Raw genomic sequence first — 119,921 nt, 5'->3', positions numbered from 1 at the left:
TTTGTTCTTCATAGACTCTTAAAGATATTCAAAGAAAGCTTGCTTAAGTAGTCTTCAATAATAGTTCTCCAGGCTTCTTGAAGGGCATTCAAAGGTCTTCTTTGGATGTTGGCTGCCTTTTGACCCGTTCTCTGTCAAGATCATCCCACACTGCTTTAGTAATATTGGGGTACAGGTACCAAGCCAATCCATGACTGATAGAATCAATATTACTAGATACTCACTGTTTACCTTTGATGACTGCCTCGTACATACTAACGATGATTTGAACCAACAGTTTGAAATTTGGATTCATCACTCCATAATTTTCAGTCTAGTTCCTTTGCAGTTCATGCACAACTCAGCTTTTCCCCTTCTTTAGGAATGGCTTCTTGATAGCCACCCTTCAACTCTGGCCATGTCTAATGAGCTTTCAGTGAACGGTAAATGGATGAACTGAAGGACAAGAAGTATCTCTTATCGCCTGTGTCAGAACCTGAGAGCAAGAACAGGTCGCTAGTACCAAAGTGTCTAAAGATACTGTTTAAAATTGGTTCTTTGCCAAGCTGTCTGTTATGTGTAGACACTGGTTCATCCCCTTGAGTTGTGGGCCTTTTTTACGCTTAAACCATTCATGTTGATTCATCAAGTTAAAATTAACGTTTCAGAAATGAGGTATTTTTGTTTCTTTGTTCCTTTTCCCCTCAGAGTAGCCTATAAAAGTTGTAAAAATCAATGGGGACCACAGCAGACATAAGTTCTCAGCTGTTTGACAAACTGCATTCATAAACTGTACAGGTGAGATGCAAAGAAGACCAGACAGGTTTTTTTTATTAGAACTAATAAACATAATAGTCGAAGAAAAACTGGACCATAAATTTATCAAAAGTACCGGAACACTCAGCACATCCAGTAAGTTCTTAATAATTAAATTAAAACCTACAAAAAGACACAATCAGCACATATAGTTCATTCAGTTTAAGCAATGTTTTCACTAAAATGCATGCTCACAAAATGTTGTGTCTCACTCCCATTTCTCATTGTTGCATTTAAAGCTCTATTTGGAAGATCCAACCATGCAAAATATTAGTTTTTGCCATTTGTTAAGTGGTCTTAAACTTTTGATCAAATGGTCCAGTTTATTGACTCTAGTAAGCAGATGTGATGCATTGCAGTCTCCTTTTATGACACTTTTACTTCACTTTATTTTCAGCTAACTTTTGGAAGTTGCAGAGCTTAATTTTCAGCCTTCATTGCTGATAAAACCATAAATTCATAGACTGTTTCAGCAGCATTAGAGATCATTGCATAAACGTGAACAATTTAACATCCAGCATTTTAGATGGGTTTTTTTTAAAGGATCAACTCGCTTACTGAAATATTCAACATGTTTGGAAGAGCTGGTTTGGATACTGGCCTGCTTCAAAATTATAGTAAAGAAATATGTTTTCCACAAGGGGGCAGCATTTATCTGTGTGTGGCAAAATGCTACTGGGTCCAACCATAGACTCGCTTTCAACGTTGAGCCCAAAGCGCGCACTTCAAAGAGCCTTTAGTTAATTTCTCCTGATTTTTAATCACAATATAAATATCATGAAATCATTAAAAGAAACATTTTAAAGAAACTTACTAATAAACGCACTAAGGTTGTATTTTTAACATCTGTCAAGTTTAACATTATTAAGTTTGCTGCTACAAGCAGACACTCTCGCGTACAGTACGCACTGTGATACTCTTAAGCTCCTGGTTCTGGCCACACCCTTAGCACAGCCGACTGAACACGTTGGACCAGTGATGACTCCCAGAGGGTGTGTCCCGCTGCTGTGAAACGCAGCACTGTTCACCAGCACGTCCTCCTCCTCCTCTTCCTCCACCGCCTCCTCCTCCTGTTTTTTAGAAAAAGCTGAAGGCGCCCACACTCAACGCACCAACGCCAGAACAGTGCTCCTCTCTAAGGGGGGAAAGTGAGAGAAATTCCCAGAGGGTTTGCCCGGAGACTGCTGGAAATTTTCCCCTGGAGTAAAACCTGCCGAGTTAGGATACTTAGAGGATATCAGAGGCTCTCCTGTAACCATGGGGGACGTGGTTTCCTCTCACCTGGATGAGGATAGGCGGGAGATGATTACAGGTAAGATGAGTACCGTTGCGCGTTATAACAATCTTATTACAGAGTTTTGACCATGTTGTTGCCTATAAGAAAATCGATTTATATTACTTTTATCATCTAAACTGCAGAAATCAAGTATAGACGGTTACTTTTGTGCCACCGCCTTGTAGGTGTGCTTTACTTGAAGGCTTCCCATGAATCTCAACTCCACTGCAGCCCTGTTTCTTAGAGATAATAAGTAGGTTTCCGATGTTGCAGCATGTTTGTATAAGTTATGGACTGACTGCTATTTAAGTCTCAGATTGCTCCACAGAGTGAGCTGGGCAGCAGGTCTGGGCGTCTATTAAAGTCATGCGAGTAGAAGAACAATACAAAGACTGAGATACTTCAATGGATATAACGTGATCCCTGTCCTAGAAGTAGCTTGGTGATGCGTTCGAGTATCAAAACCACTTCAGGAATTTGGGAAAAACTAGTGTTTTTTGTTTTTGTTTTAATGCATGGAGTTCAATCTTCCAGACTTGTCATTTCCTAAAACTTTTGTATCAGGGTCATTTCAGCCTCAGCTGGGATGCCCCTTTAGTTCAGGGTTGTAATCCTGTTTGTGTGCATACGCTGGCAGAAGTACTCCTATGAGGAAACCCAGAATTATTCTCTAGAGGCTCAGGCACCGAGTGTGTTTGTTGGATTTTCCTTTTGTGAGCAGAAATAGAAAAAAAGTGGGAAGAATCACCCTGTTAGAATCTGGCTGTTGTAAAAAAAAAAAAAAAAAGGTAGTTCACATATAAAAGGATAAATATCAAATGTAACTTCTCAAATATGAGGGGTTTTGTTTTTGCCTTTTGTGTGACTTTGGGGGTTCTGGCCAGAGAAATACATGTTTTCTGCTGTCTTATACTGATCCAAAGTTGATCCAAAGATGTGTGACATTCAGAATGAGCAGAAACTGGGCTTTAGAAAGTACAAGCAAGGTGTTCAATGTGAAAGTTCTTGACCTTAGGAACAAAGCAATCTGGTCTTACTGGCTTTTTGGAGCCCTTAGCCACATGTGCTGGTCTTCATTCTTGAAAGGCGCTCAGTCAGGTATCATCATGTGTCATAATGTAAGGCTTGTTAATGATAAAATATGTTAAAACTATAAAATGTAGGGTCCACATGACTGTGGAAAGCTGCGAAGGTAGAAAATATGACATTTAGCTACATGCAGGCCTTCATCGTTAAAATACGCGAGTGCAGTATTTCCTGCTTATGAGTCCACTCAGAAAAAGATCCATATAAAGAGACTAGTCAGAGGGAGAGGGGAAGATAACAAGTGAAGCAGGTAGAAACATGTCACAGGCCGTCTGACTCTCACACACACCCCTCTCTGTGTTGTTCCTGCCAGTATCTTCTACAAATCAACACAGTGAAAACACCCACGTCAACAGAAGACAAGTGAACACCTGTGCATGTCTTTAAAGAAAAAAGAAAACTTTCTTTTTATCCAGGTCCCACTTGTCGATGTGTTTGCACCTTTTAAGTTCGTGTGTGAGACAGGGTAAAGACCAGTCAGCGTTTTTGAGTCAGGAATCTTGTTGTGTCTAACTCCCACAAAGGCAACTACTCAATGATCTCCTCCCCTATAGGACCCACACAGCAACCCCATGTGTGTGAGACACATGCAAATCATAACTGCCTGCTGACCCACATGTTCACCCATCTATGGTCTGCTTAAGGCAGAAATAACCAACAGACTCAAACCTTGGCCTAGATATGTGCTGCCTACTATCAAACCCTTGAAATATAAGCGATCATCCTCAAAGAATAAGTTAGTAGATTAATCGTTTCACAGCAGGTTTTAGATAAAAACAGCCAAAGAATTAGAGTCAAATCCAGTCAGCTGTTTCTGGTGATCAGCTGACTTTTCTGGATCGAGTCACAGTGTTCACCTTTGAGGAGCTGCACGTGTTGCTCTGAAATTTGCTACAAATGAAATGAAGATGGTAGCTTTGATGCTAAACATTAGCATGACAGCATTGTTACTTGGAACAAAAAAAAAAAAACTGTTCAAAAATAAAGTTAAAATAAAAAAAATGTATTTATATTAGAGATCAATAGAAAAAGAACTAACACTGCAGTAAAAAAGATAAGAAGCTAATAGTTAAATTCAGCAACAAAACATGAACTTTGCCATGTGAGTGACACCGCCCTCTTTTGCCAACATGACGCAAAACAGGTAATTATAAAAAGGGACAACATGCCTAACTCAGGCACACCTCAGACTGTTTGTGCACACGGTTTTATAAATCTGTTGAAAATAATGTTCACGCTCATGTCTGCCTTTTTTAGTTTTATTAGTATTTTACCATTTTTATTCATCTACTCACCTATCTGGCTAAGCCTTTTGATGTTAAACAGTGGATGATGATTGATGATGACGACGATGACTGATAATGATTGATAATGATAAGGATTGGTGCTTGATGATGACTGATTGTTATCAATCATCATCAGTTGCTGGCAATGATTGATGATAATGAGGGTTGGTATGACGACTGATTAATGATAAGTGGTGATGATTGTTTTCTTTCTCTCCCTTCACAACAAAACTGTAAATCCACTCCTATAAAAAATGCACAATTTGGTTTTTAAGCACCGACAGAATTCATATCCAACTCATCTTTATTAATCATACATTTATTCCATAAATATTATATTTGCCTTAGGAAATTGTAATTATTCTAAGAGAGCCATGGTATTCAAAGAATCCTGAGCTCAAACCTTGGGCATACTAGCAGAGGAGAACTTCCAGTTGGGAAAAAACTTCATAAATCTTATTTTGGAACAAAGTCAGCAAACCTTTTAAGCCTTCTTAAATCATGTTTTAAGGGTTGTTGTATACACACAGTTGTTATGCCCCAGTGAGCCTGAAAATTTAAGTCAATTTAGATAATGCTCCAAAATAGCTGCAAAGAAGTGCATGAATGCATTTCAAGTTGGCTGCAGTTTCATTACTTATTGCCTGAAAGAATTTGTCACTGCAAACTGCTTTTCCTTTGCTGTTCTTCGGTTTTCCTACTTGGAAAGATTGTGGGCCCTGCTGTCCTTTGCTAATCTTAAGCCCACTTCAGTGTACATCTACTGAACAATGCCTTTTTGTCTGCAGTGTCCTTCTGCCATCAGTTCCTCCATGCTCTTGCCTACTGTTATTTGTTATTCATTACAAATGCACTTAAAAAATTGAAGGAATGAAACAAAGGTTTACATCAAGGTCATGAATCTGGGTTATGGGCTTAAGATTTTAAGTAAGCATAGGAAGCACTGATAGAGAGTCTGTAATTCTTATACAAGAAAAAAAAAAAGAAAGCTAAAATATTTGGTTTTTTTGTTGGAGGTATTTGTGATAAATTACTTTCCAGCTCAGAGTCTGAAGCTAACCCTAACCATTTCCTGTTTCATTTAATCCTCTAAAAGGACATGCAAACACTGGAAAATACTTAAGTATGGCGTATAAAAAGTACCAGAAGTTCCATTTTTACTCTATTCCATGATGTCACATGTAAAGTAAATAGCAAACAAGAGATGGAGGAGGGTTGTAACAACTATAGCACATGGCTATACAGTTTGAATGAGAGAACCGAGTATGTATTTTATGATGTGGGCTTTGTTTTAATTTCTAAGTGCTCATTTACAGCTTCCTAGTCTGCTGATTTTGGCTCAGCAAGGCGAACGGTGGAAAGTACCAACTCTCTGCAAGTTTGCAGTGGAGGCCACAGTAACCGGAGCGTAATCTAGAGGAAATTTAGCCAGGATAAAGAGAGTTTCCATCCAAAATCAGATATCCTCTGCATTTTTTCTGAGACTAACTGTTCTGAAGGCAGACCCTGTCTGATAAACCCACCGAGGATGAAGAAAAAAATCCTTCAATAAAAGGAATGGAATGACAAACCTGACGAGAGATTCAAAGCCATCGTCTGGAACAATTTAAAGTACTTGCTGATGTTTAGTTTTTCCAGGTGCCTCGCTATCTTGCAGCCCCTTAACCTGCCCTCCCCTCTCATCCTGGTATGTCATGGTGTTTTTAAATGCGTGTCCCTGTCCCCAGTCTCCTCCGCATTCCCTCCATCTATCATGTCCTGTCAGCTCTTTCCTTCCTGCTCTCCCACTGCAAGCTGGCTCCCTCCTTCCTGCGTCGTTCCTTCCATAAACAGATCATAGTCAACACTATATGCTGCTGAATGAGCCAAAGACACTGATCAGCTCGAACACCAACTCTTTTCCAGCATTAGAACGTGGGAAAAGCCTTTGTCCCCTCCAGCAGCTTCTCAGTCTATTTATTAGGAAGCTGAATGACGACAGATAACAAATCTCGAGGATATGTGGAACACAGAAAAGTCTTTCAGCAATACCAGGAGGCTTTGCTTTTATACAAACAAGGACTTACGCTAACAGATATATTCAGAACTTAATAATTTGATATATACAAACGATGAAGAGAAAGCAGCTGCCATTTACTGGAGCCTGAGCAAATGTTGTCAGGTTTTGGTTTGTCCAGAACCTCCAAACTGCATTAACAAATGTGCACTGTAGTCTGAAATGCTCAAAGAAGTTACAAATGGTTCGTTTGTGTAAACTTAAATATTCCTTTTAGAAATTCAAGTTTGAGTTTAAATATCAGATTTTGAGATGACTTAAAACAAGTTAAAGGATCATTTCAGAGTATTTTTTCTACTGTATTGTGCACTTACCTAATAGTATTTTTTCATGAGAGTTGGCATTATTTCAAGTTATTTGCATAATAAATTATGGACGTTGGCTGAAATATAATGCATGCTCTTTTTTTTTTTCTTTTTTTTTTTGCCTGTCCCGTTTGGCTCTTTTGCCATCAGAATTGTTGTCTAAAGGCAAAGAAAGATGCCCAACGGATTTACTTTACCAAACTGACCATCCCAGCCTTGCCGTAATGGTCCATTTGATTCACCTTTTATTGTTTATTTTATTTTCACTTACTGAATACGGGACAGACTTGACTGGGGGAAAGAAGGGGAGAAAGAAAGAGGGAAAGAGAAACAGCTGAGAAGAGGGACGGGGGAGAAGGGCAAAAGACAAAAACCAACAGAACGGGCAGAGAAAAAAAATGCATATATCAATCACCTGGATCACCTGCTGAGAAAGAAAAAAGAAAGCAAGCAGAAGAGAACAAGAGTAATAGAATAAACAACATCACAATGATATATGGGAATATGACAGTAAATACTAAATGTTAAACATTATTGTGCAGCACATAAGATCAACAGAACACAGTGTGCTTTGAGGTAGGAGCCAAAAAGGGTGTAGTTTGTGGGTGTGATCACCCGTGTGTACACCTGTGAGCATGGACGCGCTTGTTTTTTTAAAAGGTTCCTTCATGTAATAATCTGCTAGAGGGTGTGGGGGGGCCACAGCCCCGTCCTCCAGGGCATGAAGCAGGTATGGAGGAGATCAAAACTCCAGACATCCAGAGGCCCCCAGAACACAAGAGACCAAGGAAGACCAACAGAGGGGCAGCTGCGCCACTGTCCCAGAAAGAGCTGAGGAGAGTCCCAGATGAGGGCTCACTCAGCAGCCGCGGAGCAGAAGCCAGGGGGAGTTGCAGTGACGCGCCCGTGAGCTCCGCCGGCAGCCAGCTGCGCCTGAGTGACCGAGCCCCAGGCCGAGAGGCCGGGGGCACCCCACCTCCAAAGTGGCCCGAGCGAGCCCCAGGCTCCAGGCCCCGATAAGCGGCCGCCAAGGAGTGAGCCGGTGTGTACCTGGACGCCCATCCCCGGACACAAAGAACCACCAACGCACCGATGTCTGAGGGGGTCCGCCACTGGCAGGGGAAGTGGTGGTAGGGGGAGATAGGCCTCCAAACCTTGGAGGGCCTGAGATGTCCCCAGAGAGGTGGCGCCTGACACCCAACCTGACATATAGACACAGACATACAGGCACACACAGATACAAACATCCATTCCCACCCTCATGCTCTCATATGCACTCACTCCACACTCAACCAACGTGGAGACAGACATAAAGAGACGTTGTACACACGATCACAATCCCCAAGCGTACTCTACGAACCGGGTCTAGGTGCCCTCGCCCCTGGAGGGGGGAACTGCACCCAGAGCCAGGTGGTGTTTCCCTTTTCCCTGCGGTGGGGGGAGGCAGACCTAGTCCTAGCCCCCCTGCTCCAGCAGGTCGCAGAGAATGGGGGTGAGAGAAGACTCCAAACCTCCCTCCACCCGCTCATTGTAGTGTTGATGCATATGTGTTCTAAGGTGCATTTAAAACCCAGGAGGGCATAGAGCTACCTGCCAGAGAGCAGCAGGTAAGCGCATGGTCCCTCCTGCTAGCCCTCAATGTCTACGTGTATTTAAAATTGAGAGGTGGGCAACGATGCCAGGGGTGGGGTGTACACCCTGATGGTACTTTGGACTCCGTGTATCGTGCCCACCCCCAAGATCCTATATGTATGTGTAATGAGAGTGTGAGTAATGTGAATGTCTAAGTTGTGGGATAAAATTGAGGCAGAGGCAGCCAGAAGGGGACAGAGGGGGGGGTAGCCTCCTCTGCACCCTGGTGACATACCCCTACTCCAAGGCCCTGCATGTGTGGGTGGTTGTGGTGGAGCAGGAAGAGGGAGGCAGCTGGAGATGGGGAGGGAAGGAAGGGAGGGGCAAGTGACCCCTCCCTGGGGCCAGCTCCCCCGCTGACCCCAGTATAATGCATGCTCTAATATACAGTGCTGTTGCTACATTTTGCTCTCAAGTTACTCAGGTTGAGTCATATTTACATTTTGCAAAAGTTTTGATTCACCAATCATTTCTTCATAATTTGTTTACAGTGAGGCAGACTTTCTTGTAAATGAATGTGATCTTGAGCAATAGCTCCCCAGGTTCTCTGAAGGCCTTTCAAAGTCTTTCTTTGTTTTTTCACTCATTTTCAGCCCAGTCCTTGTACCTTATCATTGTCAGAGGAATTTCTTTCCTTTATTGTTGTTGATAACACTGATTGTTCAAGCACAAAAGCAGCTAACAGTGTTGTGTCTATATGTAACAGACAACTTCGTAAAGGACGAGTTTTAAATTGTATCTTTAGGCATTTTATTACTAGTAGCCTGTCGCAAAAAGAAAACAATCAAAATAATTTATTCCTATTTCTCTAGTTGAATCTATGAAAGATGCCGAAGATGACAGAGCAAAAGAAATAGTATTTTTCCACCAAGAAGGTGGTTCCCTAAGAACTGTAAGCCAAAATTCATAAGGAAGGGAAAGTGGGAGAAAAGGCTGAGAAACCAAGTTATGAATTCAAATTTGTCATCAATATGTGCAGAGGAGGTCAAAAGAGAGGTGCAACAGTGAGTTTCTACAGCCACCTGTAAAACACGGTGGAGGCTCTGTACTTTAGACAGTGTTGTTGTGGAATTATGAACACAGAAGAGTACCATCAGGTTTAGATCCACTATTCAACGCCACCTGGAAATCATCTAATCAACAGCAGCTTTGTTTTTCAGCATGACAATGACACACAGTGTCAATGCACTAAAAGCATATCTGGGTAGAAAAAGTGCAATGGAACATTATCAGTCATGCACTGACCTCCCAAGAGCCCATAATTAAAGCCCATAATTAAATCCTTGCAATTAAAGCAATGTGGGAACATCTCGACAGAGGATGGAGCAAAGGGCAGCCAACATCCAAAGGAGAGCTTTAAATGACCTTCAAGAAGCCCGGAGAATTATTCCTGAAGACTACTTAAAGCATTTCAAAGGCAGCTTTCCTCAGACAGTTCAGGCTTTGTTGAAGAATAAAGGTGGTCGAACCAAATATTATGAAAGCTACATAGTGTAAACTAAAAATACTTTCATTTATTCATCATAACTGTAGCTCTTTGTTCGTGTTCCTCCTTTTAAAGGTTTGTGTGTGTAAAACCAATATTTCCAGCGATGCAGTCGTTCCATAAACTTTTCTTTTGATTGATTTGACTTTTCTTTTGTCTTTTGATTTAAATGTAACATAGTTTAAATTCAGTACGATTAAAATGAAATTGAACAAAACAAAGTGTTGCTTTAAAATTTATGTAATGACTGAAGTAATACTTCAGCTGTGAGTCTGTTAGAGCTTCACTTAATACAACGGTTTGTGCCGATCATACATGAGAGGTACCTCTTTGTTGAGCTTTGCCTGAGAATCGCTATCTCAAATGTCCACTTTACATTTTATTATATGGGAGTTTTCATAAAGAACCGATAGCAGGAGTAAAGGTTGAGGCCTTTAAATAAGCAAGTGAAAGAGACAGCGTGCCTTCACATGAGAACAGCAGCTCTTTATCTAACCCAGTTAATTTTTGACAATGAAATTTAAACTGCAGCACTGGTGACTTTTGAAAAACATGCTTGGAATAGAGTGAACCAGTCTGTCCTTTCAGGAATTTAATTTCTTTTCTCTCTGACTTGGGTTGCCAGATTCAAAATAAAGTATTAAGCATTTAAGTAGTATAATTAGGTCAATTTCTGACTTTATAAATCTCTAAAGTTACCTTGTGAAAGAAAACTGCAGAACTTATCTTTTGTCCTTCTACTATAAGACATAAGATAGATTGTGTTAATCATGCACTGGTGCAGAAGACGACGCTGATTTTGTGTGTGTGTGTGTGTGTGTGTGTGTGTGTGTGTGTGTGTGTGTGTGTGTGTGTGTGTGTGTGTGTGTCTGTCTCTCTCCCCCTGCAGCTCGGACCAGAGAATGGATGAAAGAGTTCAGCCAAGTGTACGAGCAGCAGTATGCAGTCGCCCTCTTCAACAGCGTCCGCTTTGAGATAGAAGGAGGAGGAGGGACGCAGTCTCAGCTGCTTCACAGAAAGGTATGACACTTGGTCATTCAATGGGAAAAAAACAAATAAAATAGTGGCCTCCACTGGCCCCCTCAGACCCCCTCTGTTTATATTTCTGAACATTTAATAAAGCCACAAGAGACAGCCCGGTGGAATAGAGCGTGGAGAGGTGGAGGTATGCTCTGGATAGGAGAGGAATAGAAGTCAGTAGAAGCAAGACAGAATGCATGTGTGTGAATGTGATGGAGATGCGTGAAACAGTGAGCCCTGTGGTCAACCATCCAAAGCAACAGACAGTGCTAAAGAGATGAAGAAGAGAGGAGAGCACAGGCATGGTGGAGCAGGTGGAAACGAGTGTCAGGAAGGATATCAGTAAAAGTGAAAGAGAGGTTTACAAGATGTTAGTGAGACCGGCCATGACGTGTGGTTTGGAGATGGTGGCACTGACAAAAAGACAGGAGTTAAAGGTTTTATTGGGAGTGAGCAGGATGGACAAAGTAAGAAATGAGTACATCAGAGTTTTGGCATTGTTTAAACATGCACACAGGCGGGACAGCCAACAGACTTTGATGATGCACACAGTGCATGAATGAGGTCATCTTTGGGAATGTACAAGGACATTACCTAATGAGCAAGCCCCCTGCTTTATTTCTCAGCGGTCTTTGTGTTCCCTATTATCTTTGTGGTCACTTGTTGAAGGCTGGATATATTTTTTTTTTAAATCCATGTTTTCTAACTCTGGAGGGAAAGTGGAGCACATTTTACACACGAGCAGAGGTGCTGTTTCTCTTATGCAGGTTCATCTTTTCTGGTCACTGTGTGGGAGTCAGCTGCTCGTGTGATCCAGCACACAGCAAGAAACTATCCTGTTTCAAAAGACTTTGAGTTATTAAAATACTGGACTAAATGTGTAAAAAAAACTTTAATATTTAACTGTAGTGGAATCTATTTGAACCCCCTTCCCATTTTTTAACTTATAGATAAATACTTGATTGGTTTCTGAGCTGATCGGGCACTTTTACCCTCCCACTCGCCACCACCAGTGACTCTGCCACAAAATCCACGTAAAAGTCTGCAGCTGTTAGCAAACAGAAGCCAAGCCATTTTATAATCATCATTATGTTTTGGGCCTATCGTTTCAGTCGCTCGGAAGCAGTAAGCCTTTGTTTTTTCTTCCTATCTGAGCAATTATTGTTTAATCCAAGACAGGAAAACAAAGTGGGTGGTGTATATCCTTTTGTAAACATGTTTCAGTAAAAAAACAAAAGAAAAACAAAATGAAAACTCCACCCTGTCACGTTTGGAAAAACCTGTTAAGCGTCAAGTTGATTAGTTATGGGAGATTGTAACAACACCCAGTTGTCTCAATAATGCACAGTATACACACCTGTTTGTATCCTAAGGTACAGTAACGCATGCAATCTTTTGTGTGTGTGTTTGCATTTTTCAGGACCCTCTGGCAGGTTGCACCATCTTCTCAGGGAGTCTGTTTCAGTACCTGGAGGAGAATCGGAAATGGAGGAATCGTTTTGTCTTTGTGCCCAAGGACTACACCATAAACCTCTATGAGAGCAAAGCTGTGAGTAAAGCTACTTACGGCACTCGACCTATGTCCGGTTAGACAATTTGGTCACCTGCATGAAAACCATTTCACCACCAACAGGCACACGAACGGGGACTGCACCCAAAATTAACCATCAACTGCGCCGGGTACAAGGCCCTGACGTCAATGGAGGAGTACATGGAGCTGATTAATAAAAGTCTGCCAGGTTAGAAAATAACACACAATATACAGTTGTTAGTCATCAAATTCTGAAATGACTAAGCCCCTTTTAAGATGCAAAGGGCTCAAAATGACTCTCTCTTTGGGTTTTTGTGGTGCTATGCCCACATTGTTTAAGAGTTGTCCACCACATTGGACATAATAAAACTATGGCTTGTAGATATAAAAAAGAAAAAAGAAAAAAAGAAAGTGAATCCACCATCTGGTTGGTGAGTGCTTCCTGGAGGCTGCTGGCAGTCACTAGGTAAAATCAGTCTCAAGGAGCAGTGCTGTACCAAAAACCTCCTTATGATTGCTTTCGTCCCTAGCAGATTGTGACCATAGTTATTTCTAGTTTGCATTGCTCCATTCACAGTTTCACTACCGCCCAGAGTTGCTGGTGAGCATTTGTAGGTGAGTCATCGTATTCAATGCAAACTAGCCAACTGCAGCAATCTGCTAGCAGCCAGAGCAAGTGCAAAGAGGTATTTCTAACTTGTTGGGGAATACACATTTTTGCCTAGCAACTGGGGTTTCCCAGGAGTCATTGACTCGACTATAAGTCTGTGGGACTGGGACCTTATTCGTTTAACCCTATAATGTGACCATGATTGTCCGTACATCTATAATGGTGGAAAGTTATGACACGATTAGCGTGTCTACAAAAATAAATACTTATGTCATTAGTATATTTCCCCCCCTCCACAGTTTGTCGGATTGTTATAGTAATATTAAACATCATTATTTCCCTCTCCTAAAGTGCTTTTGAAATCTCAATTCATCATCTGGTCCATTGCAGGTGTCAAGGCCAAAGTGGGCAGTAACCCATTCATCAAGTGTGCAACCGGGTTCCCCCTCATCCTGTGGCACCCATACGCCCGCCACCACTACTTCTGTGTGATGACCGAGAAGGAGCAGAAGAAGTGGCACGCTGTGCTGCAGGATTGCGTCAGAGACAGTAACAATGGTAACAATGCAAACACAAAGCAGCACATAAATCGGAAGTGACAGAAACGACTAGAAAGCCAGAGGCTGTGTGAAGTTAATGCAATTCGGATCATATGTACATCTTCTGAGCATGAGCAGTGTTTCTCTCTCTCCACCTTGGCAAACCTCTCTTCCTCTGTACCTTTGTTGGCAGTTCCGATGAGGGTGTGTGTCACAGTGTGAAGCTTTTACATGCCATCTGAGTGAGCAGGTCGATCTGTGCACATGAAATGCTGAAGGAATGGGGTGTATTTGTTTTGTAAATGTTGTTGCCATTGGATCAGATCTACACTCTGTGCATCATTTACAGTCAAGATGAGCATCTGAAACGCTCAAATAGTAGACAACATTAGAAACACAAGAGAAACAATTCTATGTTTGAGAGAAAAGTAGCTTTCTGGTTTGTTTTCTAGGCTATTTTTGATGGTTGAAGTGCAGAGTATCACATAGTATTGCCATATCATTTTTTAGCACATTATCAAATTTCTACATTATGCTTTCTAAAGAATATTGCCAAATCATGCTTAAGCACAAGGTCAACCCCCAAAGTCCCATTCCAATTACTTTGTGCCTTAAGGAAATGGATAGGTACAACGTGTGTGTACAACTTGAGGGCTAACACAAAGCCACAAAAGACAGAAAGACACAACTACTGCCAGTTTAGAATAATTGGATGTCCTACGCCTCAACATGCATGTCAGAAGAATTTAGTACTCTGAGGAAACGCAGCTACAGGGAAGACTAGCTAACTAAAGCTAACCTATACCAACGTGCTGCTGCCCCAATTCATTTGTGAAATATTTGTAGTTAGCCTCAAGTTTCCAAACACTGTAACTCATATGTCACTATTTAGAATGAATTAATGAATAAGTTGAACTGAAACTCATTGTTAAATGAGAAATTTCCCCACTAAGACATTACAATACAGTTGCTGCCTTCACTGAGATCCTTTTCATAGCTTTTGTTTGAGCTTTATGGTGTTCTGGAGGATACAGCACTGTTGGCACTTTTAGCATTTCATTTCACAGTGAAAGGATTGTCTAATTAGGGTGGATGACTCCTCTTCATATTAGTTTCTTTCTTGCAAAAGTGTGACTCATGTGTCATTGTTATTAAGACAGAGATGAGACATCCTGGAGGATGTGCAAACAACAGTGTAATACATTTTTGTGTGTGTGTGTGTGTGTGTGTGTGTTGCAACACTTGGCTTTCCAGGACTATTTTGAGATTTACGTTTTGGAAGCACCGTGATATAAATGACCCGCCTTCTTCCAATAGTTAATTTGCACATTGGCTGCAAAGTCGAGCTCTGATTGGCAGGAGGAACACGGGCACCAGTTTCTGTGGTATGACTGCACATGCATGCAGTCTTACATTCAGCGTGCCTCGCTTGAGATGAGATTGTATTTTTCATTTTTTTTCAAAAACAAACTTGAACGATTTGCTGCTGCACTGAAAGTGATCTAGCTTGTTTGGATCCTCTCGGTTGGCAGAGCATGCAGTTAAGTTGTCCCTACTTGTGTTTTAAGTAAGTGAGTGCATTGATCACATTAGGTGTCACTGTAATAATCAAGTCACTTGCATCAAATCACTCAGCAGAAAGATGCCAATCACCCGTGTGTATAGTTTGTACAGCTGTATCCAATGCAACTTAAGCAGTTCTGCGTCACGATTAATGCAACTAAACTTCGTTCACAGAATTTAAAATACTAAATAAATGGCGCCAAGATCCTCACCGGGCTGACAAAGTTGCTCAACCTGATTCAGTTTCTTTCAGGCTTGGCAGAAGAGCCAACCATTTTGCCAGCCAATCATGTTGCATGAATTCAAGCGTTGTGCTTAACCACACAGTACGATGCTCACAGCTGTTTGCATTTGTATTCATTTAAATACATCCAGCGTGTGATGTATTTAGTTTCTCTGTACCTTCTGTTCCAAAAAAAGGAATTAGAAGTCAGCAACTGACTTTTTTGATCAACTCACCTGTTACTCCCAAACACTGCCTGTCTGGGCATGCTCAGTAAGTGTCAGAGTCTTTGCCGCACATTCCAAGGTTGGGCTTAGTGAATATGTTGTAAGCAGCACAGGGTCCCCGTGGCTATTAAAGGTAACCTCGCTGCTCTTTGGGTGTGTGAACTTGTATTCATGTTTTTTCTGCTTTGTGCACACATACTGCTTCACTTCAGTGCTCTGAGGACAACCAGATGGCATAAAAGACTCTGCTTGGGAAGAAGGATATATGGTTTTCTGTCTTGACCTTTGCCCTTTTAGTTCTTAGTATTCTCATTCAGTCATACAAATAGACAGTAGTTAAATGTCTCTCTTTGACATATTTGAAGGTAGAGTTTACATGTATGTACTCAAGTTTGAAATTATGACCGATTTAGGCAATTAAGCATAAAACAGACCATATTAGTCACGGTACAGAGGATAAAATGGTATCAGCATAGATGCTACATGCAAAGCTGTCCTTAACGGAACACAGACACCATTCAGCTGGCTTTGATAAGCGGAAACCACAAGTTAAAATGTTCACGCTGACACACCAAAGGCATATTTAAATGCACTAAAGTTCTTGTTGCTTTAGCCCTAACAATTCTTCTATAAAACAATTGGGTACTGTTTTGCATCACCTTAACAGGGTGATTTGCAAAGCGCCCTGCTAATCAGCTCCTTTAACAGGTGACATCATCACCAGCACATGTCATTGGTCAGCATTTTAAGCTCAGTATTATACTACTATGCTGCTGAGAGATGGACCTACAGCAGCTGGATGTTCTCACTGTGTCAGAGAGGCTAGTGATGTAACGTGTGCATGCATGAAACCAAAAGCTGGTCTGAACATGTTAAAGTGACTACACACCAGTCACTTTGACACATTTTACACACCAGTTCTGCTACCAAGATGGGATGTGGCAATTCACCCTTATAATTGAGCTATCACTATAAGAAATCAGCAGCTAGGCATGCTTTCAGGCACGTTGTCAGTTCATTCATTTTAAATCACAGAGTTCCAAAGTTAAACGGGACCCACACCATGTAATTATGTTCCTGATTTTCTGTCATACATCTGTACTTTTAACGATGGTGGAGGCTGATGCTAAACATGGAACTAAGGCACACTGTGGCATTGCCACCTAGCTGTTGTTTAAACCTTCAGTGTATGAGGGGCAGCCAATAAGATGAGGTTGAAATTTGGTGCCATCACTGACATCCGGTTAAACTGCATAAAACTAAAACCTCAGGACTTAAAGATTTATTTTAAAGACACACTTAAATGTGAGAGTTTGGGCTTTTCTGGAAAGGAAACCAAGCCAACGTTTCAGTTAAGTGATAAAGGAATACAAAAAGAAATCTGTGATAAGGAAAAAAGGACAGGAAGTCAGGATGTAGAAAAGTGAGGAAAGGGTCAATTCAATCTTTACTTCAAAAGAGTATGAGAATAAAAATACAGGGATGGAAATGAGCATGAAAGGTCCACTTTAAGGTGTCACGTCATGCACTCAAATGTAGTGTGCAACCACAGTCTGGGTCCTCGAGTTTCAGGAAAGAACTGTCCCTGCCCCTACTCCACTGTAGTTATCCTCATAGAGAGTAAAATGTGGTAATGACTGAAAGTGGACCTGGTAGAAGACTACCCTGTGTAAATCCAGAATTTTATTTTTACTACACTAGTTAGAAGCAACTAAAAGCACTTTGATCTCATCACCATTGGTCTCAGTTTATAATTTTACATTATTTTTGCATCTCAATGATTTAAATGCAAATCAAGATATTTCCTGATGATTCAAATTATTATTTCATCCCCAAATTGGTTTAGTTTTGTTGCTGTTTGACCTGCAGAAAGCTGTCCATGCTGCAGGGAATCACAGTCATATAGTCAAAGCCTGCTTCAAGCTTCCCGCTAGAGAACCATCAATCGTGGCCAACTCTCCACACCCACAGCCTCCAAAACCAGTCAACCATCCTCTGCTCTGATCCACAGACCACAGACTAATTAACTGAACAAGAACAGACCTACAATGGGAAAATTCAGAGAACAATAAATCCAGGTTTATAACTAAAGTAGAAGTTAAAGTAGAAGAGCACGGCGCTTCTCTGCATGCAATGTAGTTCAAAATAGAGGCATAATGGATTACATGGCACTGTTACCATACATCATGCTGTGCCAACATGCAAAATGAACAAACGCAAGGCCTCCTGCATTCACTGCTGCTGGCCTCAAGAGTTTAAAATGGCAGGTTAGGACCTATTCAGTCATGGTTGTGAAGTCTGCAGCTGATGGTATGTTTCAGCGAGTGTTTACTGTACTGTGGGTTTGGCTGGTTCCACGGGTCTGCACCATATGGGGAAATCCTACTCATGCATGTCAGTGGAAGCAGCAGCAGCAGCAGCAGCAGCACTTTGACTCAAAGAAAGAAAGGAAATGTTGGAAAACCTCTTTATTCTGAAGCCAGGTGGTCTGAAGATGAAGTCTCAGATCCTCTTTGACTTGTCGAATAAATAAAAAGAGAGACACATTTGTCAAGATGAAGGCCTGGGAACTCAACTCCTGGCTTCTGCTACAGTCCCGTCAACCAGAGCATGGTGAGAAAGGCAGGGAGGGGAAATGCCTTAAATAAAAAGAGCGTGGTAAGTGCTGCCACATGTGCTATTTATACACAGTACACATACACACAGAGCAAAGAAACTCTAATCTACTCCTTGATCTAGCTTGGTTCAGACACATGGCGAATGTGTAGCGGTTTACTGGCCTGGCAGATTGTCCAGAAATATTTCTTCTTTCTCTTGGCACCAGCAGGACATTTCTCTTTAAAAGGGCAACAAACTGGGAATGCAGCAAATTTACTTTTCAAGAAAATCACACTGGTGATGTGGTCCCAGTGCATGCCTTTAAATATTAAGAATAATACTTAAGGGGGCAAAAAACCTGCCATCTATTCTTTAACTTCATCTGGTACGCATTTGTTTAGCTGCTCATCCTGAATGGGGTGCATTCTCATTACTGTTAGCAAGCTAAGAGGAGTTGACCAGAACGTCAGGGATGCATTAGCTCATCCAGTTCATGATCTATTGCAGTTCATGTGCAGTTTAATTCCCTGTAATGTGTGAAGAACAGAAAGAATGTTACAGGTTTTGTTGCCATCAGTTGGCTTTACAAACAAATTCAAATAGTTTGAAATTAGAATCACTGAGAAGTCAAGGCCCAGAACAAATGAATGTAATTTTACTAAAACCTTACCATTGCTCTTGAGGAGTGGTGGCTTTTGTGAATTGTGGAAGGACAGACTGATGACAGATGCCTCACATTCGCATGAGCTCATTGAATGATCTAAAAATAACGACATCATGACATATTTCAGATTTCTTGCTTTGAGGTAGGGCAGATAAGACTGTGTGTAGGATGTACTGAAATATCTAATGATCTGTGATACAGTAACATTAGGGACTGTATTGAGATGCAGCTTCTCCAATGTCCCAGTGAGGGAGCCATTTTATTATTGGTTTCTACCAATATTGTGACAACGCGTCTCATATAAGTGAACACTGGGGCAAGTTTTTAAACATAATTAACGAGGTACATTTTGCATTTACCACCTACAGAATTTAGGTAAAACTTTCACCAGCAGGGGCAGCATTTCACACATGGGTGGGTTGAGATGTTCTCAGCTGTGTGCTGCTATTTAACTGCCATTTCTTTGAGCTACCCCCATTTCCTCAAGGGGCTTGGTCTTTGGCCAGGGCATAGTTGTAGATAGGAATATGCTGGTTAAATAAAGGTTACCTTGACTCACTACACCATCTGGTGGTACAGATCAGTATTACACAAAAGTACAGCCCGGTTCAACCTCAGCTAATATCTCTTCGACGCAATACATAAACACTTTTGGCAAAGTTAAAGCAATCGTAGCTTTGTCAGTCATTCTTTTGGTAGTTTGTTACTCTGGATTTAAACAAAACACACGTACCTTTAAAAAAAAAAGAAGAAAAAAAAAAGCCCAAGGCAGCGGGTATGATGTCACCCGGTTGATGACTGAGTAACCACAAGTTGTGTGTCTTATACTTTTGAAGAGTTGCTCTAAGCTGAACTGGGGGACAGTTAAATATCAGGTGCAGCATAATAAACACCTGTGCGCGCTTATCTAACCATCACCCAGAAGGGAATGCAGCTTTATCTTTCAACAGCATGCTGGCTGTAGAAGAAAAACTGAAATGTGAAAGAAAAAAAGGACCCTACTTCATCTCTGGATCATGAACGCCATTTGTTGTTAATTACCTTCATTTAACCGTGATGTGAAAATGTTTGACATTAAAAATTACTGCTACGAGCATGGCCTGGGATCAGATGAGCAGAATGACCCTAGTCTGTTTTTAACAATGGGAAAAACTGGAGCTCGTGGGGGAAAAACCCACACATGTACATGAAGTCCACACAGAAGGGCCCTACATTTCAACCCTGGGCCCTCTCAATGGCTATTCACTGAGCTTTAAAAGGCCAAGTGGCTAGTTATTATCGCTACATTAACATTTTATGGGTATGATTACAGTTGCTGTATAAAATCTAGCAGTCTTTTTTACTAATTTAGGGTTGTCTATTTGAAAAATATCCATTTTGCTCTATCACATCATATTTTTTGCAATTGTAAACATGATCCAGATATTTTTTGCTTTATCTGTGAATGCTTTTTCACATCTAAACAACAACAAAACTTTACTGATTTTCTGAGAAAGGAATATTTGTATTATTTTGTTATGAAATTGTGACAAGGCAAGCGACGGGCACATCATTGAGTTTGTCGGGCGAGTGTTGAAAACTTCCAAGCATCAACTACGGAAAAAGAGGAGCTTGGGTTTCAGAGGGAGTCACTGAATCACTATGATGACTGCTACTTCTGTTTAGTCAATATTTCTGGATACAGTTACAAAACTAAACCATCTATCAGTTGCTCTAACTTGAGACCTGTGCTGCATTCAGATGAAATAACACCTCCCATATTTACCAGCTTAGTCTGACTGACTTTGAAGATCAGTATTCTAGTAGCCCATCTCCCTCCCAAAGTTATTCACTCAGCAGCTGGAAGCGACTGAGTTGCTGGAGTCAAGGCCATCCAAATGGTCTTTTTATGGACACCGTGAGAAGGATTTTATTCTGTTCTTATAAATGAATGACGACACCGTTATGTTGATGTTGAAGGTCTTTTGGGGTCAGTGGGTTGTGAGTGTAACGAAGGCGAGTGGAGGCTGTTCAATTATAGCTGAAACGCCAGCCTAACATGTGTCCTACTGCTCAATGGCAATTACTTTACATCCGAGGTTATTCTGTCCAGTTAAAATAAACCTTTTGTTTATCATTGAATCAACCACTTTCTTGAAAACAGCAGAAATTGTATTTTTCCACACGGCGACAGTTATCACCTGTCTGGTAAACCATAAAACAGCGTTTCATTGCATTTCACATCCTAATGACGGCTTACCACCTGTCAGCATCGCAGCCATCTTAACTTAGTGCCACCATTGTGCTTCTAGCTTCAGTGCCCAATGACTTCTCATTAAAAGGTGCCAAAACAAACCAGGGACCCCGGCCCTCAGCTTTTCATCAGAATTTGTTCGCTGAATGCTTCCTGTCTGGCTCTGCCCCTCCCCCTCCTCACTCCTTCTTGGTAACTTCCTGTCTTTGTCAACCTCGTCTGAGTCAGCCACGGAAGAAACACTCACATGGGGATGGTGGGCCTTGTGCACTGTAGACTTCACAGACAGCAGTTCACTACTCAGGAATGCTCGGGCTAACAAACCATTCATCCATTTGTAGAACAGGACACTTCGCTACTTCGGTTACCTCATTACTGACACTTCAAGACAAGTCAGCGTCACGGAAACAGTAGGAATAAACACTGAGAAAGATGTTTTGACAGGCTCGAGTACACAGACAGGTCTTGACAATGTTACACAGTAATACAGTTAAGACGTCACCTGATTTTTAATATATCAATGGTTGTAATGGCTGAGTTGGCACAACCTGCAATCATAAACATTATTGGTATAAATTCTACTGGCACAAAGGTCAGCATGTAAACATGAGGAAATTCTTGTATTTTTTCCTACCAGCTGATCTTTCTCTTAAGCTGAACACTGGTGTCAGCAAACAACATGGCCTTTAATGTACACCACCAAGTTTGTGCAGACTTAACAATGAATGTGATGAAACCTGATAGACTTTAAAATCCAATATATATTTTTTATAAAGTTTTTTTAGTTTCTTTGTTTCAAAAGGTGAAAAAACTTAAATATCAACACAGATATTTAGATATTTTATACAGTTAGTATGTGCATAGTTTTTAAAAAGTCATGGAGCATTTAGGGTTGATCATTTTATTAGAAAATTCTATATAACTGCAGTATATCTATTTCAAATAATGTGATAAATACTAGTTGATTTTGTCATAAATAATAGTACCAGACTTTGATCATGTTTAAATATTTAAAACTAAAACATAAAAAAGAACAAATTATACTTTTTTAAATGTATTTTTTTCCAATCTTGGCTCAATCAAGTAAAAGTGTTTACATGTTCTGAGTCAGGAAGCAGTACCTTGCAGGAATGGGGTCAGCTTAACCCACCACACCTTGGCCCTTGGCTCCACTGATGATGCAGAAGCAGCAGACAGCAGGCTTTGGATATTCTGGAAATAAAAGTTGTGCTTGGGCTAAAGGCCACATTGATTTTCTGCACCATGTTGTAGTACAAAGTGGTGTTGCTTGAAAGCAGAGCCAAGCTGTAGCACAACTTTAGCCGATATCTTGTCAACATAGGTGTTTTTGACAAAGTAACAGCAGTTGGTTCTTCACATTCTGTTTTAATGAAACATTCTGTGACATTTTGAATGTATTTTTAAAGACAGAAATTTACAATATGTAATTTTAATGAAAGCCTAGTTGGAAAAACAAACAAACTGTAAATCACTTCCTTAATTACAAAGGACTGCTTCTTTCTTGTTGGCAACAGAGAAAACACAACTGAAACATTGGTCACTTTTATTGAAAGGGAGAACTGCTCTGAATAACAAGCTGCTAATTACAGGGATGTTTTATTCCACACACCTGTTTATACTATTGTGTGGGATTCATGACTTTCCGCACTCAGTCCTTTTATGCTCCTTGACAATAAGTGAGAGAAGCCGCGCTTGACTTCAGCTCCGGGTGTATTTTCATCACACCAGCTACAAGATGAGAACAAACTTCCTAAAAAATGCACGCATGTGGCCGAGTGCTTTCTGAGCCGTTTCTATTGTCCTGTCAACTGCGAGTTGTAGTAACTATAGCAACCACATGAATCTGTCCTTCAACAAACCAGCTACTTCCTGTTTTGAGAGATGACACACTCCAGGAACCGTGACTGAATATACCGCTGACCAAAATTAGGCTCCCAGACTGTCCCACAGAGTGACTCAGATGTGATGGAAACAGTTTTTGTTGGTGTTGCAGAAACTGTTGCGATAAAGCAGCACCACACCCTTTATTCTGCACTACAAAGACATCATCCAGCACCCAATTACTAAGACACTTTTCAGTCTGCTGAGTATTCTCATGAATAGAGAAAGGATGATATCTTGTTTCTCAACTTTTGCCCATTTCTTCCCTGCCCCCGACAGGTCTGCCGGAGAACTGCACTGTTAAGACGCCGGCATTCACCGACGCTGTGAGACTCCACAGACAAGCCCGAGGACAATACGGGACCTGGGATATGATGTGTGGAACACCACCACAGGTTAATCACAAATAAATCGCAATACCATACACATTTCCACAGCACCTACAATGAGTTATAGATATTTTATATACTTTGTGACAGTAAATAGTGTGAGCAGATAGACTAAAGGCCTTGTTCTGCTCTGGAGAGTCACTTTGAACTGCGGTACCACTCTGACCAGAACCTTCAACACACAGAACTGGTTAATGTGCTGGGAAACAGAACAAGGACTACTGGCGGTCCAAGAAGCCTATAAGACTGTTTATGGAGAGGATGTGGAAGACTGGCACAAAAGTAACTAGCAGTAGGGAAAATATGTAGGCCTGAGGCTAACTGCTTAATCACTAGTAAGTGGATCGTGGGGATCCTTCTCTTAAATAGATTAAAAATGCTGAATGAGTCACAAAATGCAGTCGGGCAGCAGTCAATATACCTGGCTGACTTATCCAAGTCAGACATTATCCCACAGTTTTATTTGGCCCCCAAAAATCCGGTGTTTCGATGAGGGGGGTTTATTTTTTAAATCATTTCTGTTAAAATGGCTTTTGTCAAGTCAGGCAACACAGAAACTAACTGCTGAAAATGCTGACCTGTAATCATAAACTTTTTGTGCACTACATAATGCCACAACCTGGGTATCTAAACCCTTTACCAGTGGCTGACGTTGCTTGTGGATGTCAAATTAACATAAATACATGTGAAAAAAAACTCCAGAATGAATGATAAGCACCTCATTTCAGGAAGTTTAACTCTGCTCGCAGATTCTGTCAGGGAACAGTTTTCCGGGGCCACACCTTAATTTCTTTCTGTGCCACTGCTCTGACACCAACTCAAAATATCAAGACTGCTGCAGGTTATGGTTAAAAGACATTTTCAGGAGCAATTCATCTTTCTCTGCGAGTAGCTCAGAGTGCAGGTCAGGGCTATAGGTGAAGCTGTTGAGAGGCCACGATGACGAATGAAACACACACCCTCTCCTCACATCAGAGAGCAAGAATGCACCTACACAAATCCTTCAAAGAGGCCAAAAACACCTCAACCCACATACCAGCAATTACAAGGACCTAGTCTCAGTCTTTGCCAGAGCCGAGTACAGCCCTGTGTTTATGGCAGCCACCTTTTAGCTATAAACACTTTCAGTCTGAATGTCAGTTTAATATTTAGTTTTCCTGAACATTACAGTGTTTACTCCATGCCACATGGACACTGAATAGAAATGTGACATAGATGTAGGTTGGGCTTTTCTACTGTTAAGGGGCCAAATGTTCCTTTTATTTCAGTCTAACAGAGACGCTGGCATTAAGGCTCATGCACGTAATGCTACAAATACTTTGGATAAACATCTAGAGGGAATTAAGAGAGAAATACAGCCAGTTTATGCAACCACTTTTATCCTTTGCTACAAAAACCAACTAAAATAATTCTGAAAAAAACCTTTTGCAGAGTCAGTGCCTCCAGGTAAAATTTCCTCGTTGTTCCATTATGTAAAGTTCAATGTTTTCAGGCCTAATTTCCAAGTAGAGATGGAGCACCATGGGTAATACAAAGGAATCCTTTGTATGGGTTCAAATGTTTTCTTAATTGAAACAGATGGCAGGGTTATGTCTCCAGGGTATTTATTGAGATGTAGTCAATCATTTTTCTGATTCCCATTATATAGCTTGGCTTTTTACATTTATTATAAGGGAAAATATGAAGCAAACACTCACCAGTACCTCTGTGGTTAAGATTAACCTTCCACTAATAAAAGCCATGCACCGTGATGCTAAATGGGCTGTTTGAATTTTCTAAAGCAACTTAAAAACATTAACTTCTACTTAAGACCAGTGTTGTCACTGAGCCAGTAGGAAATGTCGGGGGGTGACAAAATCTGCCCCAACACCCATTATATTCAAACAATCCAAGTGGCTGTGTGAAAACAACAAGCAGTGAATGCAGCACACAGGTAGCTGGAAGCGGCATTAACAGAGAACCATCAACAAGCCATAAAGCATGAAACAGGCTCACTGGGGAAATATAAGTTGACCATAACTGAGCCATTGTCATTGTTATTAGTGGTGTGTGCTGTTAGCTTTATGGTTTACTTGCAGGCCTACAAACGCAAACAGAGGCAATGAATACAGTTTGCAAGCAAACATTTACTGACCTTGTTGAACTCATGGAGGCACAGAGAGCCTAAAAATCCCCTCCAGGTGTCGTTCAAACTTCACTGGTGATACAGCCAGAACATCAAACTCGTTCTCCCACAGAACAGGCCTCCAGCAGTATACTCATATTGCTGGTGGACTAACTCCTCAATGAAATGCTACGTTAGCAACAGCAGATTAGCATGAAGGATCAAATCAGAGGGGCAGGGCTTTAGTGGTTTAAATTCAAGGCCTTTCACAAAAGGGCCAGAGTTACCATGGTAACTAATTGCAGGTATATGTCTAGGCTAGCTATGAGGGTTTTTATTTGTACTGTATTTCAAATATTTCTCTGGCAGTGTGCTAGTGCTAGTTTTTGGCAGTATCCCTTTAAAAATATCCAATTTTAACTTACTACAGTAAATATAGAGACAAATATGGAATAACACCCCAAATAGCATCAAATGTTTGGTCTAAATGTAGCTTTAGACCAAAATTTTGACTCTGACTGCCTCATCTCACTCTGGTGTATGAAATTCGGGCTACATCTGATCTGGTGTCGCACTTTATATGTGACTGCATTTGTATCCCACATTTTAACCAAAGACGCAGACAGAACAGCAGTTGAAATAACAGTTAACAGTTTGAACCGTTATTGCGACAGAAAAAGCAAAGACCTTTACTTTCCATTAATGCTTGCTGTAGGATGACTTCTTTCATTTTAATCTTGATATCAGTGAGCCTGTTTGAGGTTGAATAGGGTCGGCTTTTATGGCCATTTAAAGTCAAGTTATACAGTGAAGGATAACATATCAGCAATCAGTAGAGCAAATATACTACAGAAAGAAAACGCTGCTGGATTTCAGGCTACAACATATCTGTTATTTGTAAAGCCCGCTGCGTGGAAAATCTATGCTGCTTTTGTCTGGCTGTTCATTACCCAGCAACATAGCCATCACCAAATATTTAGTTTAGCTTAGTTAAAGCATCATGAAGGATCTGAGCTTCGTGAGTGTTTGTCAGTTGTGAGGGCAGTGCCAGTAAAAGCAGCCTTCCTGCCTCCCAGTGTCCCACTGTGTTCATGTAGCCATACAGGAAAGAGGAGCTTATTTTTAGGCTCTATTTTTTTGTTTTGCTTTAGCTGGTTGGCATATAGTAACTATATCATCCTGCTGGCTGTGGACAGGCAGATGATTTCATAATTCATAGTATGAAATTTTTGCAAGTCAATCTAATTATAAATCTAAAAGCGTTTATTCCACGTGTTGTGTGTGTGCAGATTTTGGCTAATCTGGTGATGGAGACCCTTCACCCTGACATAAGAAACATGATCGTCCCTCGCCTGAAGGGGAAGATGCAGCAGAGGCAGAAGAACTGGATGCTGGTGAGTTTCTGTCAATCTGTACAGTAAACTTGTAAAAAAAACACACAAGTCAACCAGTGCAATCCATTTATGCTCTTGAACTCCTCCAGATATCGGATGCCGTGTACAAGCAGGTGTTGACTCAGACCACCGGGCAGTACGAAGCTCTGGTTGAAGCCTGCGAGGCCCAGAGAGGCCCACTAGATGCCAGGCTGCGAACCGATATGGACCAGATCATCACGTCTAAAGAACATGTCAGCAGCAAGATCCGAGGTATCAGCAAGAAGATATTCCAGTTTCAGCTGCCACAGACATAAAAAGTACCCCAGCTAGATTTCCGTACACTGCCTCAGTTTACATCCTCACTCGTGTGTATGCAGGATGCTGTTGAAAATGGTTCACTCGGTACTCGCTGTGACTTGACACGTAACCCCCTCGATCACAGATGTGTGCTCTATTGTTCGCCCACTATTTGACTCAGTGACATGTAGCTGTGGATTCTCTGAATCAGCGGTTTTGGCAGAGAGGAGTGATTAGTCTGATCACCGCATGCTCAAAATTCTGAAAACCCTTTTTGGACATTTAGTAACAGGTCCTGTAACTCTGTAACTAAACCTCCCTCCTTAGCAGGCATTTTCCACTTCTTCTGGCGTTTGCACATTGTTGTCACAGCTTGTTTTGCCCACTGTAACTTACATATTGCTTGGCGTGCTGAGCTCTAAAGCAGCAGAGTACCCGGTCTTTGGCGCAGGCTGGTTGTTTCCTTCGTGTGTACCATTTCCCACTGAGCTCCCACTGAGTGGAGGAACTGCATTCCTTCACCAGCACTGCAAAGGCCATTTCTGACTTTGTAAATCAACTGAGCAAAATAACAAAGGGTTATGTAAGGGATGTGAGGCTTATGCATGGCTTCATCAGGTGTAACTGTAGCTATGATCTATTTTTATATTTATATTTTTTAGCATCTGCAGTTGCATTGCGTTACACTGGGTAGAAAACCATAAAAACAAAAGGTGTGGCCCTTCCATGGAAGCAGCATTAGTGTGTTTACTTAAATGTCACCACATGCATACCAACCATTTCAACGACCAAATAATATCTCTGATATTGTTGTGACTTTCTAGCACAGCTCATTTGAAGTCGGTGCCACACCTTTGTTTTTCTTGTCATCAGCATGCGTCGCTTGTTTACAAGCTTCAGTAACTAACTACTTTTTACCCCTTCTTCCATCCTTCTATTGCTTCTGTTGTGCAGCTCTAGTGCTGCCAAAAGCAGAGCAGATCCTGCGGACCAACATCCAGCCCTACATCAACTCCATTTTGGAGGCGCTGATGGACCCCACTAGCCGAGGTTTTGCCGAGGTCAGGGATGTTTTCTTCAGGGAGATGGTGGAGATAAGCAAGAACTCACTCAACGGAGGGGGCAAAGAAAAAATGGGAGAGGTTAGTGCCTGAAAAGGCATGTCCAACCTGCGTTATCCTAAATCAGAAGTCAGCCAAGTTGTTGTTAACTTTCCCTCTCCTTGGGTCAGTTGCACTCACCACATTGCTCTTCTCTTTCTTTCTTTCAGAACATGGAAAGGCTGTCAATGCTTGCCTTCCATCCAGTGAAAATGCAGAGCTGCTACGAGAAGGTGGAAGAGCTCAACCTGGAGGGACTGCAGCAGAGGTTCGACGTCTCCAGTCCATCTGTGTTCATCAGCAGGGCTCAGATCCTTATGAGGGAGGTAAGATGCAACAACCCTCCTCTGTAATATGATGGGAAATATTAGTTTTAATCACACACTCCTGTCAGGCTCTCTGACAACACTCCCTGCTCCTCAGTAAGCTATAATACAGCAGCATCCACACTACCTCTGCTGAATTGTCTACCGCCACCTGCTGGCCAAAAAAAAGAATATGCAATTTGAATCTGAGTTGTGGCACACCTAACCTTTTTATAATGATTTCATTTTGACAGCAAATGGACAATGCAGTGTACACATTTGAACAGCTGCTTAACCAGTCGTTAGAGGCCCAGGGAGACAGTGACATGTGCAAGCTCACCCAGAGATGCCAGGACAGAGTTCTCAAGGTAAAACACGAACACATGGAAAGATCAAAAGAGGAGACGGTCAAATACACATATATAATATATATTTTAAAATGATTCTTATATTGCTCACAGTTTTCAGATTAGATATTCCAGGAAAAACCTGTTTGTGTTAATGATGTTTGAGTCCATCAAAGTTCAAATGAACTCAAAGCAGGTTAATTTGATGACTGTCTAAAGAGGAGAGGATTTTACAGCAGCACAGAATAAGTGTTGAAAGGTCTGAATCGCTAAAGGTAATTCATGTCCCTAAGCTATGTTTGTGTTTCTGGTTTTTCCTGTCAGAAATATGACTATGACAGCAGCACGGTGCGCAAGAAGTTCTTCAGGGAGGCTCTGCTGCAGATCATCATCCCCTACATGCTGCAGCAGCTCGCGCCATCCTGCTCACCTGTGAGTAACACTTGAAATAAAAGTGAATGAACTGTCTTACAAACTTTTCCTTACATATAATTACATATAATTTATGGGATTTGAAGGATAAAAACTGTAAATAATAAAACACAAGATGCCATACAATATATGAGTGGGTTGCAAAAGTAGAAAATTTAGTACCTATGAATCACCAAAGCAGCAAATGTACATTTGATGGGGAAAAAAAGGCATAAATATTGACTCAGAGGGAAAAAAACAAAAAGAAAAAAACCTGTTGTCATCCTGTTTCCCCATCCTATTTACTTCATCAATATGATGCTTGTGTCTAATCTAGAACCAGTCCCATGACTATCAAAAGAAATTCAGTGATTAATCCGTCCTGATTTTTGTCTCACAATAGCGTTCAGTTTCCAAACTAGAAGACAAGTTCTCATAAATCACTTAAAGAACAGGTTTTGAACTGGCACCAGAACTAGCGACAATCACTGAATCACGTCGGTGGAAAAAGAGGTAGCGTAGTTAAATGGCTGCACAGTAGGCAGACGTGTTTCTAAAAGGAACTTTTGCCATGAGTAATGCTTGAAGCTTTTTTGTGAACTGAGAAGTTTTCAATCATATTTCAGCCCTGACCAGAGAACAAAAGGACTGTCTACTAGAAGTTAGAGAGGGGGATCTCCTCTTCTGCAAACATTTGGACTATCCCAAAAACTGCTGCAATGGTCATCAAAAGATGTCTTTAGTGATAAAATACTGACTCGTCATTAAGGATACAGGGAGCACATAAATGTCGTCTTTATGAGGGGAAAAAAAAGAGTTGAGGATGCATTTAAAGAGCATTTTTGAGAGTTATGATTTCAGCCTCACCTGCTGACCAACTAAAAGGATTGGTGCTAGAAACGACATCCTGGTCTTATTTGAATTCTGTTTCCTTAGGAGCTGCCTCGTTTCAAGGAGCTAATCTTTGAGGACTTCTCGCGTTTTCTGTTGATAGAAAATATGTTTGAGGAAGTGGTGCTGCAGTCTGTCTCCAAAGACATAATGATGGGTAAGGGCCAGGATCAAGATTTAGAAACAGTTTTCATGATGATGGCATCAATGGATAGCTGCAGTAATAACATGCCTTACCTTTTCCCCCCGTGTCCAGCTGTAAAGGAAGCAGCTGTGCAGAGGAGGCATAACCTCTACAGGGACAGCATCATTCTGACCAACAGCGACCCCAACCTGCACCTGCTTGGGGATAACCCCCAGGTGGACTGGGCCACCAAATTTGGCGGTGATGAGCCGGAGGGCTCTGTCAGCAGTGCAGATGAAGGAAGGGGTTTTGGGAGAAGACGCAAGCAGGTGGTGTCAATGATACAGCTGGACGGGGTGCCTCTGCCCTATGAGTCCTGCTTGGAGGTCCCAGGGGTGGAGCTGATCCCTGAGGAGGATGCTGAGAGCAAAGAGGAGGAGAATGAGGAGGACCAGTTGGGAAAAGCAGAGGACCTCAGCCCCAAGTCTCCTGATAGCGTGAATGAAATCAGGGACTTGATTAATCCAGTGGTTGAGGTGGCGGTGCCAGTGTCCAAGGAGCAGAGTGAAGTCACCAACAAAACAGAGGCGACCACTGGCAGCATCAGCGTGGAGGATGGGGTCGAGGAGGGCGTGACTCACGTCACCACTGTGGTGGAGACTGTTCCAAAGGGGTCTCTGGGAGAGAAGACGTCCCCACAAGCAATCCTCCAGCAGCTGGTAGCGAGCAAGAAGCAGGAAGTTGATAAGGAGGAAGCAGCCATCCAGAACGCCATCGAGGAGCTAGAGATAGCAGTGCAGGAAGATGAAAGTGAACAGATTACAGAGATCTCTGCAGCCAAATCAGATAATGAGTCCTCCCCACCACTGGTTACAGACTCCAGCTCACGTGAGGACAGCGGCTTCCAGTCACCCACCAGCGAGGGACCAGTTGACAGCGAGCCTCAGCCAATCACAAATGGTCTGAATGGAGAGGAAAAGATAGTCGACCCTGTAGAAGTGGAGGTTGTTTTATCATAAGAAGACATTCCACGAATAAACTGGAGAAACCTGCAGAGATGAATGGCAGCATGCATAAATATTGAGAAGCTGAATGAATATGGATTGTATTTAAGGGGTTAAAAATGCCTTTTCTTTGTTGCTGTTGATATTGCACACTCCAGAACCCAGTCCTCCAGTTTTTTGACACGTATATTTGGTGACTGGTGAGTGTAGACTTTCTTCATATTCCGCATGTGTCAGTAAAGTCATATCCAAACCAAGTTTTGTTTTTTTGTTTTTTGTAATAGCAGGAAATAATTTGAATATCTGTAACATTAAATGCTCTTGTAATTACAACTTACACTTTACTACAGGTAATCGGAGCCTTGCCTAATGTTCTTAGCCTCTATCTGGTCAGCAGGGGGTGCTACAGCAATACTTTCTTCTTCATCCTGATCTGTATTTATCTATTTTTTTGTAAAATGTTACTTTACAAGCATGCAATTTGTTTACTTTATGGCCTTTATGTTTCAATGCATTTCAGTACAAACAGGCAGGGAATGTTAAACACATCTACAGTAACTTTAAAACAATGGATTTGTTTTTATTTTTAAACATTTAAAAAATAAAGCTTCTTGAAGAACCATCAACAGCTCTGGAGGAAGCCCGCTTGATTATTAGAAGGAAAACTTGGCTTTAGTGATTCTAGATTATCACTTGCATCAAATATCACATCTTTTATTTAAAATCATCCATCTAACATCATACACACTGCTGTAGTGATCTCAAGCTGTAAATTTAGCTTGTGTTTTATGTGACAACAGATAATAGGTTTTAATTCCAGTCTGTTTGGCAACCCTACAGATAACCGTTTATTTTAGGGGGGTATAATTTGTTTATAGTTTCTATGAGTGGTTTTATGAAAAGAACTTGTTAATTTGGTACTAAAGGGGGGAAATTGAAGCTCTGTATGTGCACAACAGTATGAATGTTGTTGAATTTAATGTTTTTGCCTGATTCTGCCCTGATCAGACCTGCTATGTACTAACTGAAAGACTCAAGGTTAGACCTGCGTGCGATTTACATTTTAACACCCAATAACTTTTTTTTTTTTTTTTAATTCATAAGAGCAACAGAACTTACACATTGTCAATCATTACTTTTCGAAAAGACAACACCTTCTGTCTTTAGACCATCGATTCCCTTTGGAGAAAAAAAAAAAAAAAAAAAAAAAAGGAAAACAGGGTAGAAGGAGGCAAAAGCAATTAGAAAAATGGGTTTTTAACTATGGTAAGAAATGATTAGACATTGGGTTGATAGTCCATGTATTACAGAGTGTCCATATTTAGCCCTTTTCTGTGTGAGAGACACTGACCAAGTCGTATTTTTCCATTAAATCCTGAGCAGTTAATTTAATATTAATGTAACCATTTTATCTAGTCAGGACCCAGATTCATTATTTCCAATGGAGGGCTACCTTGTTTTTATTTATTATAAAACCTGTGTGGATTATAACATTCAGGTGTAAACAGTTTTTTTCCTGTTTGTTGTACTTACGTTTACTTAAAATATGTATCGAAATGGATGAATAAAAAACAAACAAAGCACAAAACACTTTATCGGCTTCATTCTTTATCTCTTTATTCTTTTTTTCAAAGACAAAAAAAGAAGCCATCACCAGAAAAAATCTTATTGATATGCAACAGTAAATAAAGCAGTTGAACAAATCTGTATAAGCCTTTAGTGTCAGTGATTTTTTTAATCAGTTAAAAGAAAATATTACCAAAGATAGGAACTTCTGAAACGTCTCAACTGTCAGCTTCAAGGCACTTTGCTTTTCTGATTGTGGTTAAACAATTGCTACAGAACCACATGACCATGAATAATAACAAACCAAGATGACCTTTCACAAGGTTTTACAAGCGAGAATCACATGTATCAGTTCCTCATACGGACTCCAGCGCAATGCAATTCTGTCTCATGACCCGTGACTGTAAATGTCTGACTTAGCTGCAAGTCAGCTTTAAGATTTTAGTCCAAAACACTTGACAATCAAATATCAAGTTCCATCTTGAATCATTTGGCAGCAAATGGAAAAAAAAAAAAAGAAAAAGAAAAAACCCAACCCTAAACAAAACAACAACAACAACAACAACATAGCTTCCTAACACACCACAATCTGTGCAGACTTCCCATCTCTGGGTTTTGTGTTATCATTCTGTGGGTGATTCCAGTGCATTTCTTCTTTCTAAATCAATTGTTTAGATTTTCAAGATAATTTAAAAAATAATAATAATTAAAAAAGCAGAATTGAACAACACTCCTACTTTTCCTGGAGATTTAAAAAAAAAAAAAAAAAAATCATTTTTCCACAGGTATTACTCACACAGTCTGCTGACTTAAAAGTGAAGCAGAACTAATACTAGGACTGAAAAACTGAGTGTTTTCTTAACATTATGTACCTTTAACAGAAATGATCTATTTGTTAATTAGGGGAAAAATGTTAAAATGTAGCATTTTCTGTTTTCTGGAAGCTTAAAATCATTTTCAGTTTCTATATCCAGATGAGGTTTAGGCAAAGTTTAGTGTCATGTGGCTCATTCTCCACCAATTTTTCCATCCTTCGAGATCCTCGGATAGTAAAAAGTAAACTTTTCTTTATTTCACTATTAAATGTCTGTGCCATCACATCCGACCTAAGAGAGGAAATGAGATAAAATAACCGAGGACCGACCCCGTGATGACCCCGAGGAATATCCAGGTGTTATAGGACATGACGCACAGCATCAGCATGTAGGCCAGAGACACCTGCAGCATGTGGAGGACCGTCTGTATGATGTGCAACAACCAGCTGATGAAAAGAAGAGGGAGAGGGTTATTTACAAATAAACTAATAAGTCAAAAACATCGTTCAGGTCTCGACATTCAGTCTGCCAATATGTGATGGTCTCAGTTTGCCACACACTTTTGTTTAATACCGCCCAAAAGATAATAATAGTTGCAATCTAGGATACACCAACAAAAAAAGGGTGTCACCATGCTATGGAGGTTACCACCATGCCACAACCATACAGTTCAAATAGATGCATTTCTGCATTTTATTCAGTGATTTGCATTTCACAGTACGATCCATGATAAAAAAAAAAAAGTTACTAGAAATGACTTGCTTACCTGTTCCTGGTACTTTGAGGTGTAACGACTGATGCTATAGGGGTCAGTGAGGATTCAGAGGGGCTGCTGTCCAGGACAGAGATGCTGTCGCAGTGGGAAGATGGGGCGTCGTATGGAGACTGAGGCTGGGTCAGCTTGGAGGGATTCCCCAGCCACAATCTCCACACTTTAAGCACCTCGTAAAAGACAGTCAGAAGCAAGACCACCAGCACTGACACCACCATCCCTGTAGGTACAAAAATACAAAATGTTAACTCACAAAAAAGTCACTATTAAAAAGTACGTTTATGCAATATGATGATGATGATGAAGTGAAATTTATTTCGGTCAACAACAACACAGATTATCATTTTACATAAAAGTACTCAATCCTACAGTAACCGACAATGGAATAGGCTGAAGGCTTGTGGCTTATAATTATCCTGTCCTTTACCCCATAGGAATAATCAAATCCTTAACCAAGAAAATAAATAGCATTGATAAATAAGTTATATAACAGTTTGAAAAGAAATCAATGATAAATCAAGAAATTAAATCAACACGAAGTTATTCATTAAACCAAATTTCCGTAACCTTGAATGATACAAATTTTTAAATTCTTCCTGAAAAATGACAAAGAAAAACACATCTTCAGTTCATCATTAAGTCCATTCCATAATTTCACTGCCAAAACTGACACACATCTATACTTAACATTGGTTCTCACTTTAGGTATTTCAAACTTATAAGACCCCCTCAAATCATATTTTCCATCTCTTAGTTGAAACATACTTAAAACACAAATTAGAACATTTTTCATCACTCGATATATCATTTCTAAAGTTTTAGAATGAATTTTAACATAGATGATCCTACAAAACACTGGTTGGTGGACTCCCTATATCCAACTTTATTATTCTAATAGCTCTTTTTTGCAATTTAAAAATTGAATCCAAATATGTTTTGTATGTGTTCCCCCAAATTTCTGCACAATAGATCATATAAAGGCAAACAAAGGGAAGTATACAATACATAAACGCAGTTCTTATTCAAAAAAAAATCTCTTGTTTTATAAAGAATAGAAACAGATTTGGATAATTTCCGTTTCACATGTTCTATGTGGGGCTTCCAACAAAGTTTATCATCAATAATTACTCCTAAAAATTTTCTCATATACTCTTTCAATTTCAACATTATTTAAAGTCAGTTTTACTTTAATATTACTTTTACTACCTCCAAATAACATAAATCTTGTTTTACTTTCATTCAATGATAGTTTATTAAATACAAACCATCTATTTAACTTCATGAGTTCTGTTTCCACTGTTTTCAGTAATTTCTTTATGTCCTTTCCAGAGCAAAATAAGTTTGTATCAACAGCAAACGCCACATATTTTAAAGTATCACTGGCTGTACAAATATCATTTATATCAAGTAAAAATAACTTAGGTCCCAAAACAGATCTTTGCGGAACTCCACAAGTTACTTTTCTAAGTTTAGATTTCATGTTATTAATACTCACATATTGGAACCTATTATTCAATAGGTTCCTTTGAATAATACATCATTATTTTTGCTACTTTCAGATTTAGACTAGATTGACACCAACATCTGTTCACTTAATGCGAAGCTCCAGCCAAAAGCAGGTTCATGAAAAATACAGAGGACTGGAAGCATTGAGAAAACAATACATTTTCTCTACATATAGCTTGAGAACATTTTCCCTGCTTCCCCTGGGATACATGAGGGGTATCTGTTCTGGCAACTCCTCTACAACCGTAATATTTTAGTATTAAAAATTTTTTTTTCACTTTAACAACTAATTATAACCCCTTAAACATCTCCTTAATGTAATTAAATCTAATCTAGATCCACTTCAAGGCTGGCATATTTGGACAAATGTAGAAAGGGGTTGGTGCACAGTCTTTCAAAGCTGTTTAAAAACTAACTTCAATTAATACATTTTTGGTTCCTGCGACAAGTTTAAAAAAAAAAAAAAAAAAAAAAAGATAAATCTGAAGCAAATTTTATCAACCTGTTAAAAACAAGTTTGAACAGGTTTATTCAAGCTTCAGTTCATGAACATGGTAGATCAAGTTTGTATAGTAATGTCAGCAATATTACAGAAACACTCCACCGTCATCAGAAATAAGTATTTGAATTGCACCACACAATTTTTAAATCCAGATGAACTGATTCTAAGGCTTTTTCGCAAGACTTTAATACTCTGCAGCTTACCTGCAGGGCTGTGCACATCCCAGAAGTCAAACAGCAGCGTCACACTGCTCGAAACCCCAAAAGTCATCTAAAGAAAAATGAGAAGGGTATTAGGAGTTGTTCACTGGTAAAGTGGAGTTTAGGGCCAACATTTATACTGAATGCAGTGTTGTCCAATGTTCCAAGAACAGTCCGTACAATAGTACTCAAAATATTTCTGATTACAGAGTGAAAAACAAAGAATTTAATTTATACTACTTTGCACAAATATGCTGTATATACACACACATGATTTTGTCCGACAATTAGAGGACATACTGCCCCACAAAGGCACACTTTGTTCAGCCTTGCTGCTGTGGATATGGGCTGACAGAGGAATGCACGGTCTGTGGCTCTTGCTTGCTCAGCAGCACAGCTCTATCCCTGATAATTCACCACCTGTCTTGGCATAACTGCCTCTCACCAGCTGCAAACTAGCAGATCTCAGTTAGGCATCAGCCTAGCTGAGATCTGCTAGTTATAAAGTCTGGAAATGATAAAGTTCCAAATTTAACAGAGCTACACTGGCTTCCAGTGTCATACACACTGACCTAAAAATTCTCGCCTTAGATGGTCTTGGATCATTGTCTACCACTTTATCTCAGGGCACTCTGAAATCCTCCAATGACAAACTGTTAAGACATACGATATTTCTCTCAAAAAAAAAAATAAAATAAAATAAATCTGGGAGCAGCTTCGGCCCCTCATGCCCCCAAACCACCGTTTGGCTTCTTTCTCCGTGACTCCATATCTCTCTCTTTCTGCCTCTCTCCCTCTTATTGCTTCATCTTCCTCATAAATGTTTTTATGAATTTAGATTATCAAGCAAAGCACTGAATGGAGTACCTCACTCAACTTTAGGAAAGCCTTCAACTATTGAGGGGAAGACCACGAAAGCCTTTCTAAATATGGTCACACTGAAGTGCACAGCATAGCTGTACATTAGTTGCATGTAGAATTACACAAAGCTTTGTAGTTTGTCATCTACATATTGTAGTTGTGTGTCACTGATCGTTTAAAGCATTTTTAAAAGAAAAAAGTCTACTGCAGTTATTATTTGTGCCTTCTTTCTTTGTGAACAGTCTCCCTTTTCTGCCTAAGCTAACCAATGAACAATCAACCCACATACAGCTTTTTGGAGGACTGCACACAAGTACATTTTCATATCCTCTGCATATTCGAAGACCTACACAAACAGATACCAATGTGGGACCATAAACACTTCACAATGTCATTACGAAAGCGGCACCATTGTCAATGGGAAACTACCTGAAAGGTTCACTAAAAGGTGGAAAACAAGAACCGATCTGAGCCATCCACTGGAGCCAGTTTTCCCAGTTTTAGACTTTGCTGGTGATCTTGCGTAAAGTATAACCAACTGTAATAGAAAACTGATGCCCAACAGAAAACCGCGCATTTAAGCCTAAAGCCATGTGTGATGATGCAATTTCTGATATGTAAAGTAAATGGGGACAGTTAACTATGCAGATGAGTCTGGTTATCTTGGAACTCGTCCCAGCAAAGACAATGCAGTACAAAAGACTGTCGGAGCAAAGGATTATCTGCTTTATCCGGAGGCCAAATCAATAAGCTTAAGAACAAAGGTCCATCTGTCCAACAGTAACCAGAGTTGTTTTATTTGGTATTGTGGCCACTGGCTGTGACGTAAAAACAATCGATGCCTTAATCCTCCTTATTTCCTGGACTTCTAAAATTTCAACTATACAGTCAGGCCAGATGACCAAGTTCAGAAGTGCAGTGCTGATAATCAAACATCCTCAAAGTTGTTCCCGAAACAACTTGGTGGACGAATGTGATGACCCCTTGTTAGAATATGGACCTAACAAGGGAGAAAGCACAATATGAAGTACAAGACAAAGCATAGAGGGAAGGATTTTATTTTCTACTTTTTCCTCTTCTCTTTCCTGGTGGCAATAATGGTTTCCCCTCCTTGAGCCTTGTTCTGCTGATGGTCCCTTCTTGTTACAAAGGAGGCTTGTCCTCCCCACCATCCCCAAGCGCTTGCTCATCAGGGTTCCAGCTCACAAAAATTGTCGTTAAAATAAAAGCTCTTTGAGATGACCCTTGTTGTGAAGTGGCAATGTATAACTAAGACTGACTAGATGATGAACCCTAATTAATTCCATCATGTACATTCCTGTCTAGTTGTGACATTCGCAAAAAAAAAAAAAAAAAAAAAGACAAAGCACGGCAGGCATCCTGGAGGTCAGATATTTGGGCAATCACATCATGTAATGGGGCCATTATGCTTACTGTTCCATTCGACAAAAGTCATGTCATATCCTCTGGTGCCGGTCGTTCACCTCTCGATTAAGTGACTAATGTGACAGGTACAATGGAGGCCTAAGAAAAGAACCAAGTTGACTCTTCTTACAACTACTGTGCTATAGAAAACCAAGTAAAGGCCTCTCGGCCTGGGGCTCGGTCACTCAGGCACAGCTGGCTGCCGGCGGAGCTCACGGGCGCGTCACTGCAACTCCCCCTGGCTTCTGCTCCGCGGCTGCTGAGTGAACCCTCATCTGGGACTCTCCTCAGCTCTTACTGGAACAGTGGCGCGGCTGCCCCTCTGTTGGTCTTCCATGGTCTCTTGTGTTCTGGGGGCCTCTGGATGTCTGGAGTTTTGATCTCCTCCATACCTGCTTCACACCCTGGAGGACGGGGCTGTGGCCCCCCCACACTCCCTGGCAGATCGTTACATGGAGAAACCTTTGGAATACAAGCGTGCTGATCCACACAGGTATGCACACGGGTGTTCACTGCTCGTAGACCCAAATTACACCTTTCTTGGCTGCTACTTCGAAGCACATCTGTCCTGCGTGCTGCACAACAACATTGAATATTTAGTATTTACTGCTGTTTACACTTAGCTAGATTAATGCGATGGTGTTGTGTTTAGTATGTTGCTTTGTTTTGTTTTGTTTTTTTTGTCTTTTTTTGCTTGTTTTCTATTCTTCTCTCAACAGGTGATCCAGGAGATTTTTATTTTTTTTCTCCCCCCCTTTCTCACTGTCCCTCTCCCCTTCTGTTTTTCCTTTCCTTCCTCTTTCTTTCTCCCTTTCCTATCTCTCACTCATGTCTGTCCCGTCTGTAACATCTGAAAATAAAATATAATAAATAATAAAAACAAAGATCGACCAAATGGACCAATACGGCAATGCCACGATGATCCATTTGGCAAAGTAAATCCATTGGGTATCCTTGTTGGTCTTCAGACAACAATTCTGATGGCTAAAGAAGCAAATGGGACAGGCGGAAAAAAAAAAGAAAAGAAGAGAAAACCAAGTAAAGCAGTCAAAGGATAATCCTATATTGGCTCTTAATCTACAAAACATTTTACTCAACATGGTAGTGGTCTATCACAACAACTAGAACCAGCAGAGTTACACCCATCCATCACTGACACCCTAGTCAGGCTGTCAAATACCCTACTGAACTGAAGTAACCTCACTCCACACCGAAAGGTCTCAAACACCCACAAGGTTCAAGCTAACCCAAGCACCACTTAACTTCCTATCCAAGTTTTCCTTCCTTTATGTTTTATCAAATTAAGGATTTTTGGAGGTAAAACGCAGTTCCACAGAGAAACAGTGTATAATCAGAGCCAAAACTGAACTATGAAGCCATCTGTACATGAATAATAACTCAAAATTATTTAGTTTGGGTTTTAACTTCAGAATTCACCTTCATTCTGAAGCCCTAACCACACGTGGTTTGTTTAAAACTGGTCTGATCAGCTACCCGACTGCTCTCCTTGTCATCTTTTTAGTGAGCTCACCTTAAGCTCAAATCTTAGTAATTATGGTACTGAGTGAACTGTACTCCGTTTAAATAATGAACTATCCTACAAAAGCAGCATCCAATTTGTGATAAATGTAGTTATTATTTTAAAGGCAAAAAAAGAAGCGCTAGAAAGAGCTGGCTTTGCTGCACAGTGAGAAACATTAAATTTATGTCTTTATAACTTCTTTTAATGTGAAACGGATACATGGTGGCCAAAGTTTCCATTTAAAATGGCACAGGACAGCAGAGGTGATAAAAAAGTCGAAGTATTTGACACAATGAAAGAACGAGGGGAAAAATCAAATACAGACAGCTTGAGTCAACAATCCAACTGGGGGCTAGACTCGGAAAGCACTGTGAGCTTATCTTTCAAATACACTTTGGAAAAACCAGGTGTTTGTTTTCAAGGTGACAGTTGGGACTGAAAATGGTGTAATTAGTGCTGCTACTACAAGCACTCAAAATGACTGTATTCTGCACTTTTACACGAATACAGAACAATTTCCGAGTCTCAAAATGTGCTTTCACTATTTAGGTTTAACCGATAACTTTCATTTAAAGGTTATTTAGGGTAAAAATATCACAACTGCAATAATACTACTCGTTTTAGTGGACCTATAGTTAACAAAAGTCACTCGGGTTTTATTGGCATAAATGCACTAAAGACCCTAAAGCAATGATTGAGCTTATTTTAAATTCCAAGTGCATAAAGCAGCAGCACCTACATATGAATTCACATCTGCAACTTGCATACCTAAACTGATCTGACCCGAATTTATTTATTCTCAGAAATCGACACTTTAAAAAGAAAACAGCACAGGTGACATAATGTCCAGCTTTGGATGACACTGACAGCAAGGTATAAAGTTAATCATATGGTTACATAACACTGACGCTGTTGTTTTAGTGTTTTTGTAGTAGACTTTTAAAAAAGGGGTCTCAGTAAGCGTCCCTTCTCATTAGCTTAACTATAAACATGATTCAAAGTAAAGTTAACACATCTTAGTTTTTAAAAGATGAGTTATCTCCCAGACTTACGCCAGGTCAGACGGTAGTAGTTTGTAGTAGTAGTTTCACAGCAGATTAGTTCATATTTTTTTAATGGCTTTATTAGATGCAGTGTGTCAGAAACCAGTAAGTACTGCTTACACCGACTCCCTGGGTTCCCTGAAGTGTGCATGACGTGTTTTCCTCACACTAAGTGAGTCAGTGCCACACATTAACCAGCAAAGAAACGTCTCAAATGCAAAACAGCTTATTAAAGTAGCACATATGGCGTATGCTAGACCGCTGAGTGACAAAACAAACACACACAAAGAGAACTCACTCGCATCCTGACGAGCTTGCTGCGCTAACGTTGACACCACACTTTCAGCGGTTATTGAGCGCAGCTTCCATCACAGATGAGTCTCGGTCCGGACATTCAAGCACGAGCCATTTCCACATAATCGGCGTGCATTTCTCAAATATGCCTCAACAGAAACAGCCAGTGTCCCACCTACTCAGCCCAAAGACGCTATGTATGTAGCCTGTGGTACCACGTGACTTCGCCTAACAAACCACGGTTGACGGTTAATGTAGTTTTTCAACATGTAGGGCGAAGGCAAACATCCTGAGTGCGACTGCGCAGCCGAAATAGAGAGTCCCGGATAAACAACCGTTACCCTTCAGATTAAAGAGGGCGGCTACAACCCCCAAATATTTGAGTTTAAAAACGAGTGAAATAAGACCGCTAACTGAGCAGAAATCGAAGCTTTTAAAGCGTTTAATGAATATGTATTATGCAGAACCAATGACTGTAGAACGCTGTGGTCATGTGACAGACGGAAGCAGCTCACACGATTCTTGGAGTTGTATCAAGGACACATCTAAAACCTGCAGAACATCGGCACTCGAGGCCTGTAGTTGCCCACCCCTGCTCTAGACCATCACTCTCATACACTTCTCTACCATTCCTGACTTCCTCATGCAGTCCCACACTTCCTCTCTTGGCACCCGTCATAGCCTTCCTCTAGAATCCACCAAGAGAGTGCATCACATCTGCAGTTCTTTTCCTCAGCATGACCCCGTACTGTTGATGTATACATGTTTGTCTGGAACAGTTGTCTCTTGCAGGGACCACCTGTGGTGGACGTTTCTGTCATTTCAATGTTTATCTATTATTTATTTACTTTAGTATGGATGGCAGTAGGGGAGGTCTTTATTAGTAGCCAAAGCTGTTAAATCATGTGAAAACACTATTAAAATGGAGATATTTATGCCCTTGTTCACATTTTTCAAAATTATTCAGTTGACCAGATTGCAGTCTTTGCCGGCCGTTTCTGGCCCCACACCTTATGTTTTGAAACCCCTTCCATAACATTAAGTCTGGCAAAATGTTCAGGTGTAATAGTAAACAGTCTATTTTTTATACAGCAGAAAACTTTGTTTTTTCACAGAAATGTGGGTGGATGTAGTGCCTTGCTTCCCCTTACCCCCTTACTTTGTCGTTCTATGCAGTACAGCTTTGATTCTGCACTGTAAGCTGAAACTGTACATGTAATGGTTGAGGTGCAACTATATCCACACTGCACCTGTAAACAGCTCATATAGTAGAAAAATACAAAACTGGACACCACTCATCAATATATGAGGGGAGGGGGGAGGGATGAAAAGATAACATAACGAGGGGTTTCATAAAGCTATAGTACCTTTTGGTGAAGAGGATTTGAACAGAATGAAGGCTGGTAAAGGCAGCATGAAATGGCTTCAGAAAAGGAATTGCACAAGTTTTTTTCTCCTAAAACAAAGAGTTTAAAACAAAGTTCAGCAGGTCTACAAAGTCCAGTGTCTTACTGTTTTTGAAAGCTACATCTGTGTACATCAAGTGCACTTTGCACAGTCCCGCCAGACACAAAGCAGGAGGAGCATGTCCTGATGTCCTCATAGAGAAGAAGAAGGTAGTCCACCGCAGGCTCATGTAAATGTTGAAGGGTATCCAGATTGTTTAAGGCATGCTTTCACAATAATGCAGAGCCACAAGATTTCTGTTATCAGAAACTCATGCTGTGATTTGAAGCGGAGTGGCAAGATAAGACGAAAACACACGAAGAGTCACACAAACATTCAGTGCAGATGTTGTGCTTCAGATTTTCAGGGACATTAGGCATTACTATGCCTGGAGGATGTGGATTAAATTTTTTGTCATCAATATATGACAAAACATGACAAATGTATGCAACTACGTGGAACTGTAGCACTGAAGTCTATTTTGCTGTTGTGAATAAAATGAGAAAAGAGTTTTTATACGTGCAAAACAAAAGGTTTGGTGAACAAATATCTATACATACAACAGAAAATAGCAGACATTTGTGCAATGCTAAGATCATATTATGGTACAACAACATAAAATCAATACAAAATACAATAGTTAAACCCCACTGCTGACCACAAGCAGAAATGGACAAAAAAGGAAAATATCTCCACTTTTACAGATGTTCGATCAGAAATTGGCTTGAACTCAAGTTTGATTGAAGTTAAACTGCATTTTACTTTCTCTCTTTCTCTCTCTCTCTCTCTTTCCCTCTCTCTCTCTCTCTCTCTCTCTCTCTCTCTCTCTCACACACACACACACACACACACACACACACACACACACACACACACACACACACAGTAAATGAAGTGCTGAGATGTCCAGATGTGTTAACATCTGCACTGACTGACACACTCAAATCACCAGAAGAAATTTAAGGCAACAAAGGGGAAAAATAACATAAATCATCCTGATGCAAACCACATGCATCTTCAACCTCCGTTTATAAGTTCTGCTCAACAGAAAGGAAAGAAATACATTTCTAGAGCGGACTTCAGCTGGTGAATCACAGAAACAAGGACTAAGTTAGGTGGGTCAGTTAACATGGCTGGTCGTTTTAGTCTCCAGTTTTAAGAGCAGGCTCAAAAGAGATAAAGCCTGTACCGGTATCACCCACAAGGGGGCAGAGTACGGCTTTCGGTACTGCAGACCTCATAACCAGCTACAGGGAAAATGAGGCTCACGAGACAAACTTCCTCTGAATACAAAAGTGGTACGGCAAGAAAAATATCTTAAGGAGCCAATGAAAGGGAGACGTAATGAAATAAAAAATATAATAAATAATAACAAAGTTTGACTGCACTGCTTTGTGGAAGCGTTTTTGATTAAAAGGCCTTTTCCTCTTAAAATCTAATTTGTATTTAATTTTCCTCTGGTCTGTAGTGCTGTTTATCCATCACTATTGATTCGGTGTGAGATTCCCAGTTTCCGACATATCAGCTCTGCAGCCGTCTGCTTACTCTTGGATTTAATGGAACTGAATGGCACGACACCTTTGGAGCTAAAAGACACACACACAAAAAGAAGAAGAAAAAAAACATGAAAGAAGGAAAATATCCATCCATCCATTTTCTGCCGCTTATCTGGGTTCAGGTTACAGAGGCAGAGGTCTACCCAGAGGCACCCAGCCTCTCATTGGGTTCTTCATTGCATTTCCAACCAGCTGAGCAATGTAATCTCCCCAGCGTGTTCAGGTTCGCCATGGGGGCCTCTTCCCAGTAGGACATTGTGTAAAAAATAAAATAAAATAAAATAAAAAATTCCAGAACTACCTCAACTGGCTCTTTGTGATGTGAGCTCCACATCCTACTGCTATGGGAGAGCGCAGACACCTTTCAAATATCTGTTATCTCATTCTTTGGCTTACTACCCACAGCTCATGACCACAGGCAAGGGTGAGAATATAGATTAACTGGTAAATCGACAGCTTAACTTTTATGCTCAGATCTCTCTTCTTCAAAGCATACTGGTACGGCCCGTACCACACCCATCCCTCTGTCAATCCCCCGCTCCTCTATTCCCTCACTTGTCGGTTCAAGACCCGGGACACTTACACCTGTCCCTGACCCAGAGTGCACACTCCACCCTTTTCCGGCTGAGAACCATGCCCTCAGTCCTGCAAAGTGCCTCACTGCCTCAAGACACATCATCTACCAACAGCAGAGAGGTGATCCTGAGGTCACCAAACAAGAAACCCTCCACCACTTGGATGGATTTATAAATTAATAAAAGTTATGAACAGAATCTGTGAAGAAGGGCAGCCAAAACCCATCGAGAACGCATCGGAATTACTGCCAACAGTGCAAACCACAGCCCATAACAGCCTGAAAGATAAGGAATAGCCACATCATGACCTGGTGACACAAAACAAATACCCCGATTTTGTCAGGAGCAGTTTCGTTTAGGAACAATTTTATTTTCTATTATCTACATCTGCAAAAGAAAAGAAGCAGCTTAGCTGTTGTGGAGGCTTTTAATGATTACATTGTGAGCCTCTCGTCATTTGTCGTTGGATGCTTACTTCTGCAGAGGGATATGGTTGGCAAACGTTGACAGAAGAATGATGGCAATAGACAGTAGAATAAAAGATTTAGGACTTTGTTTGAGAAACTGGCTCATGATTGCTGATGACCTTTTGAAACGTATTATTTTAAACATTCCATGTAGCTCCATAATAAGGATATTTGAAATCGGGCAACTCACATCAAGATGATTTAGATAAAAAACAAACAAACAGCACAACAGACCAGAGGAAAACTACTGAATGAACTGAATTTGAATTTGCTCCTTGAATTATTTTAATCAGTTACTCAGCCGAGTGGTTTCCCTAAGGACCTACTTATCTTTATAACCATTCTGTGCATTTAAAAACAGATTTTGATGTGAAAAGAAGCTGTTATCACAGGCATCACCTGTGACTGTGTATTCCTCTTTTTATATCCATGATGGAGGCAGCTCTGCCTGCACGACGACGAGGACAGTAGAGACATGTACAAAGAGCAGCGGACCACACTAACAAGCGCATGTTTGGACCCCCGGACCCCCCCGCCCCACCACAAAAAGGCCAGACTGAAAGCTTTTAGTTTCAAGGCATCACAGATGCAACAACATGTTGGAAATAAAAACACAACAGACGTGTCCAACGACTGATTATTCTAAATGCTGTATAACAATCTGAAATACTTTTTTCTTTTTTTTCTTTAGGCACAGTGATGTTCACCTGACATTATCTGCTGGGACATGAGGAAAAATTTAAATTCTTATATTCATTATAAGAAATTATCCCCTTTTTAAAAAAACAAACAAAACAAAACTCAATGCAGGACAAAGAATCAATCCTTGGGGAGTTTGAAGCATCCATCCTCTTTTCATCCACCTTGTCTCTGGATTCGTTTCGAGGCAAGTGCAAACAGGTGTAGGTGGGAGTGGTCACAATTCTTCATCCACCTGTTTCTTCTCTACTGTCTACTGTTGAAACTGGAGTTGGCACTACTGCAGCTTTCCTCATAACTAGGTGGGGGCTCTGGAACACACAGAGGCAAAGAAAAGTAAACGGGACTAGATAAGAGTTTAAGGTTATCTCGGAATTTTACTGTGATTTAATCTACTAGAGATTATAGGCCAGAAAATGCAAAACACATTGCTTAGTCATTTTGGGGAGTGGGGGGGGCGCTATCATGGCTTCCATGAGTAGTAGTGAAGTCGAACTCTGGAGCTGAAAATGTGGAAGTGCAAGAAACTGCAGGCCCTTTAATGTCCACATTAAGGCTGGCTGCACATTTTAAATACCCAACTATACAGCATTACAACAGTTTCTTCCTAATCTGGAGTATTTTTATTGTTATTATCTGACAAATTATGTGGACTGCTGTGAATGGAGCCTGGCCGATACAGGACTTTATAAGACTGGTATGTACAGATATTTGGTGATTTAAAAAACAACAACCCAATATCGGCCAATATTTTTAAAACTTGAAGCATGATGATGATGCAACTCATAAATGCCTAATTAGCCATTACACCTTGCAGGTGATTGTCTGGGTGTGGTAGGTTTATTAAGTACTAACCATGAGGGTAGTCAGTAGTGCTGTACTCTGGAGGGAGAATGAGTGAACAGGAAGTGGGGGTTGGAGCAACATTTCCCTCAGTGAAGAAAGGTATGGTGGCTCCTGTGGACAAACAGAAGAGCGGAGCAGATGCATCGGGGGGATTGTGGCTAGGCGGCGCTGCCGCACCTGGTGCGTAGCTGAAGGCGCTGGGAGACATTGTGACTGCCTGGCCTGAGGGATCCTGCTGTGAGTGACTCTTTGTGGGAAGTTCCTCACTGGTAAAGCCTCCTGCACATATATCATCGCCTCGATCCTCCTCTGCTGGCGGAGCGCTGGGCATCACCCCTGCTGCACCCGCTGGACTGGTGGGTGTAGACCTCGTCGGAGACTGGTTTAAAGCGATGTTTCCGATATAGATAGGCAGAGTGACAGCTGCTTCAGGATATCTTAGTGACACCTGTAACACAAACAGAGATCCGTGAAGGGAGCAGCGGGATCAGTCCCTGTTAACTGTGCATTACTCACAGCTAATTTATTTTTTATATTCCCCCCACCCAAGTTGATCCTGTGTCTGTAGAATCTATTCTTTAAAAGTTACCACCCCTTTTGGGTACCCTTAGCAAAGACCCTTTGTTTGTGTAGAAAAGTGTCTGACACCAAGAATTAAAAGCACGTTTAATACATGCAGCCACCATTTTAACAGCTTAGAAATGACACGAGCAGATTACTTTAATAAGTTCCTCTTAAAGCAGCAGCACTCAAGAACACCAAGAAACTGCAACCTGGAAAGTTTTGCAAATTGCTTCCCCTGGCAAATCGAACCGTTTTGCCAAACTTGCAATCATACTTCAATGTAGCACTGAAAATGGTAAAAAAATATCTGAAATGATGAGTGGGGAAGAAAAAAAATATCAGATGATCTGCTATTAGCTGCAATGGTCATTTGCAAAATATCACAATATCATCATAGAGGAATTTCTGAACTTCTTCCCACTTCAAAAATCTATTGTGACCTACTCATACTTTCACCTTGGACAATCACATGAATTTTTTTGATTCATTTGGATCCTACGATAATTTACTTCTTAAGGTCAACTGTCCATTAAAAGCTTCACTGCTCTATAAGACCTGCAGCTCCACTTTAGTTATTTCCTAATACTTAGATCCAAACTTAGATCCAAAAATAGCTCAGAAAATGAAAAGTTAGAATCTTTATTTGATATTTAAATATTTAGGGTCAAATTTATTTATTATTATTTATTTTAAATGACTTTTTACAGTTAACTTGTAGTACCTTCACAGCCCACCAGATGGCTGCCATCAACACTCTGTGGTCTGATTCAGAAACAATTAGGACGGCATAAAGGAAGTAGAAAAATGAAAAGCTGGAGCTGAAAAGCTTCAACTAACATATGTTAAACCTGCAAAACTGCTATCAACCTGGTATAACACACACACACACACATACACACACACCTGAATGAAATAGATGATGTCTATAAGGTTGCAGCCTGTCAGTTGTGACTGAGGGAGTGGAGGAACGATGATCTGTTCCTTCCACTCTGCATGTTTTCCTGCCTTCACTTTCGCTCCCTCCACCTCTGCAATGGTCCGTAGGTCTACCACAGGCTTGTTAGTCTTGTAGGCCACTCTCTGGTGTGACAAAGTCAAACAATTAGAAGCATGAAAAGATGTAATGGCAAATTCAAACCGCTTCACACACCACTAATGTGAAAGCTCGCAGGATAACTTACTGTTCTAGAAATGATCAAGATAACTGTTTTTATCTGAGGTAAAACGAATTTTATGTGTGTCCACATGAAAAGATTTGTTACTTGAGTGGAAATTCTGGTTTATTCTATTATTATAGAAGGTCTAAGAGTTCTCAGTCCTTCTTAAAGATGATTTACACGAACCAAGGATGAGTTAAGAAATACTGATATAACTGTCTACATTTAATAACATACCTGTACGAGACTGGCCAGTACACACCCCGTGTCCTTGCCAGATTTGTTGTGGATCTCGGTGAATAACTTGATGACCTGACCGGGGATGTAACCCTTCATGTCACTGCAAACTTTCAGCATCACAGTCCCCGACTTCACCAGGAGGTAGTTGAACTTCTTGGTGGCCACAGCAGAACTGTGATACTGAAGAGGCAGAGTTGTTGAATAAACGTCTGTCTGTCTGTACGTTGGCAGTAATTAAAAAGTTTGGCTAGCAGAAGCTGTGCAGACTCTTTATTGCAGGATAAACAGGAAACTGACAGTCATCAGGAGAAGAGACTTGATTATGAGTAGGAGGGAGAGAACCCTTTCCTGCTCTGCAACGAAATCAAATAAGCTTCGACAAAGATAAAAGTTTATTAAATAAAGAAATGCATTACAGCATTCTTTTCAATCCAGTCCTAAATGCACTGGGCAAGAATCAAAGAGAATAAAGGTGAGATCAAAGTGAAGGAAAACAAATGTGAATCAAGCACTTACAGCAATGTCTGGAACCTCATTGAGGTTAAGCATGTTGAGTAGGTAGAAGGGCTTCTGGATTTTGTAGTCCTTGGAGAAGCGTGGCGTGTCAATAGTCACCTTCACTCGGTAAACTATTTTCCCAAAGGGTCCCTCAAAGGAAGTTGGGACAGCAGCTAAGCAGGAGATTGTGGGGAAAGAAAACACAAACATGAGTGACATTGGGAATTTCAATCCAACCCACATCAATTTCTCAATAAAGCTGTAACTTACATCAAATTCAGAGGGTCATACCTTCACCGTACAAGAAAGCTAACAAGCTCAGTAAGACAGAATTTCCCCCCCAAAAAGCAAAAACTGTCTCCATAGGTGACGACTAAGTGGATCACAGGTAAACTATGTGATTAAAAGTCTAACATTTTCAAGTTCTCATACAACCAATGAGTTGTTATATTGCGGCCTGTAAACTATGGCGGGCAGAAACAGCCAATAAATAACATCACATTAAATGTATGAAATTATTTCTACATCTATTTCTGTATTTTCTACATTTTGCTTTTGCATTTCCACAAACTTGTTTGTTTCTGGTTTACAAAGTGTACTTAAGGAGTCAGCATTTCACCTTTGGGTGACTGACACAAATCAAAGGAAATGGCTGCCTCTGGTTAGGAAAAACAAAGAAGTAAATTAGACTGAAAACAATGCTGTTAGTCAGAACTATTGCAATAAAGCAAAAGTACTAGAACAGTAATAGAAAGTACAAGAAATATTTTTTAAAAAGTCATACAAATGTATATATTTCGATGACTAATTTGTGCGAGGGATTCAACGAACGACTCGATAATTTTTTTTCTTTTTAGCATTTTCTATTAAGGATTAGCAAAAACTTTCTTTTAAATTGAAAAAAAGGAAAAAAGAAGTTTAAGTTCAATACATTTAATTGTAAATTTAAGTTAAAAAAAATTTAAAAGAAGGACAAAAAGGAAAATTAAATGTAGAAATTCTAGAAAATGTCATATTAATGTGGCTACACTTTATTTTTTGTAGATATTTTCCCCTAGGCAGAGACGGAGCTGAAATCTGTATGCATTCCCTTGGAGATGTCATTAAACTAAGCTTTCAGATGGATTCCTGCAGGTGTCCTTAGTGAAAAAAGGACAGGCCATGTGTCTCAGGAAAAGGACAGTGAAGAAGTGGAAACTGTGAGGGTAAACATAGGAGCGTAGGAAATTCAAGAAGAGGAAAAATAACAATTCTGGGGAGACAGCAGTGAGATAGACAGAAGGGGAGAGATGTTCAGATCCAGTGAAGAGGAAAAAACACCCAAACAACAGGTTCAAAACCTGTTCATGGAGTAATCTGTGTATAAATTTCCAAGCAGAACGCACAGCAAAAGAGTTTAATGTGGTGTCAAAATAATGGCAGAGCCCCCTGGCGCAGTCTCTGTTCTAATGTGTTCCTTGATCCTCATTCAGATGTTAATGCCAGCTGCTCCAGGGACTATCTGCTGCTGCTGCTGCTGCTGTCAATAAGAATTAAGCAGGAGAGGCAGATTGTTGTTGTTTGGTTGCAGACAGCTTGGCAACTAAAATGGAGCCATCACTGGCTGACATCAGGCCGAATTTCCCTGGGGAGTGGGCTGCTCGTGGTTACTGAAAGTGGCTAAGGGTTGTAGAGCCTGTCTTGCTCCTTGGAGTGCAGACAAAATCCATAGACTGGAAACATAAGAGCCTAGAAATAACTTGGCGATGTCAAAGCCCTCCTTATGCAATGTCCGTTCATCTTTTGACCTTAAAGTGGACCCATTATAACTCTGTGTTACTCACAGTTCAAAATAATCCTTATTTAACCTACACTGAGCCTTCGTTCAGCTCCTTAGCTGATTTAACCCTCTCAGGCTCAAATTAAACTTTTTGTTGCTAATGCACAACCAAGTCCTGCAGTGGTACTTCTGAGTAAAAAAAACTCATAAAATATGTATGTTGGGTAATCAGGTTGTTGGTTTTTAACTGTTGCAAATCGGCAACGCCTGCCTCGAGAGGGTTAAACAAGTCATTTGAGCTTTTCAGCCTTTTAAGCCAACTTTCTTCTAATTGGATGTCCCTCTAAAACAGGTTTGAATAGCTTTAAGATCCCATCTCTTTTATGATTTTCAGAGCCAAGAGTAGAAGAAAAACTGTGTGAAACAGAGCATTTTGTATAAGCTGGAGACTCCATTTGCCCTTAAGAGTGTGTAGTGCCAAAAATTTGCAAAAATAAGCCTCCTCACCAACTGTCATGTATGTATTTTGATTATTGGTGACACTGTTTTTGCGGAAGATTCATTTTTATTATGATGTCTTTTGTGACTATTAGAGAAACTTTGAAAAGAATAACAAAGAAAACTTGCTAAGATATTATGATAAATGCTCAATTTTTAAACCACATGTTACAATTCAGGTAGACTCTTTTTTACCATAAAAACTCTTAAGGATCACACTGTTCATTTTAGGGTTTGTTAGCCTCTCTGAGGTACCAGCAGGGGGCAGCAGGAGCCTCTTTATCCTTCAGTTAGCCACCTCTCTGCCTGATATTTAACATGCCCTTCACTGATGTTCTCAAGACTGGTGGGCTGAAAGGAGGGGAGGACAAAGCACGGAGGCATGAAGCCCAATTAAACAGTGACTGCACAAAAGGAGAGGGAACTAAAAATAACCCCCGGCTACCCCCCTTTGTGTGTCAGCCTGTGCCTCAGAGAGGGTGTAAGATACCAGACAGATTGCACAATGTGTGGCCTTACAGGTGCCAAGAATGTTCAGCTGATCTTTAGGGTTATTTACACACTGCAATTTTGTTATCTATCATGAGCAAAAAAAAAAAAAAACTTTTAGTAGCAATAAAAGTATCAGGAAATGGCGTACCACTCCTAAATCTTTAAACACTGATTACGTAATGTTTTTCCATTCGCCTACACACAAACTGGACCTTAACTGCTTTGTCGACAGGGGTTATCACACCTGCATCAGCATGCACCCTTCGCTGAACTGACCTAGATGGGTGATAAAACAAATCTAAGAAAACTTGTTACGGGAAGTGAGGCGGTGCTGGGCACACAGAAGAATGACGTTTCACTCACCTGGAATAACAAACTGGAACGGGAAACTGTGTTCGCCCACTCCAAGGACACCTGTAAAAAAAAAAAAGGTTTACATTTATAATGACGCTTTTCTCAAAACACAGATTTTAATAGATCCATTAAGGAGGAGAGAGGCACATACTAATAAATATACATATGCTAAAATCATTATAGTAAAATTAGTAGACAGAAAAAACTGCAAATTAAAGTGAATGTGCTGTAAAATCTCATAATTTATGTCCATATTCTTTCATTAACTTTTAATTTAAGGACACGGCGTGCTGGCTGGGCTCACCTGCTTTCCCAGCAGGATGAGGTTTCTGAGACAAAACAGGCTTTAGCTGAGACGATTACAATTATCTTTTCTAGTGACTTAGACTATTAATGGTTAATAATAAGAAGTGATAAACTGCTGGGTGACACAAGTGGCAAGGTTCGAGGTTCTCTCAGCAATCATTTAAAGGCTTGGCGAGGCGGCAGCAATCAAAGCCAAGCCTTTTCCTTCCATCCCATCACATCTGCAGGCCAGCATCAGTGTGACAAGTATGACCGTTTGGATTGAAGCTAAGATAAGAATGCTCCGTGTTTTTTTTTTTTATAGCTAGCAAATTCCTAAAACAAAAGCCACAGCCCTGAGCTTTATCCTCACGAACTTTTATCTCTGGTTTAAATAAATACAATAAATAAATGTTATTCAAACTCAATCATATAAAGGGTCAGTTTTCCAGAAATGGTTTAAGCCTAGTCCAAGACCATAAACTTTTTTTTCCCCCTCAGTGAAGTTCAACTCTCACCTGAAACCTGCTGGGAGAGGTACACATTTGGTAAACTGGTGCTTACAGCCAGATGGCGCAAGTGAGAGTGGCTGAAGATGAACTACAGCGCATGTTTACTGTAATGAAGGAAAATGTAATCGACTGTGGAACAGCGGGATTCACTGATGTCTTTTTTTATTTGTTTTTGGACAACAATGGAGCTCCGTGGCGCAAAGGAAATGCAGATAAAAGCTCCTGGCCTGCACAGGAAAGCTCATTAGAATGATTACTTCTTTGTTGATTTTGGCCTTGACATGGGGTTTGTTGACAGTATGGAAAAGAAAGAGAATATCCAGTCTCATCTGTTAGTTACTGGTATAATCAGAATCCCACGCAAAGAAAGATTTATATTAAAAGGCAGACAATATTAATTATTTTTCCCATCTCTACTTTTCTCACGTTTTTCATGTTTAAATAAGCAAATGAGGCATGAGATTTAAATAAATTTGCATGATTTTCTACAGCAGAAATCAGAACGACACATAAATCCACATAAAGTTGAAAATTGTTGCTTCGCTCTGTCTAGTTGTCTAGGCAACGCTCCAATGTATTTACCACCAGGCACTGTGTCAATCAGCAGTATCTTGTGGTCTCACTGGTAGCTGTTCAAACAGTTGCCTGAAAGTTGAGGGAAAGTTGATCTCAGGTCTCAGAAAGCTGTTCATCCAAGTCTTCTTCAGTCGCCAGTTCAGGCCTGTATGCACTGTGTATTCTGACACCTGTCATCAGAGCCAAATTTGAGCTACAATAGCTCGTCTGTGCATCACTGAGCCTGGGCCGCCCATCAGCCTGTTGCTGGTTCACCACTGCTGCTTCCTTGAACCAGTTTTGATAGATACCACCAGTGCACCGCAGGAACACCCCACAAAAGCTGCAGTTGAGGGGATGCTCTGACCCAGTCGTCTCCAATTTGGCCTTTTGTCAAACTCGCTAAAATCCTTACAATTTTCCATTTTTCCTGCTTTTAGGACAGAATATCTCCTTTGCTCCATTATATATCCTACCCACTAACCAGCGACATAATGAAGAGATAATCAGTGCTATTAACTTTACCTGTCAGTGGTGAAAACATTGTGCCTGATCGGCGTCACTATAATAAATTTTACAGAAGAGAACACACAGAAGAGAGACGCCTCTAGGGTTTTTTGTCTTTTGCACAAAAAAAAAAAAAAAAAAATCAGAGTTTGACAATTTTGAATAACCTAAAAACCAAAGTGTAGTAAAATAAACATGTCAAAGTGCATCTCATCTTATTAGCCTGAAGACAAGTTACCCATAATTTAACAAATCGCACAACTGTTGCCTGTAGCTAGAAAGAAATTCTATAAAAGAAATCAGCTAGAAAGAAATTCTGATTGAGTTCAAACTTATTTTTCACATGGGCCATCATCACATGCACCGTTTACTTTACAAGCTCAGTTAAAACTAATAAGTAGATCATAAGGAAACAAAAATCGCCTTTATGTCCCCATCACACTGAGAGCACCTTGAGTCAACCAGCTTATTAATTCTGTAGATGAGCTGGCAGCCCAATTAAATTACTACAGATAGCAACATGTCCCACCTCATTAGGGACGGGCACAACATTTTCCCCTTCAGTCTACGTTTCCTGAGGGAAAGTGCTCAGACTGTGTGTGTGTATGCGTGTGTGTGCTTATCACTCAGTCCTGTTTACTGCTAATAGAAACAGTCAGTCTTAACACTGCAGTGCACACACTGCATGCAAACTGGGCCAGGACCACACGAGTGAAAGAATAAAAGACTCTTTAAAAGTCACAAATGAGGAACAACATCAATGATTATCATTATTTAACCTTATAATAATAATAACAAACATTCATTCTGCTATTAAAACCTAGCAGGACCTATTATCATAAAGAGATTATAAAGTGAGGCTCCAAATGGGCCAATCAACTTGCCTCAATATAGGTTTTTACTGGCCCCAGATCAGTGATAATCCTGAACCCTGTGTTTATTCTAGTTTACTGTATTTTTGTTCAATACCAGTTTTTGTTTTAATCAACTTCATTATTTGCTCTTTTTGGTTAAATAAAGGTTGGATAAATGAAAATAAATATATTTGTTCATCGATATTTTGATCAAGCCCCATGTTGTGCGAGATACTAGGATGACTACACAGACCTGAACTGTGACTATTTCATGTGGTTCACACAGTCTGTGTAGTCAAGGACACAATAAAAGAAAAAAAAAAAGATAATATTTTGCTTTTAGTGTCACCTAAGAGCCACCAATTCTCCCCGACACAGCCCAGAGGCTCACAAATATTTTGATATTTTTCAGATGACCTTACAAGGATACTTTATAAGGAAATATATATATTTTTTAGCTTTAATTATCCATCTAGATGATCTCAGTATGAAGCTTCCAGGTTTTTTGTTTTGGGTAACACTAAAACTAGACAACCAAGTCATGATAACTAAAAAGAGACATTGCTAAGATGCACTCATGTTTTAGTTAGCAGGTGTAGACAGCAGAAAGAAAACAGTTCTGGTATTAAACTTCCTACATAAAGGTTTGTGGATTTTCTTTGAGTAACCCGGTCAATAATTTCTAGACCATTTTTTTCCGAATGTATTTTTTGGCATTTTAACATCAAAAATCCTTTTACTTTATGCTTTTACAAAGAATGCAAATGTGTCTACAACACAAACACCAAAACAGCCTTGATGCATAAATGGCAGCACAGACCAAAGACATAAACTGACAGTGGGATAAGCAGTCGCTTTTGAAAATACAGAACTACTGTTGCTGCTACTACCTTGGATTACTCACTGTAGAAATCAAAGTTTTTTAAAGTTTAAAACAACACTAGAAGGGTTTTTGGCACAAACAGTGCCTTTTTAGTAACACATTTATAAACCTAATGAAGAAGAAATATTGTCTTTGCAGAAATGCCAGTATTAGTAAATAATACTATTAAAAAACTTCCACGTGGCTTTGTCCTAAACGTGTTCTAAATATGAAGCTCTCACTTTTTAAAGTCAGTGTCCATGAAGAGCTGCTGATGTAAGCGGTCTTCACTCCCCTAACCGCCAAGCATCTGTGGCATACCACATTATCAACCAGCCACAGCGAGGGTCACTTGCTTTGTTAGTGTGTGTGTGTGTGTGTGTGTGTGTGTGTGTGTGTGTGTGTGTGTGTGTGTGTGTGTGTGTGTGTGTGTGTGTTTGTGAGAGAGAGATGATCTTCTGTCACCCTTCCTCTCTCACTCTCCCTCCGTTGCTCGACCCTTGGGGGCGAACCAGACCCTTTATGGAAGAGAGCGAGATATGGGAAAACGGCAGAGATAAAGAGGAACTCCGAGAGAGGGTGTGTCATGAATTATTTATGACCTTCTCCTTCTGGTGCCTTACGTTTCACAGTAAGGCTTTAAGTTTAACTATTGCTTCAAAGAACTTCCTGCTTTCAACGTCTCTTTCTGTTATTAAGAGGAAGATAAAAAAACTAAACAAAAAAACCTCAAACCTGCCCTTCATTAAACGAAAACTCACAGATTCATGTCCCAGTTATTGGGATTAGCACTGAATCAGCACCTGGGTTTTGGTGTCAGTTTCAACAATAAGTAAATAAACAATTTCATTTCATTTAATAAAACTCTTAAATATAGCAGAAAAAAACTTTATACAACTAAAAGCTGTAAATAGAAGAAGTAATAATGATCTACGGAAGAATGTTTGCATGCAAGACCACTACATTAAAACATTTTTAACCTCGCAGCTCTCTGTTAAGGAGTCAGAGTAATATCTGACTGTGCCAGTGTGAGAACTGATGGTCTTCATCTCACAGCAATTTCTTTAACTGGAGGACCACGCTGGTACAGATAGCCCAGGGTCACACACTGGATAAATTAAATAAAATGTGAAACACTAAACTCCAGGAATTTGGGCGACATGACAAAATAACTTTTACTATCACATATTTGCCAGAAGGCCTGAGTCTTCACTTCAAAGAACAAGAACCTTCTGTTAGAAAATATTTAATAATTTGAAAGGAATTTATTTGGTCGGTGCGTAGTTATAGTGAAAACGCTTTCTAATAATACACTTCAAACTGTATTGACTTTCCTCATGTACTCATAAGCACCACTGCATGAAATGCAAAGAACTCAGAGACAAATCTTGTTTATACAATAATAATAAATTCAGAGGTTCAAGGCAATAAAATTAGATATTCTTTTTTTTTAATCAAGTTAAACAATAATACAGACTCATTACAGCTGTTCCTCTTCAGCTGTACCTCTAAACCTCATCCCACATTTACCAAAATCATCTTGATGACCCCAAAGCCTTTGAGAAAGTTTTCGTAGTGGTCTGGGTCTACTTCATGAACTCTGCTCTCTACTTACTTACTTACTTCAGGATTTTCTGGTAAAGTTTATTTATTAAGCGCTTTTCATAGACAGGTAGTCACAAAGCGCTGTACGCAAAGATTAAAATAAACTGTACGATAAATAGCAAAATGCACGTCCAACTAGAACGTCCAACTATCAGTTGAAGGTCAACACCACCTGTGTTATGCAGCAGGACAATGATCCAAAACACATCAGCAAGTGCACCTCTGAATGGCACCAAAAAGAAAAACAAATCCACAATGAAGATTTTGGAGTGGCCGACTCAAAGTCTGAGCCTAAATCTAATCGAGGTGCTTTGGCATGACCGCAAACAGGCCGTCCATGCAGCTCTTACAAAAACTCTCCAATGTGGCTGAATTAAAACTGAATTAAAACAATTCAAAGTGAAACATTTGTTGCCATTTATCATAGATGCTTGATTACAGTTCCTTTTCCCAAGGGCGGCACAGCCAATTATTAGGTTTATGGGGCAATTACTTTTTCTCTTATGACTTTTTCACTTAGGATATGCGTGTTTAGATAACCTTTTCCTTTTAAAAATAAATCAAAATTTAAAAACTGCATTTTGTATTGACTCAGATTATGTTTGTTATTAATAAACGAATTTGTTTCATGATTTGAAAATTTAAAGTCTGACTAATGTTAAAAAGAGAAATCAGGAAGGCAGAAAACACTTTCTCACAGTGCTGTATGTATATATTTTTCTTTCTTACAACATCAAAGCTGCTATGTTAATGGGTGAAGTGGGTGTGCTCATGTTTGTGTCTGCACAAACATTTCAAGATTCCTGTTCGACTTAATTTTCACCTCCCAGAAACGCCCTGCCTGACAGCTGACGAACAGTACGTGTGATTTTTCTCACACAGGCGAAAACAAAAAATGGCCACAGTCTGTTTCTTTTTTTGTTAAATTATTATTATTTTCTCTTGTTTTTAATGTTCTGTGTATTTGTCTACTTTAGTTTTGTTTGTGTTGGTTTCCTCGTCTTCTCTTTTTCTTGTTTCCTGTTTTATTTTTGGTAATGACTTTTGCCAAAGGCATTCGGAGGATGGAGGAAAGAGGAAACTTCGGTCTGCTTGAAGATAATCAAACTTTCTGCCTCTCATTATTTGTGTCTATAAAGTTAATAAAACGTATATCTTGTCACTTTAATTAGAAGTGGGGGCGATCGTGGCTCAGGAGTTGACAGTTCGTCTTGTAATCGGAAGGTTGCAGGTTCGAGCCCCGGCTCCGACAGTCTCGGTCGTTGTGTCCTTGGGCAAGACACTTCACCCGTTGCCTACTGGTGGTGGTCAGAGGGCCCGGTGGCGCCAGTGTCCGGCAGCCTCGCCTCTGTCAGTGCGCCCCAGGGCAGCTGTGGCTACAATGTAGCTTGCCATCACCAGTGTGTGAATGTGTGTGTGAATGGGTGGATGACTGAATGTAGTGTAAAGCGCTTTGGGGTACTTAGGGACTAAGTAAAGCGCTATATAAATACAGGCTATTTACCATTTAGCCACTTTATTATGTACACCTTGCTAATAGGTAGACTGCCTTTTGCCCTAAGAGCAGCTTTAATCCTTCATGGTATAGACACGATGCTGGACCCATTCCTCACAGATTTTATTCGACTTTCACATGATAACAGACTGCACACTTGTTGGCTGCACAATAAAGCAAATGACCCATTCCACCAGATCCCAAAGGTGCTGGATTGGATTGAGATCTGGTGACTGTGGAGGCCATTTGACTGTAGTCAACAAAATAAAAACAGAAAAAAAGCACTTAATCATGATGTGAACCTTGTGACATGGTGTATTTATTGTGACGATAGCATTCATTAAAGGAAGGGTACAGTCTGCGCCATTTTGGTGGCGCTTCTGAGGCCACTATTATAGATCTTGGTTCACTGGCACAGTATGTTAAACCAGTCATCACTAATCTGGGAGTTAAAATAGAGGCAAATCTTAAACTTGAAAGCCAGGTCAGAGCTGTTGTAAGATCTAGCTTTTTTCATTTGAGGGAATTAGCCAAAATAAAGCCCATCTTATCGAAACAGCATTTTGAGACAGTAATCCATGCCTTTGTTACTTCTAGGCTGGATTATTGTAACACACTTTATTTTGGGGTTAGTGATGCGTCCATTAGGCGCCTGCAGGTTGTGCAAAATGCTGCAGCACGTCTTTTAACTGGAACAAAAAAGTTTGAGCACATTACCCCAATTTTAATTTCACTCCACTGGCTACCTGTACATTTTAGGATTGTTTTTAAAATTCTCTTATTTGCTTTTAAATCTCTTAATGGCCTGCCCCCCCCCCCACCTCTCGGAGCTACTACAACCATATACACCTCCCCGTTCCCTTAGGTCCGCCAATCAGCAGCTCCTTAAGGTACCAAAAACTAAGTATAAATCTAAAGGTGATCGTGCTTTTGCTGTAGTTGCTCCAAAGTTGTGGAATGATCTACCCTTGCATGTTAGGCAGGCCTCTTCTCTCTTGACTCAATTTGTTTTGACATGTTTCAATTTATTTTAGTTTTTTAGTTATTTATTTTATCTTATCTCATTTTAATTTTCTTTACTTATGCTTTTAGCATGTACAGCACTTTGTGAACTCTGGTTTTATGTTAAAGTGCTTTATAAATAAAGGTGGTATGGTATGGTATAAAGCGATGGACATGGCCAGCAGCACTCAGTTTCAAACTCGGTTCATTTGGTTCTAATGCCTCTTTTCCACTAGCACCTAGCGGCTTGACTCAACTCTGTTAGTTAGTCTTCCATTACAATTGAGTGCCACCTCAATATGAACGGGGTCGTTACAGCAAGGCAGTCCGAAAGTCCTGTGACATCACTTGTATGCGACACAAACACAACACAACAATGGTCTAGCAAGTCTGGCCATGTTCCTCTGATCTTTGCCTTTTTTTTTTTTTTACCTATATAGTGAAATAAAATTAAAAAAAACAATCCAAGAAATACTGAAAATACAACTCTTCAATCTGAAATGTTGAAAAAGTATGAAGTAGCATAGCAAGCACCTGAATACTATATTTAAGTAAAGTACTTGACTAAATCTACTCTCCAGCATTGTGTGGCTGAAGTTTCTATCATGCGCTGAAGAACGCAGCCCTGAGAGTTAAACATTGAACTGTTTGCTGTTTTAACCAGCATGGACTGCATGCTCTAATGCCTGCCATTGTGTCCCACAGTGTGATTTGCATTTACAACAGATTTCATGCATGCGTGGCACATTTCACCTTCTGTTTATGGGCTGCAACACATACAAAAGATGGAAGATCGTACTCGCAAAAGAAGGTCTTGTAAGCTCTTATTTCCGTAGGCAGGAGGAACAGCACAGTGCAGCACAGCATGTTGGTACAGAGACACTCAGGGGAGAAAAATACTCTAACCTGCTCTCTGTGGGGGCTCTCCAACCGTCTCATCAGTGCTTCTTGACTCTGATTGGCTATGTCTCACCTCAGAGAGGAGACAGGCTTCAGGGGACTGTTACTCTGAGTAACTCTTCATTAGGCTGCAAAAACTAGGGTTGTGCCCGAGGCACACCAAAGACAAGGCAAAAATTTCAAAGCCATCTGTATGCATATCTGCAGAAAATAACTTTTACGTTGTCTGGAATGATCTCAAAGACAATTTTGATTGTATTCTCAGTAGAAAGCACTTTTGACACCTATAATTTTTTGCTGAGCAGGACTAGCTTACACTTTCACACAAACATACATTCTTGCTACCCAAGGATCTGATGCTGAGATTACAGACGACAGTGTCTCATTCTCGCTCTCTGATGTGAAGATGAACAATAAAAGGAAAATGACAGAGAATGACTTTGATCTACTAAAAATGACCCAAGTTATGTTGGTTGTGTCACACTAAATGAACATATAATCGCTTGAACATAAAAATGTGTAATCACGATGTGCACAGGTGCATGCATGTCAGCCTACAGGGGAAAAAGATGATTTCTAAACAATGTGATCAACTGTTTAAAATGGCTTTAAATATGTGAGCAATATTTATACAATCTACAAGCTCAACCACTGGACTGGGTGCAGTTTTGACTGTTTTCCCACTCTTAAACTAGTCGATCGGTCAAATTCTTTTCCCCTGTTAGAGGAAAGCAAAAACCTCTGAAGGCCAATGTAACATTAGCTCTATTCCAGCAGATTTTCATTAAACTGAATGGGGTAAAAAGCCAGTCGCCGTGAGTCAAGTCTTACAGTTGTGCCATGACAAGGAGGTTCTGATATTTGTTGGGATATAGGTTGGGAGATAAATCTGTCATCAGCAAAGAAAGATGCAAAGTTCACATACTCTAATGATCATATCAGTGTTTTTTTTTTTTTTTGACTTGGAGTATATTCTTTTTTTAAATGATGATTTATTTTGGGGCTTTTTTGCCTTTATTTGACAGTTTTGCATTGAAAAGCAGACAGAAAAGGGTAGAATGAGCAGGGGAGGACACACAGCAAAGGGCTGAAGGTCAGCCTCAAACCTGGGTCACTGCATTTCAACAATAAGGTACATGGGAACCTGCTGAACCAGTGAGCCACACCTGCAGTATGTCCACTGCTTTCAAGATACAGGTTTGGTCTTACTGTCGTGCAGATCTAAGCAGCATATCCTTAAGTTTTTTCATAGAGTGCACATACAAATAATGAGCAACAGCTGCCTAGAAAAAAGAGCAAGTGTATGCCAATGGTTTTTAACCTCTCTAGAAGTGTGATAACCTATCAGAGTGTGAAAATATTGATTTACCTTTCTCGGCAACAGACAGCGTGCTGTTTAAGTACTGTTCCTCCACATTATATGCTGTGCTGTTTGCTGTGTTGGAGACCCCACAGGAGCCATGACAGTTGACCTTGATGGCTGCAGAGAGAGGACAGAAAAGAAGAGTCAATCTTCTGTCTTAAACAAATAGTTTATGATCAATCACAAAGTGTAAAAAAACAAAACAAAGAACCCCACCATTGCTTTGCTTTGCTACTGAAATCTCCCATTAAATTTAATTCAGGATTCTTTAAGTTGCATGGCTTTGTTGTCTAGTGCTTGTGGATAGATGGTGATCAACACTAAAAAGCTTGCCAAAGATATGACACTAACTTGCACAATCCAAAAATTAAATTAGCTAGTTTGAACCATTATTCAAACAAATTAACGTTTGTCTATGTGGTTCTGAATTAAAATTTTCTGTTTTGAGGTTTGTTATCTATACGTAGCTTCCATTAACCACACAAGGTGAATGTCAGCGAGTCTTGCAGCAGTCGCTGTCTGTGAAAGTGCTGAACCTCGGCCTTGACTCATTTCATTGTATTTCTTTGGGGCTTTTTGTGTACTGACTTTTTTCCCCTCTCTTTGTGTTTTAAAATCCCAACTAGGGAAAATAAATAAATGCATACACTTCTTTTTATTTATTTAATCTACTAAAATGGATAAAGTAAAATTATCTCCATGACTTTTTAGTTAACAGAAATCTAAACTGTCATCAGAAAGCAGCCAGTGTTTATACAAGACAGGATTTTGGCAATCGTTTTCCTCTTCTGCGATCCATATGGACTGCTCACCTGCAGGGAGCCAAAGCCCAGTCAAACGTGCCTACAAACAGAGACCATAAAGCTTCCAGTACAAATAAATCTCGTCCCTGTCCTTTAGATTCTGCATTCTGCACAAATATCCATTAATAGAGAAGAAATATAACCATAAAACAATTTTTTAAAAAGTGTCCCGTTCAGCATCCATCTGTGCTTCTTGCACTGTATGTTACGATCTTTGGTGGGTTTGTTTTATGCCTGTCCCGGACCATTTTTCAACCAAGCAGTGTTTAACCTATGTATAATCTCATTCATGACAGCTATATGCTGTTTTTTTTTTTTGGAAGACTGCATGTAAGCACCAGTGCATGGATTTTGAAAATCCCTGTCTTTAGACTCTGTGCAGGGAAACACCTATGTAAACAGACACAACTGCTGTACCATATATAATATGCTGGATAAGCAGTTATGAAAGTAGATGGATGGATGGATGTTCTTGGAAAAAGTCCTCTTATCTTACTGCAGTGAATTCAGGCAACACTGTATAAAAAATACAGACCAGCACTGATTAGCATAAGAATGACTCACAAAGAGGGGACACTCTACTAAATCACTGAGGGCCTGTCCTGTTGGTTGTGTGCATTCTGCAGCAGTGATAAATAATCTGTCAGAACAGGCTGTGAAAAGAGTCTGAGTAAACAGATGGCAACCAGAAACCTTATTAGGGAACTGTTGTGAAACTGAAGAGGGTTTTGTATATAAAATGATGGTCGCATCAAGTGTGACTAGTTTGGATTATAGCACTGCTTCTGCTTTAGCAGGCAAATCCACAACTGGGTGTTTGTTGTGATGCAATAGGCTAGATAAATCACAATGTTACAGCACAATGACTGAATGTACCTGGACGAAAAGCAGTTCAACTAAACATCAGCCCACAGGATGTTGTAACTGAAAGAAGGTTCCGCTCGCTCAGCGCACAGGAAACCGTGTTATCTTTTCACACTCAATCCTGTATCATTTCTACTCTGCAAAAAAGTTCACACTGATGTGACTGACGTCAGCAACAATCAACTGTCAAGAGAGACAAAAACTGTTTAAGTGATTCTCAGGAACAAGCTGGCCTCAGACTCCAACTCATACACTCAAAAAAAAAAGTGAAATTGGGTAGTTATTACATTTACAAGAGTTTCTATGGTGAACATAATAAGTTGTGTATGAGCTGCATGAAATTCAACAACTTCACGCTTGTTAAATTTATTTTTGTTGAGATGACGTCACCTAATCAAGCAAGAGTGGTTAGTTGCCTGGACAAGATCACGCGAGATTTCAAACCCCAGGAAAATCACTGGGGGCTATAAGAAGCAGAAAAGCATACACACACCACGTGTATGCTATTGCTATTTATTGTGCTTTGTGACAGCTCAGTGGTGCGGTGGACAGCACTGTTGCCTCACAGCAAGAAGGTCCCGAGTCCTTTCTTTTTGTATGGAGTTTGCATGAGGAAATGAAAATCCTCTAAAAACATTCACAAACACACACTCAGAAACACTACCACTGAGACAGAAGTTAGAGGATTACACAGAAGGATGGTGCATCTGCATCGCCTTTTCATAAAGCAGATAGAAGGGCTAATGTCTCATGATGACACCCAGCTTTCTTTGCTTTACATTTTTGTCAGAGAGCCACAGCCACTGATCGCAAGGTCGGTGGTCCAATCCCTGGCTCATCCAACCTGCATACTGAAGAATCTTGATGCAAAATAGTTTCCATTGGAGTGGGAATTTTAGGTTACAAAGTGCTCAGGCATATAAAATAACGTATGAGTGAATGAGGCTTATAGTACGAATGCACTTTGTGTCCACAAATTAAGAAGAAAAGCACTTTACAAGCAATAGTCCACTGTACCTTTTCATTCCATTAAAAGTGTAAAACCTAAGCGACTGGCCCTGTTAGATTTGTATTTCTGGCAATGTTGGGAAGTAACTACTACTACTGTACAAATACTTAATTACTGTACTTAAGTAGGAGTTTCAGGTACCTTTAGTTGAGTATTTCCTTCTAACAACTTTTTACTTTTTTACATTTTTAAAACGGGCTCGCTTTTGGTTTAAGTCACTTGAGGGGTATAATTTCACATCACTGCGGGCCTTCAAACATTGATGTGGTTTGAGCCTCAACAGTGAACAACAGGGCTCCAAGACTGGCAGTGGTAGGGTTTCACTACAATTTTTACTTGTGTTATTCAATAGCACAAGTCATAAAACGTTTTTAGCATCTAAACGTAACACATTTTTAAGATAAGATAAGATAAGATAGAACTTTATTAATCCCTCGGGTGGGTTCCTCTGGGAAATTCGACTTCCAAAAAGCACAGCAACGACCGAAGTTACAGTTACAGAATTGTTTTATATATATATATATATATATATATATATATATATATATATATATATATATATATATATATATATATATATATATATATATATATATATATATATATATATATATATATATATATATATATATATACACACACATATATATATATACACACACATATATACATACACATATAAATACAGAGACAAATATAAATAAAATATACGAAGGGGATAAATAGAATAAATAGGAATAAAAAATAAAAATACAAGTGAATTGCACATTTCAAGTATTGAGTCTATTGCACTGTTGACTATTTACAAAAAGTATTGCACAAGGTATTGTACAGTGAGGTGAAGAGGCACTACAGCTTAGTTGTTCCCCCCTCCTTTGTCCTCCTGTCTCCCCTCCCTCTCCCCTCCAGAGAGGAGTTAAACAGTTTGATGGCGTGTGGGACAAAGGAGTTTTTAAGTCTGTTAGTTCTTGTCTTGGGGAGAAGCAACCTGTCACTGAACAGACTCTTCTGATTGTTTATGGCCGTGTGCAGAGGATGCCCAGCATTGTCCATAATGTCCATCAGTTTCTTTAATGTCCTTTTCTCTGCCACTGTCACCAGAGTGTCCAGCTTCATGCCGACCACAGAGCTAGCCTTCCTGATCAGTTTCTCCAGCCTGGATGAGTCCCTCTTTGCTGTGCTGCTCCCCCAGCACACCACAGCATAGAAAAGTACTCCAGCAACCACCGACTGGTAAAACATCCTCAGGAGCTTCCTGCAGATGTTAAAAGACCTCAGCCTCCTGAGGAAGTACAGTCGGCTTTGGGCTTTTTTATACAGGTGCTCTGTGTTGCATGACCAAAGTTTAGGTTTTTGCCAAACCTAAACTAGCAAGTTAATAAATAAACCAGATATGAAAGCTCTCAAAGGGATGCAAACCTGGATTTCTTAGTCATTATCCCAGGAAGTTGTACCACCACCACCCCAAGCCTCCATGTGTAGAGCCTGTTCAACAGCTGCTTTAGTAGCAGCTGGAATATCAGGGTACCATAGGACAGCTTGGGGAGAGGCATCTGACAAAGCTGCATTATACAATGCATTGGGATAAGAACACTTTGATCATGAATGACAGTTGTCAGCACTCTACACTAAATCAGTTAAGATCTCCACAAAAAGAGGAAAAAAAAAAAAAAAACAGTATTCTACCACAGACTGTTTGCCCAATCACAGGCTCACACACACCCACGCAAGATTCAGCTCTGGTATCTCACAAAGACACACACACTCTCTCTCTTTCTGTCACACTCTCAGAGTGGCAGATGGCTGAGCTCTCCACACCGCCAGGGCTGCTGGCACAGTTTCCGGTAAGAGGAAGGGCTTTTACTGTTAAAAATAAAACCTCCAAAACTGCAGCTCACTAAACGAGGTGGTGCCCTTGAGCCATGCAGACTAAGTCCACTTACGGTCATTAATTAAAACTCATTGTGCTCCTCCAGCTATAAGCCTTATTCATGGAAATTACAGACACATTCATTCTCCCCTGTTAACACAAAATGTGAGCAGTTATCACACGTCAGAAATGAAAAGCAGAGTGATATGACAGAAAAGAGATCCACTCATACCATGAGATATTATTTACAGATGTCTGCTGTGGAAACATTAAAAGCTCAGCCTATGAAAGGTCAGCGCACGGGTAATCTGTTAATATTCACAGTAGCAGCAACAGGAAGAGAAGCTGCAGCAATAATTTTATTATGAGAGAGAAGCAGCTCTGGCAGTGAGACCGAGCGTCTGCTGCCTGACAATGGGCACGCACGTGGAGCCAGATGGACCATGAGCAAAATTAAGGCACTTAGTACGACACAAATATGTAGACACAAAGATGATGTGTCATCAAGTTCCACCACAGAATCGCAAAAAAATACCTTAAACTTTGGGCTTGTCTGGTCCCTTAAAAGATTTAAAGAGACGAAAAATTATGCAGATATTAGTGACAAATGAAAAACGATTACTAGGGCTGCACGATTAATCGTTAGAAAATCGCGATCTCGATTCATACTTATGTGCGATCTCATTTCCAAATGACAACGATAAAAAAAAAAAAAGAAAAAAAAAAAGACGATGACGATTGTACCGCATTTTGATCCGGGACGTAATCTGCATGAAAACAAGCGCTCACTCCTCCTGCTCAACAAATGACAAGGGCGGAGCCTTATACCACGTGATACAGAAGCTGCGCCGTGTGATGCTAAAATTAGCAGGGAAAAAACAACGGAGAGCACGTCAGGGATGACAAGAAAGTGACAGGAGAAAATCCGTCCCTGTCAACCACCCAAACATCAATAACGAGAACCTTATACAGCGCTTCCCTATACCCGTCGAACTCCCGCAGGCACAAAGAAATTACGGAGGCTATCACTTATCACCCGACCAAAGATATGGCTCCCATCAACACTGCAAAACGAGGGATTTAGGAAAATGATCAACACCCTAGACAAACGCTACACAGTGCCATCCTGCAACTATTTTTCTATTGTTGCACTACCTGCTCTATACACGCAGTGTCGAGCAACGGTGGAGACAGAATTTCAAGCAGTACAACATTTTGCGGCAACAACAAAACGTGAGACATTTGTTGTTTTTATGTTCATTTATTGTTTTTATGTTCAGTCTCAACTGTTACGAAGTTGATGTGCAGTTAATAAGTGCAATAAATATTTATACTGGAAAAGAGAATCGTGAGAGAATCGTGATCTCAATTCTAAGCCAAAAAAATCGTGATTCTCATTTTATGCAAAATCGTGCAGCCCTAACGATTACCCTTATCAACCACCTCCTTCCTTCCTCGTTTATCGTTGGTGCTGATTGGGCGCTCAGCCACTCCTGCATGCATATAATAAATGGTAAAATTGGCCTGCATTTGTAAAGGCACAGAAAGAAGAGGGGTTTATTGGTCCCCCTCTTTCATCAATGGCAGCCTTTCCCCTTAGTTGTCTTTTGCATTTTTATCTTATTTGTAGTAGTTGCAGTAATCCTTTTCAGATTAACTGCAGCAACACTGTGGTAACTCATATGCTAAGTTCCTCTGAATTGTGGATTTCAGGGGCTGTGAAACATTCTTATTTAATACCTGGAAGAAATGTTATTCTCTGTGAATAATCCATCGTAGTATTAAGGTAGGTTAAATGCCGACTAGAAGCTGGTGGTTAGGGGCAGCACCTGGGAAGCCAAATCCAGCTCTAAGCCCCTGCCTTGGTCAAGGGCACCGTGATCGGAGAATAACCTGTTTCTGATGGCGGGAGCTCGCAGAAGAAACTAAACAAACCTACAGACCATGCAAACTCCACCAAACCTGGTATGGGTGAAACTCAGGGCACCTTTGCTTTGAGGAAACAAACACAAGCGACAAACCACCATACTAGCTTACATATATGTATGTGTTAATGTTCATAAAATCAAGCAGGTTAAACTGCCACCATGACGTCACCTATTGATTTTGGTGTCCTAATTATGGAGCTTCAACTTAGTACCAAGTTAGCAGTGGGAGCCATAGAGTATAGAGGTACAATATAAAGACATATCAGCTAATTAGTGTCAAGTAGGACTTACAGTAGCACTCAGACAGCGCAACTCCCACTAAAGGGCAAGGGTTACACTAAAACTTTGATGTTTTATGATGTTTTTATTACAATATGGTGATGTCAGCCTGTTATGAGGGATATACTGAAATTTCAACGTCAACTTTAATCTTGGGCGTCGTTTTCTTTGTGAGTATTTATTACACGGCGTGCTGCGGGGAAAAGCCTGTTCTAACGTTTGAGTCTAAGGTTTATTTTTTAGCACGTGGCGGCTCTTTCTTGCTTCTCATCTGTAAATAATCTGCATACTCTTTCACGTGATTCAGTTTATTTTGAAAAGTCTCAACAGGATCTTGAGCTTTATTGTGAAAGGTTTATGTGGAAAATAAACAAGCGGACACGTGATGGTTTTACCATCTTTGTTGCTAATGACAACGCATAAAAACAGGCGCTTGTCCGTCAGTAGTGTGGTTACATTAAATATAAGAGAAAGAGAGAACTAATTAATATAGCCACTACAGTGACCATCAAAACGATGAAAACATATTGCCATAAACAGCTTATTTTGCGACACCACGAAACAAACGGTAGCGTAAAATGAAACTATAGATGTTTTTATATCGTCATCCGATATATATCGTTATATCGAAAATGTGAAGTGAAAAAATTGTGGGTAATATAAATTTTCTTTGATTTTCACATTTGGTGGGAATCAGCCCAAGCTGTTATTAGTATCTACGATCACACAACATAAAATATTGAAAACTGTGGACACTAGATTGCTAACGAACCCGAAGCACAAAACTCTCAGATGTTCTCTGAAGAAGTCCAGTTCAGTGCCTCCAATTTAAAGATGTGGGGCCTAGCAGACACTGATTGGCTGCCTGTCTCCGGGCACCTTCCAATAAATGCAGCAATGTCTGAAGTCATTTTCCTTTTAAACATCCAGATGGATATACTTCAGGAGCCAGCCTCGAATGGACATTATGGTTTTTGGCACTTCCGAGTTCCAAGTTTAATTTTTTAAAGAGCATTTGATGACATTTTATTGGCAAAATGAGAAGATAAATCCAGCTGCAAAGACGCCTCAAAAAGGACAATGTGTTCAATCGCAATATATCAACAGTGTGACTTTCTTTTATTCTTTTGACAGGCTGTCAAAGATGGGAACTTTTGCTATCATTTCCAAAGGACAATATGGCAAGCACATGTGAGACACTCCAGATGTAAGGATATTATTACATGACTATACCGTCGGTATTCTGTAGGCTTCTTCACAAACTTGAGAGGTTTAAACACTGAAATCCTGAGACTTACAAATTTTTAGTCTGGTTCTGCAAAGCTGACAATCACTTTAGATATGTCACTACAGGAACCTGCAGTTCTTCACCAGCCTGTAGGCCTGAGGGAAACTGACACTCAATAGTAAGAGGGAAGCATGCTCTGACTCAGCAGCTGTCTGATTCTGATGCCAGCACGGGAGTCTCTCCGGGGCTTCTTCATGGCTCAATGAAGGTGTCCGTAGGCAGAGATGATCTTGGTGTTACTACTCATTAGACTGCACGAAATAAGACTGTGTAGGCAGATAGATCCAGTAAATAAGCTCTAAGCGACAGCATTTCTGGATCCACCATGACCTACATCAGATAACAGCCTGATAGAAGAAAACATCAAACAGTGTGCAGGTGAGTCATGAGGCTGTGAGAGGAAAGGTGTGGCACTGTAAAGAGTGAGTGGTTGAGTTGAGGAAGGTGACCAGAACAAATGCTGTTTTATGCATTTGTGCATTTAGTAGCAGACCCAAACGTTTTTAGCATCTAAACTCGACACATTTGTTGCCAAACCTAAACTAGAAAGCAAAAAAAACAACAAAGAAAAACAATAAATAAACCAGATATGAAAGCTCTCAAAGGGATGCAAACCTGGATTTCTTAGTCATTATCCCAGGAAATTGTCCCACCACCACCCCTAGCCTCCCAATGTGTGTGCCAGAGCTCAGGGCAGGTTTCTACCTGTCCATGTCAGGCACAGCAGAAGCATTACGTCAATAACTGAAAGGCATACTTCTGGAAACAAAGTTTTATCTGTTATTAAAGCACACATGCTTCTGAAGATTAATTTACTCATGTACAAATTATATTCCATATTTCTTGGTCAACTTTGACATGTCCTCCTACAGGGTACTGCAGCAACTTTATTGCAAGATGAGCGCATTCTAGCAGATTTCAACATAACCAGTCAGGCAAGGTGTTTGTCCCCAAGCAGGTCACTTGTCAAACAAACCATCGCTCGCAAATATTTTATTCTTGTTCTCAGTAGCCTATTTTGGTTTTAGTCGTGGAAAATGCAGCAAGAGGACAATACTGGTTGTGCAGGTCTGAAAAGTTCAGGGCTTTCATTTACAAGTATTACAAGATACAACCCAAGCAGCCTCTTTTTTTCTCTCAACAAGAAGGTTGATAATGTGATATCAGTGAAGAAAAGCAATATTTGGATAGCTGCTACCATCCAAATCTCTGATTTAGAGGCTGATTCAGGGACCTGATGATTGACATTAATTTCAGCTTGTAGCTTCAGAGTTATTTCAAGCTGTCCTCTGCTTCTACGATTTGTATGCCTCTGAGACACATTCTCGCCACACCAGCGAGTCTCTCAATGTAAGCAATGACGACATCCAAGGAACATCTGCTTTCTGCACCACCTCACCTGTTGACTGATGACTTAGAAAATGCACGACCTGAAGCTTCTTTTCTTTTCTTTTCTTTTCTTTTCAGGAGACGTGTTGTAATGATAAGATTACCTTGTTCATGATTACCCTGATGAGGCCTATGAGATGAGGTGCATAGGTTTCACAATAAAGTACTTCTATATGCTCAGATATATACCACCCAATCAGAAATTACTACTTTCGGTCGCTACTGTTTTCAACTTGTTTGTAAATGTTTTCAGTGCAGTTTGTCTGTCTGCTGGCAATAATAGTCAAACACCTACCAGGCCCAACCACACAGAACATGGAGACATGAAGCATGGACAAAGGAACCCGTTGAATTTATTCCAGATAAAGACCACATTCAAGTGCTTTCTCACATCTTTTGTTTCTTTAGAACCACAAATCACCGATGACGCTCCAGCTTTTCTTTTCCATCCTCTCAGATAATTTTGCCCTTCGGGGGAATTTCTAACCAGCTAAACAATGCTCCTGTTTCCTCTACCAGCAGGTTTCCCAAACAAGGAGTGGCATTATTTTCTGGTCAACCTTCTTGGTAGATTACAAATAAATATGCAACACAGACTAGGAAAAGGCAGCTGAGTAACAAATGTTGAACCTCTCCAGGAAACAGGATAAGATCATTAAGTCACAGCATGCCGTCTACTGCTTCAGTGCATGGGAAAAATTGCTCAGCTTGAGGGTTAGCGGGAAGGCATGCAGTGAAGTGGGCGGACAAAGGTAGTTTCATATTTACACTGATAACAGAGTCTGGTTTCACCTGTCATACAAAAGCACAGAGGAGCCCCAGTGAGCGAGTTTAGGTCCAGAAATGATCAAGGACAAAGCAGACCGAGAAAACCCTCAGCCTCTCAGAGCTGGAATAAACAACTATTTTATCCTGAAGTAGGTCAGGAGTTTGAATAAGACTACAAAAGGCTGTTTGATTTGCAAGAATTGGTCAATACTTCCTACATACTCTATAAAAAAAAAATTCATTTCTCACCTATACTGTACATTCCAGCAGAAGTATAAAGGCTTGGAAACTCCCCAGGCAGTGCCTGCGTGACAAGAGTTTAACATAATGCTACAGCACGATGTTTCAAACTATCCAATTTAAAAAAGAAAAAGAAAAACACTGTTCTTAACCTAATTTGAAGACTAGATTTGACTATGGATTTTTCTGGCAGATTATCTTACTTGCCGACTAGTCTAAAAGTCAGAACAGCCAAAAGTTAAATATTGTACAAGTATTTTGTGTGTATTTCAGAGCCATTTAAAACTGTATATAACTTTATCAGGTAGCCATTAATCAGTATGATGTGTGTTGTGCATAACAGTGCACAACAGTGCACAAACACAGTGCCAGATAAGCCTGCAGAGTGTAACTCCCTCCAGAGAGGGAGTCAAAGAAAGCAGGCAAAGGAAAGGCAGCAAGCGTTTAAATTACCCACTCCTCCAACTCAGGGAGGTAGTGATCAAAAATAACAATACAGCACTCTTTCAAAGCCCTGTAATTGAAATGAGTGCACTTTCAAGCATGGCTTCCTGCAGGTTACCAAATACACATCTGTACTTAATGTGGTTACACATTACTCTGATCACTATGCCATTTCACGCTGACAGCGTTTGCATAACTGCAGTGTCCAAAGCAACATTTTTCCCCTCACTGGGCCGTGGGCCATAAGATCACAGTTTTACCTGTTACGCAGGCACGCGCATGCACACGAATGCACACGCATGCACATACACACAAACCCAAACTATACTTCAAATGTTTAAATTGTGACAACATATTTCTTCATGAAAAATCTTAGCTTGTTTTGAATTCGATGACAGCAACGCGTCTTAAACAAGCTGAGACAGGGCAACGAAAGATTGGAAAAGTAAGTGGTACTACAAACACTTGGTTTAGTAAGACAATGCTACACCACGCACACTACATCTATTACAACAACTTGTCTTCATCGTAGATGAGGTGAACCGATTTACATCAATTTAAAATATTTGCCCCATCATAAAATGATAAATACAACAAAGACGACCCAGGACTGCTGAACAGCTAAAACCCCGATAATATCAGACAAAAATGGGTCAACAGTTCTATCCCAAAAGTCCAGCAGCTGGGTACCCAGATGTTTATATTCTGTTGTTTAAAAAAAAGAAAGAAAGAAAGAAGATGTGGTAAACATTAACCTGTCACAGTTTTTTTTAAAGAATGTGTTGCTGCCAACAAACACAAAAAGCTCTAATAGTTTTCTTAACATGACACATTTTCTCAGTTTAAACATTAATATGTTTAAATGTTTGAATAAAATACAGATTTATAGGATTTGTAGATGATTACTTTCCATTTTATTTGTATTTCACACAGCATCCTAACTTTTTTGGAAATGTGCTTGTATTTCTTTCTTATTATTTTTATACAGCTGCTTAGCTTATTCAGAAAAAATAATTTATTCCTTATTTTCTATTCATCTAAATATGCAGAATAATTAGCAAGTGACAATTAAAATGGATTTAGTGCAACTTAAGACACACTTGTGCACAATGCAGATAACACTGCTAGAAGAAAAACGATGGTGAGAGTCTAGGCAGGCAGCTTGTTTCAGCTCTCTCTCTAAAACAAACCGGAGGTGGATGGGAACAGGTGAACAGATCACCCTAATTCACAATTTAGTTTGTTGATCAGATGTTTGCAGCAGTGCTCTTTACTCTGCCTCTTTGCTGTACTAGATATTAAAAAGTGAGAGAAAAAAATCTTCTTGATATATCCCTGAAAACCTCTAAAGCTTTTTGTTAAAATCCTTCCATTTTCTTGACAAACTCCAGAAGTCACAGCCTCTTAACCGCAGTGCAACCCAGTAATCTGATGCTACAGTTATACTGTCATCAAATCTTTAAACGCTCCAAACAATTAGTCCCTCTCACTTTTCTGTCGTCTCCCATCTAATGCTTTCCGGTGAGAGATGTCAAATAGAGCCACCTGATCTTACAAGCTCTTACTCCCAACTGTAAGGGAATCCCCTGCAGCAGAACAGAGCTGCAAGACCGGGCAAAAATGTTGCAGGGCTGCTCCAGTGAGACTAAGATCAAAGCAATGCACAGTCTGTTATCACGGCATCTGATTACACCTTTATCAGGGAGTTTTCACTCACCTATGTAATGGGAAAGGTATTGCTGTCCGTCTCAAATTTGTTCTGTTTACCGCAGTTATGTCTGTGTGTGTGTGTGTGTGTGTGTGTGTGTGTGTGTGTGTGTGTGTGTGTGTGTGTGTGTGTGTGTGTGTGTGTGTGTGTGTGTGTGCATGCGTTTGAGTTTCCTCAACACACCAATCCCTGCCTATGTTTGCATGCACGTGTAAGAGGCTTATCCCTGAAAAAGTTACATCACAAAACTAGAAAACCTGTAATCTCTGCTCTGTAATCCTCGTCCCCAGGTTACCCACAAACTTTCCATCTATCACAACCATAACAGACACTCTTCTGTGTTTTGGCTTCCAGAGCAACAAAAATGTTAACGATGCTTGCACAAGTGGCAGCTGGATTATCTTTGAATGGCATCTGGCAAAAATGATATTAATCACTTTTATTTCATTGTGTTGACAGCTGTATGAGGTTTTCTGTTGGATTTAAATGTGCAAACACTGCCTCTCTACCAGCTTAGGATGAGTTTTGATGGTATCTGTGTCAGCAGGGAGCTACATTTAACCATCCGCTATTCCCGCATGACAGCAGTGTCCTCAGTTGACCGGATCGCATTTTACAGCATGGCTCCAGATGCAAAGTCTGTCTCAAAGTTTTGTCTTGAAACAAGGTTTTATCTTGAAACTAAAAACAGCACTTTAAGATCAGGATATTTTAGTTGTTTAATGAAATGAATTTTTTCTAACTTCATCATCTGGCTGCAATGAACCACAGAAAACTTAAAGAGATTAGACACGTCATCACACATCTGTAGTCATTACAGAGGGTTTTAATTAAAGTTGTACTGCACTGTGTTTTTAATCCAGGTGCTTGGTTTAGGGCAGTGGTTCTGTGGCATGGACTTTTACATGGACCTTAAAACAATAATTCAAAACCAAATTTTTTTTTTTTTTTAATGACTGGGAGATAAGAATTTAAGTTTCTGAAACAGAGAAGAAAAAGCTCGAGGACCCTCTCTTTACACAAATATTGACTCGGCCCCAACCTTAAAGCATTACCTTTGATGGCGTGATTAGTCATTTAGTATCAGCCAACACCAGGAGTGACCTTCGGACCCTGTTCAACACCTCTTAAGGGACCATTGGAGTTAATCACACAAAGTCAGCTGACCGCTGTGGATGTGTTTGAGCTGCTGCTATAGTTACTTTATTTGCAGACACAACAGAGGCAGCTTTCTCAGTGGTCCCATTCAGAGGTTTTTGGTCGTTTCTAACATTTTTCAGGGAAAGCTTAACACCTACTATTACTGAAAGCCAATACAGAGCTGGGTAAGGCTTGTGTTGTATCACTTGGGTGTGGTTAAACACTGACAAGAAAGAAGAAGAAATACATTTGAGCTACAAACCATCCTGCCATGCACACTTTTTCTCACACCCCTATAAATTATATAAATGCCTATCAACCATAGCTATATATATAGATATTTGAAATTGCACAATTATTTTAAATGAAGGAAAGCAGAACATCTCTGTTCAAGTACCGAATGTCCTGATGTGAAGAAAGCAATGGAAAAGCAACAGGGTGAAAAATATTTTCCAAAGATGTGGTAATAATTACACCTTACAGCATTTCCAGTCAACTCGTTACCTGAATAATATTTACAAGCGGCAACATGGCTAATTTCTATATGCAAAACAAGCACATGGATAATTAGCTAATCATTTCCTAATTATTGTTACAACTATTCATCCAAAATTCTGGCATCATCATGAAAAATGCTGTCAATTAAATGGAAAAACCTGATTAACAAACCACAAGTGTCTCTGCTGATCTGTCTGTTTGTCAACCATGACTGTCATGCAGTGCTATGCAGAGAGAGGAGATACTTAAGGTATCATTTGACATCTAAATTCTGAAAATTCAGCACTGTAGGCAGCGTACAGAGGGAGTAATTCTTCCAGAAAGGAAGGGGGCAGCATACTGTGACAAATACACTAGTTTATTCTTACATACTGAAGAAGAAGAAGTCGGAAGGCAACAAGGACAGGAAAAACTAAAAATAGCACAGCAAAAACCAAACTTTGTTCCACAGGGTAAAATGTTTGTAACTTACATTAAATGTTGGTGCTAACATAATGCCACAGAAACATTAGTAGACAACTCATCAACCATCCTAACAGTTTGTGTTTTATTTCATTTTGTGACTTGTCAACCAAATATAAGGTTTTAAATAAATGATGTGCCAACATGTCAGTGTTTAAAGACAAACCTATAATACAGGAATTAAATAAGTTCATGTTAAATTAATATTAAATATTGCATCAAATGTAAAGGAGTTAATGTCTAAGTACGTGGGATGATAATCTTGGACAGCTACCTAGGGATGGGTATCGGCATCGCCATGATGGCACGGTTCTGTCATAAACGGTAGTAACCAGACCGAAAAGCAGCGCACATTTCGGTGCTTTTTTTTCCTGAGATGTGATACACTTTGGATTCCAGCCAATCATTTTGCCTTTCCGAGGATAGTAGGCGGGCCCAGGTACGTACGTTCTTTTAGAGCAGAGTTACAGATTAAAAACGCCCATGGCGAAGTGGTCAAAGTCTGGCTGTACTTCACAGCAAAATATGCAAACTCAGCAGCCTGCAACAAGTGCTTTAAGCTGATACTGTCAAAGGAGGTAACACCTCGAATCTGATGAAACACCTGGCAACGCATAGCGTTTTTTTAAAAGCCGAGAAATGCACCGTATTTGATAGCTTGCTGCGAGACCTCACACCAAGCACATCTTCTGCGGGTGGGTTGCCTGTTATTGGTCCCGGAGTTAGCAACATCCCCCAAGAACCCGAAGAGGAGAGTCCTGGCCCCTAGCCCTGCCAGTGTAGCAGAAATGATGACAGGTGATGATGGCAGCAGCAGCCGTTCTTCTCTGCGTGAGTAGCTTAATGTTGTCCATGTGTAATTTATGTTGAGTAGGCTAACCACGTTATTACATTAATGCATGTAAGGTGAACTAGCAAACACCTCGTAGTTACATGCGGCTGTCCTCTTGTTTGATGGCAGATACTCCCTTCACCCTGGCCAAAAAAGCTAAAATGACCAAAGAAAAAGAGGGATACAGTTAAACATGAGAGGTTTTTGGAAAAAGTTTGTGTTCTTCATTCTTTAAGCACCGGTTCGAGCACTGTTTAAGCACCGTTTCAAAAGTACCGGCTTGGTACTGGTATCGGATAAAACCTAAACGATACCCATCCCTACAGCTACCTATATAGCACTTTTTAAACTCTATTTGAGCACTCAAAGCACTCTCTTACCACAAACGTTTTTCACACACATATTCATATAAGCACTTTATTTTTTTTAACCCACTCTGTTCACACAGAGTTCAGTATCTTGCCCAAGGATTCTTCAGCATGTACAATAGAGGAGCCACGTCCACCTCGTATTCATTGATATAAAATTGGGTATTGAGAAACATGTAATTCTGTGGCTAAGTTTCTACTAATACAATGGCAGGTCTGTGCTAAATCCCCGCACTTCAGTTTTACAGCACTTCTCATGCCTTGTTCTCTTGTTTTAAACCACTGATATGGCGGCAGATCATTTATGATGTAATCAGTTTCTGAAGCACAACCAAAGATTTCCCAACTTTTTAGATTAGATCAATTTTATTCATCCAATGTCAATTAAACATTTACTGATGGCAGTTACAAATAACCATTGGTGACAAAAGCTAAATATGTTGCAATCTCATCTTAAAGATGAAGTGGCTACCAGCAGAAACAAAGGATACCTCTGGATTACATATGACCCAGATTCAAATACATCAGGTGGTGACCCACACAAACAAGGACTTGAATGTCCACTAGCAACCAACTTTCACCTACAAAGCGATGGGCTAAGAGTGGGTATATTATTAAGGTTAATCTCATTAAGTGAAAATTGATGTGATGTGATGTCTTTTAGACCCCATTCCTACAAAACTGCTCAAAGAAGTCATGCCATTAATTAATTCTTCGATCTTAAATATGATCAACCTATCTCTAATAATCGGCTATGTACCACAGGCCTTCAAGCTGGCTGTAGTTAAACCTTTACTCAAAAAGCCATCTCTAGACCCAGCAGTCTTAGCTAATTATAGGCCAATCTCCAACCTTCCTTTCATATCAAAAATCCTTGAAAGAGTAGTTGTCAAACAGCTAGCCAGTGTTGGGGAGTAACGAAATACATGTACCGCTGTTACGTATTTAAAATACAAAATATGAGTAACTGTATTCCGTTACAGTTACCGTTTAAAAAGGTGGTATTTAGAATACAGTTACTTTGTTGAAATAAATGGATTACACGGCGGTACTTTCCTGTTTCATATTGTGGCGGGTCAGGACTGTTTGGGTTTTGTTTGACAGCAACGTTCTGTTGTTCCAGGTGGCAGCGTTACGGTTGCCATGGTTACAGGGTGACGCTCTTTCTCTGCGTGTTTCTTGGGTGAGAGAGCGGCTTTTTGTTGTTGTTGTGCTAAGCTAATAGGCAGAATGCTACATGCTCTAAAGAATGTAGCCTCATGGGCAGTGTAGTCCGTGCTGCAGGGAGAATGGACTGCCATACCCGTTATGTGTCTGTGAGCGCGAGGAGGGAGAAAAAGGAGAGTGGAAAAGTACGAGTTAACATCGAGCAGAAACAGGAGCTGGAAGCATGTAAATATAATAATAACCACTGCAGCCAAAAAGAGTGCCTGACGAGCCCAGTTGTAAGTAAGCTATTAAGACTCGATTGTACGCTGTGTTCGTGTTTTCCTTCAAAACAATAAGTTCCGTTGGAGCAGCCTTTCAACGCCTCTCTCTGTCTCTCGCTAGAAAAGTTGACCCAGACAACAAGGTAAAGCTAGTTTTCGGCTACGAGCCCGACAGGGAACCAGACGTATTAGCCAGAGGTCCCTTTAATATGGTTCGGAGCCGTGGACCTTCAGTAACAGTAATAAATCACAGCAATAGTACATTCACGTAGTTGTAAAAAGCATGATAATATATTAAGTAATCCAAAGTATTCAGAATACGTTACTCTCATTGAGTAACGTAACGGAATACGTTACAGAATACATTTTGGGGCATGTATTCTGTAATCTGTAATGGAATACATTTTAAAAGTAACCTTCCCAACACTGCAGCTAACAGATCATCTGCAGAGGAATGGCTTATTTGAAGAGTTTCAGTCAGGTTTCAGAGCTCATCACAGCACAGAAACAGCTTTAGTGAAGGTTACAAATGATCCTCTTATGGCCTCTGACAGTGGACTCATCTCTGTGCTTGTCCTGCTAGACCTCAGTGCAGCGTTCGATACTGTCGACCATAATATCCTATTAGAGCGATTAGAACATGCTGTAGGTATTACAGGTACTGCACTGCAGTGGTTTGTATCATATCTATCTAATAGACTCCAATTAGTGCATGTAAATGGAGAGTCCTCTTCACACACTGAGGTTAATTATGGAGTCCCACAGGGTTCAGTGCTAGGACCAATTCTGTTTACATTATACATGCTTCCCTTAGGCAGTATCATTAGAAGACATAGCATACATTTTCACTGCTATGCAGATGACACCCGGCTCTATCTATCTGTGAAGCCAGATAACACACACCAATTAGTTAAACTGCAGGAATGTCTTAAAGACATAAAGACCTGGATGGCCGCTAACTTTCTGCTTCTTAATTCAGATAAAACTGAAGTTATTGTACTCGGCCCTGAAAATCTTAGAAATATGGTATCTAACCAGATTCTTACTCTGGATGGCATTACTTCAGCCTCCAGTAATGCTGTGAGGAACCTTGGAGTCATTTTTGACCAGGATATGTCCTTCAACGCACATATTAAACAAATATGTAGGACTGCGTTCTTCCATTTGCGCAACATCTCTAAAGGTAGAAATATCCTGTCTCAGAGTGACGCTGAAAAAAACTAGTTCATGCATTTATTACTTCCAGGCTGGACTACTGTAATTCATTATTATCAGGATGTCCAAAAAACTCGCTGAAAAGCCTTCAGTTAATCCAAAATGCTGCAGCAAGAGTACTGACAGGGACTAGAAAGAGAGAGCATATTTCTCCTGTTTTGACTTCCCTTCATTGGCTTCCTGTTAAATCCAGAATTGAATTCAAAATCCTGCTCCTCACATACAAGGTCTTAAATAATCAGGCCCCATCTTATCTTAATGACCTTGTAGTACCATATCACCCTATTAGAGCACTTCGCTCTCGCACTGCAGGCCTACTTGTTGTTCCTAGAGTATTTAAAAGTAGAATGGGAGGCAGAGCCTTCAGTTTTCAGGCCCCTCTTCTGTGGAACCAGCTTCCAGTTTGGATTCGGGAGACAGACACTATCTCTACTTTTAAGATTAGGCTTAAAACTTTCCTTTTTGCTAAAGCATATAGTTAGGGCTGGACCAGGTGACCCTGAATCCTTAGTTATGCTGCAATAGACGTAGGCTGCCGGGGATTCCCACGATGCATTGAGTTTTTCCTTTCCAGTCCCCTTTCTCACTATGTGTTAATAGACCTCTCTGCATTGAATCATATCTGTTATTAACCTCTGTCTCTCTTCCACAGCATGTCTTTTATCCTGTCTTCCTTCTCTCACCCCAACCGGTCGCAGCAGATGGCCCCGCCCCTCCCTGAGCCTGGTTCTGCCGGAGGTTTCTTCCTGTTAAAAGGGAGTTTTTCCTTCCCACTGTCGCCAAAGTCCTTGCTCATAGGGGGTCATATGATTGTTGGGTTTTTCTCTGTATCTATGAAGCGCCTTGAGGTGACTTTTGTTGTGATTTGGCGCTATATAAATAAAATTGAATTGAATCTTACTACAAACCGCTAAAACTAAAAATCAACTTCTTACCTAACAGCTACTAACTACTCTAGCTTTAGCTTCTTTTCTATCCTGCACTAATTCACATTTTTTTCCACTTCACTTCTGCTCTTTTCAGCTTCTTTTCTTACTGCATAGCACAGGAAGTGGGGCGGCTTTTTAAACATGGGAAGAAGGGAAGTGATCAGGGGTGGGTTTGATGCTTATCAGTGGGTATGACACAGCTGTGGGGCTAGACAGCATGCTGGTTATGGAGGTCAAAATATGTTATAATTACCACAGCTAAGTCTCAGGGCAAAGGGAGCAGCTGGTGCCAAGACCCCCAGCCGGGGGCTCTACTTCTATGGGCACAGTAGTTTGGCTGATGAAGTGTGTCTCAATGCCACCGGCTCACACTGAAGGGCAGCACTCTGAGTCATGAGTCATTCTCTGAGTGATCATGTGTCACGTTATTCGTTTCAGAAAAAAAGAAACCAAAGTTACTGTCAGATGTATTAACAACCCTGCTTTTCTTCAGAGATAAGAGTCATAAAGCATGTGGAAATGTTACAGCTGCCTAGCAACACAAAGAACTCTAGAGAAAACCTGCTTCAAATTTTTAATTTGAATAAGTAACTGGCTAAGAAGAAAACTACTGGAAACAACAAGCAATCTGTCATCCTCAACACTTGGCTTGAACTCGAGAAAACGTACAACCACTGCAACCAATGAATCCAATCCAACTTTAATTATTGAGCACTTTAAAAACAACACGGTTGACCAAAAAATTGTGATAAAAGTTAAAAACTATACATTAAACAGACAAAGAAAGTTAAATAACAATAAAATAAATAAATAATAATGACTACCAGCTAACTCTGGTACTACTCCTAAAACTCCTTGGAAAAAAGGTGTGTTTTTAAAAATGATTGAAAAAACTCAAGTGTTGGTGCCAACCTAATATGGAGGGGCTGCTTATTCCGTAATTTGAGGGACACAACAGTGAACAGCAAAATGAAAACAAACAAACCAACAAAAAAATTCCATAATTTGCAAAAAACAACTATTCTGGTTCAGATTCTAATAAATCCACACACCCTGAGAAACAATAATACCTTTTCAGACTGTTCTCTTAGAGTAGAGGTATCAACATGAGGCAAGTCAGAAGACTCAGGCCGAGTCACGGGTGTCATTATGTACCAGCGCTGACGATAGCTGTCATATTTAAAAATAATTTAATTTAATAATTTAATAATAATAAAGTTAACTGCATTAAAATTGCACATAAAATCATAACTAATCCATGTTTAGGGTTACAGACTCACTCTGAATTTCATTCAGCCCTTTCATTTTTCAGAGACTACACTGCTAAAGCAATAGAGCTGTTCGATATAACGATATATATCGGATGACGATATAAAAACGTCTATCGTTTCATTTTACGCTACCGTTTGTTTCATGGTGTCGCAAAATAAACTGTTTACGGCAATATTTTTTCATTATTTCTTAAAGTTCTCTCTTTCTCTTATATTTAATATAACCACACTACAGACAGACAAGCACTTGTTTTTATGCGTTGTCGTTAGCAACAACAATGTTAAAACCACCGCGTGTCTGCTTGTTTATTTTCCACATAAACCTTTCACAATAAAGCTCAAGATCCTGTTGAGACTTTTCAAAATAAACTGAATCACGTGAAAGAGTATGCAGATTATTTACGGATGAGAAGCAAGAAAGAGCCGCCACGTGCTAAAAAATAAACCTTAGACTCAAACGTTAGAACAGGCTTTTCCCTGCAGCATGCCGTGTAATAAATACAAAGAAAACGGCGGCCGTTACAACTTATGTCTAAAAATATATAGTTTCATGCATCAGTTAAAACACTCGACTCCAGCTACATGACGCGCCGCTGGAAACACTTCACGTAAGTCGAGCTGCCCGAGATTCACAGAATTTACAGAGAATGTTACATTTTTGTGATTTAAATCGTTATCGGACGATAGATGTCTTAATATCGGGATATGAGATTTTGGTCATATCGCACAGCCCTATAAAGCAAGATGCTCGCTAAAAGCTTTCACCTTTCTTCTGTTGTTACTTCTCTTCCAATCCAGTAAACCAGACTGAGTCACTCACACAGGTGCAGGTAGACTGGTGTTATTATGCAGACTGCTGAGGAATTATTGTAATTACCGCTTTGTTTTCTGTAGTCACTGTAGTCTGATGCATTTTTGGAATTAAAACAGATATACTGAGACTGACGTCTGGGTCACAGGCAGGAGGAGAAACCCAAATTAGAGAAATGAGAAAAGCCTTGCCACTAACTAAACAGTACAAAATGTATAAAAATTGATATAGTGAAAAATTCATAGTGCCTTTTATTGCATGGAGTTTAAGATATAAGAGTTTACCTGCGTCACCTGATCTTTCACTGAAATCAAAAACCCACTGAAGACTCTGTGACTCCTTCACGCCCCATGGCTTTTCTTTCCCTTAAATTTTCTTAATAAATTCACAGCCAAACGGTTTGATGCTCTATGTACAAGTGAAGACACGCCCAGGATGGAACAAACATGGCTGTAAAACCGAAAGCAATGCCAGAAAAAAAAAAAAAAGAAAAAGCAGAATTAATCATCTAAGTGTGAGATTGAATGAGTGAAGGAGTGGAACATTTGCTGGCTGTGCAAAAAAGCAGCAGAAATTGCAAACAAAAAAAACGTCACCATGTGATCAACAAAACCACAGTTCTTACAAACAGGATAAAACATGAGTGTGCAAGTGCTTGTGTGTGTGTTCTTGTGGGTACACCATGTGGCGTGCTTTGTTTACACAAAGCCAATGGTTTGTATTACCGCAGATGATGGTTGGGTTACAGTGAATGTTTGCTCTCCTGCTTTGTTGGAAGCTAAGTTAACATCCACTAATGTCATCTGAGAAACAAAAGAACGACACAGTTTTACATCTGATTGCTCTCAAGTGACTTCTGTGAAATGACTAACTTCCTGATTCACAGTTTCTGTTCATTCTTGCTGTCATGCAACTTTACATTTTATTTTCCAGTGTTTGATTGAGTCCCACATGAGATAAGATGTACTTGCAAGCTATGAAATACAGCAACATTTCATAAACCATGCTGCCAAGATCTATAACTTACTCTCTGTTATGGCTGCACGATTAATCGTTAGAAAATCGCGATCTCAATTCATACTTATGTGCGATCTCATTTCCAAATGACAACTATTTAAAAAAAAAAAAAAAAAAAAGACGATGACGATTGTATTGTACGCATTTTGATCCGGGACGTACTCTGCATGAAAACAAGCGCTCACTCTTCCTGCTCAACAAATGACAAGGGCGGAGCCTTATACCACGTGATACAGAAGCTGTGCCGTGTGATGCTAAAATTAGCAGGGAAAAAACAACGGAGAGCACTTAAGGGATGACGAGAAAGTGACAGGAGAAAATCCGTCCCGGTTAACCACCCAAACATCAATAACGGGAACCTTATACAGCGCTTCCCTACTCCCGAACTCCCGCAGGCACAAAGAAATTACGGAGGCTATCACTTATCACCTGACCAAAGATATGGCTCCCATCAACACTGTGCAAAACGAGGGATTTAGGAAAATGATCAACACCCTAGACAAACGCTACACAGTGCCGTCCCGCAACTATTTTTCTATTGTTGCACTACATTTTTCGGCAACAACAAAGTGTGAGACATTTGTTGTTTTTAATGTTTATTTATTGTTTTTATGTTCAGTCTCAACTGTTACAAAGTTGATGTGCAGTTAATAAGTGCAATAAATATTTATACTGGAAAAGAAAATCGTGAGAGAATCGTGATCTCAATTCTAAGCCAAAAAAATCGTGATTCTCATTTTATGCAAAATCGTGCAGCCCTACTCTCTGTTCTCAGACTCAACAACAGAATATACAGTGTACTTTAGTTTGAAATACAAGATTAAATAAATACATAAATAAATATCTTACAACAATCGCACCAGCAATTGTGAATGTGTGCTGTTGTAAATACTTAGCTAAAAAGTAACTTGACAATTTTCAACAGGCTTTATAAAATGAGATCCGGTCATTCAGAAACCAGGCTTTACTTCAAACCACAAAGACTGTCCCTTTCCTTTAATATCCCAGGCCCTGCTTTACAGAAGCCAAGGTCAATCCTGTCCAAAAAAACAGTGACCTTGGAATTAGCCTGGGAAGGAAATGAGACCTGACAGCTGTAGGTATTTTCCCATCAGAACAATATGTACTAACACCACCCTGTTCCCAGGTCTTCCAGTAATGGGGAGATAATGAAAAGCAGCACTGGGCTTTCAACCAATCCTAAAAGCCCAAACAAGCTTGAGCCAACGTGACATGATGGTCTAAAGATAAAGGTCTCTTTTCCAGTCTCCATTCAGAAGTACATGACAAAAGTAGTGGTGGGTTGCTGGCTTTGAGCTGCCATCACTCTTCTCAGCCTCAAAACAAGCGCGGTCTGACTCAAACTAACTGCAGTCACACTCGGGCAGATTGATGAAGGTCTGCAAGAAAATGTAGTCTCATTCAATGTAGCAATAGGGGACTCAACTCCTCTGGCTGCCACCTGGCTGAACTTTGGTCATATGAACATGTCCAAAGGCTTGGTATGAACCAAGGCTGCTCAATTTCTGTTTCAAATCTTTGAGGTTCTAGATGGACTCTGACGTCCCACTGACTCAGTTTTAATGCTGTCTTAAAGCAGCAAAGTCATTTTGAAGATGGCAGCTGACTGTGAGTAGTCACAAACCGGGTCCCTGTTTTCAAAATAACCACGATGACACCTCAAGTTCACTGCGCACAGTCGCAATAATTTTGGTTGTGATGCCATCGTCTTCCTTAATGCATTAGACCCCACCGTTTTCAAATAAATCATTAACAACTAAAAAAAATGATCAAAGCTAAATTTTAGTTAAATAGCAATCAGTATGACAAATTCTATCTCATATTTCCTTTATCTGCAAAACTCAAATACATTCATGTGGTAGCTTCATACCCTTTCAAATTCAATAGGTAGGTTTCAACTGGGCAGGAGTGTTAAGTTCAACATTATGTGTAAAAAATGTGTACAAGCGGCTATTTCATGCATTTCCATCCACACATTCATGATTCTGCTATTACAACTGTCTACCTGAGCATCCTAATCAATGGAAACCATTAGACAGTGTTTCTATCATCAATAATTGAGTGAGGCTAAGAATTTGGCCTCAGCAATATCCAGCACTCTAGAAAGCTTGTATTTGTCTATTATAACCCCTCAGTGTTATTTCACATCACTGCTCGGTAACAGTACACACCAGATTCACAGTGCAATTTCAATTTAAGTCTTACAAATGGCTCACAAGGGTCATACAGTGCCAGCATCTACTGGGTGTATGTAATGGATAGTATGAGCAGTGTATTGGCCCAGAAAACATAAAATCAAAACTTTATTGATATAATGCACACAGCATAAATACAGGTCACACAATCCAGCTCTGACAAACAAGCCTGCTGTTTTTCTAGTGCAAAATTTCTCAGGAAGGATTCTTCCTTGAATGGGCGTTGTTGATGTTTGAGGCAGGAAACAGCAGTGGTCATGAGCACTGAAGTGAAGAGAAAATCAACAGATGACTGAAGAGAAGCAATATCATAGTGTTTTCAACTGCTGCATTAGTACACAAACAACAGAGACCAAATATTTGACTCACTTGCTTAGTTTAGCAATGAGGATAAAAACTTTTCAAGTAAAAAAGGTTTGCTGTTTTCTTGTTTGGATCCTTGTGTATATTTTTATTTGGGTGAAACTGTCAGAAGAAAAGGTCCCAGGAGTAAACCCAATCTTAATCTGCACCATTACTGCAATTACATGTAACGCATGTGGAAATGGGGGAAACTATCATCCACATCAGACATCCTTAATCAGATAAGTGCAGATAATGGATTAGACAGAGAACAGAATCTGAGCGACCAGACGACACAAGATTTACAGTAATGAAGCCAAATGGCTCAGTTCTATTCTCTCCTCGGGAACGATACCCAAAACAGGAAATTGTCACCCCCAAACAAACCACACACTTCAGCTTAATTCAAGTCATCTGACTGATGCAATGATCAGCAGGCTCTATCGAGAGGGCATGATGTCACTGGACACATAATGCAGACTCAGCATTTACAGTACATTAGCAGTGCTCGCTGAAAGCCCAAGATGGAGAAGAGTCTTCTCAGCTGGAGCACTTTTGCTAAGAGATCAGTGGAGGAGCCAGTTTAAGGGGCTTAAGTAAGATAAAAAAAAAAGCTCCTGAAACGTCCCATGCTACAAACAGATATAAACAGTCACAGCAGATCGTACACATTTTTTTAATTTGCAGTGAAAAAAATGAAAATGAAGATGTTGGAAAAAGTAAATGCATTTTTCTGAGTGCAGATAACTGAAAGCACACTGTGGTCTCGCACTTTGCTAAGAAAACTACAGGGAGATTAAACCAGATTGACAGACCACCACATCAAACACCTGTCTGCATGCTCTTCTTAGCACCGAGGACTCTTATTGAGCTTTTCGCTTGCCTCGGAGAAACTCTCCTACTGTCTGCATGCTTCAAGGACAGCCTACATCCAGCCAGCAGAGCAGGGTTTAATTTGGGGAACGACAGCCGGTGTCAGATAGAGACGAGCTGCCGCTGTTACACCTTACAGTGTAACAAAGCTCAATGGGAGCTTTTGACCTCTGCTGCAAACCCATCTGCTTGAGGTCATTCTGTGCATTATGGCAAATTAATCTCACTATGTCAGGTGTAAGGGGTGACTGTGGAATGAACAGAAAGACAGGAGGCTGACCTGGAGGTGGCAGTTGAAGATGCTAAGATTTTCACTGGGAGTGAGCAGAAGGGAAAGGATTAGAAATTACTACATCAGAGCGACTGCTCAGGCTGAGCAGAGGTAAGGCTGGGATAGCGTAGACATGTGGGGAGGAGTAATATTCATCAACAAAGGATGATGAATATAGAGCTGCCAGGCAGGAAGAAAAGGAAAAGACCACAGAGAAGATGCAGGGATGTAGTGAAGGAGGGATAGTATGACAGAGGATGATGCAAGGAGTAGGGTGAGATGGAGGCAGGTGGAGCAGCCAAAAGAAGAAGAAGAAGGTGCACAACATGCAGGAAATGTGGCCAAATAACTTTACAAGAATTTAAATTGATTTCAATTTCATTTCAATTTCACTGGATTTGTCTAGGATCTCATACCCGATGCATTTTTGCCTTTCCTGTGCGGTCCTTGTGGATGCTGTGCAAAGGAAACCGGGTCCGATGCACTCTTTGCACCTAAAGGCGTCCCATGGTGAGGGGAGATCAGGTTACCCTTGCTAGACAGACTTTCCAGTCAAAATTAAAAAAAAAAAAAAAAAAAAAAAAAAAAAAAGGCCACCTCACCAAGGCTCAACTCCCTGCCAGAAAACCATGGGTTCCTCACTTCCTCCATCTCTCCCCATCTTTTACAGGTAAGATTAATTTGAATAATATTTAGGTTAAGCAGCTGCATTATGTTTGTGGAATTAATGAATAATCGAGATTATACTGATCATGGCGATGGATAAACTTATGAATTTTTGCTATTTGCAATTCAAATGTTCGGCCTGTAGTGCTATTTGCCCTCCCTCCTTGTTTTGGTGCGACTTTCCGAGTTCTAGCCTGCAGACACGCGAGGCTCCGCACATCAAACCAGTGTAGATCAGTGGATAAACTGCACTGCAGGCTATTTAAACTTTGTAAAATACAAGACGCAAGGGGACATATTCCCAGAGTTTCACCCTGTCAATTAACATACCACTGTGCAGGGACACCCACTGTAAGAAGAGCTTTCAGTCAAGATGATGACTGCTCTTCCTTATCTGGGAAGATTACCCTCGAGGATCTCTTTACACACAATGGATTCTTTGTGTCTTTCCAGGAGCTGCTTCCCACTTAGCCCACTTTATTCCCATTATTAACAGTTTCTTCAAGTTTGTCTAAATTAATAAACATTTCCAAATCGTTTCTATTTGACGCTTGTATACTGAAAATGCTCCCAGATGACTAACACCTGATGTTCTGCCTTTTTTTTTGGGGGGGGGGGGGGGGGATTTCTGTCAAATTCGAGGGTTCTTCAAAAACAAAACACAAGGAAGCAACATGTTGCAACAAGCAGGATGTGTGCTTTAAACGGCCTGATAAGAGTACCAAACAGCTGAGCTGGCACAGACAACAACAGCGGCGGTGGCTGCTGGTGTCGTGTGGGAAACGCTCGGTCCACTCCCAGAACAGCGGCACAAAATCCCCAATACATGTCCGACGCGACCGCACAGTGTGGTGCCTTGAACAGACGAAAAAGAAAAGCCACAGCTGCGCGGTGCTCTGCTCTCCCCCACGTCCACCATCACCGAGGAAAAGTTTATGTACACCAAGCCTACATGCGCGCCTCGCTGAGCCTGACTGAGAGAGGCACGCTGGGAGGAAGAAACGCTCCTCTCCGTCTTCTGGGTTTCGCTGACGGACAGCTTACCTTTGAAATGCAGCGACTCGGTGGTTCGTATCTTCACCGTCCCGCTTATAGACTCCCCCGGACCGTAAACCACCTTGTTGTTGGTAAAAGTAATATCAAATTCCTGAAGCTTTCCCATGGCTCTGCTCCTCACTACTCCGCTACTTCCTCAGCTCTGCGTATCTCTGATGCTGCGCTCTCACCTGCTGCCGCGAGCTCCCTCCTCCCCACCTTCCTCACTCGCACGCCCGTGACGTCACGTTGACCTTTGATAACAGATGCGCTCATGTGTGGTTTAAGAGAAGATGATTGTTTGATATTGTAAATAAATGACCAGACTTATTTTTTATTTATTTATAATATCAACTATAGACAATAAAGCAGGAACCTTCAGGGCTGTGAAGTTCCAATAACTGCAGTTCCTTTACTGGCCACTAGAGGCTACAAATGTGAGTCAATTTCCCATGTAACAAATGCCCAACTTTACAGCATTACAAAGCATGTTTTCAGCACTGTGTTTTGACTATTGCCCCCTGCTAAGAATTGTACAGTGAGCAAATTCATTTATAACTCATGAATCAGGTCACTGGAGCAGCTTGATGTGTTTGCTAGGCCACCTCCACTATCTCGCGTCACTGAGCTGGACCTCTTGACCATGCATGCGGTGTTGGTGTCTTTTGGAGGATTTTAAAACACTTTTTTGGGTCAAATATTCTTGGACACAGATCATCCAGGTAGTTTCTCCTCTGGTTTTCTTGCCTCAAAGTTGTTGTTTTTTTAATTTTTGAATAGTATTAATTAGTATGGTTGTGCTTGTGCTTGTGCGTCATTCACAAGGGCAAGAATGGTGAGAATAAATGGATGTCACAAAACAGCCACGAGCATTCATATTCATTACAGGCCTGATAGTTGAGTGAGGCACGATAGTTCCCATTGAATATCCAACACTGTCTTTGTTTGAGTTATCATTCCTAATTAAATGTAACACTGGTATTAACCCCCTAATCTATCTGCTTTTTAACTAAATGTTAATTTTTATTTATTTTAAAGTTTACTTATTTATATCTGTGTTCACCCATATCCACCCAATTTATGTTCCCAAACTAATTATTTATTTATTTATTTATTCATATAAGGTCTACTAATTAAAAATGTGTTAAAGCATCAGTATATTGCCTTTGGTTAATTAGTGACAGAATTAAAAGAAATGCCGTTTTTTGCAGGTAAATGATGATGCAGTGTAGATTTGTGTTTTCTCTTTAAATCTTGACACTTCCACAATGAATAAAAGTATAGTATCATTATTGTAAACAGTATTTTGTAGGTGAAAAATCTGAGGAAACGTTGCAAACAAAACATTTAAAAAATCTGTTTTGTTTTTTGTTCTTTGTTTTTAAATTTTCTTTGTTTTGTTTTGTTGTCTCCCTGAATGGCCCTTTAGGGATTTAACAACACTTGCAAGTGTTTTATCCTGCTGGATAAAAATGAAAATTACCACTTGTGCAAATGACATTCTACCTGCTGGGTTGTTTAAAAATGCTCTCTCTGCCATTGGCCCCTCTATTGTAGAGATATGCAATGCCTCACTTTTAACAGGTGTGGTCCCTACGTTCTGTAAGCATGCTGTTGTTGAGCCGATATTAAAAAAGAGCAGTTTGGATCCAACTCAGCTTAAGAATTATAGGCCTATCTCCAAGCTCCCATTATTGTCGAAAATTCTGGAAAAAGTAGTTGCAGATCAGCTTACCGCTTTTTTAGAAAAACATGACATTTATGACAAATTTCAGTCGGGTTTCCGTAAAAGTCACTCAACAGAAACCGCATTACTTAATAATAATGGATTGGATTTATATAGCGCTTTTCAAGGCACCCAAAGCGCTTTACCATACCACTATTCATTCACTCTCACATTCACACACTGGTGGAGGCAGCTACAGTTGTAGCCACAGCTGCCCTGGGGCAGACTGACAGAAGCGAGGCTGCCATATCGCGCCATCGGCCCCTCTGGCCAACACCAGTAGGCAAGTAGGGTAAAGTGTCTTGCCCAAGGACACAACGACCAGGACAGAGAGCCCAGGGATCAAACCGGCGACCTTCCGGTTACAGATGCGATTCCCAACCCCCTGAGCCACGGTCGCCCCGTTAAAGTCTCTAGTGACATTATGATGTCAGCTGACTCCGGAGCATCCTCCATCATGGTTTTGTTGGAGTTGACATCTGCCTTTGACACCATTGACCATACCATCCTGATTAACAGGCTCCGGGACGTAGTCGGTGTGTCCGGTCTGGCTTTGAAGTGGTTTCAGTCGTACCTCTCCAACAGATCTTTTAGTGTTTTTGCAAATCAGTTTATGTCACATTCTAAGGATCTGACTTGTGGGGTACGGCAGGGTTCAGTTCTGGGTCCTATTCTTTTTCTTTTGTACATGTTACCTCTAGGACTTATAATTAGGCAGTTCCCTGAGGTGTCTTATCACTTCTATGCTGATGATATTCTGCTCTATTGCTCTTTTAAGCCGATGGAAGTCCTGTCCTCTTTAATTAAATGTTTAGCTTCCATTGAACAGTGGCTCGGGGACAACTATTTACAGTTGAACTCTGAGAAGAACATTAATTATTGCCCCCGACAACCAGATATCTCTAATCAAACAGCATCTTGGTTCTCTTGGCTCAGCTGTTCACCCGAGCCTCAGGTGTGATCTTTGATTCTGTCATGTCCCTAGAACAACACTCTCGCCAGTCAATTAGGAACTGCCTTTTTCAGCTAAGAAACATCTGGGGACTGTGAACTTTGCTATCTAAATCTGAGTTAGAAATGGTTATTCATGCTTTTATTTAATCTCGCTTAGATTATTGTAACAGTCTTTATCTTTGTTTGAGCAAAAGGAATCAGTTAGTCCAGAATGCTGCTGCAAGGCTTTTAACTAAGACACGAAAACGAGAGCACATTACACCAGTGTTATGTTCATTACACTGGCTTCCAGTACATTTTAGAATTCATTTTAAAATCTTGGTACTGACTTTTAAAGCTTTGAATTGTGATGCCCCTGCCTACATTTCTGATCTTTTAGAACCCCACGCTCCCTCTCGCAGCCTGAGATCATCTAATCAAAGGCTGTTGGTAGTCCCACGAACTTGTTTTAAGACCAGAGGAGATAGATCTTTCAGAGCGGTGGCCCGCAGGTTGTGGAATGCTCTCCCTCCATTTTTATGTTGCCTTGATTGTATTTATTCTTTTAAAAAGCAGCTTAAGACTCTTAAGGCTTTTAATTAGATTTGTATGTTTGATTATTGATGTATTTTATGTATTTCTGTTTTTACATTACTGTGAAGCACTTTGTGGTTTTTATCCTGTGAAAGGTGCTATGTAAATAAATTGATTTGATTTGTTGTTGTTGTGTGAACCATCTTCTAGAGATAACTGCTAGAATACCTCTATGAATGAAAGAAAGCTGAAAATGTCTGTATGGTACTTTCCAGAAAGGAGGTTGCATCACAGTGTCTGAGAAATTTCCAAAGAAGAGCTGCATTCCTGAACTTCGCATGTACTGAAGTACACCACAACACAAAAGAAAGCTGCTGGGGCTCTCTTATTTGTGCTTCCTGCCTGAATCAGTGTGCGGCAGTAATATGAGTGAATAGTCATTTGGGCATACGCAACAAGTAGACAGAGGCTACATGTGAAAAAATATAAGGTTTCTGGAAAGTCTTTGGCCCAAGAAGAACAAATCATCCAATTTGAACAAAATAGTTCACTGACACTGACAACACACTCCTCAAAATTTGCATAATTTTGATTTGGTTTCTTTCCCTATAACAAAGTTGAAACGCACAAAACCCAAGAGGAGAATTAGCATGAATTCAAATTAAAACCCTCCCCACTGCTCGCACAGTTTCTGTTTCAGTGCATACTTCCTCTCTCTGAGACGGTACTTCCCATCCCTGACTATACTTCCTGTCTCATTGTGTAGCTTCAGTGATGTGATTAGAGCTGTATATGTAAATGTTTTGATCGCGTTTGTGTATAAAAGGCTCACAGATAAGACCATCTGTACTGTATACACAGTTTTTTTCAAGAGGCTTAATGTGTTGCATTTACCACAACAGAAAAAATATCGTTCCTCTTCCTCTACAGTCATGCTTGTTGGGTTAATTGGTGAACTTAAATTGGTCAGAAGTGTGGATGTGAGAGTTCGTGGTTGTCTGTCTCTCTGTGTGAGTCTTGTGATAGATCTGTCGCCACTATATCAAGCCTGTTACCTAACCTGACCTTACAGTTAATACACTTTTAAGAATGAAAATTAGGTTGAGCTTGTTGCTAGTTGGTCATTTAATGCCAGATTCATGCCTCAAATACCTCGAGAAATATACATATTTTCTAAATGAAATTATTTGCTGAGTTATTCACTTATGTATTTATTTATTTATATTTTTAAATTTGGCTGTTTTAATCCTCCATACACACAGGCTGGTTTTATGCTCAGTAAAAGAAAAGTGTTCCCATGACAACAGACAAAACACCATAGTTGCCAAGTTACTGCCTGTATCCATGGAAATCTGTTATGTGGTGGCATCTAATATAGTTCAAAGAATCTCATTGTTTCTTCTTCTTGTTCTCAGTTTCACCTTGTTTGTTTACTCATGTTGCAAAAACAGCTTGGATCGTGAATCATTTTGACGGTGCCAGGCCGCAAATGAGGCGATTGCATGTCTGTAAGTAACATGATAGGATGTTAACACCATATGTTAGGTACGCCCAGCATCACCTGAGATGGATCCATGTGGGTGTAACTCACCATGTGCCTGCAAAGATCGTGGTTCCCCCTATTTTGTGGTTAAATCCTTAAATATTTTAAAAACCACACCACTCTTATCCCTTTATAAAGAGCCAGCTAACAAGTCTCCGTAACACGTTGACCTCTGACTGGGTAAATTACAGGTTTTGATTTGCTGAATAAGATGCGGGTAATGAAAATTACTCCAATAGCTCCATCTGGTGGACAAGTGCAAAAATCAGAATCAGAATCAGAATCAGAATACTTTATTGATCCCTGGGGGAAATTATTTTTTGTTACAGTGCTCCATTTTAAACCAACATTAAGACAAGACAGACAATACGCTAACTAAGAATAGTACAATATATACATATATATACATACATACATACATAAGTCACTTATAAATAAATATTTGGAAAAGAAACATGTGTAGTTGTAGCAGCAAACAGTGTGTTAAGTGGATGCGTTGTACAGGGAGATGGCCACAGGCAGGAATGATTTCCTGTGTCGTTCAGTGGTGCTTTTCGGTAATCTCAGTCTCTCACTGAACGAGCTCCTGTGACTGACCAACATGTCATGGAGTGGGTGGGAGGTGTTATCCAACATTGTCTTTATCTTGGACAGCATCCGCCTCTCCGACACCACCTTGAGGGAGTCCAGCTCCATCCCCACAACATTGCTGGCCTTACGGATCAGTTTATTAAGTCTGTTGGCATCTGCGACCCTCAGCCTGCTCCCCCAGCATGCAACAGCATAGAGGATCGCACTGGCCACCACAGACTCATAGAAAATCCTCAGCATTTTCTGGCAGATGTTGAAGGACCTCAGTCGCCTCAAAAAATAGAGACGACTCTGGCCCTTCCTGTAAAGTGCTGTGGTGTTTTTAGCCCAGTCCAGTTTATTGTCAATGTGTACTCCAAGGTATTTATAGTCCTCCACAATGTCAACACTGACCCCCTGGATTGAAACAGGGGTCAAGTGTTTCCTGGTCTTCCTGAAGTCCACGATCAGTTCCTTGGTCTTTGCCACGTTGAGCTGCAGATGATTCTGCTCACACCACGTGACAAAGGAGTCGACCACAGCCCGGTACTCTGTCTCATCATCCCTGCTGATGCATCCAACCACCGCAGAGTCATCAGAAAACTTCTGAAGATGGCAGGTCTCTGTGCAGTGGCTGAAGTCTGTGGTGTAGAGGGTGAAGAGGAAGGGGGAGAGGACAGTCCCCTGTGGTGCCCCTGTGTTGCTAATCACCTTGTCAGACACACACTGTGGGAGACGTACATATTGTGGTCTTCCTGTCAGGTAATCAACAATCCAGGACACCAGAGAAGCATCCACCTGCATCGCTGCTAACTTATCACCCAGGAGGGTCGGCCTGATGGTGTTGAAAGCACTGGAAAAGTCAAAAAACATGACCCTCACAGTGCTCGCCGGCTTCAACATCTGGTTTATTATTTTAAGATTACTATTTTTCTGTGATTCTGCTAACACAGATCAGACTTATTGCCTTAACTATAGTGCTGTGCAAAGGTCTTGAAGGATCCCTCATTACTTTATATTTTGCTTGGAAAATTGGAGATAGGAGCAGTGATTTGTTCAATCATATGCAAACATAAATGGAAATACAACTCTCTTAGGCAAGATTTCTTGTAATTTCTTAAACCAGTCTTCAGGAATAGCTCTCCAGGCTTCTTGAAGCACTTTCTAAAGCTGTTTGTTGGAATATGGCTGCATTGTGTTTCATTTTCTGTTGAGATGATCCCACAGTGTATCAATAATGTTTAGGCCCAGGCTCTGGGGTGGCAGTTTTTTGCTTCAATTTTCATAAATCAAAATTTCACAGTACTGGCAGTAAAGTTTTATTTAGTGTTTACTTTGGGAAGTGTTTAATTGGCTATTGTAGTAAACAGAGGACGAGTGTCCCTGCATCTTTTTGCCTTTGTTAACTTGCTTGGTCTGATCCTGAAGCATGTCAGCTCCCCCACTGGAGATATGCTTGGCCTGTGATTTCACATGCAGCCAGGCAGTGTATATGCTTTGTCAGTTCCACTCGTCAGTGGAATGACAGAGGCTGTGCTCAACAAACCCGTCTTTATAGCAACCGGTCCCTTTCGCAGTAGCTTATCTACATGAAAACCACATAACACAACACATCGAGCAAAACTATCAAAGGCTTCTGGGTCCCACACCACTTATTTGTGGAGAGATCAGGTTGGCAGAATGTACTTTGGCTAGTTTGTAAGTGTTTGGAAGGAGGAACTGCTATTTCAGATTTGTATGGTTACCAAGATGGTTGCCCCAAGCCACCTTAAGTAGAGAGAAATCAGATGTCTTACCAGTGGTAAAGCAAGATAGGGCAAGCTTGGAGATCCCATATGAGCCCAAAAGTAGCAGCTGCATCACGTTGATACTTGAAATAGGTATGCTATCAGGATGAAGGAGTGGTATCTCTGGCAGTAAGTGGGTAAAGTGGCAGTACAGCCAGCCTGTTCCACTGGAGGCAAAACTGGATAAGAGTAAGGCAAAGCCAGACTGGATGATACATATGATGCCAGCTGAGGTTTAGGCACTCAGCAAGAGTGCTAACAACAAATTCACTAATATGTAAGGACATTTCTACAACAGTCATACCAATGACAAGTGAAGTATATGGAGACTTTCTGACATGAATAGATAAGAAGGCAATCATAGCACCATTATCTTTATTTCATTCCTCAGCGGTTACAGATGGAGCACAAGTTTAAAGTAGCAGTTATTAATAGTTTAGGGAGCATAGTGAGCAGTAATCGTTTGCAGCAGTATAGAGGCTCAGAGGAAAAACATACATCTACTTCCAGGCTTCTTCATCTTGTAGTGAATCCTTTTACTCCAGTTCAAGTTAACTCACAGACAGGTCTGTGTTGCTTTATACATTTTATATATATTATCTATATTATACAAATTATATAATTTTAAAAAAGGCAGCACTTTTCTACTACTTGGCTCCTTTTTCTTCTTCCAATAGGCAGGTTATGGCGATGGCCTTCGTCACTGCATACGGGTCACAGTTTGCTGCGGGACGGCGGTCCTCAAAGTACCCTTTCTTCTCTTGCCCCACCTGCCGTGGGATGCGGATGCTGGCACCTCGATTGGCCACTCCAGCAGAGAAGTCGTGGATGCTGGAGGTTTCGTGGAGACCTGTGAGGCGCCTGATGTTGTCCTTGCCTTCATGAGGGTCGTACACACGAATGTGCTCAGGGTGCTTTTTCCCCAGCTTATCGATAGCCTTCTCAATGTACCTGCCATCAAAGAAACATGTATTTTTACTGAAGTTTCCATTTATTACTATGTTTGAGAAGGCAGTATGTTGAGCATCAGTGAACAGTTGTTTAAGCATGATTAGTAAAGATTAAGACAGCATCACTCTTTTCTTCATATTTGCTTCTAAGAGGACATTATTGTAATTTTTAAATACAGGTCTTGAGCAACAGTTTTCCAGGTTTTCTGAAGGTCTTTCAAAGTTTTGCTCTGGATATTGACTGCTTTTTAAAACCATTTTATAGTCAAGTCCTTGTATTTGATCGTTTTCAGAGAATGTTTTTTTTTTTGTTTTTTTGTTAAGCCACTGAAGACTTTTATCTATGAATCTCACTTAAGGGAATAACTTATTTATACTACAACTTAGGAAAGAACCAATTTAAAATTGTATCTTTGGGTAATTTGTTACTAGCAGTCAGTCACTTAAAAACACACATAATTTCTTCCCGTTTCTTGAATCAAATTTATTGCATACATAGAGTATCCAATAAAGTATCTGGTGAGGGGATATAGTGCTGCATTTTATTTAATTTAAAGAAATACTTAAAATAAAAAATAATAAGAAAATACAAGCTGTTTTTAAGCTTTTCAAATGTGCCACTGGTCCTCCTTTTTGTAGTACAATGAAGAGCTTTTGTATGTGTATCTTTTGAAAGTCTGGAGTTTACTTACTGCAGTCCTCCTTCTTCCCTCATCTCCTTGGTGCTGACATTTGTGTGGCAACCAGTCCCGTTCCAGTTGCCCTTCATGGGTTTGGGGTCCAGAGTTGCTACAACCCCGAAATCTTCACAGACACGGTGCAAAAGGAAACGTGAGACCCACAAATGGTCCCCCATCTCGATGCCCTCACAGGGGCCCACCTGGTATTCCCACTGAAGCCAGAGAAAAAGAAAGATGCAGAGACAAGAGGGAAATGTTCGAGGTGAAAACATTAACACTGTTAATAAATGATACGTTTAGCTAACTGCAATTTGATAGTTTTTTTCGACTGTTAGAAAACAAAGAAATTATAATGAGTAACATTTGCTAATGGCCTAGTATTTGCTTGGAAATCACTTGTGAATTATATTTATGTTTCATATTTATCTGTGTATTAAATTTCAGTTTTTTGAGCTCAGTGTTTTCTGCGTCATTGAGCTCATTTTTCTCTGAAGAATTTTGTTTTGTAATGTTGTTTTTTATATTTTTTTAGGTAGGTTGTTTTGAATGTTTTGGCTGCTGTACCAGAGTATTTCCCCAGGTTCTGGGATAAATAGCTTGTCTCATAAATATGTCATATGTTTGTAATATATAACAATATTTAGTCATCGTATTGTATCAAATTAACATTGTCTGAATTAACTGTAAAGTCATAACTAATGTTTGTATGTGGTCATTAAATACTGTTGAGCCATCCACTTTATTTGGACAGCTAATAAATTGTAAATAAAGTTGTAGCTGACTTTATAGTCACTATAACCTATACTTGTTTTAAATTGCATTTCAGTAGGGAGGTTGTGCTGTTTTGCCTTTTGTTACTTTCTCTTTTGCTATCATTTTATTTTCTGTTTTAAACTAGCTGGTTAAGTTCAGGAATTGTGGTTCAAGTTTGGGGTGAGACTGTTTTCTTTATTGTGTGGCATCACTGGACTGTAGCAGCGTGAGTATTTCATAGAAAGCCATGTTATGCGTGGTATGTTGGGGAGGTGTACCCATCTACCCATCTCAATGTCACAAAACTTATCTCGTCGACGCAAAAAGAAAAATGCAATGGAAACAAAAGAAATGTGATGCAACCTTTTCTGGGTGTTATAAAAACGAAACAAGAAGCTAAAAATCCAACTGGCAGAAATCCAAAGCAGGAGAACTAGAAGATAAGAATAGTTTTTAATTATTTCATGTTTTTCTGAATAAAACAACTCCGTGATGCCCTATAATGAAAAGGCTCATTGAGTAGTAATAAAAGATTTATTACTAACCAAAACTCAAGATCGCAGAAAAGTTAATGGCATAAAGAAACACAAAATACATTGTAACCAGTGATTAATAAATATTACATACATTTAATTAGCTATGTTTATTATAAAGTGCTACTGCCATGTATTGGAGTAGTACTTTTACTTACCTGAGATGGCATAACTTCAGCATTAGTACCGCAGATTTTGATCCCAGCATAGAGGCAGGCCTTGTAGTGGCACTCCACAATGTCCCTTCCATAAGCACTGTTGGCCCCCACCCCACAGTAGTAAGGACCTGAGGACACATGATGACACAAATGAAAAACCACAATATCAAGATACACTGTATGAAAACTGTACGACGGCTATAAACATTTAGGTTCTGAGCCTATAAAAAGTGCATTTGTGATGCTTGTTTTCAGACAAAAATTACAAACATTTACAATATGAAGTGTCTGAGAAATGATTTGTCTACTTCTTTTCTAACTTTACAGAAATCCTTTGTATAGCACTGACCACTGTGCTAACTTGAATAAAATAATGATAACATGTGGGAAAGAGAAGTGTGGTGCTCAGAGAATCTGAATGGATTTACAAGCTCCTTAAGAATGTGAAAGCCTTTGTTAAAGTTTAGAAACGTATCAGCTGTGCTAGTCTACTTTTGGTTTTGTTCCTTTTGTCTGATTTCATACCCTGTCATTCTTGGAAAGTGTCTGTTTTGTTTCTGAGAAATTCTGTCATTACCTCTGCTTCTCTGACTTTAAATGTAAATGTGTATCATTTTGTGGGATATTGCTTCACTCCACACTCTCCGTGACCCAGATAATAGCACAAGGATTTACCACAAGCTGGCAATGGGGTTGTCACTGCAGTATTTGTATAAAAAACAGTAAAAAAAAATGACAGCTCGGTTACCTTGGGGTGCTGGGAATCCATTTGGAGGCCAGCTAAATGGATGTCCATCTGTTCCCAGAAGTGTGTACTCCTGTTCCATACCGAACCAAATATGGTGCTCTTTGACCTTTTCCATCACTTTGTTGCAACTTGCTCTGTGGTTAGTTTCTAAAATAAAAGTCAGAGCAGTCTATTATTATGATCTTAGACGATGTTAAGGGTAAAAAGCATGGACTGAAAAAAATGTACCAGCAGGTAAACGGTTGTACTTCAGGACCTCACAGAGAACCAGTTTATTGGGGTCAAGGTTGAATGGATCCCTGAACATGCAGACCGGGATGAGGTACATGTCACTGTTGGAGCCTTCGGCCTGGTAGGTGCTTGAGCCATCAAAGTTCCACTCAGGTATTTCTAAAAATAGAGACTTCTTATTACTCCTCTGATTAGGCGTCAGTGTTCACATTCTTTTTTAAAGTGAAACCTGATTAACTTGATAACTACGTTAATAGAGATGTCATGGGAAATTCCCATTCATACTATCTGCTTGGTGAGATCTGGCCCTGTTACTAAAAGTAGACACAAATAAATGTAACAGGACAATGGGGAAAAAAGACAAACATAAAAGAGCACAATTACAGTAAAATGTGCCAAAGTTCTCTGGTAGCGAAGACAAATTAAGAAAAGACAGCGAGCACACTAACTTCTCAAGCTTAGACACACCTGGAATATTCTATTTAATAATAAATCAGTTAGATTTCAGTGAGTTTCCACAGTGGATTTACTTCTTTCAGTTTATTTTTTTCATTTGAAAATGTTTAGCTTTTATTTAGTTCTTTTAAGTTTCTGTCATGGCTGTGTGAAGGCAGGAAGGAATCCCAAAAGCAGGACTCACAGAGGCAGACGTAAACTCAAAACACTCAGCTTTATTGCTGGATAACAACAGAACAGAAAACTAACTAAACTGAGAATACAAAACAAACTAAACAGGCAGGCGAGCTAGCAAAAGGAACACACAGTGTAAATTTAGCAGGGGAAGACGCAGATACTAAACAGGACTGAGAGGAAACAGCTTGGAGACATGGCTGACACTGATTACGCAGACAAGACAGGGAGAGCACAAAACTGAACGCACTGACATAAGACATAGACCTTCAAAGTAAAACAGGAAGTACATGACAGACACAGAGATCCAGACTAGACAGTGAGCTTAACACACTCATGAGCAGACATAATAACATCAAGGACAGACGGAACACAGATACGTGGGACCAGGGCAGGCACAGAACAGAAACCTAACAAATGGCAAATCATAATGAAAGACATAACCAGAATAAACAAGAACATAACATATTATGAAGAAACAAAACACTGAGTCCTCAGACATGACAGTTTTAGTGTTACTTTCAGTTTTTTTAATTAATATTGTATGAATGGGCATGTGCCAGGTGCACCCCCATAATGTTTTGAAAGCAGTTGGCTCACAGTCTTGTAGACATTCAGAGTCTCAATAAACACGTCAATCAAAGCCTCATCGGGCAGGTTGTAATAACAAATTGAAAGGGTAGAAAAGCTGCCCTTCACTATAAAGCTAATTAAACATTAAGTTTTAGACTAAGTGCCTCTCACCCCAAAAGGTTAGAGCTTATTAAAAATGCCATTCACCTTCTATGCTTTTTGGTTCTGTGTCTAGAGTTCTCGTCTTGTTCCGAAGTGTCTCTCCAGTGCCATCAATCCAGATGTAGGTGACCTGGCATTTCTGTCCTTGAGGCAGGCTCATGTACTGCTGCCGCACAGTTTTGTTGAGATGAGAGCTGGATGACACTGATGCCATTTTCACCTTCAATTGCAAAAGTGGATAATTACAGTAACAGATGGCATTTTTTGACTTTATGGCACCTTCAATTTCCATGTTGTGCTTTTTTTTTTTCCCATAACAAACCTACAACTATAAGGTTTTTTCAAAGTTATTAAAATGAACCAGCGGCATTACTTCACTTGTCAAGTCTCACAAGATTAATTTTCCACATCTAGTTATAGTTCCACATGAGTTTGACACTCCTGATTTCTAGCAATCAGTTTCAGAATGTAAATATAGTGCTATAAGGTATTTAACCAGACACCAAGAAGATAAACATCCAGGGCTTGAAACACATTCACAGACAACCTCTGAGAAATAAAAGAAAACTTAAAGTATTTGAAAATAATATAACGTAATCAGTGATGCACATAAGCATATGGTATCTAACCCTAAACAGGAAATTGGACATTATTTCACTTATATGCTACTCATAAGTAGGTCAAACACATTTGAACTTTATCTAATGTATTACAGTTATAATTTGACTAAACTGACTTTTATATATATATTTTAGGTTCTGTCAGTGCTGCATTCGTCAACAGATAAAGTTGTTGATGTAGAGTGAGTAGTCTTAACAATTTCATATACAAGTAGCTGCTTTGTTTTAATTTACCTTCATTCCTTTTGTTTCCCTACATTTATTTGTATGATGTTAATTACATTTATTGATGTTTTATTACATTCTTGTCTTGTAACTTTTAATCAAATATGTCTTAATAAAGTTTTTAGTAACTATTTGTGATAAAAAAAATGTTTCATTGTTATACTTTCAGATACTAACAGGGCAACTTTAAACATGAAAATTAAGAAAAAAGTAAGATCAATCTCTTCCCTTTTTTAGTTATATCTTAATATCTTAATAACTGGAAAACAGTGGCATACCATTCTCAAATTTAAATGAAGCAAATTAAACAAACAAAAACAAAGAATTATTTGAACTTACTCTTTTACAGTCGGTTCTTCAGGTGAAGAAGTGTCTAGCTTCCGAGTCAAGTTTGAGAATGAGGTGCCTAAACCTGTTTGTGGTATTTAGCCAGAACGCAAGCTAGGCTGCTGATGTCACCTGTTACGTCCTGACGTAATATGGCATTTAAATACTTTGTGTGGGGTTGTCCATGTAAGCAGCAAACACATACAAGAAAAAAACACATACACTATAATGTTTTGATCAGTCCACAACAAATCCTGCAAGACTGTAAGCGCCTTCAGTACAATCTTTGACAGTATTCCTGCTTCTCTTCTATGGAGAAACAAACCAAATGGTAAACATATTACATTTATACTGTACACACCTCATGTACAAAGCACTGACCTATAAGATCCAAGTATGTGCCCCTATCCAGCCAAACGAAAACAGTGCACAGGTATAGCTCAGGGTATCACAAACTCCCATGGAAAACAGTAACAAACACCCACCTGATGAAAGGCCATCTGCTGATAGTGACTGACTGCTGTTTGCTGAGCTGAGGGTCTTGCAGCTCACTGAACACAATTAGAGACCAGAAGCTGCTGCTGGCTTCAGTTTCCGTCAGGTTGGCTGTTCTGAGATCAGGCAGAGGGGCAGAAATTCAGCAACTCTAACAGAAAAAGAATTAGTCACATGGGATCCATTGAGGATGTATTGAAGTGTGTGAGATGTAGATGCAGAACAGGCCAAGAGCATAAATAAGAAAAGAGATTGTAGGGCTCACCAGCCACAAGCAAGCAAATTGCTCAGTTGGCATTATTGTAAGACAACGTTTACTTTACTTGATATTGGGTCTGAAAAAGTAGCACTTGTCTCTGATATTTGATGACTACAGCAACCTATTGCTCTGATATTCTTCCTTGTATAGAGAAGACCACTTGTTACTGAAATACAAACAAAACCACATTTTAGAAAACAAAATACTGGTGGACACCAGTAGATGCACCTGTGGTATAAATATGAAAATCCTAGGTGATTTTCAGAAATTGACCTTAACCTTGAGGTTGAGGTTACAAAGTAAGTCTAAAGGAAATGCATTTTATAGATATGTCTTTTCAGTCAAATTAAAAACAAGTTTAAGGAGGGATTACCACATTGCCTTAATGAGACGATCTCATTACTGTGAGCCATCTGCCTTCACTGTGTTGTGTTTGTGTTGTAATATGTAGTGTGAACTGAAAAACATCATTAATACAACATTAATATCACCATATTAATGTAGCACAATAATTCTGATATAAACAAAACTAACCCCTCCCAAAACAAACAAACAAACAAACAACTAGATTGCTAAATGGACTACTATGGATGGATTACTACAAGCCTCATTTGTTACGTCTGGCGCGGCAGACGTGTGGAGTTCGAGAGTAGGACCCAAGATGCAACTTTTGACGAGAGTGAGCTTTATTTTATAAGGTGGGTGAAAACAAACAGCAAGGCGAGAATAAAACCTAAACCAGAAAAACTAACAAAATAAACCTGAAACCAAAAACAGACATGCAGGGATACACAGAGCAAAAACATAAGCCGGCGAGCGATCACGCAGACAAACCAGCAAAGCGCACACAAAAACACAGGGCTTTAATACACACAGGGCAATCAGAGAATGGGAAACAGGAGGGGGACACGGCTGGCATTAATTGAACATAACAAGACAAGGGGAAGCGAAACTAGAAACACTGACAAAAGAAACAGACCTTCAAAATAAAACAGGAACTCACACATGCAAAGACACAGACTAAGAAACACGGACTTTACACAGAGGAATACACAGGCAGAAATGACTAAACACTAAACTGAGGAAGAACAGAACCGAAAACCAAAGAGCAAGAAAACCAGAACCAAAATACATCACAATAATAGAAAACACAAAACGCTGGGTCAAAAGACCCGAGATCATGACATCATTGCCTTCAAGCCTGTTTAACCTAATAGTCACACAGAAGCATCAGGGGTAACTCAGGGTTCAGTTTCTTGCACTAGTATGCTGCAAAGATTAGCTCTATCTCTCAAGCCACAGGAGAAGCATACCTACTAATCAATGAAACTTTATTGTTTAATGGGCATGTTGTTTATTTCTTGTCTAATGAGTTGAACCTATAACAAAGTGCTACAATATGTATTTTTTAAAACAAACTTATTGAGCTACTCAGTCCACCTTTAACGTATCTGTTTTGCCCTGTTGTGGCATGAGGAAACAAGTTCTCAATAACTGGAAATGAGTTCACGACAGTGCTGATATCTGTCACCGTCAACAATTTTTATTTCAGCACTCACTGACGAGGACTCTGTGCTAAACTGATATCCTCTCCATTCACAAGACGAATTCAGATCACCGCACTGTTCTCAAAAATGGCCATTTTCAGAAAAGCAATGCTGTCTTCAGCCCCTCAAGCAACTTATTACCTTTGCCAATAGGGTTACACCATCTTCTCAGTTTATCTGTTTGATTACTTAGAAGAGTTTCATTAAAATTTTAAAAGAGATTTTGTTTTACAAGTCTGCAATGATTGTGAGAAAGAAAGGTTTAGTCATAAGTGATTTTTTCTCTTTGCTTGTTACTGTATCTAACAAATAATAATAATAAATAAAACAGCTTAAGCAAAAATTATTTTTGATTTGTTTTTAAGCCAATTCAAACCATATTCTGTATTTGCTAATTTTGCTTCCTATTTGTATTGCCTTACTTTATTTATAAATATTTCTGTCATGCCAGAGATGGAGCTCTGGGGACGGCAGCATTAGTCTGTGAGTCAGTAGTGAAATACAGCATAAAATCTTAGATTAGTTACTCTTAATGTCTGTATGGTATACTCCTGGTACTCAGAGGATGAGTACTGCAGTGCCAGAGTCAGTTCAAAATATCTTGACAGACGTGAAAAACAAAAAACATTCCCATCAGCTTTCTCTATGTAAATGTCAGCATGTTTGAGATTGCTGCGAAGGTTGCAGCAGGTTTCTGTTTGTCTTCACCTTAAGACTCAAGTTCAGCCTGAGAGTCATGCACGAAAGGAAAGTAATAATCGCTACCTCGGTCAAATATGATAATCCCCAAAACGGGACATACAGGTTAGACATCTAGCTAGATACAAAATGTGACGCCACCTTAAAATAGACATGTTTTTTGGGTGAGTAATTTAGGCGTGTGCTCAAAACTCATCAGGCTGAGTGGATGTACACTTCACTGGTAACTGAACCACTGGAAATAATTGTTTATGATTAATGGATATAATCGTGAATGCGTCCACCAATCATTAAAGTTGAAGTTTACATCAGTCACAAGGGCGTATTTGGCATGGACGGAAGGGACACGCCCCCACCAATATCCAGCGATTATTGAATTGTCCCCACCAATAATTTGATCTATTCAAGTAAAGAAAATCAAACCCGATAGAAAGGGGAAAAAAAACGATCTGTCAACGTCTCATTCACTCAGCGGTGCAGAAAGAGTTAAATTACGTCCTCTACTGGAGTCCTACCTCATGTGACAAATATGGCCAATGTGATTGGCTGTGCCTTTCAGGGAGCTGTGTTTAGTTTTAGCAGCGGCAAGCCTGCGCTGCAAGGAGGAGAGGAGGATGGCAGCAAAAAGGAAGATCCTGGATATAAGTATTTTTCAAAGAAACCTACAAGTCACTTAAAGCCAAATTAACTCATAAAATGTGTCCGTCACAATAACGTTACAGGCTATGCTAGGCTTTGGCCCACATCAGTCTAAAATCGTATGTAACCACGATTAACGTGTTTTGGAAATTAACTGCACAACAGGCAGCACTATTAGTTATCTCAGTCTCAGAGTAGCATTTCTAATTTTGATTGAAACTGTCAGAGAAAACGGCAGCTTTGAGCAAGTCAGGATATTAGTTTACAGAGGCTGTTAAAATTATATGTCTAACATTAAAATGTTGGTGACACAATAATTTAATCCTAATGGCACTGACATATTCATAGGTTAATTTTTGAGACAAAATGTCATGAGGTAGTCATGATTTTGCAAATATCCACCTTGTAGTGCAGTTTGCACAAATTGTTTTAAAAATGCACTCACCCTACAAACATTACTGATGAGTCAAGATCTGCACAAATTGACAGAAACACTGAAGCAGCTTATTGTCATGTATGTCCTATTTGTCAGGTGACAGAGGCAGCTCTGCCATGTTGTAGCTCAGACAGAGGTGAAGAGGCGAGGTCACAGGTGACTGACTGATGATTTAGTGCTATAGATTAACTAGTATTTATTATCATGACAGTTGTTAGGCTGCTGATGTAAATTGATTCATTAGTGTATATTTGACAAAGAATCTGAATTCCCATGTCTCACTTTTTATATGGCACGAATCAATGTGTTATTTTATCAGGTGGCAATATGTCCTAGTGCAGTCAGAGGGGAAGAGCCAGGGCCAAAGGTGAGGCACATCAAGCACAGAATAATAATTGTAATCTGAGGATAAAATGCATGTACTGAGGCTGAAAGAAGCTTCAGTGCTCTCAGAAGACTAAAAACATGGCTAAGGTCAACAATGACTCAAATGAGATTAAACAATGCTGCTGTATGTCCACCAGGAGAGACTGGACAGTATAGATGTAAAACAAATATGCCAGCAGTTTATCTCAGTTAACGAGAGGAGCAGGCATGTGTTTGGCTCCTTCACATAGTGGACATTGAGTTGTTGTGTGGGACACCAGTAGTCCATGTCTGTTGCTGTAACAGTAGTTCATGTTGAGAATAGAAAGTCTCAGCTCACTGATTTGATCGGGGCAATAGTGCCTAAACTGTTGCATAATTTTGCTGAGAGATCTTTTACTTTGTGGTCATCTTAGATGAGCAGTTTTATGGACAAAAACCAGCAGGTCATTCAGTGTTCCCTTAGTGCTAATGTATCAGAGATGTTGGTGTACTATAACTGAAGTAATGATGTTAAGTCCTTAAAGTCATATTCTTTTATTGTCATGACTGTATGTGAAGCTATTTTTATTTTTGTATGATACCTGATTTATATGGAATATGGCTGAAGTAAACTAAAGCCTAAAATACTTAGTCAGTCATTTGTTTAATAGTAACTTAACATTATATAATTCACATATAAAACTATGAATTGTGATTTTAAATTGTTTATAAGCACGTAGAATAGGATATGTAGGCAAGTATATTTCTCCTCTTTTTATTAAGAAGCAAAAACAAAAAGGAAAAAAAAAAGAAACCGGGCAGGGTTCGGTGGTTGAATCATCCGTCCCCACCAATGCCAAAACCAAATCTACGCCCTTGATCAGTCACCAATCAGACTTGCAGGAAAACTATCAGCTTTCAGGTTGTCACTTCACAATTATCAAAAAAATTAATGTTTACAATATTATTATGGAGATATTGAAAATTGTACAATTAATCTATAACTTAGTCTGAAACAATAAATGTACAGCAATATTGATATTTCACAAAAATCACAATTCTCATTGACATGCAGTTATTGTGACAACGATAAGGGAAGCGGCCTAATGTGTACATAGAAAATATTAAACTTAGGACCAGTGGCGTGTCTAGAAAATTTTTGTTGGGGGGGCCACGTAGGGGCACAGATTTGGAGAAGGGTGGCAGATGTAATTGGCAGATAATGTTAAAAACAATTCTACCAACCGTTAACCATAATTCAATAATCCTATAAACCTAATAACCGAATGCGCTTTTAACTCTTATTAGAATGAGATTTTAACCACTACGGTGCAAAGTTTTTAGATACTGTGATGATAAAGAACAAGAGATACAATCAGTCAGTGTTTATTCAGCAGTCAAGGACATCAATATTTGCATAGTATTTTACTGACATGTAGTGCACATATGTTTTGGGCAAAAACATTTTTGTATATTAAAATACAAACATTTTTATCATACAATTAGCAAATTAGCCAATGCCAATGCAAAACCAATGCCTATTAAAAAAAAGAAGATACTCTTCTCACAAACTGGTGTTTGATTTTGAAACAGGAAAAAAGTGGGGAAACAAATGAAAAGACTAACATTTGAATAAAACCTGAAAGCAAGTAAATACTTTCTATGCTGCCTTATGGTAAACTTTGGTAATATTGATGTATAAAGAACAACACTGGCTGATGATGAAATACAGTCAGCTGGCATGATGACACTGCCAGTATTAACCTGCAGGGCTGGACTGGGACAGAAAATCAGGCATTTTCACTACAGACCGGCCCACCAGGTATTAAAGCCATAAAGCCTTTGAATGAAAACAAATGCTGTTGTGACAGTGATGTACACTGTCTTGTTGGTATATGTATGATTTCTATACATTTTACGTCAGATAAAAACTTTGTTCGCAAGATTCAGATAAGTATTTAATAAAAGCTAGATATTTTAAATGAGAATAAGAAAGAAAAGTATTTCTTTGTGCCCCCCTCTCCCTGTTAATGCCCTACCTGGCCCCCTGGCAAAACTTTGCTAGATCCGCCCCTGCACAGCTATCAGCTGTCAGCTACTTAAGGCAAGGCAAGGCAAGGCAAGTTTATTTGTATAGCACAATTCAACAACAAGGTGATTCAAAGTGCTTTACAGAGACATTAGAAACAAGAACAAATAAAAAGCATGATTTAAAATTGATTAAAACAAGCAAATAACCTAACTAACTAATTAACAAACAAACAAACAAACAAACAAACCAGTATATAAAATCAAAACAGATAAAATCAGAACAGTAGATAAAATCAGTAGTTAAATGTAAGTTTTGAAATTTAAGCTTAAAGTGTGGATTTGGTGCTTTATTCAAATGCAGCTGAGAACAGGTGAGTCTTCAACCTGGATTTAAATAAACTGAGTGTTTCAGCTGATCTGAGGCTTTCTGGGAGTTTGTTCCAGATATAAGGAGCATAAAAGCTGAATGCAGCTTCTCCGTGTCTGGTTCTGACTCTGGGAACTGATAAAAGACCGGATCCAGATGACCTGAGGGATCTGGATGGTTCATACTGGGTCAGGAGGTCATTGATGTATTTTGGTCCTAAACCATTCAGAGCTTTATAGGCCAGCATCAGAACTTTAAAGTCTATCCTCTGACGGACAGGCAGCCAGTGTAAGAACCTCAGAGCTGGACTGATGTGGTCCACTTTTTTGGTCTTAGTGAGGACTCGAGCAGCAGAGTTCTGAATGAGCTGTAGTTGTCTGACTGATTTTTTAGGTAGACCTGTAAAGATGCTGTTACAGTAATCAAGGCTACTAAAGATGAATGCATGGACTAGTTTTTCCAGGTCCTGTTGAGACATCAGATCTTTTATCCTTGATATATTCTTGAGGTGATAGTAAGCTGACTTTGTTATTGTCTTAATGTGTTTTTCTAAGTTTAGGTCTGCATCCATCACTACACCCAAATTTCTCGCCTGGTTTGTGGTTTTTAGATGTATAGATTGAAGTTCTCTGGTGACCTGTAATCGTTTTTCTTTGGCGCCAAAGACTATTACCTCAGTTTTGTTTTTGTTTAGCTGGAGAAAATTGTGGCACAACCAGTCATTGATTTCCTCAATGCATTTACCAAGAGCCTGTACAGGGCCTCGGTCTCCTGGTGACATTGTGATATATATTTGTGTGTCATCTGCATAGCTGTGATAGTTTATTTTGTTGTTGTTTATAATCTGTGCCAGTGGGAGCATGTAGATGTTAAACAGAAGGGGTCCCAAGATGGAACCTTGGGGAACTCCACATGTGATACTTGTCTGCTCAGATGTGAAGTTACCTATTGATACAAAGTATTTCCTGTTTTCTACGTATGTTTTGAACCAGTTTAGTACAGTTCCTGAAAGACCTGTCCAGTTCTCCAGTCGTTTGAGTAATATGTTGTGGTCAACTGTATCAAATGCTGCACTGAGATCCAGTAAAACTAGGACTGACATTTTTCCACTGTCTGTATTCAGACATATGTCATTAAACACTTTGGTCAGAGCGGTTTCAGTGCTGTGGTTCTGTCTAAAACCTGACTGGAAGGCATCGTAGCAATTATTCTGTTTTAAGAAGTAACTGAGCTGTTGAGAAACTGCTTTTTCAATGATCTTACTTAAAAACGGGAGATTTGAGATCGGCCTGTAGTTGTTCATTTGTGTCTTGTCAAGATTGTCCTTTTTCAGTATAGGTTTGATTACAGCAGTTTTTTGTGATTCTGGAAACACACCTGATAATAAAGAAAAGTTGACGATCTGTAACAGGTCTGACTCTAAAGTCTTTGAGACCTTTTTGAAAAAACTTGTTGGCAGGACATCTAAACAGCAGGAGGAGGAGTTCAGTTTACCTAAGATGTCCTCCAGGTCTTTGCTGTTAATAGGTTGAAACTGTTTCATGGTGTTTAAACAGTTTTTTGGTGGACACAGTACATATCCTGGATCTGCTGTTGATGTACCAATTGCTTGTCTAATTTTTTGGATTTTTTCAGTGAAGAATTTGGCAAAGTCATTGCAGGCCATGGTTGAATGAAGTTCAGCTGCCACTGACACAGGAGGGTTTGTTAGCCTGTCAACTGTAGAAAATAAGACCCGAGCATTATGGCTGTTTTTAGTGATGATGTCAGAGAAGTAGGACCTCCTTGCATTCCTCAGTTGTAAATTATAATTGTGAAGTTTCTCTTTATAAATGTCATAATGAACCTGGAGGTTTGTTTTTCTCCATCTGCGTTCAGCTTTCCTACACTCTCTTTTTTCTTTTTTCACCAGTGTGGAGTTTCTCCATGGAGACTTTTTCCTTCCAGAGATAACCTTCACCTTAATGGGAGCAATAGTGTCCATTACATTTAACATGTTAGCATTGAAGCTATTGACGAGCTCATTGACTGAACCTTTGGACAGGTCAGGTGTTAATGGGAAGACCTGGTTAAAAATTGCACTACTGTGTTCAGTTATACACCGTTTTGTGATCACTGTTGTTGATATATTTGTGTGGGCTGAGATTTTACTTTCAAAGAAAACACAGTAATGATCAGACAGGCCCACATCAGACACAGTAACCTTTGAAATGCTCAGGCCTTTGGAGATCAGTAGGTCAAGAGTGTGTCCTCTATTATGTGTGGCCTCTGTTACATGCTGAGTCAGCCCAAAGTTGCCCAGAGTGTTACTCAGGTCTTTAGTCCCTTTGTCCTGAGGGTTGTCCACATGAATGTTAAAATCCCCAGCAATAATTACACAGTCAAAATCAACACAGATCACAGACAGCAGTTCACTGAGGTCATTAAAAAAGTCTGTGCAGTATTTGGGAGGCCTGTAAACATTAAGAAACACAACTTTGGATGGGGCCTTCAGCTGTAAAGCCACATATTCAAAAGACTGAAAACTTCCAGGAGATAGCTGCTTACATTGAAATGATTCATTAAATAAGACAGCAACCCCTCCTCCTCTCCTGCTCGCCCTGACCTCACTGATAAAACTGTAGTTAGGAGGGGTCGTCTCGATGAGAACAGCTCCACTGTTACTTTGGTCCAACCAAGTTTCAGTTAAAAACATAAAATCAAGGCTGTGCTCAGTGATTAAATCATTAATTAAAAATGTTTTCCCAGCTAGAGATCTTTTTTTTTTTTTTTTTTTTTTTTTTTAAATGACATCAGAAACAGCAGTATGCGACATTACGTGATGGCAGAGCTTCAGTTCATCCTTTGTCATTTTTTTTTTTTTTTTTTTTTTTTAAATAAATAGGACAGGGGGAATGAATGAGAGAAAGAGGGGGAGAGAAAGAAAGAAAACCAAAGGGGAGAAGAGACGGTGAGAAGGGGGGGGAAGAGAGAGAAAAAAAAAAAAAGAACTCCTGGGTCACCTGTATGGAGAAAAAAAACAAAAAACAAAAAAAAAACAAACAGAGGAGACAGCAAACAACAAAGAGTAACATAATAATAGAGAAAACAAAGCACCATCACAATAAACTAGCTAGTCATAGATATCAATATTTACTAAATAATAAACGATATTGTGCAGCACGCAAGATAGACAGCGCACAGTGTGCTTTGAGGCAGCAGCCAAGAAAGCTTTAGTCCGCGTCTGTGAATACCCATGTGTGCATACCTGTGTGGATCAGCATGCTTGCATTCCAAAGGTTTCTCCATGTAATGATCTGCTAGGGAGTGTGGGGGGGCCACAGCCCTGTCCTCCAGGGTGTGAAGCGGGTATGGAGGAGATCAAAACTCCAGACATCCAGAGGCCCCCAGAACACAAGAGACCATGGAAGACCAACAGAGGGGCAGCCGCGCCACTGTCCCAGTAAGAGCTGAGGAGAGTCCCAGATGAGGGCTCCCAGCTAGAGATCTAATGTTTAATAAAGCCAACTTAAGTGTTTTAGAGGTATTACTTGTCCCCTCGTGTTTGGGAGCAGTCTGTGGCACACAAGGTATGTTTACTATATTTAAAGATCTTTTAGAGTGCAGCTCTCTGTGTTTTGACCAGGCCACATGTCTCCTGTCACCTAAAAGTACAGAAATTTTAAAACCTTCTAGTAAACAGGGTCCCAGCTTCTCCTGGGAAAAGTCATCACTGCCATAATCCTCACAGCCCGGACCCTTCACACATCACGCATCAGACTGCGGAGACAGGGCATGAAGAGGAACTAAGGGGGGCGAGGCTGGGCAATGTGACTTCGATTGCTCTGTTGAGGGTGGGGCTCGATGGCGAACCTTTGGCCGCTCTGGTGGGGGGTTTATGGGGGACAAAAAGGGATTGGGACGGGGGGTAGATCTGAGCCCAGCATTGACCCGCTCCATCATCTCCTCAGTGAATTTCAGGTGTGGGGAGGAGGGAGAAAGGGAGGGGGAGGAGGGTGATGGCCTGTCAGGGGTTTGGGGGACTGGGGAAGGTCGTGGTCCCTTGTCCTGGTCGTTGGTGTTGTTGAGAGAGTTGGAGGCAAATAGGGACCCCTCTTCTTGCCTTAGATGTCTCTCCTTTCTGAGGCTCTTCCTCAGATGCCATGGATGTCTCTCCTTTCTGAGGCTCTTCCCGGGTGGGGGCAAATGGAGCTCCTCCTCAAGGTTTCTGCTGGGCTTTGTCTGTTCTTGGAGTACTGTTTGTTCCTCTTTATGAGATAACTCCTCGTTTATCTCAGCCTTGGCACCAAGCACGGATGGATGACGTATGGAATAAAACAAGTTGGAGGTGAACAGTTTCACCCCTGACTTGTTAAAATTAAATCCATTTGCTTTGAACAGATGCCTGCGTTCCCAAAAAATATTACAGTTTTTGCCCACTGCTTGAACACATTTTGCAAAACCCCGCTCGCTGTGCCAAAACTGTACACACAAGTACACATGACACAACACTGGGAAATATACTATTCACATCTGTGCCAAATTGGAACTCTACTCCCAAAACCTAAACTCTGCTGTCAAAACCTAACATTCCTTTGTCAAAATGTAACTCTGTTGACAAAATGACACATACCTGCACCATATGCAAACACTCACAGATCAGGGGGAACACACTAGTCTGCTGTACATAAAACACTGCAGTCCTTGATTCCCATTGTTTATTCAGAAGGCACATTTACAGGAGACACATTTCCAAACAACCATAAACGCAAATAGACCTACTCAATACTGTACATTGCAGTACCATGAATACAGGTACAGCAAATAAAACAACAACAACACAATAGTACTGCAATAGAAAAAACACTATACTGTAAACACAAAAAACCATGACAATTGTGCATAAGTGGGCTCATGGATCCCGCCGTCTGTTGGGGTCTGGCCACAGGACCTCATCAACATCGCAAGCAATGTCCTCTCCCGCTAGGCACCGGGGTAAATATCCTCTTGCTCTCCCTCCATCCATGCTTGCAAAGTTCTTGGAATGGCTACGCTGAGGGCTTTTTGTAGTTGGCTAATTGGTGTTCGGTTTTGCAAGTAGGTGCCTTCAGGTGTGTATTTGAGTGGTTGCAATTACCCGATGTGTTTTGTATTTTGGATACATGTGTTTTCCGAATGGCACCCTGAGATTTCATTTTGTGAGCGAAGTGTCTTATGTATGAAATAGAGTGTAGCATGCAGGACCATGTGTGTTGCATGAGGGAGTAGGTGTGTTGCATAATTGGTACTGGGGTGCAAAGCAGCGCTTTTGTTTAAGGTAGGGGTACATGTGTTTGAGGTATGGTAACAACAGCTTCACGTTGTGTTACTTTAGTCTAAGCATGGGTTTATAGTGTTCAAGCAACGGGCAAAAACTGTAAAGTTGTCGATAAAGTGCACTGAGTGGTCAGCACATGCTGATATAAGCCATTTATTCAGTGTAAACAACCTGCTGAATCTCTTGTCTCCTCCTCTGACCGGCGGTACAGGTCCACTGATGAATACAGCTGCATTCAGAGAGTTTACAGTATTTAATAATCCAGTAAAGTCCCGTTTCAGAACCTCCGACTGTTGTTTGGACACATCGTTTGACCCTGTATGCAGAACAATGTTTGTCACAGTTGGATATTCATCTGCAATTTGAAGAATTTTCTCCTTCAGGTTGTTGACCATATCGTTAGGAAAGCAGAGGACTTTAGTGTTCTTACCGCACATCCTTTGTACATCCTTTACGGCAGAGTCACCCACAATCAGAGTTTCAGGCCTAGCCTTTAGCTTTCCCTGTGGCCTTTCACTTTTCAACAGATTTTCAGACCTTATTTCGCTGCTTTTAGATGGATGGTTGTCCGATATAGATCCAGGGTCCTTTGATAGTGGAGCAAATCTGTTCTGCAGTTTCACATTCAGTTGTTTTGGAGGTTTGTTGTTAACCTTCCTATTCACGGTTGTCCAGTCCTGTTTCCTCCCGTATATAGGGGTAGAAGAGCTTCTCTGTCTCGTAGGAAGTGAAGGCCAATCGGTTTCAGAGATTTCAGCTCGCTGTGCCCTGCCTGTGATACGTCCTCCCCCTTCCAGGAGACATGATTTATGTCTTGGTTTTGCACCAAGACAGTCTAAGGGGGGATTATCACTTGAGGATTTATAATAATGCACAGAGTCTACTTTCTTGGTCATGTTATCTGTGCTCCTTAGCTGTGTACTAGCTTGCTCATCGCCATTGTTTTGAATCAAAGGCAAGGTTGTTTCATTTCCACACAGTCCATTTACCTCCACGTTTACTTCTAAGCGATGAATTTTTGTCTCCAGTACTGCAATCTTCTGCAGGAGGCTGTGGTAGTCATCTGTGGAGAGGGAAGGCATCTTGTTGCTAGTTAGCCTAGCGGTTAGCACCTTTCCAGGCTATTGAGGCTGCTCGGTGCCCAGACGCTGTAATCAGGCTTCAGCTGTGTCTAGGCCACAGACACACGGAGCGCTGAGGACAAGGTAACCATAAAATGTTGCTGTTTCTGTTAAGAACACTCTAGTCCTAATGATCTACAAGTGTCCAGAAGTTATCGCAGGTAAGCTCACACGGAAAAAAGGGAAAAAATCAGCATAAAAATCAATAAAAATCAATATAAGAAGCAAAGCATTCAAGAGCAAAGAGATGAAGCGTCCACACTCACAAAGGGGAGGAGCTTCTTTAAAATGATATTGGTGTTATTTGTCTCTCAGCAACAGTTCATAACTTCCCTTCAACTTATCCATGTCACCTAAAAGGTAAACTTGTTTCTCCATCACCTGTTCAGCTCTGATGATTCAGTAAGGACATCTCCTGGATTCATCCTCATGTTTCCCTCTCACCACATATCCAAACCGATATCATGACCAGCAGCTTTTACAGCTGTGGCTCCAGCAAACATCAGCTGATACTAGAAATTAATATTAAATAAATTCTAACAACAGCTGATCAAGCTTAAATGTGCTGCTGTTGTTTAGCGCGACATCCGCTGGTTTCCTGTTTCTGGCGCAAAGTGGGCGATAAATAAACAAGAGAGAAAAGCCGATCAGCTGATCATTGATCAGTTTCATGATTGAAGTAGAAACAGAAGAGGGGGGGTGAGAGAAGAGGCAGCTGTGCAGCGTAAAGACAGAATAACTCCAGCTTTGTGTCTTTTTCCATTCTAGCTAAAGTCCGGGTCAAACTGCGTCTCTTCTCAGCTTAATATTTTCTCTGAATGAGGGACCATTCCATTTTTAAGGAGCCGTTGGCAACTCTACTAACTAACCTTATGAATAAAATAAAGTTCACTATCAGTAACATCATAGCAACCGAACAGCTGTATAGAAACTTCGTCATGCTAGCTAGTACGCAGTACGAGTTATTGTAACTGGCTGTAAAAAGTCAGTACAACGAAAATAAACTCTACCTAAACTTGGTTTATATCTGACCCAGATAGACTGCAGGTCATAACTTCTTACCTGAAGTTCAGTTCACCTGACACTCGGACCGGCGGCTGCCTCGGGTCTCTCCTCCTCCTGCCTCCCTATGGGCTCAAAATGTGGTCATAAATATTTTGTACTTGTAAATCGGTTTTGTACTTGTAAAAAAGATTTGTATGTGTAAAAAAAATTTGTGTGTGTAAAAAAGATTTGTGTGTGTGTAAAAAAAATTTGTGTGTGTAAAAAAGATTTGTGCGTGCGTAAAAAAGATTTGTGTGTGTAAAAAAGATTTGTGTGTGTAAAAAAGATTTGTGTGTGTAAAAAAGATTTGTGCGTGCGTAAAAAAGATTTGTGTGTGTGTAAAAAAAGATTTGTGCGTGCGTAAAAAAGATTTGTGTGTGTAAAAAAGATTTGTGTGTGTAAAAAAGATTTGTGCGTGCGTAAAAAAGATTTGTGTGTGTAAAAAAGATTTGTGTGTGTGTAAAAAAAGATTTGTGTGTGTGTAAAAAAGATTTGTGCGTGCGTAAAAAAGATTTGTGTGTGTAAAAAAGATTTGTGCGTGCGTAAAAAAGATTTGTGTGTGTGTAAAAAAAGATTTGTGCGTGCGTAAAAAAGATTTGTGCGTGCGTAAAAAAGATTTGTGTGTGTAAAAAAGATTTGTGCGTGCGTAAAAAAGATTTGTGTGTGTAAAAAAGATTTGTGTGTGTGTAAAAAAGATTTGTGTGTGTAAAAAAGATTTGTGTGTGTAAAAAAGATTTGCGCGTGCGTAAAAAAGATTTGTGTGTGTGTAAAAAAGATTTCTGCGTGCGTAAAAAAGATTTGTATGCGTAAAAAAGATTTGTGTGTGGACTTAGCAAAAAAACCCCTGCAAGTTACAAGTACGAATTTTGACCCTATTTTTCTTCCTTTCATCTGATTGGTGAATGTCATGTCAATCACAAATGTAACAATCCAATCAGAGAACAGATGGGTTTGGCTGTCGGAGGGGCGCTTTTTTTGAACTGCAGGTCTTTGAAGGGAATAAATGCCCTTTT

General features: G+C 40.1%; 4 protein-coding genes across 4 annotated transcripts; 1 reads left to right on the top strand and 3 right to left on the bottom strand.

Annotated features, from left to right (window-relative positions):
- The first annotated feature begins 1,834 nt into the window (after nucleotides 1–1,834).
- niban2a (niban apoptosis regulator 2a) lies at nucleotides 1,835–32,968 on the top strand. The gene is made up of 14 exons (XM_080876525.1): nucleotides 1,835–2,107; nucleotides 10,812–10,942; nucleotides 12,363–12,491; nucleotides 12,576–12,681; nucleotides 13,474–13,641; nucleotides 23,312–23,427; nucleotides 26,815–26,919; nucleotides 27,009–27,171; nucleotides 28,153–28,340; nucleotides 28,469–28,624; nucleotides 28,858–28,971; nucleotides 29,275–29,382; nucleotides 30,298–30,409; nucleotides 30,509–32,968. The coding sequence occupies exons 1-14, from the start codon at nucleotides 2,053–2,055 to the stop codon at nucleotides 31,393–31,395; spliced, it is 2,538 nt and encodes an 845-aa protein (XP_080732651.1). The 5' UTR covers nucleotides 1,835–2,052; the 3' UTR covers nucleotides 31,396–32,968.
- Nucleotides 32,969–33,695: 727 nt separating this feature from the next.
- Nucleotides 33,696–42,185, bottom strand: slc31a2 (solute carrier family 31 member 2). The gene is made up of 4 exons (XM_080876532.1): nucleotides 41,891–42,185; nucleotides 36,745–36,811; nucleotides 34,528–34,753; nucleotides 33,696–34,207 (listed from the first exon to the last, which is right to left on the bottom strand). The coding sequence occupies exons 1-4, from the start codon at nucleotides 41,894–41,896 to the stop codon at nucleotides 34,042–34,044; spliced, it is 465 nt and encodes a 154-aa protein (XP_080732658.1). The 5' UTR covers nucleotides 41,897–42,185; the 3' UTR covers nucleotides 33,696–34,041.
- Nucleotides 42,186–44,152: 1,967 nt separating this feature from the next.
- arrdc1b (arrestin domain containing 1b) lies at nucleotides 44,153–91,149 on the bottom strand. Its single transcript, XM_080876529.1, has 8 exons — nucleotides 90,953–91,149; nucleotides 62,984–63,094; nucleotides 53,047–53,097; nucleotides 49,953–50,107; nucleotides 49,434–49,616; nucleotides 48,943–49,119; nucleotides 47,485–47,923; nucleotides 44,153–46,940 (listed from the first exon to the last, which is right to left on the bottom strand). The coding sequence occupies exons 1-8, from the start codon at nucleotides 91,068–91,070 to the stop codon at nucleotides 46,876–46,878; spliced, it is 1,299 nt and encodes a 432-aa protein (XP_080732655.1). The 5' UTR covers nucleotides 91,071–91,149; the 3' UTR covers nucleotides 44,153–46,875.
- Nucleotides 91,150–98,415: 7,266 nt separating this feature from the next.
- Nucleotides 98,416–104,926, bottom strand: LOC308393064 (glutamine synthetase-like). Its single transcript, XM_080876530.1, has 7 exons — nucleotides 104,639–104,926; nucleotides 103,500–103,674; nucleotides 102,087–102,248; nucleotides 101,859–102,005; nucleotides 101,111–101,238; nucleotides 99,679–99,878; nucleotides 98,416–98,987 (listed from the first exon to the last, which is right to left on the bottom strand). The coding sequence occupies exons 2-7, from the start codon at nucleotides 103,666–103,668 to the stop codon at nucleotides 98,684–98,686; spliced, it is 1,110 nt and encodes a 369-aa protein (XP_080732656.1). The 5' UTR covers nucleotides 103,669–103,674; nucleotides 104,639–104,926; the 3' UTR covers nucleotides 98,416–98,683.
- Nucleotides 104,927–119,921: the final 14,995 nt, after the last annotated feature.

This window comes from Rhamphochromis sp. 'chilingali' (assembly GCF_963969265.1).
Source record: "Rhamphochromis sp. 'chilingali' genome assembly, chromosome: 2".
Lineage (NCBI taxonomy): Eukaryota > Metazoa > Chordata > Actinopteri > Cichliformes > Cichlidae > Rhamphochromis > Rhamphochromis sp. 'chilingali'.
The sequence above is the reverse complement of the archived record's forward strand: the minus strand, read 5'-3'. Positions and strand labels throughout refer to the sequence as shown.

What these genes read in the sequence shown, in the direction of transcription:
- niban2a (XM_080876525.1), top strand. Translation starts at nt 2,053, where the DNA reads ATGGGGGACGTGGTTTCCTCTCACCTGGATGAGGATAGGCGGGAGATG. An exon ending in CTCAGATCCTTATGAGGGAG is followed by an intron (nt 28,625 to 28,857) that starts GTAAGATGCAAC and finishes TCATTTTGACAG; the next exon opens with CAAATGGACAATGCAGTGTA. An exon ending in CTCCAAAGACATAATGATGG is followed by an intron (nt 30,410 to 30,508) that starts GTAAGGGCCAGG and finishes CCCCGTGTCCAG; the next exon opens with CTGTAAAGGAAGCAGCTGTG.
- slc31a2 (XM_080876532.1), bottom strand. An exon ending in GGATGTGCACAGCCCTGCAG is followed by an intron (nt 34,754 to 36,744) that starts GTAAGCTGCAGA and finishes TTGTACCTACAG; the next exon opens with GGATGGTGGTGTCAGTGCTG. An exon ending in CCTCAAAGTACCAGGAACAG is followed by an intron (nt 34,208 to 34,527) that starts GTAAGCAAGTCA and finishes TCTTTTCATCAG; the next exon opens with CTGGTTGTTGCACATCATAC.
- arrdc1b (XM_080876529.1), bottom strand. Translation starts at nt 91,070, where the DNA reads ATGGGAAAGCTTCAGGAATTTGATATTACTTTTACCAACAACAAGGTG. An exon ending in CGAGTCGCTGCATTTCAAAG is followed by an intron (nt 63,095 to 90,952) that starts GTAAGCTGTCCG and finishes CTCTCTCTGCAG; the next exon opens with CCATCAAGGTCAACTGTCAT. An exon ending in GCTGTCTGTTGCCGAGAAAG is followed by an intron (nt 53,098 to 62,983) that starts GTAAATCAATAT and finishes TTTTTTTTACAG; the next exon opens with GTGTCCTTGGAGTGGGCGAA.
- LOC308393064 (XM_080876530.1), bottom strand. Translation starts at nt 103,668, where the DNA reads ATGGCATCAGTGTCATCCAGCTCTCATCTCAACAAAACTGTGCGGCAG. An exon ending in TGGATTCCCAGCACCCCAAG is followed by an intron (nt 101,239 to 101,858) that starts GTAACCGAGCTG and finishes ATGTGTCCTCAG; the next exon opens with GTCCTTACTACTGTGGGGTG. An exon ending in AGGGAAGAAGGAGGACTGCA is followed by an intron (nt 98,988 to 99,678) that starts GTAAGTAAACTC and finishes CTTTGATGGCAG; the next exon opens with GTACATTGAGAAGGCTATCG.